The sequence below is a fragment of the Diceros bicornis genome, chromosome 14, assembly GCF_020826845.1.
Source record: "Diceros bicornis minor isolate mBicDic1 chromosome 14, mDicBic1.mat.cur, whole genome shotgun sequence".
NCBI classification, from domain to species: domain Eukaryota; kingdom Metazoa; phylum Chordata; class Mammalia; order Perissodactyla; family Rhinocerotidae; genus Diceros; species Diceros bicornis.
Genome location: NC_080753.1, coordinates 41,523,603 through 41,667,781, shown reverse-complemented (window position 1 = coordinate 41,667,781; position 144,179 = coordinate 41,523,603). Strand labels below are relative to the sequence as shown.

Here is a 144,179-nt window from a genome sequence, read left to right as displayed (position 1 = left end):
CCTCCCTGCTCCATCCCCTAAACAGTAATTTTATTTTTTTCCTGCTTATTTTCCAGAGAAGCTCCTGTATGAATTCAGTAAGTTCCATTTCCCCCAGGGACCTTTGCAAGTCTCGATATTGCTGCTCTTAGCATCTTAATGACTCTTCACATTTCTCCCATTGCGCAGAAGAGAGAGCTCCTGCTGATGGCTCATGAGTGGTTTTGACATGCTGTTTGAATTTGCATCTAAGACTCTCTGCTTGGATATTTCCCAGACCCTTTCCTCACCCCTACCTCTGCCCAGGGCTGAGAAATGTCCCAGATCCCTTTAGGGAGGGAAAAAAGAAGAGTGGCTTCTTGGGGGGAAGCAAGGGAACTCATGTTTTTTAATGGAGAAAAGGCCCTTCAATCTCTCTCCATGAGGGGCCCACAGACTCTTCAGTTCATCATGGCACCAGGGTGCACCTGAAAGGAAAGGAGGAGGAGGAGGAGGATGGGGATGGAACTCTCCAGATGAAGTGCCTTCTCTGTGCTGGGAACCTCACTTGTTGCTTTACATAATCTGAAGGCTGCTGAGAAGAAAACAAAGAATGTAAGATTTAAAAAAATGAGAAAATCAGAGAAGGTAGAGAGAGAAAAGTGCATTTTTAAAAGGGAGTTGCCACAGTGGCTTAGATATCATAGATTTATTAGAACTGCTTTTAAAAAATAGTATCTGAAATTTCCTCATTAAGTTGTCCAATTTTTTTCAGAAGTAAACAGGACATAATACATCTTGAGGCAGATGGATTCTAGTGCACACACACAGACACGTGTATACACAGTGACACCTGAGCCCAGGTATGGGACTGTAGATACATACAGAATAGATCTGCCGGGTCTCAGCTGGGAAAGCACTTACACGGTGCCTGTGGTATCATAAGCATACAATTGATGTTCTCAGACTTGATATTAAGGAGCAGAGAGGAGGAGAATATTGAACAGGCAGAGGGAAAAGGCAGGAAGGGTGGGGATGGGGGGAGGAAAGGAAGATTAGACGGGTGCAAAAGAAGAGAAAGGAATTGACCCAGAAATGACATAGTTCAGGTGACATCTTTACCTTTCTTCCATTGTAGGTGAAGAGAAGTCTCAGACCTATGCTGCTGAGTGACCTTGATGTTCTCTGAGTTTCCCGGCACATGCGTGCTAAGCATTTAAACCTTTTTCTGCTGTGTGACCCATTGGCATTCCCAGTAGGAGTAATCAGATCTAGCCCAAAGGCTCATTTTCTCGGGGGAGGGGATGGTGATACCACCGATGCTTCTCTGGAGCCTCATGAGAACCTTCCAGAGAGAGCATCTGAGCATTTTCAGCCACCCCTCACCCTCCTGGCACACATGCTTACACCTCAGCAAAGCCTGGCCATGTCTCCCGCAGCCTAGCATGATGGAGGGAAGGAAGTCCACCATTTTTGAGAGGTTATATGGCTGATCAGACAGAGCTGTAGGTAAAAGAAGCTGGACAATGGAAGAGATTGAAGAAAGGGAGAGAAAAATGGTTTTAGTGAGGAGAATGGGTGGGGGTAAGAACAGAAATAATGCCCTTTCCTTATCTGTGTCTCCTGCCTTTCAGAATGGAAGATAGCCATTTTCCAAGCTGGTGAGTGAATCACTGTATGTTTCCCAGGACAACAACCTGAGGGACTATATTCCCTTGTTTTCCTCCAACTCTTGAGATTCTGGGAAGAAAAGCCTCCATAATCGGGCGAGTTTCAGGTGGATGACCTGAGGTGCAGTTCTCAAAGGTGTGCCCATGTCCAGGCCTTCCTGCTGAAAGCCCAGAGAACCAGGGAGAATTGCTCTCCTGGGCTTCCACAGATCTTCATGGGAAGGAAGAGGCATAAACAGTAGAGCTGAGGGAAAGGAGAGGCAGAATGAACTAATACTGCTGGCAGAGTGACGATGTGGAATGACCCAGGAGAGAAGGCAATGCGCAAAGATCTTTGCTTTCCCCAAGCCTCTTATACCACTTCCAGCTGCTGTGTGTCCCCAAATTACTTAATGTTTCTGGACTTTAGTCTCCTCATTTTTAAATGATGATCATAATTCCTATTATGTGAAAGTTGAGGTAAAGATTAAATGAAGTAATGAATGTATGTTGGTCAAAAAACCAACAAGAAAGAGATGGCATGTTCAAACTGGGTGGTTGAAGAAAGTTTAGAAAAGCAATTCTTTACAAAGGCAGGAGTGGGGTTAAAGGAAAGCAGTAAGGGAATGTGAAGTACCCCAAGGCTCACATAGTGGGGACCTGTCACCACCCCTATGCTTGCAAGAATAGGGCAAGGGAGCAGGTGGAGACCAGAGGAAGATGTAACAGAAGGACAGGGCTGCCTGAGAAGAATCATGCCTTGTTAGATCATCACCATCTGATGTTGACAGGGAGCAAGTGGGGGAAATAAACACTCTGCCTCTCATTTCTTTCTCCTTCCAATCTGAAGCTAGTACCTCCCATTGTCCAAACTCAACAGGTAACCAGGAGCAAGAGCCACAGTGATGGTGTCCATAGAGAATAGATTCCTGGGTCCCAGAAGAGGGTAGAGGAAGATGGAGAGCGCATCTGGGAGCACAGAAAGCCCCTAACATGGCCTGTAGCACAGAAAAGACATGGTATCTATTATAATATCAGATACTTCCTCCATGCCTGGCCCTAGGCTACATATAAAATACGTGTTATCTTTTTCTACCCTAGAGGTTAGTATTTTATCCCCAAATTGAGGCTCGAAGATATTATATCACTTGGGTGTGTGGGAAAAGAAACTGCAGAAAAGGAAATGTCATCAGCTCAGGAGTGGTAGTGAGAGGATTGAAATGCAAAGCTACGTGATTATAAAGAACAGGTGGGCAGAGTCATTTTGGAGTGGGAAGTAGGAAAGAGATGGAAGAAAGGAGCTGGCTTCAGTAGTCCCCTTAGGTAGACCCCGACCCTCATCACTCTACTCTACTGGACCAAGACCCCTGGGCCTTTCTTTTGGTGTTGCTGAGAGAGTGACATTCAGGGCAGGTTGGGGACACCAGGCTCTAGACTTAGATTTCCTCAGTCAGACCCATGTCTTGTACCCTGAGGCTCTGAGTTCTGGGAACAATGGCTGATCCCACGGTCCATCCCCAAACTTTCTGCAGCGGATGTGATCCTGGATCCAGACACAGCAAACCCCCACTCCTTATTTCTGAGGACAGGAGGAGCCTGAAGCCGACAGATGCACCACGGAATGTGCACGACAATCCTAAGAAATTTGATTGGTATACCTGTGTGCTTGGCTGCAAGAGCTTCACGTCAGGGAGACATTTCTGGGAGGTGGAGGTTGGGGACAGGAAAGAATGGTATGCCGGGGTGTGTAGGGAGAACATGGAGAGGAAAACTTGAGTTTATATAGCACTCTAAAATGGATTCTGGATTATGAGGCTGTCTTATGTAAATGACTTTTGGGATCTCACTCAGCCCCGGACCAAACTAACAATTGCCAACCCTCCTCGAAAAGTGGGAGTTTTCCTGGACTACGAGACTTGTGAGGTCTCATTCTACAATGCCATGGATGGATCTCATATCTACACCTTCCTGCACACCTCCTTCTCTGGGTTGCTGTGGCTTGTTTTCAGAATTCTGCCATGGGATCCCACTGCCTTGACCATTTGCCCAGCGCTGACCTGAGTGCAGAGTTCACCTGTTACTGACCTAGTGTCTGACCTTTCCCTGGAGACCCTTGTGACCCTGAGCTCTGCTAATGGGAATGAGGACACTCAGGCTGAAGTAACATCCTTGCTTCCCCCTGCCAAGCCTAGAGCTGAGGGCCTTCTCCTTAGCAGCAACACATCAAGACAATAAAATACTTACTGAATGCACACACTGTGTGAAGCACTTCACTTATATTAATTCCATCATTCCATTTGACAATTGAGTTTGGTCTTTTTATTGTCTCCTTTCTGTAGATAAGGAAACAGGGTGCAGAAAAGTGAATTAACTTTCCAAATGTCACTCAGCAAGTGAATGGCAGCTGGGATTTGAACACCAATAACTAACACTTATAGATAAAATGTATTGGGTGTTCTGCTAAATGCTTTAAGTGAATTTCACTCATTTAATCCTCACAACAACCCTGTGAGGTAGTCTCCTTTCAAGAATGTGGAAACTGAGGCAGGGCCAAGTTAAGTGACTTATGTAACTCATACAGAAGGTTGTGATGGTGGGAGAGGTTCCCTTCTTATCCACCCCTACCCCCTAGCCTGCTCTTTTCCTGCCCCATTGCCCCAAGGGAAAGAGACCACATGCAGCACTTCCCAGGGTACCTGAGGGTCAGGATAACTGTGGGTAACTATGGAGGCTACACCTCACTGGAATCCTTCAAGGTCAATTGTCAGAGCCATGAATCCAGCACTTCATTTTATCAACTGCAGGATGACGTGGTCCAGAGAATGAATTCGTAGGAAATGTATCATAAATGGAAGTGTAGGGACTAGAGGCCAAACTTAACTAATAATGGGCACATGTGTACCCACTCTGCCAATGTGATGCATGATCGTGGAACCAGAATCAATCCTCTTACTTTGAAGGTCTTTAGGAAGCCTAACTTAACACCTAAAGATTGTCTGTGGAATAAGAATTTGGGAAGAAGGAAGCTGGGTGAACTTTAGTGGTGTTTTTATCACACTGTAGAATCCACCTCCAGGAAAGGGATATTTCCAACTCTGATCATTCGTTGATATTAAGGGATGTTTCTTTGAACTGATGGATACCGAGGAAAGGCTACTCTTCATTATCATCACTATTATTGTTCACCACTGTATCCCCTCTGACCAGAATGTGGTTGTCCAGCTACATTTGTTTAATAAATTTGTTAATAATCTTCACTCTACAACTGAACTGTTTCCAGATTTTAAGCCCCCATGGTTACTCACCACAGTTTCATAGTTTACTTCATTACAGCATTTTCACAAAATCCTTATTGTATTAGTTTTCTATGGCTGCTATAATAAATTATTAAAAATTTCAAGACCTAAAACAACATAAATTTATTTTCTCACATTTCTGTAGGTCAGAAGTCCAACATGAGTCTCACTCAGCTGAAATCAAGGTATGTGTAGGTTCTTTTCTGGAGGTCCAAGAGAAGAATCTGTTTGCTGCTCCAGATTGTTGGCAGAATTCAGTTTCTTGCAGTTGTAGGACTGAGGTTGCCATTCCTTGCTGGCTGTCAGCTGAGAGCTATTCCCAGGTTCTATAGGCAATCACCTTCCTCAGCTTGTGGTCCTCTCCTCCATATTCAAAGCAGCAATGACAGCTTGAGTTCCTCTCATTCTTTGAATCTCTGCTGGTTTTCTTCCATTGAATCTCTTTGATTCTTCTGCCTTCTTCCACTTTTAAGAACTCATGCGATTAGATTGAGTCCACCTAGATAATCCAGGATAATTTTCCTAAGAATGCAGGATAATCCCCCTACTTTAAGGTCAAAAACCTTAATTCCATCTGTAAGGTTCCTTTTGCCATGTAATGTGTCGTATTCACAGGTTGCAGAGATGATGGTGTGAACTATTTAGCCTACTACACTTATCATAGTCACAGCCTTGCTCACTCTGAGGGAGGAGGAGGCCTCCATCCTGGTAGGCTCTTGCATAGAATAAGGGCCTCCATGATTGGAGATACCTGTGAATCTTAGTGAAAAGTGACTCTTTTTGGAAATTTTATCTGCAGTGCTTTAATCACTTGCTAGACTCAGGTATATATGTCAGAGTGCACTTCTCCAGAAAAGAATATTCTCACTGTTGGATACAATGTGTGGTGAAATTTCTACCTAATTCCTTCTCTTAGTTTGGGTTCTCCAAAAGCTGACTCTGAGGAAAGGACTTGGATTCAGGTAGTCTATTTGGGAAATGATCCCAGGAAACCCAAGTTTGGAAATAAAAAAAAGGAGAAAAATCAACTAAGTGGAAAATGGCATAGAGGTACATTAATTAGTTGGTCATCATTGCGCAACTGAGTCAGTCCCACACAGGACACCCTGAGAAACCATGTGACATTGTGGGCTATTCCTCAGAATCTGCCTAGCAGGGGTGGGGAGCCTGGACTACTCATCTACAACTCTCGTCGTCCATTGTTTGAAGGTTGTACCTGGGGTGTTATGTTCCCAGCACTTCCAGGTTGGGCTGAGTATATGCAAAGGAGCAAGCATCATTCGTGTTAGAGAAAGCTCTCAGGTGGAGAAGAAGAAAGGCAGGCACCTGGGAAATTGTTACCTTACAGGAAACTCTCTACCTGAAGTGGACCAAGGGGCTATGGCATTCATCATCAACAGAATTTGTTTATAAGGCTCTGCCTCTGAGAATATAGTGAATGTCTATTAATATCTGTCTGCCCTCCCTCTACCCCAATGTATTTAGCAGTGGTGACTTCCTGTCTTCTGATATATGCCCATATTACGTGGCTCCACTGCCCCCTGACATGGACTGGATCTGGGATGGACATCTGACCCACACTAGGCCAGAGGGAATATCTTGCATGTTTTGATGAATGGCTGCGTGATATGTAACCAGCTATACCTGGTTAGTAGCAGGTATGCATGGGAGCTGTGAGAAGGCATCTTCCATCCACAGTGCGGTCTAGAGAAGCAAAAGGAAGGTGACCTACAAACAGATTAGACCAAAGCAGACCTGCAGAGAGAAGGTTTCAAGATGTAAAGAGTTTGGGCAACTTTCACATCCTTGGTTCCAGTGCCCTTGGAGGCCCAGTTTTATTTATACTGTGTGTTTTGTGGAATTTGGTCTCTTGTGACAAGGTGAATGTACTGGTTACTATTGTCACAGCCCTGAAAATTAGCAACTTATCACAACCATTTTCCTATACTCATTGATTCCGTGAGTCAGTAATTTGGAACTTGAACAGGACAGAGTAGGAAGGTCTTTTGTGTGTCAAGATATCTCGGCCTCACCTCGAAGGAACCCACAGTTGGAGGTGAATCAAAGGAAGGAATACATTCTCTAGATTGATTCCTCTGAAGACAGACAATGATTGGGTCAGGTTGTCATGATCCGAAGTGGCATACCCCAGTTGCACCTGGTTTCCTGCTATGCTACCTCTTGAGAAATGGGTCCTCCTCGTGTCCAGAACACATGAGTTTCCCTCTGGCTCAGGTCAGCTACAACAGGGGTTGAGCCCTGGCTTCACTGGATACTACTGGCACAAACTTCCCCAGAACCCCTGGGCCTTATTTTCCTCGGATGGAGCCTGTAGGCAGACCTCACTTTTAGACTATCACAACCCTCTCTTCTGTCCCTTCCCAAGAGCAACCCAGTCCTTGGAGGAAACTGTGGAGCCATTGCTAGGGTGTTAATTGCACAGTTTTGAATTGAATAAGAAAGGAATTGGAGGCATCCAGAGGAAGCATTTTGGCTCTTGAGGGAAATATGAAGAAATATCTCTCAGGAAGATTATTCTACAAGAAATCTATACAATGGCCTGATTGGGGTCTCTGGGTCATGGGAGGGGAGCATTCTGTGGGCATAGGGGGGTGTTGAACTGAATCAGTCCATGTCTTGACAGATGATGAAGCCCAACTAGAAAGTCTTTGTTTACTGCCGTCTTCCTGCCCCACTAGAACGCCACCTCCCTGAGAGAAAGGGGTTTTGCCTCTCAGTATCCTCAGCATCTCTCCCTCAATAGTTTTTGACTGAATGACAAGGTCCACAGTCTACTCCTGCAGCTGCTGTCCTGCTTCATTCTCTACCCTCCAACCCTCCCTGTGTCCCCCCTTATCTCTGCACTGCCCCCCACAAGCCGAACAAGTTGAATAAGATTCGTCTAGCTTTGGAAAGAAGGCTGTTTATGTTCACCTAATCACATCCCTACACCCTAACCCCATCCTACGTTGCATACACACTTCGACACACAGGGGCCTCTTCTCTTGGTTAGCAGCAACGCCATAGTTTGCAGGAACTCTCAAGGTTTTGCAAAAAAAAGAGATGAAAACTATCTTCCTTCTGAAAACAGAAAAAGGTAACATGAAAGTCAGATAATCTCAAAAGACCATTCCCAGCTCTGGGGTTTTAATTCCTAAAATAGTTTTTGTGTATTCTACCTAGTAACTGGTGAGAAGGTAAGCGCTGGGAAACCATTGGCTGGCTGACCCACAGCCATCCAATCCGGAGCTCTGAACCATTTATTGAAAAACTTGGGACTTTATGGTCACAGAGTGGACTGGATCCCAGGTCTTGCAGTCCCGCACACTGTGACTAACAGGAGACAAAGAAAAGTATTCTCTGCTTTCAGGATGGTCTGTTGTCTGGTTGTGACTGTGCCCCTGAGCAGGTCAAAGAGAGAAGAGGTAAGTGGAAAATCATCACTTGAGCGTCAGAGGAGAAAAGAAACCTCAGAAGTTAATTCTGGAAGGTAGGAAAGGGAGGGGAAGCGCTACAGGTCTGGGATGTAGGTGAGCAGTAAGTGGAAGAAGGGAACCTGCTGGAGGAAAGGCGGGGTCCCAGGGAAAGGGGAAGCTTCCTGGTGGGGAGACTCTCTAGGACTGGCTTTACCTTGGGTTGCACAATGTGATTCGCCGGGAGGAGGAAGGGAAAGGAAGGAGGGTATGGAAGAATATGAAGTGACACCTGAAGAAACTCAACTCTAGCCAGAGAAGTGAGCTGAGGAGGGGGGAAAACTGCTTCCCTGATCCTTGTATTGTTGGCTTATTCCATGGAATATTTAATGAATCAATCTATCAGGAGATACCTAAACCCAGAGAGGAAGGGGGCTGCCCAAGAGAGAAGTTGGGTGCTGATGGTACCAACACAGGTTACAGGAAAGTTTGACCGCAAATAGAAGTGTGGTGCCGAGTCTCCTTGGCTGATTTCTCCATGTCTGTGCCCCTAGGTCTCTGGTCCCTGCCCCTCCTGGGTGACTCCGCTTTGGTGCTTATGGAGCCAGCTGCTTCCCTGCATTTCCCCCTGCCAGCCTCCCTTCTCTTCTTCCACCTCCTCAGCTTGTTTGCACTGGTCTCAGGTAGGGTCCATGCCACTAGCTCCTATCAGCTTCTCAGAAAGTATATCAACACTTCAGTCTGTAAAACACTGCAGTCTGAAGAAGTACTTCAATTGTGTATACTCATCCTTTAATTCTGATCATTTTCATTGAATTTATACCAGTGCGGTCCCATAGAAATACAATGAGAGTCACAAAGGCCAGCTGTGTACACAGTTTTAAATTTTTTAGCGGCTACAGCTGACAAAGTAAAAAAGAAATAGATGAAACAAATTTTAATAATATATTTTGTTTAACCCCAAATAACCAAAATATTGTTATTCAAATTTCAATTAATGTAAAATATTAACAATGAATTAGTTGATGTATTGTTTTAAATTTTAAAAATAGTGTGTTTGTATTTTCCATTTACAGCACATTTCATTGGGACTAGCCAGTGGCTACCACACTGGACAGCTCAAGTTTATATTCCACTCCAGGCACTGGGCTAGATTGGGGAATGGAAGGACACCTCTGTAAGCACAGGGTCAGTAGGGGGTGCTCAGTGTGTGCTTTTCAGTGTTTTGTTCAGGAAGCATCAGCAGCCTCAGCAGACACTCCTACTAGGTACCTATTGCTGCTGACCAGCCACAGCTACTGGCCCCCAGAATCCTCAGCTCAAGAAGTCCCTGTGGCCTTAGAAAGAATACATCTGAAAGAAAATATTAGAAATAGAGACAGAATCTGTCTGCTGCAATATGCACTTCCTTTCCTGCCTGAGATATGTGATAGCTGGTGCTCCTGTCTGATTCTCCCCCTTTGTTGAACAGACTAGTTTACTCTCGTGGGCCCAACTGATCCAATCCTGGCCATGGTGGGAGGAAACAGCACATTATGCTGCCACCTGTCACCTGAGAAAAATGCTGAGGACATGGAGGTGCGGTGGCCGAGGTCTCAGTTCTCCCCCACAGTGCTTGTGTATAAGGGCGGGCGACACAGGACAGAGGAGCAGATGGAGGAGTACCGAGAAAGAACAACCTTTGTGAAGGAAGAGATCAGCAAGGGGAGTGTGGCATTGATCATCCACAACATCACGGCCCAGGAAAACAGCATCTACTGCTGTTATTTGTAAGAAGGGAAATCAAGTGATGAGGCCATCATGTGTCTGATGGTGGCAGGTGTGCCATTTCGTTATGCTCCCATGATTTTTCGCAGTGTGACTCTTAGGCAAAGTTTCTCCTCTAACCTCAGGCCCATGGCAGACCAGCAGATATTTGCCTATAGACCCCTTCACACAAGAAGGGTGGCTTACTCCTGCCCAAGGGCCAAATGAGTGGGTTTGCCATGCTAAGCTATGGGCATCACCTCTTGAGAAGCAAACAGAACTCAGCTGTAGCCTTGAACAGGGGAGAATGTTGAATCCCTACAGATTATTCTTATGTTTACTCATTGGAGATCTCTGAAGGTCTTTCTTAGTAACAGATTTAAGAATGAGACATTTTTATTGTGAAAAATAACACATACAACAAAACTCATAAAACATCAATGTACAGTTTACAGAATTCTTATGAACTGTAATCCATATAACCACTACTCATATCAGCAAATAGAACACTGCCTATTCTTCAGCTGTGTTAGTTTGCTATGGTTATGGTCTTGAGGTTAAAAAGATTCTGCCAGCCTGGTGGGTTTCTGTCCTTATCATGTTAACCTGGAGCTTCAGGAAGCCAAGGCTACTGAGAAGTCCTCCCAGGGCAGAAAGTGAAATCCTCATCCTGCTTGTTTCAGGTCAGAGTTGACACCCCCTCACAGAAGTGAGAACATTAAAATCTCTAGCTGAATTAATCAACCAACAAACATTTATTAGGAGGCAGATACTTGGTACTGTGATGGGGTCTGTAAGTGGAGCAGAAAGAAAAGTGCAATGCAATCCTTTCTCCTTAGAGATCTCGTAATTTATTTGGCATATTGGTCTCCTGGTGTTCACCAATGTCAAGGTTTTCTTCCTTCCCTTCTTCCTTCCTTACTCCTTCCTTCCTCTGTCCCTCCCTCCTTCACTGAAGGGGTACTGCAGTAATGCATAGAATAAGCATAATCAGTTTTTCTGGGTGCTGGACCTTTGCTCTCTCTTCTCTTCCCTTGGCTCTCACCACTAAGAGCTGATCTGCTAAGACACTTTGACTAAGACTCCATTGCCTTTTTATCTGAGCTCTGGTATCTCTCCTCAGGCCTGGGCTCTAAGCCCCTCACTGAAATGAAGGGCCATGAGGATGGGGGCATCCGCCTGGAGTGCACATCTGTAGGGTGGTACCCAGAGCCCCGAGTGGTTTGGAGGGAACCTTATGGTGAGATCATGCCCGCCCTAGAGGTGGCTTACACTTATGGACGCAGACAGCCTCTTCATGGTCACCACGGCTCTGATCATCAGGGACTGTTCTGTGAGGAACATGTCCTGCTCCATCAACAACTCCCTGCTTGGCCAGGAGAAGGAAACTGTGATTTTCATTCCAGGTTAGTTCCCTGCCCTCTGGAGGCTCATTATGTGGAGACAGCATGCTCAGCCCAGGGATTGGAGCCTGTAGTGGGGATTGGGAGGGAGGCGTGTGGTGTGGAAGGATCCCGGGCCCTGAAGGTCTGGAAGCTGCAGCTGAGTTGAGGCCTTCTCCTTTTTTTCCACAATGGGAAAATCAAATATTCTCAAAATACCTGAGAAAGAGCCTCTTTTTTGAGGGTATATCTGATCATTTTTTCCCTGTTATGGTTTTTATCCTACAGCAATTTTTAAACATTTAGAAGAATCATAAAACATGGAGAGTGGTGTGGGTGCGTGTCTATCTACACCCAGAGGTGCTGCCTGCTGAAGCCCTCCCTTCCTGCCCAGGGGATTTCCCAAAGGACAGAGCAGGGAAATTCTCTATCTACAGACATTCATGAATTCCTTCCACAAATACTTAACAATCATCACATATGTTCAAGGCATTGTTCTAGAAACTGAAGATAAATCACTGAACAAAATGCACAAAGATCCCTGACCTCGTGGGGTTCACATTCTAGAGCAACAGAGAGAAATAAATAAAGTAATTAAACAAGAAGTAAAATCATTAATTAAACTGTGTATGATATCAGATGGTGCTAAGTACTGTAGAAAAAACTAATTGATGTAGGGGATGGGGAGTGCAAGTGGGGAGTTGTAATTATAAATAGGATGGTTGGGGAAGGCTTCATGGAAAGATGGCAGCCAGGCAAGTGAGGCATGAGTCATGCAGATGTTTGAGGACTGAGCAAGCTAGGTAGCAGGAACAGCATATGCATAATATCTAAGGCAGGAACCTGACTGGCAGCTTCAAGGAACCACAAGAGGCGGGTGTGGCTGGAATGGATTGAGTGCAGAGAGAGTTGGGGGAAATAAATTCAGGAAAGTGAAAGGTCCAGAACTTATGGGGTAATGTAGGCTACAAATGGACTTTCACATTTAGTCTGAGTGAGATAGGAAACATTGAAGGGGTTTGAGCAAACAAATAACATGATCTCACTTAGGCTGCTGTGCTGAGGGTAGACTGCAGAGGGTGTGGGCAGAAGCAGGAGAAGGACATTGCAATATTCCAGACAAGAAGGGATGGTGGCTTGTCCCAGGGTGGGGGCCATGGTGATCCAACATGGTTGGTTTTCTTTCATTCACCCTGGTCCTTTTCATGGTGATTCCAACTGTTTCTATTTTTTGTGTCCTGGGCCCCGAGCCCTGGCAATCAGTATAGGGTGGGTCTTCCACTATCTGGGGTTTCTGAGAAAGAAGCCAACAGAGCAGGGACCTCGGGAAACTCTTCAGATATGAGTGCTGAGGGGTGGTCTCATCCCAGGTCTCCTTTTTCTCACTAAATGGGACTTTCTGGCTCCCTTTTCAGAATCCTTTACTCCCAGCACATCTCCCTGAATGGTGGCCCTGGCTGTCATCATGCCTACTCTGCCCCTCCTCATCACTGGGAGCATCTGTCTTATCAAGAAACTCCACAGGGAAAAAGAGATTCTCTCAGGGGAAAAAGAGGGAGAAAATGAAGAGAAAGAAATTGCACGTAAGGATCTGAGGAAAGAACATGTGAAAAAGAGATAACGTCACATAAAAGGTAAGAGAATAGGAGGACAGTTCACTGTCACACAAAGGACACAGCTCTGACAGCTAAAAGCCTGGGACACAGATAGAGGAAATGAATAGAGGTAGCAGCAGGGGCTTGGAACTCAATGTCCTAGGAATTAACCTATCAGAGCTTGCTTGCTTCCATTCTTCAAGTGTTGCATCCATTCATCTGGCTACACGGAGCACTATATTGTTGAACTAAAGTAAACATAAATCAATACTGATAATCTCCAGCCACCTGATCATATATAATGTCTGGTATCTTGACAAGTCACTGGGCGGCGGGGGGGTGAAGGGGGTGGGCAATAGTGGTCAAAGAAAGGGCCAGTCCTTCATCGTTTAATACAAACTGAAATTCTCTTAGTTCTTCTATTGAGGACATTCACTTGATCTTGTTTATTTTTTTTGGAGCAACTTCAAGAGGAATCGCGTAAGTTTAGCATTTCCTGAATTACTGCAGGCACAGTTTGTACTCTGTTTGGTTAGCCATTATCTCATGAAGCTCACCTCTCTGTCTGTCCCATTGTAGGATGGAGAAGAACCTCTGACATTCTCTCAGATCCTGAGATTCTTCCCCACTAGCCAGCCAATAGGACGCATTAGAGGAGATGAACAAGAGGGCTAAGGCTGGCAGGGAGCAGCAGAGGGCAGAGATGGGTTCACTGGCAGTATCCCACTCAATGTGGGATCCCAGCTCTTCTGTCAGGGAATCCCCACGGCTCTCAATCAATTCTATGGCTTAGTTCCCACCATCCTTTCTTTTTGAGAATAATTTAATCCAGGATTACAGAGGTCTCCATACATAGTGAACCTCCCCAAAGTTACATTGTCGTAGTCGTTGCTTTGTGGATCCTGGATTAATTTGAAAGAAGACAATAATGACTTAGCTATTTATATCCTAGGAGAGGGTACAGACTGCACAGTTGAAGAACCATGTGTGTGAAAGGCAATAAGCTTCCCCAAGCCTGTCTCAATGGTGTACAGACAGGTGCCAGAAATGCCTTCCTGCTTCAAGACAACATTGATGCTCTGTGTGTAGCCTGCGAGGGGAGGGGAGGTGGGCAAGTGGGAGAGCAGGGAATCCACTTCCCTGCTCCTAATGAGCACTTTGCATGTTACGATTTGTCACCTCTGCTCAAAACACCAAAGAATCCAGGCTTTACTAGATACCATGGCACTAAGACCTTTTCTCTTTTGAATTTCAGAATTGTCACAGCCATGTATATCAACTTGGGGAAAGAAGAAAGTCATTTTAACACAATAAAAATTTAGATTTTCTAAGTAATAATGACTGCAGGTGGGAGAGTCTGTGGAATGTCAGAGTCTGACACATTTCCTATATCGAGAGAGGTCAGAGCTGCAGACTTCAGACCCATGTTGTTAAAGCAAACTGGATGGAAATAGTTCCCCCTACCTTTTGTCATACACAACTGTCAGGCAGCAGGTTGGTTTCTGGGGACATTATCCTCCTTTTTTACCCTTTGAAGGGTTCCTTTGTTAGTCATTTAAATCAGTTGTCTTCTGGTTGAACTGGTGGACACAGAGGACCAATGAAGGGATACTTTACTGCCCAGGAACCTGTGTAGGGAGATACTGGCCTTAATTGCTTCACTGGGAGAGGGATAGGGCCTCTTTGCTGGTTTAAGCCAAGTGGGAAAGTTTCTAACTCAAGAGAGTCCTAGAGTTTATATGTCTTGAAAAGAAAAGGGAGCAGATCTGAGAATACTGAAAGTGGCAGCCATTATTTTCACCTCATTTCTGAACATTTCTATGTTTCTTAGAGCCCCAATTTTCCGCTACCTGAGGCAACACTCCTGTCACTCAAGAGATAGAGTGCAGCCTCAGTAATTCTCAGTCTGTGAGCTGCCTGGGACCTGGGATCATGGGGCCTTCGTGGAAAAGGCTGCCCCATGAAGGTCTCCTGCAAGCTGTCTGGGCCCTCTCTGATGACCAGGAATCACACAATCTCCTGAGATCCCAGGCCTAAACCTGAGACTTCCTCTGAAGCTGTTGTTGTTCTGGACCCAGACACTGTTCGTCCCGGGGTCTTCCTGTCAGAGGACCAGAGAAGCGTGAGACGGGGCCCCTCCAGGCAGAGCATATTGGACAACCTAAAGAGATTCAACCGTCAGCCTTGTGTTGTTGCTCTGGAGGACTTCTCCTAAGGGCGACATTACTAGGAGGTGGAGTTAGAAAATGTGATGATGTGGGCTGTGGGGTTTCATAGAAGCAGTGATGAGAGGAAAGGGAGGCCCTACTGGTTCCTCAGAATGGCTTCTGGACCTTGGAGATGTTTGGAAACCATTACTGGGCCCCATGGTATCCCGAGAAGATTCTCTCCCTGACAGAGTGCCTTCACCAGGTGGGCGTCTTCCTGGGCTATGAAACTGGAAATATCTCTTTCTATGACATGAGGGACAGATCACACATCTATATGCATGTCCCTGTTCATCCTTCTCTGGGCCCCTCAGACACTTCATATTGAGGTCCAATGACAGCCCCTTCTTCGTCTGCCCAGGGTTCTTATGGGCCCAGGAGATCAAGGTATCTGAGGGCAGCCTGATCCTTCACAGGGATCCACTACAGCCACCAGGACCAATTCCGTGGTCTCAGAGCCAAGTAGAGAAGCCTTGGACATCTCTACTACCCCTACATAGCACCATGTAGAGGAAATAGATCTTTCTTACCTCTGGTCACATAAGAGAACTTCCTCCAGAGGCCCCCTTGACACCCGCTTCAGGCCGCAGCCCCACCTTTCCCTCATTAGGCTGTTGCTTTAGTAACTCATTTGCTTGTAACCATGGGGCAGAGTCCAGTCTTGGGAAACTTGTGCTGCCACATGGCTCCCAACCAAGAAGAAAGTGTGAGAAAGTGACAGGCAGAAAACCTGCTACTTTAACATCAGAGTGACACATTCAGCCTGATGCTCGAGTTGACATCAGACACTGTGGACTCGGGGTGACGAAAACAGGACACACTAGAATGTAAGAGGGGAGGGGAAATCTACAAATGGAGGTCAGAGATAAAGGAAGTGAGACCAGAGAGGTGAGAGAGGGTCAAGGCTCTTGGCCTAGTCAAGCCCCACCATTACTGTCAATATTTCTGGCATTAGAGATTAAAACTGAAATTGTTGTGTGTTGGGTACATGCTCTGTCTGTCATGTGGTGGGTACATGCTGTGTCTGCCATGTGATGGGTACATGCTGTGTCTTTCGTGTGGTGGGTACATGTTGTGTCTGTCGTGTGGTGGGTACATGCTGTGTCTGTTGTGTGGTGGGTACATGCTATGTCTGTCGTGCGGTGGGTCCCTGGAGCAGAAACAAGTATGGAGGAGGGAGACCAATTAAGAAACAACTGCAGTTGTCTATGCAAGAGATAATGATGCAGGTTTGGACGATAGTGGGAACTGAGGAATTGTGGAATGTAATAGAGTAGTGATTTATTTTGAGATAGGACTTGTTGATGGATTTGATGTTAGAAGAGAGGAGGATAGAAGCAAGGATGGGTTTTAGGTTTTGGCTTGAGCATCTGGGTGGATGGTGGGAGACTAGGAGAAAATTACTTGAATTGTGTTTCCTTCGGTGGTGAGATTATGTATGCTTTGTGTGCTTGTGTGCCTGTGCATGTGTATGTATTTCTGGTTTTCTGTGTTTAGCACATGTTACTTTTGTGGTCAGAGCTCTCTGCTGTGGTGGATAGGCTTACTGCCCCCAGTTCTCCTGTTGTCAGACATGAGTCTTTGCAGAGCCACATCTCACTGACTTTGGGCTTGGCCATGTGACTTGTTTGGCCAATGGAATGTCAGTGAAATAGAGGCTCTAAATATGCTTGCATGGTTTGGCTTGGCTCCTTTACTTGTGCCATCTGCCAGGACTGGGAGAAGCACATGTCTTGTAGTTCCTGGTCTCAGAATAAAGAGAATTCCCGAGCTGACCAGATCCCAACCTCTAGCCTAGAATCCAACCCAGTCAGCCAAGCCCAGGTGAGCCCACTCCAAACCAGCTGAATCCTAGTCACCCTGCAGGCCCATGAAGGAGAAAAATAAATGTTGATATAACATCCCGAGATGTTTGGTGTTTGTTCTGAGGCATGATTGCAATAGAAACCTATCTAATACACATACACCCAGTACAGAGTAAATGTTATTACTATTATTATTATTTTTTATAATGATGGTAATTCCCTGCCACTGATTAGTTGGGGGACTATTTTGGCTAGATCTGAGGCTCCCCCTTTTGTGGATAAGAGCAACTTAATCATCCTTCTGTGCATGAAAGTGGGGAAGGAACATGAGGAGGAAGGGCTCTTGCTCTCCCTCCCCCAAAGGGACAGTGTTGAAAACAGGATTCACTCTGGGGCAGGATTTGGATAAAGGATAATCCAGGGGTTAGAAGACTCCCTTGCACCAGAATACTCCCACTTGCTTCCTAGCGCCTGAAGCCTGTTTAACAAAGGAGAGAGCTTTTATTCAATAACGAGAAATAAAGAACTTCAAATGCATGTAAAAGAAAACTAATAAATGAGGTTTTTTTTTTTTTTGAGGAAGATTAGACTTGAGCTAACATCTGTTACCAATCCTCCTCTTTTTTTTTCTGAGGAAGATTGGCCCTGGGCTAACATCCGTGCCCATCTTCCTCTGCTTTATATGCCATGCCGCCGCAGCATGGCTCGATAAGCCATGTGTAGCTCCATGCTCAGGATAGGAACCTACGAACCCCTGGCCTTGAAGTGGAGTGTACAAACTCAACTGCTTCGCCACTGGGCCAGCCCCCTCAAATGAGTTTTTAACGTGTATAATGATGAAAATTTCTCTCTCTATCTCTCTTTTTATTCAATCAATGGTTTGAGCACCTACCCCTGACTTTCAGGCACTAACTCCATTCCTTCAGGTATGCAAATGTGAAATAGACGAGGGCCTTGCCTTGCAGAAGCTTGTGTGATAAGGGATAGGGTTAAAAAATCAACAGGCCCTGGGCATCTGAAATTGAGTACCAAGAGGGGACTAGATATCCTGAAGGCAGATTTCTTCAATTCCACAAATTGGCCTCAGGTACAGTCTTTTGGCTAACAACAGCCCCACAGAAAAAAAACAAAAACAAAGCAGAAGAGATTGTCTGCAACATTTATTTGCTCTTCCCAGTGTAATCAGAAAGTGGGATTTGCTCTTGATGTGTGGTCTGAATACAAGCTTTCCCCACTGTGCCTGAGAAACCTGACTGTCCATGAAAATTCATGTTGTTCTCTTCCATATTATAGTTATCACTGGTACTTAGTTGTCCAGCCATGGAATACATTTCCCAGCACCCCTTGCATCTAGGTGGGTCCATAGACTGTTTCTCACCAATGGAATATGGGTGGAAGTGAGGTGTCTCCCCTCTGGGCCAAAGCCTTTAGGAGGTGGCCACTTTCTCTTCCTTCATTCTGGCTACATGCGGAGGACCATGTGCTCTGGGGATAGGGAGTCAGATGAAAGGAGTCACACCCATGAAACTTGCCTGCCAGCCAGGAGCACCTGCATTGACGATGATGTGAGCAAGAACTCAGTTACTGTTGGGTTCAGCCCCTGACATTTGGAAGAAATTTGTTGCAGCAGCTGGAGATACTTTAAGTAATATATACACCTTGCACATTCTAAAATATATAGAAATAGCAATAATTCCTCAAAGAGCTAGTATCTCAAAAAGTTTCCTCACCTTCCCTAGCTTGGTAGCCCCTCCCTAAACAATTCAGATGAAAATGGCATCAGAGGAATTTTATAACATTCACACTGCAATCAAGATGCCCAGGCCTAGAGCTCATGACCTTGTCCACATGTCTGTGGCTTTGGTGTGTACATTACACAGTATCTGGGGAAAAATATGTGCCTTTTGGAGCCCTGAAGCTTATATAATTTTAGGTCCCTTTTTAAGGAAAATATAGAAAATTCTGCGTATAAATTAAGTACAGGCCTTTGAAAGGGGCTCTGTAACTTAAATTTTATTTGCCTCACTCTAAATCCACCTCTCACAGCTGTAGAAGAAGATAGGCAGCAAGGGAGATGGGCAGGCCAGTAGGAAAGAAGGCTGCCTACACAATGTTCCTTTCTCAGCTAAGAGGCTTGTTTGCCATCTAGTGAAACTAAAGGAGTTCGGAAAACTGTAAATTTCGAGAGTGCTACTCTACCCAGCAGAGGAACACTGAGCCATGCAAAATGACTGAGTAGAGGTCTTCTTGCCAGTCTTTCAAATGGGATCCGAGGACAGAATTAATTTGTCTAGAAAAATTAAGAAACATGACATTTCTTGCACCTAGAGTGTTGTGGGCAAGTCTTGCCCTAACCTCAGGTTCTGCTTTCCACACTGCTCCCCATTTCTTCTGAGGTCTCCTCTTCAGAGCTCTTCTCCCTCTCTCTGCTCCCTGAATGGTCTTTGCCATTTCCATGAGGCCCTTCTTCTTTTGATAACACACCTCACTCAAGCCCAGGCCTGGCTCTCCATCTGTCTGATGTTTCTGTCTAAATGTCCCATAGGTACTCAAATGCAACATATACTGAGCATCCATCATTATCTACCCCCGCTCTTCCTCCTGGCTCCCCTGACCCAGTAGTGGCACTGTCACCCCCAGTCACCAAACCAAAACTTTGGAATCATGCCAGAAAACTCATTCTCTCTACTCCACCTCTAGCAGGTGCCATTTCTATATGAGATTAGCAATGTAATTTACAGGGCTCAGCCCACAATGACAATTTGGGGTCCCTTGTTTAAAAAACAGGAACAAGTGCCTTTGAAACTACTAAAATATAAAGATTTTCTCTTTCTTCTACAGTCTTTCTGTCTCTCGACTTGTCATAGTGGCTTTTATTTGCTAGTTATTACCGTTGTAAGTAAGGGAACATTAGAATTTTTAATTATTACCATGAATTTTAAGATTCATCTTCATAATGTGCAATAGTAGTTTTAAATGCAAAGATAAGAGCATTTAACACATGTGTAGAATGACTAAACTTGCATCATTTGTATTTCATAGCTTGTACATGTATTCCATTCTTACTAGAACAGTGGAAACCCTGCACAAAACTAACTCAACTGTTTTTATTTCTCTTCTTGGTATGTGGGCATTTTACCAACACTTTCTTTGGCTTAGTGATAAGTAAGGAAGGAATGGAAGGAAAAGGATCTATGGGTTTCCTTATCTTTTCCTAACTTCCTATGTCATCATTTTTAGCATAAGTGGTTGGCAAATACAGGGAAGTAACACATGAACCAATATGATAGGATTGTATTCTTCAAACTCCATTGTCTTCTTTTTGTGTTTGAAGCAACGCTTGATTCAAAAGGGAAGCATGACCTCTAGGGGCTCTCAACACCCCTATTTGCTCGGCCCAGACTTAACTTGCTTACCTTGTACTCACTCTGAGCTTCACTGATCCCCCACACTTGTGGATCCACTGGAAATCTGTGTTTATGGAGCATCACAAATGCTATAAGTGAATGCAGTGGCAAGGAATGGTGGACACATGTGTTGGGCATACATCCTTTCCTCGTGAACATGCTCTGTCGGTCCACTGGATTTCACTTAAAAAATAAGAGTTCACTGGACAGCCACATGCAGAAGAATGAAACTGGACCACTATCTTACACCATACACATAATCCATAAGTCTAATGGATTAAAGACTTGAATGAAAGACATGAAACCATAAAACTCCAACAAGAAAACCTAGGTAGTAAGCTCCTTGACATACGTCTTGGGGATGATTTTTTGGACCTGATACCAATAGGAAAGGCAGCAAAAGCAAAAATAATCCAGTGGGGACTACATCAAACTAAAAAAAATTCTGCACAACAAAGGTAGCCACCAACAAAATGAAGAGGCAACCTACTAAATGGGAGAAAATATTTGCAAATCATATATTTGATAAGGAGTTACTATGCAAAATGTATAAAGAACTTATACAACTCAATAGCAATAAAACAAACAAACCAATTTAAAATTGGGCAGAGGAACTAAACAGACATTTCTCCAAAGAAGACATACAGGTGGCCAACAGGTACATGAAAATGTGCTCAACATCGCTAATCATCAGGGAAATGCACATCAAAACCCCACAGTGAGATATGGACTCACACCTGTTAGAAAGGCTATCAGCCAAAAGATTAGAGATAACAAATGTTAACCAGGGTGTGTAGAAAAGGGAAACCTTGTGCACTGTTGGGAAGGTAAAGTGGTGCAGCCACTATGGAAAACAGTAAGGAGGTTCCTCAAACAATTAAAAAGAGAACTACCATATGATTCAGCAATTCCACCTCTAGGTATTTATCCCAAGAAAACAGTAACACTAACTTGAAAAGGTATGTGCACCCCAATGTGTATTATAGCATTATTTACAATAGACAAGATTTGGAAACAACTTAAGCATCTATCAATGGAAGAATGGATAAGGACAATGTGATGTATATCTATCTATCTATCTATCTATCTATCTATCTATCTATCTATCTATCTATCGATAGATAGAATAGAGTATTATTTAGTCATGAGAAAGACGAAAATCTTGCCATTTGCAACATCATAAATGGACCTCATTAAGCAAAGTGAAATAAGTCAAACTGAGAAAGACAAATACTATGTGATCTCACCTGTATGTGGAACCAAAAAAAAAAAACCTCACTCATAGATACAGAGTGCAGATTGGTGGTTTCCAGAGGCAGGGAATGGGGGTGAGTGAAATGGATGAAGAGAGTTGAAAAGAACAAGCTTCCAGTTATAAAATAAATAAGCCATGGGGATTTAATGTGCATCACGGTGACTGTAGTTAATAATACTTTAGCATTGTTTGAAAGTTGCTAAGAGGGTAGATCTTAAAAGTTCTCATCGCAAGAAAAAAGAGTTGTAACTACGTGTGGTAATGGATGTTAACTAAACTAATTGTGGTGATCATTTTGTAATATATGCAGATATGTATTCATTATGTTGTACATCTGAAACTAATATAATGCTATATGTAATTATATCTTAATTTTAAAAAACCAGAAGTTCAAAGATAAAATTATTAAGAATTTCCAGATGGCAACAGCAGAGCATTAAAACACATGTGGCGCCCTTCTGAATGCAGGGTCCTGTGCAACTGCACAGGTGACACCTGTGTGAAGCCAGCCCTATTTCCTCTTTACTACCTCTTGGAATGGCCCCTCCTCTTCAACCCCCTGGCCTCTGTCCAAGTTTCTGTAATATCTTGCTTGGACTGTTATAGTAGTTTCCCTACTTCCTGTTTCCTTTACTATCCTTCCTCCACCTTGTCCTGAGAGAGACCTTCATAAAGCACCATTTAATCTGGGCCTCTAACCCCCTCTCCTTTAAATCTTTCCACGAGAATAAAGCATAAAATGCTAAGCATGGTGTCCAAGGCTCTCTGTGACCTGCCCCCATCTGGCTCTACAGTCTCATCTTCTCCACTCCCTCAACCCCTGACATGCAGTCTTCATACAAGGAAACGCCTGACTGATGGGTATGGTTGCCAGATTTAGCAAACAAAACTACAGAATGCCCATTTAACTTTGTCCCATGCAATATGTGGCAAATAATTATACAAATAAATTATTTGTTGTTTATCCGAAATTCAAATTTTGACTAAGCGTTATCTGTATCAACCACTCTCTCTCTCCTTTCCTCTAAGTCACACCTCAGAGTCTGTCCCCTCCTGGAAGTGTCCCTGGCCTCTCCCATCACTCCCCTTATCACTGCACCAACACACTGCTCCTTGTTAGTATAGTCGGTGCTGTCCCGCCCCCAGCAGATGCTGGGATCCGATAGCCTGATTTCAAAGTCTAGAAAAAGTCATTCTTCTCTAATTGTGACAAGTTACTTAATCTCTTTCTGCCTCACTTCCTGCATCTGTAAAATGAGCATGATGAGGATGGTGGTGATGAAGGTAACAATGCCTGCCTCCGAGGGTTGTTGTGAGGACTCAGGAGTTCACACTTGTATAAACCACTTTGAATGATTTCCAACACATAGTAAATGGTAATTGTTTGCTGTTTGAATGAGTTGGCTGTGAATTCCTGGCCAGCAGGGACTGTGTTCTATTTATTGCTCCCCTGGGTCCTCATACAATATCTGGCACACAATGAGGCATGCTTATTGAATGAACTTGTCTGCTTTCAACATCAACCTAAAACCTTGGGAAAGAAGATTATAAAACTTACCTGGCCGACAGCCTTATCTGGGGTCAAGAAGACTCCTGTCGACAGTGGTCTATCTTTCCCAGGCCCCCTGGGTGTCCTTCCTGGGGCAGCTCTCCACTCTGGCTTCTGCTACTTCCACACACCAGCCCGTTTCTAGGTCTCATGGCCTCCCTGGCTTTTCCCTTCTCCCATCTCAGCGGCAGTCTTTGCTGTATTTGCAGCTGACCTATCTCTGCAGGCAGAGAGAGGAGGCTACTGTGCACCCCCCTGCCTGGCCTCTCCTGGTCCAGCCTCTGAGCCAGGCACTTCTGCTCATATGACACAAATATGACAAACTCCACAGAAAAAACATTTCACATCTCTCAACCCGAGGTGCTAGAAGACAAGGGAAGTAGAAGGACCAGAACATTCTGTGGGAGGTAAGTGTGGGGGGAAGTCTGAGAGCTAACCAGAAGACCGTAGAATCTCTTTCATGTTACTCTCTTTGGGTAAATAAACTCTGGGGGCTGGACAAAGACCTCCTTGCTTTGGCCAAGGAAGTTTGCAGCGTTCTTTTATGGTTCTCAGTGGGCCAGTACTTTCTCTCCTGCTCTCATTGACCAGGTGTGGTCATCAGGGACCTGTGTAGAAGCAGATTCACCCCCTAACTGGCCAGTCTGAGTTGAGGTCTATTCCCCAGGGTCAGTGTGGGCACCCACGGCAGGCCAAGGCAATGAGGGCAGGGCCTGTTGCACAGCAGAAACTGCTCAGAGGTCAGGCTTCACCTTCAGACAGAGGTGGGTTCAATTCTGGCATTGCTGGTGTGGGAGATCAAAATTTGGCCACCCTGAAATATATCTCTTTACCTTGATTGTTTTCTCTGAAGGACATTTGACCTCCCCCACTAACTGCCTAAAGAATTTGACATGATGGCTCCTTCCTGGAACAGATCTTCCATCTGATGGCTGTAATATAATGTAAAATAGATGTTACAATAGGAAAGGCACCAACAAGCCCATCTTATCAGAAATTCTGTCTCTCTGGCCACATTCTCTGGATGGCCCTGCGAGGAGTTGCCAGACAAACATTTACATTTATAAGGGAAATCTCCATTTGTAAAGGTATCTCCCTCTCCGTTTGGAGAAGACAGGGGGATGAGCTCATTTCTAGTGACTTATCAATGTAGAAGGTGATGACTTAAATCTGCATAATAACCTTACTCTTGTTTACTGTGCTTTAGTGGTAATCTCCTGTAACTGACTCCCCCCCCCCAACATCCTCCTTTGTCATTAGGTGAACATGGTATTTAAGATGAGAATTTCTGCTATTGTGTTGAGAAACGCAGTGTCCCTGCTTTCTCCCATGTATACATGTTATTAAACTTGGTATTATTTTCTCCTGCTAACCTGTCTTGTTGATTATTTGGCCAGCCAGAAGAACCTTAAGAGAAAGGGCAGAGGGAGATTTTCCCTCTTCCCCCGACAGTTTTGGCGAGCCAGGCAGGAGAAGCACTGGCTGGTAAGTTGCCTTCTCTGGTTGGAAGACCTGCCTTCTCCCTGGACTACTGCAGATGATGAGATACGGGAACGCCTGACGAAAGCCGGCAAAAGGTAAGACTTCTTACCACGTCAGCCTCCCGGAATCTCTATCTGCGGAGCCCGGCGGAAGGAAATGGTGAGAATTTTTTTCTCTTTCTAAATTTAGATTGGCAGGAGAAAATATTTGGGAAACTAGTTTCTTGGGCTTTTAGTGACTCTTGGTTTAAATTTGGTAGAGTACTCTTGGTTATGATCTTGATCCCTTTTCCTCCCAGAGGTAGTCTCTGTTTTTCTCTTTTGTCTGTGTCTTTTGTCATAGGAAGTAAATACCATAGGGTAGGACGCAGGCATAGGCCCTATAAGCCTGCTGTCCGGGCTGGCCCCACAGACTGGTGAGTTTGCGGGTCTCACCAGACTGGCGTCTACAAACTTTGCTGTGGGTTATTATGCACATGAAGCGAAGGTCATTGCCAAGGGCATCTTAGAAGCCAAAAAGGCCGCAAATTTAAGTGGGCGCGGGTCGAGCAGTTAAGAGCCATTAGGGCGCTCGCCACTTTCAGAAGACTCCCGTGACAGGATAAGTTGGATCACGGAACGGGGCAGATGACACAGGTCCCCCGCCAACTGCAAGAAAATGTCCGTGCAACGACGAGGTACTCTGTAAAGCACACAGTGCCCAACCCCGCGGCATCTCCCCCTCTAGGTATTATTCTGGCTCCAAGAGACCTAAGGCGTGACTAAAGCTGTCATTGTGCAAAGAAAAAAAACCGGATGAGGTTTTTCCCTCTGTCTTGTTCTGTGTCCTGAGAGAACTTGGCTTTGTGACCAGTGAGAATCTTCTCCTTGGTCTCCACCATACGGAAGGTGCATTTACCGGGGTGCACCTTGGTGGCCAGTCAAGTAGACTGGGGTTCCGAACTGTCTCTTTGTCCGGCTGTGCCAAGTTCTCAGGGGAGTTTGTCATAAAAGGGCCCAGTGCGTAAGGGCTTTTGTCGTCTTAACCTTCGTTGCTTGTTAGTGCTGGAAAAATCCCATTCCAGTATCGCCCGCCCGGTGTCACAGATTAGCGGGTCTGTGACTGGAGGCGTCCCACACTATTGTGGGAGACCGGAGACACCCTTTTATCCTTACCACCTGTGCAACGAAGGTCTTTACTGTCTCTGAATATCTTTGGGAGTGAATTCTGTGGATCATGGGGGCTACATCATCTGCGCCCTCACCAGGGACGCCTCTTGCGTCCATGGCAGATTTAGTCTAAGCGTGGAAAGTTACCTCCGGGTCTTTCCTTAAAAAGGCTTATTGGTTCGAGTCACTATTGGAATAAATATACAAATGAAGATCTTACTCGTCAATGGCCAGACGACGGATCCTTTGAATTGGAAAAACTTCTAAATTGGGGAAAAAAAAAAATGTTTTGAGAGCTCTCACATAATTGCTTAATTGGTACCTAAGAATTAAGGCCAGAAAAAAGAAGGGAAAAATTTGACTAGTCTTAAGACCTTGACTCAGGTTACAATTAAATTGAGAACATGTAAAAGTGTAAGTGTTGATAAGATTATAAAGGTTGGAATGTTTGAGCTAATTTTATACAAAGAGGTTACATCAACTTTGCCTGAGTATGTTTTAAAATGTCTGACTGGGAATGCTTCTCTTGTCCAAAGTTAGAAGACCAAGACCTATTGATAAAAATCTTAATGATAACTATGTTTAAAGGTATAAGAAGTGATGAAAATTGCATGAAATTTTGTAAGAAAAAAAACTGATGTTATTTCTATTACAGAACTGGTTAACAAAAATAGTAATTTAAATGATGGCTAATTTTATCCAAAGTCTTATGAAGTCTTGTAGGCAATCTAAATAATTATTGGGAATAAGTAACTAAATAGTTGGGAAAAAGATGAATGTTGGATGAACTTTAAACAATAATTATGTGTTATGGTGGTTACAGCTTCCAAACTCTTTTTGGTGACTTAAAACTTGAGAGTTTTGCTAAGTTTTATGATAAAAATTCTCTGAGTATCATCATTTCCAAATAAGATAAGATATTAGACATTGATTGCTAAATGTACATTTGTCTACTTTTGGCTTTTCATTACAGGAAAACTAAAAGATATTTTGGGTCTATTAGTAAACGTGTTTTATTAAAAGATTGTACTATAAAGTAACATGTTTCTAGAAGTTATGAAGTGTTTATAAATTTTCCAAGCCACAAGATACTAATGTAAAAGAAAGTTTACAATTGTTTACTTAGTTTTTACTTACAAATTAAGGTTTCTAAGGGGTAAAATTCCTAATTAGTATATGTGATTGAAGCTACTAAAAATTAAGAAAAATATGTCTGTGTACAAGGAAAGTAAGATGTATAAAGGTACAAAGAATGGAAATATTTTGTTTGGTTAAGAAAGATAAATTTGTCCTCAAGTACTAGGAGGGAAAAGAAAGACATGGGACAAATTCTGAATGTAAAAAAAAAGTTATAGAAGGTTTGTGGAAGAGGAATTCTGGAAAAGGAGTTTTTGCATGGTCAAGTTGGCTAAGATTGAAATGAATTTAATTAAGTAAATGAGTTTTAATAGCAGAAGTAAGCTGGTGCAAAATTGAAATTTCTCGTAAAAGGATAATTTGCTTAAACTTGATAAAGAGGTTATAAAAGATTTTTCTTTCCCTTTGAATAAGTCTACCTAAAAGACAGAAAAAAAAAAAAAACCTGTTAAAATAATTTCCTACGTTCAAAAGACTGAGGTCTCTCTATTAAGGCTTTTTGGACTGTTAATGCTATGTTTGCTTTGACTGTTTATATTTTTGACAAGCTCCCCCAAAATTCATATCTTAAAGTCTTTTTTTAACTTTTATTTCTTTGAGAATTTTCAAAGGGCCCTGGAACTTCTCAAAGAAATTTGCTCTCTTCCTATAAGGGGAAAGATACTAGACTTATTAGGCTTATTCAATATGTTCAATTACATGGAAAACATTGTCAGAACAGTGATGATAAGCCTGCTTAGGTGCTATTATGTGGGCAAATGTTATTGATATAGGTGTTTTAAAATTGTATAACATTACTGAAATTCTGATCTGTCCTGGTTATCAGTCATAATTCTGGTTATTATTTTAAAGTGTTGTATGTCACAAAATTAACCAAATTTCCTTGTCAATTGCCATTTTGAGGTCTTGTTGTTTACAGACTTATTTCTTTGCTCTAATGCTTTTGCAAAATGTTTCGACTTCAGAAAAATTCATGGAAAGGACTCTGACATTTACACTGGAGTACAGGTTTCTGACAAACTTTCTGATCATAAAACTGAACTGCGTAAGAAATTACAGAAATCTGATGGAGAGACTGATAACTTCATGAAGCTGCTAACAAAAAGATTGGGATCAAGAATGGATTACACAGGACTGAATGAACTGATTATAATTTTTATGATTTTTCATTTGAAGTATTGCTGAATTTTTAATGTTTTGTTTTTTCAGATTTAAGGAAAACTTTTTCTCTTTTCTCCCGAGATAGCTATGACTTACAGCAATTTAGTAAATGATATTTTTTTGTAAGTAAAATTGAAATATTTATCTTTTTCTCTCTATCTGATCCCTCCAGGATTTGGAAACTCTTAGTGAGTAAATATTGTTTTCATGGCAATATAGTTATTTGCATAAGTTCAATAAGAATCTGTTCTCCTTATAACAGGACACAATTGGAAACACTGGGTCTGTTACCAAGGTTGTGACTGGAACATCATATTTGCAATATAACCATACAGCTTTTGAGGAATGAAGATTGGACTTTATGGAATAAAGCCACGTGGAAATATTGGCCTGGTACCTTTATGTTCCAAGCAGCACTTACCAGGATAAGTAAAGAATGTCACTTATCTGGCAGGTACAAGGAACCTCAAAATATTTTGGGGGAACCTCGGAAGAGAGGAATTCACCCAAATCTGTATGTATTGCAGGCAACGTCTGATGATAAAATCCTTGGCTTGGCTTTCCTGGCCTCGAGAGACCTTTAAAGTTCAATCTGAGATTCCTTATAAAAAGTTCCAGCAAAGCAGGTTTAAAAGAGCCTATGTGATCAATTGCTATTCTTGCTGTACTTATGTAAATAATTGGGCCAACTCTATTGGATCTAGACTTATTTTGCAAACTAGTTAGTTTTAATTTGGCTATCTTAATAAAAATGAGGGTGATTTTAGAGAGAAAAATTATATTTCAGTAAAAACTATAGTATACATTTGTGGATATTAGATCCTAGTTTTGTTGTCTTTTGAGGTTTTTGTTTTATATCTGTTGACTAGACTGGATCCTGATTTCTTCTAGTCTCCTGAAATATCTGGCTACAGATATCCAAACTAACGTTTTTGATTTTTTCCCTCATTTTCATTTAAAATCACTGAAAACTAAACCTGCCCTTTTTCCTGAAGCCTTACAAACTGAAGCTGATGGACTTGATATAAACTTGAGATGACCTGACGACACCATCCGAGACATTTTAAACTGCAAAAGATGCTTTGACGCTGACATCTAAAATTCTTCTTCACTGGCTGTCCTCTGAACTCAAACTGCTTTACAACTTACTCTAACCATTAACCTTGTTTTTCTTTTATAAAAATGCTTCTATTAAATACTTGATTGCTTGCTTCCATAATATAGGCGTAACCTTGAGAGCCCACCTGCATCACCACCTACCTTCCAAAAGGAACTTAATTAAACTGATCTATTATCAGGACTAAGAAATGTGTTCAGTGAGATGAAACAATCTACCAACTCAGCTTCTGGACTATGAAACTTCTTTAAGTTTCAAAAGGACTGTGAAACTTTTAGTTTCAAAGGCGGGACTGTGGGAGATCAAAATTTGGCCACCCTGAAATATATCTCTTTACCTTGATTGTTTTCTCTGAAGGACATTTGACCTCCCCCACTAACTGCCTAAAGAATTTGACATGATGGCTCCTTCCTGGAACAGATCTTCCATCTGATGGCTGTAATATAATGTAAAATAGATGTTACAATAGGAAAGGCACCAACAAGCCCATCTTATCAGAAATTCTGTCTCTCTGGCCACATTCTCTGGATGGCCCTGCGAGGAGTTGCCAGACAAACATTTACATTTATAAGGGAAATCTCCATTTGTAAAGGTATCTCCCTCTCCGTTTGGAGAAGACAGGGGGATGAGCTCATTTCTAGTGACTTATCAATGTAGGAGGTGATGACTTAAATCTGCATAATAACCTTACTCTTGTTTACTGTGCTTTAGTGGTAATCTCCTGTAACTGACTCCCCCCCCCCCAACATCCTCCTTTGTCATTAGGTGAACATGGTATTTAAGATGAGAATTTCTGCTATTGTGTTGAGAAACGCAGTGTCCCTGCTTTCTCCCATGTATACATGTTATTAAACTTGGTATTATTTTCTCCTGCTAACCTGTCTTGTTGATTATTTGGCCAGCCAGAAGAACCTTAAGGGAAAGGGCAGAGGGAGATTTTCCCTCTTCCCCCGACACTGGTCACTAGCCAAGTACTTTGATCCAGTCATTCAGCTTCTCTCAGCCTCTTTTTCCTAAAAAAACTGGGATCATAATACCTCACTGATAGGTTTGGTGCAATGAGAAGGATAAACAAAAACTCACCCCCTGGGGCTTGCTTGAGTCATGAGGATGCACACAGCCCCTAGAGCAGAGGGAGCACTGAATAACTAGTGGCTGTGGTTATTGGGGTCTTAAAGAGAGGGCACCGCAAGGATTCTGAAGTGTGATCTTTTCCCAAGAAGGAGCAAAGATGAGAGGAATGAAGGAGAGATTCTTCTCTTCCTTTTCTGTGATCTTCTTCACTTCAGAGAACTCTCTAGTTTTCATGTGAGAAGGTGATGGGAGGGTCAAGAATTCTCTACAGAGGGGCAAGTGTGTGTGTCTTGGGGGCCTAAAGCTGCATATGCTCAGCACTTCTCATGCAATTGAAGAGAATGTCAATAGGGTAAACAATGAAGGATAATGAAGATTTGAGAGGCATGAATGTCCTCCATAGTCCCCAACTCTATTAAATATGTTTTCACATTACAATGATTGAGAAGGCCATGTTGGGAGTGAAGAACACTGGCAGTGAGTTGGAATAACAGTCACAAGTTTAGTCTGAGGGTCCAGAGTTGTCACTGAAGTAAGAGATATTAAGGAAAAGAGTCATTAAGCCACCCTGGATCTCAGTGTTTGCTTTGTTTATGTAAGTTGAGAGGGCAGGGATTGGATGGAAGATCAACAAGGATCCCAGAGTCTTAGCATTCACAGACCCATAGTAGCAGCAGGGCTGAATGAGAATATCCTAGAGACACGCACTGTTCTAGGAAGAAGAGTCTGCAGCCAATTGTGGGAATGTTCACCCCATTGTTGGGGTGGCAGCTATTCTAGCTGCAGAGGAAATTTTAGGGAATGGTGGTTCTCACTTCAAAGCTTTAGTAGCAAGCAAGAGGTGGGAGGAGAGGATAGAGGAGAAGAGAAAGTGCTGAGAATGGATGTAGTTTGGAAGGAGACTAATGATGGAGCTTTAGGAGTGCTGCCCACAGCAAGAAGTCGCACCCAGAAGTGAGACTGCAACCCTGCCTTCCACCTTCTCCTCCTCCACCTCCTCATCTTTAGACCCTGCCTCTCCAATCCATTTTGCTGCATTCCTTTCCTGTGCCCAGGGTTCCTGTGTCCCATCATAGACCCCCACCCTTGCATCAGCCAGGCGACACCTTCATCTTCTATGAATAGAATGGTCCTTTGAAGAGGAAGCCTCTCTGCCTGAATACAAAGGCAAAACTGCCAGTTCAGGTCTTCATATTCCTGGGACCAGGTATTCTTTCCCCCTAGGGAGCCTCCAGATCTGACTTTCAGAGTTAAGCAGGAGAAGCTTGAAGCCAGGGAAAGCCCAAGTTAGACATCAGAAAACCAATAAGCTTTGAGTTTGGACAAATTCATTAAAGCATCTTAGCCAAAGAAATGAAAGGTCTTTAGTTGACTCAAAGTAATTCTCAGTTTCAGCCTCCTCTTCCTGTGATTTGAAGAAAAGGGAATGATTTCCACCCATTCTTCCAGATCTCAGTTTCAGTTCTGTGTCTCAAGGGTGTTTTATGCTTCCTTGATTTAAGTCCCAGGGGCTTTTTTTGTTTTATCACTATGACTCTCAAGTTTTATTGGTTTCCCAACCATCCATTGGGAAAGAATAGGACAAGGCTGGAGTCACTGTCTCAGCCAGATCCCTCCCTGTCATTGAGCTGGACAAGGAATCTTGGAGAGTCCTTGAGTCATCCTCTGTGGGCCCCATCACTCTGCCTTCTTTGGACCTTTCCTGATTTCTCTGCAGGACTAATTTTCAACAGTTCCAGCTCGGGCACCCTCTTCCTGAAGGACTTTCCTTGGGCAGCAGCTCTGAATTCACTCTTGCTTCTTCTGGGACTTCTCCTGGTGGATGCACTGGGTTTCATCCGGAAACTTCTCCTGAAGAAGGAGCAAGAATCCCATACCAAAGTTATAGCAATCAGAAGACGGAGGCAGTGAGGTCCAAAGAAGATTGTGGAACAGGGGGTTGAACAGAAGGAAAGGGAGAGGACAAAGATGAAGAGGATCAGGGGATGTTTTATTGGGGGGTTTAATGCAGTCCTTCCTCACTCACTACCACCAACCCTGCCCCACTTCCTTCCCCACCTGTGACCCTGACTGTTCCCTAGCGTTCCCAGTTCTGGGACAGCTCCCAGGATTCACTGCACACACAACCCAGGAAGGGGTCTCCCAGAGGCCCCTTTGCCCCATAGACCCATCTCCTCAGCTATGAACCGTCCTGATTAACTTCTTGTCCTTTTGCAGAGAAACTCCAAAGAGAGCTCAGTAAGTTCTGTGCTTCCCTCTCCTCTATGCACAAGTTGGGACCCTCTCACATGCGAGTTATCTCCTGAGTTTTCTTTGTTCTGCTTCAGGCTAGAGGAAAGCCCAGAAAGTGGATAGTGAGCAAATCAGAATTTTTGTTTTTAGTCTAAGAGTTCATCTGTCTCATTTAATAGGTACCTTTAACTTGCTTCTTTACCCTGAGGCCTTGCTCACTCCTGAGCAACCTGAATTTAACCAGTATAATCCCAATATCTCTGGCTCACATCTCATGGATGCTCCAAAGCTTTTTACAACGTGTGTCCAAAGCTGAACTCCATATCCTTTCCCGTCAGCCTGCTCCTCCTCCTGTGTACCCTTGATTCCTCAAGGCTGCCACCACCCACCCAGGTGGGCTCCTTTCCCTCCTACACCTCTGGGCAAGTCCTTTCTACTGCTTAGCCCAGGCATCCTCTCAGCACAGACCATCTCCCGCAATTTTTCTCTTCTTTTATCTCAGATCTCTGGTACTCAGCTTACCACAGCCCTTCTCTTCACAGCTTCACCAACAAACTGCTCTACCTCTTTGGTTTCTGCTTCTCTTCCCCCAAGAGCTACTGCTGTCCATTTCCTCTTAAGATTGTTAAGACTTAAGACTAACTAAATATCAGGAAACAGACAAGAAATATGGAATAGAACCCACAAACACAACACATTTTTTTAAAAAAATTATTACAATATTGATAATAGTCTAGTTTTTCAGAGTAAACTTGCTAAAGCAGACATCTGATTACATTCCTCTGAGTTCCCAAACCTCCTGTGGCTGCCCATTGTCTTCTGCAGTCTTACTGGGGAGGGGGATGCTATGGAGATTGGTAAATTCTAAAAGTATTTTCAAAATTTTTTGAAAAATTATCTTAATGTCATTTTCAATATAAACAAACACAACCTAAGCAGACTCTGAATCACCTGGTTAGCATCCTTGTAATCAATCATCGCTGAGTGGTTCCAGTTTCCAAACTAATGGCTGTGTTTATAATCACATCAGTGACAAATGAACTCCATACTGACAGATGTTAACTTTTTATTTTTTAATTTTTTTTATTTAATTTTTTCAGAGATTTTGCATTGTCATTTATTTTTAACCTTTTATTGAAGTACAATACACTTAAATATCAATGTCATAAGTTTGTAGATCAATGAATTTTCGGAAACTAAACGTACGCTGTAATCAGCAACCAGTCAAAAACCAGAACATCACCAGTACCCAGCACTGCCCCATCCTGTCCCTTCCAGTCACACCTCCCCTGAGGATAACCGCCCCTGACATCCAACAACTACTTCTCCCTGTTTTGATACTTCAATGAGTGGGATCATACAGTATATACTCTTTTGTGTCTGGATTCTTTTGCTCATCATTCTGTTTGTGACTGTCATCATACTGTTGACTCATTATTCTGTTGACAGGATTCAGGTCGTTTCCCATTTGGAATGGTGCTATTATGAACTTTTCAGTGTATGGTTGTTGGGGAACATAGATATACATTTCTTTGGGTATATATTGCCTTCATCTTTAAACATGATATTTTGACTGGTTAGTTTCTTGGGAGGACTTCTGAAATGTGTAAATTTATTTTTGTAGAATAAATGATTTGTTATTAATAAACAACACTTTGCATCATTTAGTTTCAAAATTGTAGCTGCTGCTGCTAACAATATCAGGAACAAGCTCTAGCTAATCTCAGAAGTGGTTGCACTGCCCGTGGTCAAATCCAATAACTTACCCATACTTATCGCAAAGAAAAAAATAGAAGAGACAGCTCAACCCTGAAGAGGAGTTTCATCTGTTTTTAATGCCGTCTCAAAGCTCTGTCTACTCTGTCAGAGCAGAACCAGTTTACAGGTCAGCAGTGACTTAAGAAGCTCTGCTTGGAAACTTCAATGACGTGGAAACTGATTTTTGACTCATTTCTATGGGGATTTATCACTTGATAGGTGTTGAATTGTATCCCCCAAAATTTATATATCGAAACCCTAATCCCCAGTACCTCAGGATGTGACGCTGTTTGAAAATAGGATCATTGCAAATGTAATTTGTTAAGATTAAGTTATTAAGGTGGGCCCTAATCCAGTATGACTGGTGTTCTTATAAAAAAGGCAAATTTGCACACAGAGACATGCACACAGGGAGAACGCCACATGAAGATGAAGGCAGAGATCAGGGTGATGCTTCTACAAGCCAAGGAATGCCAAAGATTGACCACAAACCACCAGAAGCCAGGAGAGAAGCATGGAACAGAGCCTTCTCTCACATCTCTCAGAAGAAACCAACCCTGAAAACACCTTGATCTTAGACTTCTAGCCTCCAGAACTGTGAGACAATGCACTTCTGTTGTTTAAGCCTCCCAGTGTGTGGTACTTTGCTACAGCAAACTAATACATCCCACCCCCCTTCATAACGTGGTACCCTGGTTCATTGCCAATTTGCCTGATCTTTAATTTGGCTTTTATCTTGGGATTAATGGGTGGCTCTTACGATTGTGTAATCTTGGGTAAGTTATTCAACCTCTCTAAATATCAGTGTCCTCATCTGCATAACTAGGATAATAATCATATCTACATCATAGGATTATTGTGAGAATTAAAATCTGCATATAAAGAACTTCTTAAAATATCTCTAAATAGTAATTTCTAAATAAATATTAGCTATCATTATTATACACCAAGTCACAACTTTAATAAATTCCTAAAACTAGAACTTGTATAAGCCACATTCTCTACAACACAGAAACAGACACAAAGTAAGTAAATAAAAATAAATTAGCCTTAATAACAAATGTGGAAAATGACATAAAAATTGTAGTTACAGACTATTTGAAAATAAGGTGACCATGACATCAAAACTCATGGATATAACCACAAAATAGTTCTTAGATAAAAATAATAGCTTTTAAGGGTCTCAGTTTGTTTTTGTTTTTTTTTTAATACAACATTTTAATGCAAAGTTTTTCTTTCTGTGCTGAGATTCCCAACTACATTTCATCTGCTACATTTCCAGACTCTTCTTTGCATCTTTTTAAATTAATTAACTAATTTATTTTTTCCAGCACCAATAGTCTAGGTTTTATCCTCACCATACATATGTGCCCCTTTACCCCTTTCACCCTCCCTTTACCCACTTTACCTCTGGTAACCACTAATTGTTTTCTTTAGCTATGTGTTTGTTTATCTTCCACATATGAGTGAAATCATACCGTATTTGTCTTTCTTTGTCTGACTTATTTCTCTTAGCATAGTACCCTCAAGGTCCATCCATGTTGTTGCAAATGGCATGATTTTGTTTTTGTTTTTGTGACTGAATATTATTCCTTGTATATATACACTATGTCTTTCTTATCCATTCATCCATTGATGGGCACTTGCATTGCCTCCATGTCTTTGCTACTGTGAATAATGCTGTGATGAACATAGGGGCTGTGTAAATCTTTTTGAATTATTGATTTCATGTTCTTTGGAGAAATACACAGTAGTGGAATAGCTGGATCATACGGCATTTCTATTTTTAATTTTTTGAGAAATCTCCATACTGGTTTCCATAATGGTTGCACCAGTATGCATTCCCACCAACAGTATATGAGGGTTCCCTTTTCTCCACATCCTCTCCAACACTTGCTATTTCTTGTCTTATTAATTATAGCCATTCTGACAGGTGTAAGGTGATGTCGCATGTAGTTTTGATTTGCATTTCCCTAGTAATTAGTGATGTTGAACATCTTTTCATGTGCCTATTGGCCATTTGTATATCTTCTTTGAAAAGTGTCTGTTCATATCCTCTGCCCATTTTTTGATTGGGTTGCTCATTTTTTTTGTTCTTGAGTTGTATGAGTTCTTTATGTATTTTGGAAATTAACTCCTTGTCAGATGTATGATTTGCAATATTTTCTCTCAGTTGGTGGGCTCTCTTTTCCTTTTGTTGTTGGTGTCCTTTGTTGTGCAGATGTTTTTTACTTTGATGTAGTCCCATTTGTTTATGTTTTCTTTTGTTTCCCGTGCCAGAGCAGGCATGATATTTGAAAAGATACAGCTAAGACCAATGTTCAAGAGGATACTGCCTTCATTTTCTTTTAGGAGTTTTATGGTTTCAGGTCTTACATTCAGGTCTTTAATTCAGGTCTTGAGTTAATTTTTGTGTATGTTGTAAGATAACGGACAGCTAATCTTCGATAAAGGACCCAAAACATACAATGGAGAAAAGAAAGACTCTTCAATAAATGGTGTTGGGAAAACTGGACAGCCATGTGCAGAAGAATGAAAGTAGACTGTGCATATTTGAAAAGAAGTTTCTCAGTGAGTAAGAAAGCAGGAAGCACTCAGAGAAGGGGGTTGTTTTGCCCCTTTGCAGCTGCAGCACAACCTTGGGAGAAATATTATTTTTGCTAACTATGTAGTTGGCTTCATCAAATGTGTCTGGTATACCAGCCTGATGATTGGTAGCGCAGATTGTTACATTCTGAGCTTGTTCTTACTTTCTCACCCATCTGTAGTGTAATGCCTACTTTCCTATTTTATTTTACCTCTGAACTCAACCCCATGCTTTTCCTCAGCTTCCTTCACAAGTGATTTTATGCCAGCTCTTCTTCAAATGATTTGTGGGGCCCTATATCCGTCAAGTCCTCCAGAAATCAATTTCCTTCTTGTGGTATCAGCGGAGAAGAGAGCACTTCTTTCAGCAGATGCCAGGGAATGGACAGAAGGGCCCTGAGGCAGTGCTTGTCCCTGTCTCAAGCTGTTCCTGATAGACAGTCTTGGAGCCTCCTGCTGACACAGCCTCCTGGAGGTAGCCTCACACTTCCTGGGAGTGGCAATGTACCTGGGTCCAGACTGTCAATATCATTGGGTATGGCTATGTGTTTAAGAGCTAGAGATGCCCAGATAAAAATATCCCACTGATCATTTTAGAACATATAACTGAAGGATACTCACATTTATGTTTCAAACACAGCATTGGTGCCTCAAACATTTCACAACTGTGTGCTTCTACGTGATAGGTGTGCTGAAGTATCAGCAGAAATTGCATGGATGTTTGTAATTTACTTTAAAAGACATCAAAGAAATAAATAAATAAGGCTTGAAATAAATAAATAAATAAGAATGGCTAAGAGTGTGAACAGAAGGACCAATTATAATTAAGTATAGTAAAAAGTTCACAGAAGAATCTAGATAATAGGTAAATTTGCTGTTCATTGAAAGTCTTTCAACGTTGCTCTATGTTTGAAAAGTTTCATGATAAACTTTTGACAAGAGGGGTGGGATGGGAGGAATTGTATTTTGCTGCTGATAATAGAGACCAGAAGTACCACTGGCTTCAACAAAACTAGCATTGTTTTCCTTTAACGTAAAACAAATTCAGAGGGCAACAGTCCAGATCTGGTCTGGCAGCTCAGAGATACATCCATGCCCCAGCCTCCTTCTCTCTTTATTCTCTGCCATCTCAGGATGTGGCTTCCTTTCTCAAGGTTGCCTCATGGTCGCTAGATGGTCCCTGCACTCCAGCTCCAAGGACCATGTTCTAGGCAAAAGGAAGGAAGAAGTAGGAAGAGTATGGACGTCTCTTGAGAAACACAACCCAACAACTTCCACTTATAAATCATTATCTCAAGCTTAGTCCCTTGGGCTCTCCTATCTATAAAGGGGATGGGCACATGGCAGGACCCCGTCACAAAACTGGGTTTAATTACTAAGAAGAAGCCGGGAGTAGATAGTGCACAAGCAACAAGCCAGATCTACCACAGAGTCTAAATTCAAACTGTTGGAGTATATTCAAATTCCGTCAGCCAAGGTCACATCAAAGCCCTAGGAGCTTTAATCACCATCTTGAGGTGATGAAGTGTCTTGGGAGGCCCTGGGCCGTAAGTAGGACCAGTTTGCCCCAAAGAAACCTCATAGAAAGAGCCTTCACAGCCTAACCAGAGTCTAACCTCAGAGAATATAGAATCCTGCAGGCAGAGTAGAAACAAATACACATGAAAATACAAAACACAAATAGGGCCCAGAGGGTGCAGGAAGCTGCTCAGCAACCCTCCAAATAAGAATGTTCTGAAAAATGAAAGACGTGCCCATCAGTCGCTGGCAGCACTGCCTCTGGAAACCTGAAGATTATCTGATGTGGTCGTGGATCTGAGACCTGAGTTTCAGAGGTGCTGAAATGGTGGAGGGGATCTGGTTTTCTTTCTGTTCATACTTCCATTTGGATCTGCTGTGAAAGATGACCTCATCCGTGTGCCCACCTACATGCACACAGATGTTAGCAAACAGCCACAGAAACATTTTAATTAATGCATGTCTTCTTCTCTTCACACATTAAAATGTTGTAATTTTTCTGCTTAGTTCTGCTGATAAATCTATTATGATATAAAAGACATAACACAGGTGAATATACTGAAATACTGATTATACACAAACATACACATGGATAATTCAAATAGGGAAACACAGAGAGATACAAGCAGTGTGAGAATTAGGGCTGTAATTTTTCTTCATTTTGTACAATCCAATACAGTTTCAGTTTTCATTCTAACCTTCCCCACTGGTTTCTGTCCAACAACTGATAAGAAACACCCCTTGGAGCAAATCAAATGACTAATTCTTCCAAAGAGGGACTGTTACTGTTGCTCACCAGGAGCAACCTTTCTTTCTTTATCCTTTCCTTCAGAACAGGCTGTTGACATTAACGGAGAACTACTGATTACCTTCATCTGTGGGCTGTGATTTTCAGATGGGAATGCCAAGGGGTAAGAGGGGGAAATTGGTAAAAGTCGGGTCCACAGGCCCTGAGAGGAGAGAGAGTCTAAAAAGCTGAGAGTGGGTACAGGGAAGTCCTCACCCAGAGAAAGGGGTTTGGTGCTTGTGTGTGTGGTGAGGGCATGGGGGGTAGGGGTGGGGAAGCAGAGCAAAAGGGAGGGACTTGCATTGGGAAATTTGGTGGGAAGGAGACAACCTGACTGAAGAAACTTGCCAACTGCATGTTCTTAGGAACTTACTGTGGTCAGAAAGGAGCAAAGGACTCTTCTAATCCCTCCTGGTCATCTCTGGGAATGTATTCTAAGAGATTGTAAAAAGCGATGTGCTTTAAATATTTATATGTAACGATGTATGTTACAGAATTATTTGCAGTATAGATATATCTGAACCAGCCTCCATATACAACATACACATACATATACAACAGTTGGAGGATGGATAAACAACACATTGTCCAGTCATAAAGGGTTTTCCATATAGTCATTAGTAATCATGTTTTTAATAAAGAGTTTTTATTTATAATTGTAACAAAATTGGATTCTCCTTGGATATATAAATTATATCTACATTTTGCCATTGTTGATTTTACTATGATGAACAGCCTTAAGCAGACCTTTGTGTTAACGTGTGATTTTTTTCCTTTAAGAGTAATTCCTAAAACTGGAATTTCTAGGTCAAAGAGTGAAACATTTCTAAGGCATTTGGTGTATATATATATATGGCCAAAGTACTTGCAGAAATATTTACATTTCCATGAAGCCAGGTATATGATTACTGTTACAGGCATTTTAATTTTATTCCTTTATATTTTCTCCTTTTTAAAATTATCTATAATCAGGAATAGGAAATAATAAATATCCAAAACCTAAGTAAAAACATTATCCACTCTAAGGACAGCAGAGAAATTGTGCCTATAATAATAATAATAACACCGTCCTCTCTCCAGCAGCATAGAAAACAGTTTGAAGAAGAGAGGATGGACTGAAAGGCAATATTTCATCTGAGGGCGTGTCCAGATTTCAGACAAGGGTCTGAAGGAGAACCAGCTGCAAGGACTTCTGCTCACTTGTCCTCCTGCAGTTCCTGGACTTGCAAGTACTATGACTGGGGGCCTCATGCTGGTGTGTTTGGGAGGAGTTGGTATTTCCTGAACAACTAATATGTTGCAATCACTATAATTACTTGAAACAATTTTTAATTGTTAAGTTATATGTGAAAATTTCTAAAATTTGAAATATTCAAATAATGTTCAAAGTATGGGGTGCAAAGGACAAAACTTTCACTCAATCCCCAGTTCTCAGTGTAGCTTGTGTCCTTTTAGACCTTTTTTAAGGCAATGACATAAACATGTATATACAAATTTGTAGCTTTGTTTTTTAATAGAATCATTAGTATTTTTCTGCAATGTGCTTTTTGTTCACTTAATATAACTTCATTATCTGAATTAATGACTAAAAATTAATCTAAACTGCACATTGCATTCCTTCATAGGGATGAGCCATTATTTAACTAACCAGTCTCCTATGGGTGGTTGATTAGGTTGTTGATCCCTTTTTTACTTTTAAAAACAATGCTACAGTGTCATCCTTACACATGCTTCTCTCTGGACCCAGGCAAGTGCTTTGCTGGACCAGATATCTGGAAGTGGAATTGCTGGGCCAATTCTGCGCATTCTAAAGTTCATATTTCACATTGTTTCATGAGTGACTAGAGTTCAAATAGGTTCTGTCATATGGCTGAGATCACACAGCTTGTGAATCATAGTGCCATTACCTAGTTTCCACCCCCTTTTTGTTCCTACACCTAATGCCTGGTGGGCCTGGCACATAGTGTGTACTCAGTAAATATTTGTTGAATGAATGAATGAAAAGATGAGTGAGACCTGGTCTTATTCCTAGCTCTCCCATTCGCTAGCATTATTATTCAGAAGTGGTGGGTTCAGCCTCTGACTAACTCCAGAGCCTCCACCACGGAGTCTGCATGGATCTTAACCAGAGTCTGACAGGGGCGTTATTTGAAGTGGGTGATGGTCGTGGGTTGGGTCTTAGACGAGTCTGCAATGCTGCTCCCAAGATGGGCACACCCTCAAGTCGTTTGTTAGCACCCCATCCCACCTGACATCTTCTGGGTAGGAAAGGATACATGTTGGGAGAGGACCAAGGGAGAAGTGAGGAGTTAGGTGTGGAGATCTCAGTCCTGTCTCTTAGTAATCCACCTAGGCCTGCTCTCAGGCTCTCCACTATCTACGGATGCAGCCAACTCTATGGTGGTTAGGATCGAAGCGAAGCTAGAACTCCAGCTAGAATCAATCTTTTTTTTCTGGCAAGGGCCCCACCCTTCCAGGTTCTCAGTCACAAAGGTTCTCAGTCATGCCACAGTCCATGCCTAAAAGAGGGTGGAGATGCTTTTCTGAGCAAAGATACTGTTGGGAGCACTGGGCTGAGAGTTTGGAGATGCAAAGGCCCTCCTTCTGAGCTAGGAGAACCTCAGTACTTTGTAGAGGCATGAGCTTTATTGGGCTGCTTTTTGCTCCTAGTTTGACATATTTGCCCCTGCTTTGCAAGTGCCAGGTCTTACATCTCTGCCTTGAAAAAGCACTTCCATAGCTGTGGAAAGACTAAGACCAGGGAACTTATCCGTTCTTCGTGAGCACAGAGGCCATCTACCAAGGAGCGTTAGTGAACAGCTGGAGATAGGGAAGACAGGAAATGAATAATTTACTTCCCAGAGAACTTTCTCCTCCAAGGAACAATTGTAAAACGTGTGCACTGAGGCACTCTGAGTAGTAACACTCTAACATGCATATCCAGGACACACTTGCTCCTTGAAACCACTTCACTGAAAAATAGGAATAAATACATTAATATTGGCAAGTCTCAGTGGGAGTGCATGAGAGTGGGCTCTGCTCCCTAAGCCAGACCAAAAGAGCATGTCATTAGGGAAGTAACTGGTTATGTTCACAACACTTCACCTCCCCTCCGTGGAGGAACTGACTTTACAGGAAAGACTTGAAGGAGGTGAGGGAGTGGCCTTGTGGGTATCTAGGGGAACGCAGTTCCAGGTAGGAGTGCTGAGGTCCTCTGTTCTGGACTGTTCAAGGACCAGCAAGAAGGGCAACGTTGCTGGATCAGATGAGGAGAGTAGAGGAGGTGAAGTGAGAAGCGCAGGTCCTGGAGGGCCATGTTGGCCATGGTGAGGACTTCAGCATCTACTCTGAGTGAAATGGGAGCCACTGGAAGATGCTGAGCAGAGTAATGACAAGATGTGACTCCAGGAACATTCTGGCTATTGTGCTGAGCATAGATGGTAGGAGACACGAGTGGAATCAGGGGACCCAGAGAAGAGAGTGCTAAATTGTTCAGAATGTGATGGTGGAGGCTTGGACCTGGCTGTAGCAGGGGAAGTGGAAAGATCCTGAACATATTTGGACAGCAGAGCCAAAGATTTCCTGATTGGTTAGGGTTAATGTATGTACATTTAACATTACATAATCTTATGTGTGATTTTCCCTATTGGAACTCAAAGGTTAAGAGACTCCCAATCAGATATTTTGGCAGAGGAAGATCTTGAGTCACTACACTAGTGACTGTGTATTTCATCAAATCGACCCTGGGGAGGTGGAGGTTTGCTGTGGAATTCACCATCTTCTTCCAGGTCATAGTTTCTGCCTGACTATTTATGGTGTCTCTCTGCAGCACAGTTGAAAATGGCAAGTTCCCTAAACTTCCCTCTGCTCAACCTCCTTCTCTGCCCCGTCTTGGTCCAGCTGCTTACCCCTTGCTCAGGTAGGGAACATTCTGCTTTTATGTATCTGAAGTAGACAATTACCTATTAGTGCTCTGTGAGAGCCTCTGACAACTTCTCATACCTAGAAGTCGAATCCCAAATTGAAAGTGCACATGCCATTAAGACAGATTGTATTTCTGTTAGGATTGTGTTCCTCTCTAGGGTTTTTGTACCTCACTCTCCCTACCTGAGACCCTCTCCCTTACACTCATGGCTCCAACTTCCTCTGATGGAGCTTCTCCTTTTACCGACCAGCTCAGTTTTCTGTGATTGGACCCCCTGAGCCCATCCCGGCCATGGTGGCTGAAGACGCTGATCTGCCCTGTCATCTGTCCCCGAAGATGGGCACGGAGACCATGGAGCTGATGTGGGTGAGATCCAGCCTTAGGGAGGCAGTATGCATGTATGCAAATGGGAAAGAAGTAGAAGAGAATCAGATGGCAGAGTATCGAGGGAGAACTTCGATTTTAAGAGCTGGCATCACTGAAGCTAAGGCTACTCTCTGAATTTATGGTGTCAGAACCTCTGACGATGGAAACTACTTGTGTTATTTCCAAGATGGCAACTTCTCTGAAAATGCCACAGTGGAGCTGGAGGTTGCAGGTGAGCCTCCAGGTTTTGTTCTCAGCTCGTTACTCCACAGGTCCTTTGGGACGAGGCAGAGTTCATGCTCCAAATCCCCCTCAGAGCATCCTGGCTGGTCGCTGGGAACTGCCTCCACTGCCTTCCCACTTTGTTTCTCTGAGGCCCTTGGGAAGGACACCAGTTTTCCTCCAGGAAGAATCCCTCCTGTACCCTATAATATCAAGCAAAGAACTCCCTCATGCTGGCCACCAGGGTCTAAGAGAGGAATTGCAAGGTCGGGGATCGGAAGAAGAAAATATCTCCTCAGTGTTGGCACACAGTTGTTTGGGTTCAGTTGTGTTCCATATCGCTTCTGTGGCCCCTCCAGTGCACACTGCTGTGGGCCCTGGGAGGCTGACCTGAAGGACAGCATCTGTGCCACCAATGTTCTCCCACCAAAGGCCCCCAGGAACACACCAGCAGTTGTCCAAGTTGTTTTTATTACTTGTTGCAGGGAGAATGCATGACATGTGGGAACTGTGGGGTGTCTCAGTAAGACGGTGTTAGAGCAGACTTGATATAGAGGTTTGGGCTTGTGTTAGGGGAGTTGGGGGAGGGTTTATGGAAGTCGATCTTTGCTCTAGATTGGAAGCTGTCAGGAAGTTGGAGGGTGTGATATGGTGGGTGGGTGTATTAATAACTCTTATCAGGAAGAAGACTAGAGTGAGGCCCAAGCTGTAATTGATCAGGGAGCAGGACTCACTCATAGCCAGGACAGGGAAATGTTTGGTCATGATTGTGGTTTGGACAGTATTCTTGTTTTTCTCTATGTTCAAACATCATTGTTGAGTGATCTTGTTTTTGTCTTGACCCATCATAGTGACAAACTGCCCATGTCTGATGTTGATGTTCCATGAAATTGCTTATGTTCAACAGAACACCAAGACCAAGCTGATGTTCAGATGTCAAGAGTTGCATTTCTCTTTCTCAGGGCCCAATCTTGCCCTGTGGCTCCTGGCTGGGTTTAGTCAGTGGGGAGCCATAGCAGAAGGTAGAAGGAGAGAGAAAGGAGAGGAGGGCTAGGTACTTATCCCCCTGGCTTTCTCCCTGCAGGAGCACCTCTAGCTGGCTGCATTCCCTTCGTGAAGATCACAGCTCCTCTTAAGAATGCCCTCTCTACGTGACTTTCTTCTTTTAGGTCTTCAAAACGGCTTTTTTTCCACCTCCTTTTGCGTTTAGGGGTGGGTGGTAACTGCTCCACTGTTCCTGGCCCTGGGCTATTGCTCTATCCCATGTAGGTGTCCCCTCATCATGACCACACTTTTATAAACAGCTCCTTAATGAAACAGCTCTTGAATTATCTAATGTGAGTATGTTGTTTGATTCCTGTTGAGACTCTCGCTGATACAGGAGGCTCCAAAGAACTCAGGCTCATTTATCCTTCCACAGCGCTGGGTTCTGATCTTCATATTGAAATGAAGGGTTATGAGGATGGAGGGATCCATCTGGAGTGCACGTCCACTGGCTGGTATCCCCAACCTCAAATACAGTGGAGAGATGCCAAGGGAGAGGTCATGCCAGCTGTGGCAGCACTTTTTGTTACAGATGGAGCGGGTCTGTGTGCAGTTGCAGCATCTGTGATCCTGAAAGACAGCTCTGGGGAAGGCATATCCTGTATCATCAGAAATCCCCACCTCAGGCGGGAAAAGACCGCCAGAATTTCCATTGCAGGTCAGTACCTGCTTAGCCTCACATAAACTGTGCTGAGCTGTGGCTGTTGAAAGAAGGAAGATGTGTGATTCTCTGTTGCTGACTTGTGTCTCTACAGTGAATATAAGGTGCAGAGCAGGGATCCGGAGCCTTCTTCTTACTCTAGGGACGTTTCATTTCCCCATAAAGATGTTCATGTCACAAATATTTACTAAGTATTTCCTGTATGCCAGAAACTGTGACAAGCAATGAGAATTGGAGGAAAATGGTAAAGACCAGACCCTTAAGCAAAGACAAATGACAAAATGGGAAAAAAAAAATATATACAACTGATATCTTATAGTAAGAACTAATCTTAAAATATAAAACAATCCAATAGAAAAATGAGTGAATGATATGAATTATTAGTTCATAGAAAAGGAAATAACACAGGAGATAATATCCCATCTCACTCAACAGAGGAACGTGTATTAAAACATTTTCCACTTTTAATGGGTAACTAAACAACGCAAAACAAACTGAGGTGGTAAATAACACATTCTGATGGCAGGATTGTGGGGAGATAGTCACTTTTAGACATTTGTTGGTACAATTTGGTATATTTTTGGTATAAATTAGCACAACTTCTTTTGGGGACAATAAGCAGTATTTCTCCAAACTACTTATTTATTGATCCAAAATCCCTCTTCTGGGAGTTTCTCTGACAGATATACTCACATACGTATGAAATGACTCATGTAAAAGCTTATTTGCGGGTTGGCCCCGTGGCTTAGCAGTTAAGTGTACACGCTCTACTACTGGCAGCCCGGGTTCGGATCCCGGGGGCGCACCGAGGCACCGCTTCTCTGGCCATGCTGAGGCCGTGTCCCACATATAGCAACTAGAAGGATGTGCCACTATGACATACAACTATCTACTGGGGCTTTGGGGGGTAAAAAAAAAAGGAGAAGGATTGGCAATAGATGTTAGCTCAGAGCCGGCCTTCCTCAACAAAAAAGAGGAGGATTCAGCATGGATGTTAGCTCAGGGCTGATGTTCCTCACAAAAAAAAAAAAAAAAAAAGTTATTTGCTGTAGCATTAATTATAATAGCAAAAAGTTAGAAACTATGCAAAAGTCCATAAATGGGGAACTTCTATGCAATGGAATATTGCACAGTTGGGAGAGAAAACAGAGACATTCTCTCTGTACTAATACGGCAGAATCTCCAAGATGAAGAGAAAGAGCCACAAGCAGAGAATTTTGTGTAGAATGCTGTCTTTGGTGTAAAAAAGCAAAAATACGAGTATATTTATATTTTAAAAATGTAATACATGCTTTAATAGCACTCACTGTGTGTCAGGCTCTTTATAAACATGAATTAATCCTTTAATATTATAAGTCAGGTACTATTATTACCCCATGTTATAGATTAGGACACCAGGAACAGAGTGGTTAAGTAGTTAGTCCAAGATCACACTGCCAGTCAAGTGGAGGAGCCAGAATTTGAACACAGGCCCTCCAGCTCCAAACTTCCTATTCTAGCAACCATATTAAGCTGACTAATGAGAGGGTAATAAATGCGGGGATGAAGGAGGGAGACTTGGACGACTTTTTATGTTTTTTTGATATTTGAACTATGTAAATGTAACCTATTGAAAAATTAAATTAGAAAAATCATGATTCTGATGCTCAACTACTATTCACATGTGAGAAGCAGACAGTTCAAGGCAAGTGATAGACTATTTTATACTAAGACTAAAGTCTTCCCCTAAGTTCCCTGATACTTTAGGAGGAGAGGGATCATTTAACATCATGAGATCAACTCTGTGATCCCCGCCCTGGGAATGAGGGGCTAAAGCTCCATTCCATTGCAGACCCCTTCTTCTGGAGAGCCCAGCCCTGGATCTCCACACCTGCAGGGACCCTGCCAGTCTTGCTGCTGCTTCTCTCAGGGACCGGTTACTTGGTATGGCAATAGCAGAAGGAGAAAGAGAAAGAGAGAGCAGAAGAGGAACAGGAACAAAGGGCAAGAGGTATCAGAGCAGGGAGGGAACCTAAGGTACTGGCTTAGGGGAGGGTACTCCTGAGGATCTCACCCCATCCCCACCCAATACACCCACCCTTGCACTGGGTCATTAGTAAGTTTTATTTTCCAAAGGTCCTCCCCACTCCATCACCATAACAGTAATTTTTCTTCCTGCTCATTTTCCAGAGTACCTCCAGCTTGTACTGTGTAAGTTCCAATTCCCCCAGGGATCCAACCAGTCTTGATCTCTGTGTTAAGCTGCTCCATGACTTTTTAGGTTTCTTCCATGGCAGACTTATGAGAGATAGACTGCCTGTCATGGCTCATGCCTGAGTCGCTCTGACATTTTCTCTGAATTTGCATCTGTGACTCTCTGCTCCAATATTTCCCAAGCCCTTTCCTCACCCCTAACTCTGCCCAGGGCTCTGAAATGTCCTGGATCCCTTTCCAGAGAGAAAGAAATAAGGGTGGCTGATTGGAGGGAAGCACTGGGGAGTCTTTTTTTTCTTTTAATAGAGAAAAGGGCCTTCTACCTCTCTCCAGGAGGGGTCCACAGACTCTTCAGCACATCAAGGCCCTGGGGAATATCCAGGGCGCACCCGAAAGGAAAAGAGGAGGAGGGGGATGGAACTCTGTAGAAAAAGTGCCTTCCCTATGCTGGGAAACTCACTAGTTGCCTTACATAATCTGTAGGGTACTGAGAAGAAAACAAAGAATGTAAGATTTAAAAGAATGAGGGAATCAGAGAAAAAGGAGAGGAAAAAGTGCGTTTAAAAAAAGGAGTACCACACAGTGGCTTAGTTGTCACAGACATATTAGAATTGCTTTTAAAAAAATAGTATCTGAAATTTCCTCATTAAGTTGCCTATTCTTTTTAGAAATAGGGAGGACATCATAATGCCTGAGATAGATGGATTCTAGTACACATACACGTACACGTGTACACATAGTGACACCAAGTTCAGGTATGGGAGTGTATATATATACATACAAAGTATATCTGCTGGGTCTCAGCTGGGAGAGCACTTACATGGTGCCTGTGGTAACATCAGCATGCAGTTGATGATCTCAGACTTGATATTAAGGAGGAGAGGGGAGGAGAGTATTGAACAGGCAGAGGGAGAAGGTAGGAATGGTGGAGGTGGGGATCAAAAAGAAAGATTAGGTGGGTGCAAAAGAAGAGAAAGGACACTTCTCAGAAGTTATATATCTACCTTTCTTCCACTGTAGGCAGAGAAAAGTCTCAGGACTATGCTGGTAAGTGACCCTGATGTTCTCTGAGTTTCACACGTGTTCTAAGCATTTAAACCTTTTCTCTGCTGTGTTACCCATTAGCATTCCCAGTAGGAATAATCAGGTCTAGCCCAGAGGCTCATTTTCTGTGGAGGATATGACCACTGATTTTCTGGAGCATCAGAGAAGACCTTTTAAATTCAGTGTCTGGGCATTTTCAGCCACCTTTCACTCTGCTAGCACACATGCCCACACCCTAGCAAAGCCTGGCCATGTTGGCTGCAGGCCCAGAATAGCGGAGGGGAGGAAGTACACCATTTTTGAGAGGATGCATGGCTGATCTGGCAGAGGTATAGATGAAGGAAGCTGGATATTGGAAGAAACTGAAGACAGGGAGGCAGAAAAAGCTTAGTGAGGAGAATGGGTGGCAGCAAGAACAGAAATAATACCCTTTCCTTATCTGTGTCTCCTGCCTTTCAGAATGGAAGATGTGGGGATGGCCCAGTGGCATAGCAAGCTCTGTTTCAGCAGCCTGGGATTTGCCAGTTGGGATCCTGGGCATGGACATAGACACTGTTCATCAAGCCATGTTGAGGCAGCATCCCACATAGAAGAACTAGAATGACATACAACTAGGATATATAACTATGTACTGGGGCTTTGGGGAGGAAAAAAAAAAAAAAGAATGGAAGATGGCCTTCTTCTAAGCGGGTGAGTGAATCACCGTGTGTTCCCTAGGACAACAACCTGAGGGACCGTATTCCCTTTTTCTTCTCCGGCTCTTGAGATTCTGTGAAGAAAAGTCCCCATGACTGGGAGAGTTCCAGGTGGATGAATTGAAGTCCTAGTCTCAAAGTTGTGCCCATCTCCAGGGCCTTCCCGTTGACAGCCCAGAGAACTAGGGAGGCTTGCTTTCCTGGGCTTCCACAGATCTTCATGGGAAGGAAGAGGAATGTAGGGTAGAGCTGAGGGAAAGGTGAGGCAGAGTGAACTAATATTGCAGGGAGAGTGAGGATGTGGAATGATCAAGGAGAGAAGGCAATGCACAGAGATCTTTGCTTTTCCCAAGCTTCTTATGTCACCTCTTGCTGCTGTGTGTCCTTAAGTTACTTAAGGTTTCTGAAATTTAGTTTCTTCATTTTTACATGATAACCATAATTCCTATTATGTGAGGGTTGAGGTAAATGTTAAATAAGGTAATTAATATGTATTGGTCAAGAAACCAACAAGAAAATGATGGCACCTTCAAACTGGGTGGTTGCAGAAGGTTTAGAAAAGGAACTCTTTACAGCAATGGCAGTGGGGTTAAGGGAAACCAATAAGGGAATGTGAAGTGTCCTGGGGCTCACAATAGTGGGGAGCTGTCACCTCCCCTAGGCTTGAAGGAATAGTGAGAAGGAACAGTTACTGGAGCCCAGAGGAAGCTGTAGTACTAGAACAGGGGTGCCTGAGAGGAGTCACGCCTTGTTAGAGCATCACAATCTGGTGCTGGCAAGGAGTAAGTAGGGAAAATAAATGCTGTGCCTCTCTTTTCTTTCGCATTCCAGTCTTCAGCTAGTACCTCCCATTGGCCAAAACCAACAGGTAACCAGAGGCAAGGGAGCCCAGTGATGCTGTCCATAGAGGATAGATTCCTGGGGCCCAGAAGAGGGTAGAGAAAGGAGGAGAGTGGATCTGGGAGCACAAAAATCCCCTAACATGGCCTCTAGCACAGAAAAGGCATGTCAGCTATTATAGCATGAGGCACTTCCTCCCTGCCCAGCCCCGGGCCACATAAAACATGTGCTGTCTTTTTCTACCCTAGAGAATAGTATTTTTATCCCCATTTTTCAGATATGGAAATTGAGGTTCAAAGATATTATATAAGTGTGGTCTATGGAAACAGAGACTGCAGAAAAAGAAAAATAATTCAGTTCATGAGTGGTAAAGCAAGGATTGAAATGTAAATCTATGTGACTATAAAGCACAGGTGGGCAGAGTCATTTGGGGATGGAAGTAGGAGAAAGATGGATGGAAAGATACAACTCCAGATGTCGAGTCAGACAAACCCTGACCCTCAGCATTCTACTCCACTGAACACAAGACCCCTGGGCCTTTATTTTGGTATTGCTGAGAGGGTCACATTGAGAGCAGGTTGGGGACACCAGGCTCTGGGCTCAGACCTCCTCAACCAGACCCAGGTCTTGAAGGCTGTGGCTCTGAGGTCTAGGAACAACGACTGACCCTACGTCCATCCAAAACTTTCTGCAGTGGCTGTGATTCTGGGTCCAGACAGAGCAAAACCTATCCTCCGTGTTTCTGAGGACCAGAGGAGCTTGCGGTGGGCAGACACATGACAGAACCTGCCATACAATCCTAAGAGATTTTATGAACATTACTGTGTGTTTGACTGCAAGAGCTTCACGTCAGGGAGACATTTCTGCGACACAGAGGTCGGGGATAGGAAAGTGGTGTGTTGGGATTTGTAGGGAGAATGTGGAGAAAATATTGGAGGTTAAAATGGCACTGGAGAATGGATTCTGGGCTATGGGGCTTTCTCATAGGAGATACTATCAAGCTCTCGCTTACTTCGAGACCAACTTGACAATTGCCAACCCTCTTCAAAGAGTTTGAGTCTTCCTGGACTACGAGACTGGTGAGGTCTCATTCTACAATGCCATGGATGGATCTCATGTCTACACCTTCCCGTACACCTCTTTCTCCAGGCCTCTGTGCCCTGTTTTCAGAATTAAGAAATGAGATCCCCCTGCTTCAGCCATTTGCCCAGTGCTGACTTCAGTGGAGAGTTCCTTTGTTAATGACCTAGTGGCTGACATTTCGCTGGAGGCCCCAGTGACCCCGGGCTCTGCTGATGAGAATGAGGACCCTCAAGCTGAAGTAACATCCTTGCTTCCCCCTGCCTAGCCTAGAGCTAAGGGCCTCCTCCTTAACAACAACACATCACAACAATAAAATACTAAATGCACACACTGTGTGAAGCACTTCACTAATATTAATTCCATTATTTCTTATGACAGCTGAGTTTGGTACCACTTTATTGTCTCCTTTTTATAGATAAGGATACAGGGGTGCCGAAAAGTGAATTAACTTTCCAAAAGAGACTGCAAGTAAATGATAGCTGGGATTTAGACAACAATAACTAGCATTTATTGATAACTTAAAAGGTACTGGGAACTGTGCCAAATGCTGTAAGTAAATTTCACTCATTTAATCCTCACAATAACCTTGAGGTAGTCCCATTTCGAGAGTGTGGAAACTGAGGCAGGGCCAGGTATAATACTTATACAATACATACAGAAATTTGTGCTACTGGAAGAGGTTTTGGCCCCTGTCCTACCCTCACACCCTACCCTGTTCTTCTCTTCCAGCCCCATTGACCCTCTGGGGAAGAGACCATGTGCAGCCCAGAGGTTCCCTTCCCAGGTCACCCCAGGGTACAGATCACTGTAGGGGACTATTGAGGCCACAACCCACTTGGTTCCTTCAAGGTCGATTGTCAGAGCCATAGGTCCAGCACTTTATTGGGTTGAGTCTGCAGGGTGACGTGGTCCAGAGAATGAATTTACAGGGACTGCATCACACAGGATGTGAAGGAACTAGAGCCCAAACTCTTCACTAATAAGAGATACATGGGTACCCACTCTGTCAAAGTGATGCGTGATCATGGAGCCAGAAGAAGCTCTCCTAATTTGAAGCTCTCTAGGAAGTCTAACTTAACACCTAAAGATTGTCGTGGAATAAGAATTTGGGAGGAAGGAAGCCAGATGAACTTTAGTGGTATTTTTATCACCTGTAGAATCCATCTCCACGAAAGGGAAATTTCCACCCCTGATCATTCATTGATGTTAACGGATGTTCCTTTCAACTGATGGATACTGGGGAAGGGCTGCTCTTCAGTATCATCATTATTATCGTTCACCACTGCCTCCACTCTACCCTGCATGTGATTGTCAAGTTACATTTGTTAAAAAAATTTGTAATAATCTTCACTCGTCAACTGAGCTTTTTCTAGAATTTAAGCCCCCACAGTTCATTCCCCACAGTTTCCCAGTTGACCTCACTGCAACATTTTCACAAAATCCTTATTGTACTAGTTTTCTACTGCTGCCATAATGAATTATAACAAATTTTAGGACCTAAATCAATATAAATTTATTATTATCTCACATTTCTATAGGTCAGAACTCCAACGTGGGTCTCACTGGGTTAAAATCAAGGTGTCTGCAGGCTATGTTCCTTTCTGGGGGCCCTAAGGAAGAATCTCTTTGCCTGCTCCTTCAGATTTTTGGCATAATTCAGTTTCTTGCAGTTGTAGGACTGAGGCTGCCATTCCTTGCTGGCTATAACCTGAGGGCTATTCCCCCCTCCCAGAGGCTGCCACCTTCCTCAGCTCATGGTGTACTTTCTATATCCTCAAAGCAGCAGTGGCAGCTTGAGTCCCTCTCAATCTTTGAATCTCTCCTTGTTCTTCTTCCCGTTGAATCTCTTTGACTGTCCTGCCTTCTTCCTCTTTTAAGAACTCATGTTCTTAGATTGACTCCACCCAGATAATCCAGGACAATTTTCCTAAGAATCCAGGATAATCTCCCTACTTTAAGCTCCAAAAGGCTTACTTCCATCTGTAAGGTTCCTGTGTCGTGTGTAATGTATTACATTCACAGATTGCAGAGATGATGGTGTGGACTATTTATCCTACTACACTTATGATAGTCACAGCCTTGCTCACTCTAAAAGTGAAGGAGTACTCCATCCTGGTATGCCCCTGTATAGACTAAGGGCCTCCATGATTGAAAATTCCTGTGAATCTTAGTGAGAGTGACTCTTTTTGGAAATTTTAGTGTTCTTCTCCAGAAAAGATAATTCTCACTGTTGAATACAATGTGTAGTAAAATTTGTACCTAATCCCATCTCTTAATTTGGGTACCTCGAAAACTTATTCATTGTCAAGGACTTGGGTTCAGGTAGTGTATCTGAGAAGTGATCCCTGAGAAGTGATCCCTGGAAATCCATGTTTGAAAATTAATGAAAGGAGAAAAATCAACTAGGTGAAAAATATAGTAGAGGATATGTTAATTAGTTAGTTATCATGTAGGAAACTGGGCTCAGTCCTACACAGGACAGTCTAAGAAACCATGTGAAATTGTAGGCTATACCTCAGAATCCTCCTAGCAGAGGCGAGGTGCCTGGGCCGTTCATCTACAACTCCCATTCCCCATTGGTTGAAGGTTGCCCCTGCGGATGTTAACTCCCCTGAGCTTCCTGGCTGGGCTGTGTATATGCAAAGGAGCAAAGCTCATTCGTTGTAGAGAAAGCTCTCAGAGAGAAGAAAGACAGGCACCTGGGAAATTCATACCTTGTGGTAGACCAAGGGGCTATGGGATCGAGCATTGACAGCATTTGTTTATAAAGCTCTGCCTCTGAGAATTTACTGAATGCCTGGGAAGACCTGTCTGCCCTCACTCCACCCCCATGCATTTAGCAGGGGTCACTTCCTGTCTTCCAACATATGTCCATATAATGTGGCCTTGCTGCCTCCTGGCATATACTGGACCTAGGTTGGACATCTGACCCAGACTAACCCAGAGGGAATACCTTGCATTGATTGAATGGCTCAGTGATATGTAACCAGTTATACCTGGCTACATGCTGTATCTGCGGTGTGTTGGGCACGTGATATGTCTATGGTATCTAAAAGATACAGCATGTATCAGTTGTGTGATTTGTATATGTTGTATATGTCATGTGGTGAGTACATGTTGTATCTATTGTTTGGTGGGTGTATGCCATGTCTGCCGTAATGTGGGTCCTCCTCATGCTCAGAACACATGTGTTCCCCTCTGGCTCAGGTTAGCTACCACAGGGGTTCAGCCCTTGCTTTTAGATTCTCACAGCCATCTCTTCTATCCCTTCCCCAGAGCATTCCAGTCCTGAGAGGAATTGGTGGAGCCATTGCTAGTGTGTTAAATGCATAGTTTTGAATTGAATCAGAAAAGAATTGCAGGGAGTAACATCAGCATCATGGTGGAGTGAGCTGTTCCCTTTGTCTCTCACCTCTAAGTTCCAACTAAATTGACATATATTAACCAACAGAGTATTCCCTTCACAGCACAATAAGAGGTCTGAGAGACTCACGCAGCCATACATCTGAAGTTAGGGGTCTGGATGCCCAGGAAGCAGTGGAACCAGGTGATCAGACCCCTCCCCCTCCCTGGTGGCAGTGATCTTGGTCATGGGTCCTCAAACAGCAGCCAGTGTAAGAGAGGTGGGCAGCCTGGCCAGTGCGCATATGCTTTGGAGTGGTAGCCTGGCCCACAGGAGTGCCCACTGTGTCACAGTGGCCCCACCCATGGGAATCTTCCCCAAATGGCATGGCTCAGCCCCTGTGAAGGAGCCCCCACCACGTGCAGCAGCCTATCAAACTGCCTACACATTCAGACCCTGCCTGAATTTTGGAAGAAATTGCCCCTCCCCTCCTGCCAAGTGGAGCAGTCCTGCAGGACGGGTCCCACAGGAGAGTGACTCAATGGTGAAGCCCTGCCTGCCTATATGTGTGTAAACTGACAATTGGCTGTGGCCAGTGCACAAATGCCGAGCAGCCCAACTGGCACAACTTCCAGCAGACAGGGTAGGATCAGCAAACACAGCTCCTGCCACCCCCAGTGAAGGCAGAGGAAATCTGCCGCATGACACTACCATAAATGTGCTGGCAGAGGATCAGTTCATCACACAACATGAAGAACTACATTAACAATTCAAAGTAGAATGAAAATGACAAGTCTCTAGAAACCAATCCTGATGTCACAGAAATTTACAATATAAATGACATAGAATTAAATATAGTTGTCATAAAGAATCTCAACAACTTACAAGAAAACTCAGAAAGTTCAATGAGCTCAGGAATAAAATTAATGAGCAGAAGGAACAATTCACCAAAGAGATTGAAATTCTAAAAAAAAAAAAGAAAAAGAAAAGAAAAACAGATATTCTGGATATAAAAAACACAAATAATGAGATAAAAAATAATCTAGAATCCATAAAAAATAGAACTGACATTATGGGGGACAAAGTGGGTGATTTAGAGGATAGAAATGTAAAAACGCTTCAGGTAGAGGAAGAGAGAGAAATAAGACTTAAAAAAAATGAAGAAATTTTTGAGACATATCTGATTCAGTTAGGAAAACAAGGTAAGGATTGTAGGTATTCCAGAGAGAGAAGAGAGGGAGAAAGGGGCAGAGAGATTGTTCAGAGAAATAATGGCTGAGAACTTCCCAAACCTGGGGAAGGAATTGGACTTACAAGTACATGAAGCCAATAGAACTCCTAATTACATCAATGAAAAAGACCTTTTATAATATTAAAACTGGAAAAAATCAATGACAAAGAAAAATTATTAAGGGCAGCAAGGCAGAAGAAAATAACCTGTAAAGGAATCACGATCAGGCTTTCAGCAGATTTCTCAGCAGAAACCTTATAGGCTGGGAGAGAATGGAGCGATATATTCAAAATACTAGGAGGCAAAAACTTTCAGTAAAGAATATTCTATCCAGCAAAACTGTCCTTTAGATATGATGGAGAAATAGAAGCTTTCTCAGATAAACAAAAGCTGAGGGAGTTCATCACTACTAGGCCCGCCTTACAGGAAATGTTGAAAGGAGCCCTCACATATGAAACTAAAAAGTAAAGGTTTATAAAACCTTGAGCAATGAGATAAATAGACAAATAGAATCAGAAAATTGCAGCTCAATATCAGAATAGGTTTGTAAACAATCGTAACATAAAAGACAAAGGGAAGAAAAGCATCAAAAATAACTATAAATACTTCAATTAATCACAAACCCAAAACACAGAAAAGAACCATTTGTGACATCAATAACTCAGAAGGGGAAGAGGAAAGGGATGGAGATTGCTTAGACTAATGGAGATAAGAGGCTATAGGAAATGGACCATCTCATCTGTGAAAACTTTCATACAAACCTGATGGTAACCACCAAACAAAAAATCAGAGTGGAGCCACAAATCATAAATGAAGAGAAAACTGAGAAAGCCATCAAAGAAAACCACCAAACTGAAATGGCAGTCAGAAATACAACAGAAAAGAAACAATGGAAACATAGAACAACTGGAAAACAAAAGATAAAATGGCACTATTAAGCCTGCATTTATCAATAATTACTCTAAATATAAATGGATTGAATTCTCCAATCAAAAGACACAGAGTGGCTGGATGGATTAAAAAACAAGACCCAACAACATGCTGCACTCAGGAAACACATCTCAGCTCTAAAAACAAACATAGGCTCAGAGTGAAGGGATGAACCATGATACTCCAAGCAAATGGCAAGTAAAAGAAAGCAGGCATTGCCATACTTATATCAGACAAAGCAGAATTCAAGATAAAAGAGATAATGAGAGACAAAGAGGGGCAGTATATAATGATAAAAAGGACATTCCACTAAGAGGAAACAACACTTACAAATATATATGCACCTAACATAGGGGCATCATAGTATATAAAGGAACTATTTAAAGACCTAAAAGAGCAAATTGACAGCAACACAATAACAGTAGGGGACCTCAACACCCCACTTAGATCAATGGATAGATAATCCAGACAGAATGTCAACAAGGAAATAGTGGCCTTAAATAAAACACAGACCAGGTGGACTTCATACATATATATGGAACATTCCATCCAAAGACAGCAGAATAAACATTCTTTTGAAATGCACACGGAATATTCTAAAAGATAGGCCATATGTTGGGAAACAAGGTAAGCCTCAATAAATTTAAGAAGATAGAAATCATAGCTAGTATCTTTTCCAACTACAATTCTATGAAAATAGAGATCAGCTACAAGAAAAAGGCTAGGAATGTCACAATTATGTGGAGAATAAACAACATGCTACTGATCATTGGATCAATGAAGAAACCAAAGGAGAAATCAAAAACTAACTGGAGACAAATGAAAATGAAAACACAACATACCAACTCTTATGGGATGCAGCAAAAGCAGTGCCAAGAGGTAAATTTATAGGCATACAGGCCTACATCAACAAACAAGAAAAATCTCAAATAAATAATCTTAAATTACATCTAACAGAACTAGAAGAAGGAGACGAAACAAACCCATAGTCAGCATAAGGAGGGAAATAATAAAAATTAGAGAAGAAATAAATAAAATAGAGACAAGAAAAACAATAGAAAGAATCAACGAAACTAAGAGCCGGTTCTTTGAGAAGATAAACAAAACTGACAAACTCTTAGCCAGACTCACCAAGAAAAAAAGAGAGAAGGCTCAAATAAATAAAATTCAAAATGAAAGAGGAGAAATTACAACAGACACCAAAGAAATATGAAGGATTACAAGAGAATACTATGAAGACCTATATGCCAACAAATTGGAGAACCTGGAAGAAATGGATGAACTCTTAGACTCATACAACCTCCAAAAACTAAATCAAGAAAAAATAGGGAATCTGAATAGTCCAATCACAATTAAAGTGATTGAAACAGTAACCAAAAAACTCCCAAAAAACAAAAGTCCAGGATGGCTTCTCTAGAGAATTATACCAAACATTCAGAGAAGATTTAATACCTATCCTTCTGAAACTATTCAAAAATATTGAAGAAGATGGAATGCTTCATAACTCATTCTATGAGTCCAACATTGACCTGATACCAAAACCAGACAATGACAACAGAAAGAAGGAAAATTACAGGTCAACACCGCTGATGAACATAGATGCAAAAAACCTCAACAAAATGTTGGCAAATCAAATACAGCAATACATTGAAAGACTCATATACCAGGATCAACTGGGATTTATATGAAGGATGCAGGGGTGGTTCAACATCCACATATCAATCAATGCAATACACCACATTAACAAAATGAGGAAGAAAAATCACAGGAACATCTCAATAGATACATAGACAGCATTTGACAAGATCCAACATCCACTTATGATAAAAACTCTCAATAAAATGGGTATAGAAGGGAAGTACCTCAACAAAATAAAATTCATATATGACAAACCCATGGCCAATATCATACTTAATGGTGAAAAACTGAAAGCCATTCCTCTGAGAACAAGAACAAGACAAGGGTGCCCACTTTTGCCACTCCAAGTCACCATAGTACTGGATGTTTTTGCGAGAACAATTAGGCAAGTAAAAGAAATAAAAGGAATCCAAATTTGAAAGGAAGAAGTAAAACTCTTGCTGTTTGCAGATGACATGATTCTATATACCAAAAACCCTAAAGAATACATCAGAAAACCATTAGAAATAATCAACAACTACAGTGAAGTTGCGGGGTACAAAATCAACTTACAAAAATCAATTGCATTTCCATACAATAATAACAAACTAATAGAAAGAGAAGTAAAGAATACAATCCTGTGTACAACTGCAACAAAAAGAATGAAATATCTAGGAAACAACTTAATCAAAGAGGTAAAAGACCTATATACTGAAAACTATAAGACATTATTGAAAGAAATCAAAGAAGATATAAAGAAATGGAAAGATATTCCATGCCCATGGACTGGAAGAATAAACTTAGTTAAAACATCCATATTATCTAAGGAAATCTACAGATTCAATGCAATCCCAATCAGAATCCCAAAGACATTCTTCATGGAAATAGAACAAACAATTCTAAAATTTATATGGAACAACAAAAGACTCTGAATAGCCAAAGCAATCCCAAGAAAAAAGAACAAAGTTGGAGGCATCACAATTCCTGACTTCAAAATATACTACAAAGCTATAGTAATCAAAACGGCATGTTACTGGCACAAAAACAGTCACACAGATCAATGGAACAGAATTGAAAGCCCAGAAATAAAACCACATATCTATGGACAGCTAATCTTTGGTAAAGCAGCCAAAAACATACAATGGAAAAAGGAAAGTCTCTTCAATAAATGTTGTTGGGAAAACTGGACAGCTACATGCAAAAGAATAAAATTAGACCGTTATCTTATATCATACATAAAAATTATCTCAAAATGGATTAAAGACTTAAATGTAAGACCTGAAACCATAAAACTCCTAGAAGAAAATATAGGCAGTACATTCTTTGACATTGGTCTTAGGAGTGTCTTTTTGAATACCATGTCTACTCGGGCAAGAGAAATAAAAGAAAAAATAAACAAATGGGACTACATCAGGCTAAAAAGCTTCTGCAAGGCAAAGGAAACCATCAACAAAACAAAAAGGCAACCCAATAACTGAAAAAATATTTGCAAATCATATATCCTACAAGGGGTTAATTTCCAAAATATATAAACAACTCATACAACTCAAGAATAAAAAAACAAACAACCTGATGAAAAAATGGGCAGAAGATATGAACAGACATTTTTCCAAAGAAGATATACAGATGGCCAACAGGCACATGAAAAGATGTTCAACATCACTAATTATTAGGTAAATGCAAATCAAGACTACAATGAGCTATTACCTCACACCTGTCAGAATGACTATAATCAACAAGATGAGAAATAAAAGTGACGGAGAGGATGTGGAGAAAGAGGAACCCTCATACACTCGTAGTGGGAGTGCAAACTGGCGCAGTCACTATGGAAAACAGTATGGAGATTTCTCAAAAAATTAAAAATAGAAACTCCATACATTCTAGCCATCCAACTACCAGATATTTCTCCAAAGATCATGAAATCAACTATACAAAGAGATCTATGCAGCCCTATGTTCATTGTGGCATTATTCACAATAGTCAAGATGTGGAAGTAACCCATGTGCCCATCAACTGATGTATGGATAAAGAAGATGAGGTATATATATATACACACACACACACAATGGAATACTACTCAGCCATAAAAAATACAAAATTGTCCCATTTGCAACATGGATGGAACTTAAGGGTATTATTTTAAGCAAAATAAGCCAGACAGAGAAAGACAAACACCATATGATTTCACTCATATGTGGAAGATATACAAACACATGGATAAAGAGAACAGATTAGTGGTTACCAGAGGGGAAGGGGGTGGTGGGTGGGTGAAAGGGATAAAGGGGCAAACGTGTATGGTGACAGATAAAAACTAGGCTATTGGTGGTGCGCACAATGTGGTCTATACAGAAACTGATATATAATAACGTACACCTGAAATTACACAATGTTATAAACCAATGTGACCTCAATAAAACAAATTTACAAAAAAAGCCTACCCTCAGGGAGTTGGCATGCTGGTGAGAGGGCGAGAAAAAATAAGTCAGTAACATATACAGCATGTCAGATGGTGACTTAAATGTTATGGAGAAAAATTAATCATGAAGAGAGATGAAGAGGGGTGGGGAGGAGGGGGTGGTCAGGAAGGGTTGCGAGCAGTCTCCTAATCAGTGACATGGGGACAACAGCCCCACCTCATCGGGTTCTGGTGAGGAACAAAGGAGTTATTGTAGGCCTTAGCAAGTGCTCCCTAAATGTGAACAATGCAAAGAGAAATTGAGAGAGTTTATTACTGTAGTCAAAACATTTGAGTTGTAACGTTTGAGGGATTGGATTAATTTTGTTTAGCTCCACAGAGCAGAACTACAAACAAAAGGTAAAAGGTACAGAAGCAGATTTTGCTTTGTGAGAGAAGAAACTTTCTCACAGTTAGCCTTGTCCATTTTGTGAGGTAGTGAGCTCCCCATGTGGGGAATGTTTAAGCAGAAATATGATAGCTGCCAGTGAAGGATGTAGTTACAAGAGTCTCTGCACTTTGTGGGGAACTAAATTAGCTGAGTGTTATAATTCTTTCCAAATCTCACACTTTATGATTCAACTAAAATTTACCCATAAGTTAATCTGACATGTATCGAATGATACACATTCACTCAGTAAATCCTTGTTGAACTCTTCTGTTGGTCATTTTTGGAGATTAAGCTTAGAGTTTAACAAGAACAGCAAACAAACACAACGATACAGAGATTAGATTGGTGGTTACCAGAGAGGAAGCGGGCAGGGTGAAAGGGGGGATTAGGCACATGTGTGTGGTGATGGATGGTAATTAGTCTGGGTAGTGAACATGATGTAATCGTCACAGAAACTGAAATATAGTGATGTACACCTGAAACTTATATAACATTATACACCAATGTTACTGCAGAAAAAATATTAAAAAAAAGAAAAAGTAAAAAAAAAAAAGCATCGAGTTTACAGTCTGGTGGAAATACAACTGTTACATTACATTATGCTCACAAACAGCCAGCAGGTGGTATAGCACATTTCTGCGTGACTTTCACAGAGCCAAAATGTTTTCCTTCGTGGTTTATTTGTGTTGTAATATCTATAACCTGAGTAATTGTCCACTGTTTTCTCTGTTATTATGTGGATGCAGAACAGCACAAAGGTTAGGAGCAGAAACTTTGGGATAAGACCTCTGCCTTTAAATCTCAGCAACTTGTTCCTCTCTCAGTGACCTGGGGCAGGTTACTCAGCTTCTCTGAGCCCCAGGTGTCTCATCTGTAGAATGAGTTCATTTACTGTTGAAAAGTGATGTTTTAAGGATCATGTGTGACAATGCCGGTATAAAACACCAGCATAGTGCCTGTAAAAGAATAAGCCAACAATCAGAAGTTAATAAAACTAGTTTTCATTCCCATCCCCCACACACCACTGACTATGATACACACTAAATGGCAATGACCTGACCTTGCTTGGACCCTGATTTGAACAAACCAATTGTAAAATACATTTTTGACAAAATTGGGGAAATTCACATATGACTAGGTTTAGAAGACTCAAAGAAACTACAGTATGATTAATTTTTATTAGGCATAATAAAGGCATTGTGGTTATATAAAAATGTCCTTATCTATATTAGATTTATCTTTATGGATGAAATTGTATGGTATGTGGGGAGAAAAGTGAGGGTGGAGAGAGAAAATACTTTCCATCTGGCAAAATGTTACAGTTGCAGAAGCTGGGGATGGACACATGAGGGATTTGTTATATTATTTGCTTTAATTCTGTGTATGTTTGAAATCTTTCATAATAAAATGTTTTAAAATATACTTAAAAAAATGGCATGAAAATCTTCCTAGAATATTGCTAAATATGAAAAGCCAGGCCACAAAACATTAAGAATTCATTTGGAAGAAAAGCACTTTCATTCATTGATCCATTCCAGAAATATTCACCAAACACCTACAATGCATCAGGTACTATTCAAAGTGCTGGGGACAGAGGTGACCAAGACATACACAGGTTCACTCTAGAATGACAATAAACAGGTAAACAAGATAATGAAAGAGAGTGATAAACCAGAGGTATGAAGGACATAAAAGAGTGACAAGATAGAGCAGTGGTTCTCAGTTGGTGATTGGGGATACTGGCCCCCCAGGGAACATTTGGCAACATCTGGAGACATTTTTGGTTATTACAAATGGGGAGGGAGGTTATGCTATGGCATCTAGAGGGGAGAGTCCAGGGTTGCTACTAAATATCCTACAATGTACAGGACAGCTCCCCACTGTCAACAGTTCTGAGGCTGAGAAACTCCCAAGCAAGTCGGGGCTGGGGGCTTGGGTGGTCCAGAAGAGCCTGCGTTTGAGGATGTGATGGTTGAGTTGAACACGAATGACAAGGATTAAGCCGGGCGCAGAGCTGAGAGGGGATCATCCAGGCAGAGGAAGCAGAGTCCTTGGAGTGGGAAGAGATCCTGTGGGAAAAGAATAGAGAGAAGGCCTGAGACGGGATGTGGCTGAAAGGAAGGGGTGGGCCAGATCAGATAGGGTCTTCCACTAGAGTCTGTGAACCAAAAGCACTAAGCTCTCTAGAAATGCCAAATCTCAGGCCCCAACCCAGGCTCACTGAGTCAGTCTACATTTTAATAAGATCCCTACCCAGGTGACTGATATCCGCATTACAGTTAGAGAAGCACTGCTGTGGAGTATTGTAAGGAATTTGGATGTTATTTCACCTACAAGGACCATTGGTGGGTATAGGTAGGAGCCTGACTTGGTAAAGACCACTCTATCTGTTGTGTGGTGAGTACATGCTGTGTCTGCCCTGTGGTGGGTACATGCTGTGTCTGTTGTGTGGTGAGTACCTGGGGCAGGAGCAAGTATGGAGGAGGGAGATCAATTAGGAAACAATTGTAGTGTCTGTGCAAGAGATGAGGATGCAGGTTTGGACCATGGTGGTAACCATGGAGCTGCAGAATGTAATGATTTCGGGATTTATTTGGAGATCGGACTTGCTGATGGATTAGATGCTGGGAGTGTGAGCAGGATAGAAGCAAAGATAACTTTTAAGCTTCGGCTTGAGCATCTGGGTGGATGGGGGGAGACCAGGAGAAAAGTATTTCAATTATGTTTTCTCTGGTGGTGGGACTATGTATGCTCTCTCTGTGCTTGGGTGCATGTGCGTGTATGTGTATTTCTGGTTTTCTGTGTTAGGCACATGTTACATTTGTGGTCAGAGCTCTCTCCTGTGGTGGATAGGCTCACTGCCCCCAGTTCTCCTGTTGTCAGCCATGAGTCTTTGCAGTGTCACACCTCATGGACTTTGGGCTTGGCCATGTGACTTGTTTGGCCAATAGAATGTCAGTGAAATAGAGGCTCTAAATATGCTTGCATGGTTTGGCTTGGCTCCTTTGCTTCTGCCATCTGCCAGGACTGGGAGAAGCACATGTCTTGTATCTCCTGGTCTCAGAATAAAGAGACCTCTGAGGTTGACAGGAACCCAACCTCCAGCCTGGAATCCAACCTAGTCAGCCAAGCCCAGATGAGCTCACCCTAGACCAGCTGCTCTCCAATCACCTTGCAGACAACGAAGAAGAAAAATAAATGTTGACATAACTTCCTAAGATGTTTGGTGTTTGTTTTGAGGCATGATTCCAATAGAAGCCTGTCTAATACACATACACACAGTAAAGATTAAGTTTTATTACTATTATTATTATTATTATTATTATAATAATGATAACTCCTTGCTAGTGATTCATTGGGGGACTATTTTGGCTAGGTCTGAGGTTCTCCATTTTGTGCATCAGAGCAGCTTAATCATCTTGCTAAGCATGAAGGTGAGGAAGGAACATGAGGAGGAAGGGCTCTTGCTCTCCCCCAAAGGGAAAGTGTTGAAAACAGGATTAACCCCAGGACAAGATTTGGATTAAGGGTAATCCTGGGGTGAGAAGACTCGCTTGCACCAGAAGACTCCCACCCACTTCCTATTGCCTGAAATCTGTTTAAGGAAGGAGAGAGCCTTTTATTCCACAATGAGAAAGAAAAGACTTCAAGTGCAATGGAAAAGAAGTAGAGCAAATGCATTTCTAAGGTCAACAAAGATGATAATTTCTCTCTCTCTCTTTTTATTCAACCATTGGTTTGAGGACCTACCCCTGTCTTTCAGGCACTAACTCCATTCCTTCAAGTATGCAAATGTGAGATAGATAAGGGCCTTGCCTTGCAGAAGCTTGTGTGATAAGAGATAGGGTTAGAAAGTCAGCAGGCCCTGGGCATCTGAAACTGAGTACTAAGAGGAGACTGAACATCCTGATGTTAAACTTCTGAAATTCCACAAATTGGCCTCAAGTACAGTCGATTTTTGAAACAAACAGAAATAGGGTTTAAAGGTATGTGCTTCATCCAGTGTCTGGAGCAGCCTTTACAAGTGCTCTGACTGTCAGTTAGAAGTTACCATCCCTGGAGCTGAGACAACATTTCTAGAGAGCGTCTTGCTTTTGGCTAACAATAGTCCCACAGAAATAAAAAAAAAAACAACAACAAAGCAGAAGAGATTGTTTGCAACATTTATTTACTCTTCTCAGTGTAATCAGAAAGTAGGATTTTCTCTTGATGTGTGGTCTGAATACCAGCTTTCCCCATTGAGGCTTACAAATCTAACTGTCCACCAAAATTCATGTTTTTTCCTTCCATAATATAGAGTTTTCACTGGTAATTAGTTGTCCAGCCAGAGAATACATTTCCCAGCACCCCTTGCATCTAGGTGGGTCCATGGACTGTTTCTCACCAATGGAATATGGATGGAAGTGAAGTTTGTCCCCTGTGGACCAAAGCCCTTAGGAGGTGGCCACTTTTTCTTCCTTCTTTCTGGCTACATGCAGAGGACTCTGTGCTCTCGGGGATGAGGAGACAGATGAAAAGAGTCACATCCATGAAACCTGCCTACCAGACAGGAGCAAATGCATTGACAATGATGTGAGCAAGAAATCAATTACAGTTGGGTTCAGCCCCTGACATTTTGGAAGACATTTGTTGCAGCAGCTGGCAATACTTTAAGTAACATATACCCCTGCACATTCTAGAACCTATAGAAATAGCAATAGTTCTTCAGGGAGGTCATATCTCAAAAAGTTTCCTCGCTTTCTCAAGCTTGGTAGGTCCTCCCTAAATAGCTCTGATGAAAATGGCCTCAGAGGAATTTTGTAACATTCACATTGCAATCAAGACACCCAGGCCTAGATCACATGACCCTATCAGTGTGTTCGGGGCTTTGTGGTGGATGTTATGCAGTATCTGGGGGAAAAAAATGTGCCTTCTGGGAACCTGAAACTTATACAATTTTAGGTCCCTTTTTAAGAGAAATATACACAATTATGCATATAAATTGAGTACAGTCCCTTGAAATGGGCTCTAAAACTTAAATTTTTATTTGCATCACTCTAAATCCACCTCTCATGGCTACAGAAGAAGATGGACAGCAAGGGAGGTGGACAGGCCAAAAAAGAAGAAGGCTGCTTACACATTTTTCCTTTCTCAGCTCAAGTGCTTGGTGGGAATACTGTGAAACCAAAGCAGTTTGCAGAACTGTGTAAACCTCCAGAGTGCTGCTCCACCAGCGGAGGAACGTGGAGCCACGCAAAATGACTGGGTAGCGAGCTTCTTGCCAATCTTTCAAATGGGATCTCAGGAGAGAATTTAATTTATTTAGAAACATTAAGAAATATGACATTTCTTGCACCGAGAGTGTTGTGGGCCACGTCTTGCCCTAACATTAGGTTCTGCCTTCTGGGCTGCTTCCCATTCCACCTGGGGTCTCCCCTCCGGGCTCTTCTCCCTCTCTCTGCCTGCTCCCTGAAGGATCTTGGCTATTTGCAAGAGGCTCTCCTTGCATAACCTGTCTTTCTCACAAGCCCAGGCCTGCCTCTCCAACTCCCTGATGTGTCTGTCTAAATGCTCTACAGGCACCTCAAATGCAACATATACTGATGTCAACAAAAATCTCTGGAAAAAAGGAATTTGGTCAATGAAAACTTTATTGCATTTGCATGAACAGTTTGCAAACCAGGGAAGCACAGCGTTCAGGGCAAACTGAAAGTATACTCCCAAGAGGAGGAGGAGCAGTGAAGGTTTTAAAGGCTAAAACCACAGAAGCCACAGGGATATTTTAGCAGTTCCTCTACTAGCTTACCCTGACATAGAAACCACTGTCTTGTGCTGATTTGTTCCAGGGTTAGTGTGAGGCTCTCTGAACTGAGTGACCTAGATACAGAAGGAAATATTTGGTTTCAAGTACAGCCTGAGGTTTTGCTGAGAACAGAATATATGACAGCACCTTGGTCCTGGCATGGTCACTTGACTGTTTTGCTGTTAGGTCCTAGTTAGCCACACAGAGTCCATTTTATTTTTCTGGATTATTCTGTTCTGGGGGGTTTCTGATTTTACCTCATTCCACACTTAGCTGCTGTCATTATCTCCCCCTGCTCTGCCTCCTGGATCCCCTGACCCAGCAGTGGCACTGTCATCCCCAGTCATCAAACCAAGACCATGGAATCATTCCAGAAAACTCATTCTCTCTACCCCACCTCTAGCAGGTGCCATTGCTATCCGGTGCTGACTATGTAATTTAAAGGGCTCAATGCACAATGACAATGTGGGCCCCTTATTCAAAGAGCAGGAAAAAGTAACTTCAAATGTACTAAAATACAAATCTTTTTGCTTTCTTCCACAGTCTTTCTCCCTCTCTCTCACTACTTGTCATAGTGACTTTTATTTGCTAGTTATTACTGTTCTAAGTAAAGAAACATTAGAATTTTTAACTATTAACATGAATTTTATCACTCCTCTTTATAATGTGCAATGTCAGTTTTAAATGCAAAAATAAGAGCATTGAACTCGTGTGTGGAATCACTAAGCCTGCATCATTTGTATTTCACGGCTTGTACATGTATTCCATTCTTACCAGAACAGTGGAAACCCTGAGCAAGACTAACTCAACTGTTCTTATTTCTCTTCCTAGTATGTGTGCATATGACCAACACTGTTTTTGGCTTATTGATGAGCAAGGAAGGACTGGAAGGAAAAGAAACTACGAGTTGCCCTATCTTTTCCTTACCATCTATGTCATTATTTTCAGCACAAATTTTTCAAATACAGGTAAGTAACACACGAAAAGATGTGATAGGATTGTATTTCTTAGAACTTCATTAACTTCTTTTTGCATTTGAAGCAAGGTTTGGTTCAAAAGGGAATCACGACCTCTAGGGGCTGTCAGAGCCCCCATTTACTCAGTCACAGATGTAACTAGATTACCTTGTATACACCCTGAGTTTCGTTGAACTCCCACACATGTGGGTCCACTGGAAATCTGTGCTGATAGAGCATCACAACTGCTACCTGTGAATGAAGGGTGGAGGAATAGTGGACACACATATTGTGTATATATCCTTTCCTCATGAACATGCTCTGTTGGTCCATTGGATTTCACCCAAAAAACAGAAGTTCACTGGACAACCACATGCAACAGAATGAAACTGGACCACTATCTTACACCATACACAAAAATTAGCTCAAAATGAATTAAAGAATTGAATGTAAGACCTGAAACAATAAAATTCTCAAAGAAAACATAGGTAGTAAGCTCTTTGACATTGGTCTTGAGGATAACTTTTTGGCTTTGACACCAACAGCAAAGGCAACAAAAGCAAAAATAATCAAGTGGGACTACATCGAACTAAAAATCTTCTGCACAGGGGCCGGCCCCCTGGCACAAGTGGTTATGTGCGACAGCTCTGCTGCGGTGGCCCGGGGTTCACCGGTTCGGATCCTGGGCGTGCACCGACATACTGCTTGGCAAGCATGCTGTGGCGGCATCCCATATAAAGTGGAGGAAGATGAGGCACGGATGTTAGCCCAGGGCCAGTCTCCCTCAGCAAAAAAGGAGGAGGATTGGCAGATGTTAGCACAGGGCCGATCTCCTCACAAAAAAAAAAGAAAAAATCTTCTGCACAGCAAAGGAAACCAACAAAATGAAAGGCAACTTACTGAGTAGGAGAATATATTTGCAAATCACATATCTGACAAGGGATTACTATCCAAAATATATAAAGAACTCATGCAACTCAACAGCAAAAATCAAACAGTTGTATTTAAAAATGGGAAGAGGAACTAAATAGATATTTTTCCAAAGAACACATATAGATGGCCAATAGGTAGTGAAAAGGTGCTCAACATCACTAATCATTAGGAAAATGCAAATCAAAACCACAATGAGATATCATCTCACACCTGTTAAAATGGCTATCAGCAAAATGTTTAGAGATAACAAGTGTTGGTGCGAATGTAAATTGGTGCAGCCACTATGGAAAACAGTATGGAGGTGCCTCAAAAATTAAAAATAGAACTACCATATGATACAGCAATTCCACGTCTACGTATTTATTCAAAGAAAACAATGACATTAACTTGAAAAGACATATGCACCCTCATGTTCATTGGAGCTATAAAAATATATATATACACAAAGGAATATTACTCAGCTATGAGAAAGAAGAAAATCTTGCCATTTGCAACAACATGGATGGACTTCATTATGCTAAGTGAAATAAGTCAGACAGAGAAAGACAGATATCATATGATCTCACTTATATGTGGAATCGAAAAATCTCATAGATACAGATTGGTGGTTGCCAGAGGAAGGGGGTGGAGGGTGGGTGAAATGGGTGAAGAAGTCAAAAGGTACAAACTTCCAGTTATAAAATAAATGTCCTGGGGATTTAATGTACAGTATGGTGACTAATAGTTAATAATATTCTATTGTATATTAGAGAGTTGCTAAGAGAGTAGATCTTAAAACTTTTCTTCACGAGAAATACAAACTTGTAACTATATGTTGTGATGGATGTTAACTAGACCTATTTTGGTGATTATTTCAAATATATACAAATATTTAGTCATTATGTTGTACACATGAAACTAATAGAATATTAAGTGACAATTGTATCTTAATTTTTAAAACCCACAAGTTCAAAGATAAAATTATTAAGAATTTCAAGGTATCAACAGCACAACATTAAACCAAGTGTGTGGGCCTTCTGAGCGCAGGGTCCTGTGCAACTGCACAGGTCACACCCCTATGAAGCCAGGCCTGTTTCTTTCTCTTTACTACCTGTTGGAACTGCCCCTCCTCTTCAGCACCGTGGCCTCTGTTGAAGTCACTATGATTTCTCCCCTGGACTGTTACAATAGTTTCCCTACTTCCTATTTCTTTTACTATCCTTTCTCCACATTATCCTGAGAGAGATCTTCATAAAGCACACATTTAATCTGGGCCTCTAATCCCCTCTCTCTTTAAATCTTTCCATGAGTATAATGTATAAAATGCTAAGCATGGTGTCCAAGGTCCTCTGTGACCTGCCCCCGTCTGGCTCTACATTCTCATCTTCTCTACACCCTCAACCTCTGACATGCAGTCTTCATACAAGGAAATGCCTGACTGATGGGTAGTCTTGCCAGATTTAGCAAATAAAAATACAGGATGCTAATTTATATTTATCCCATGCAATATTTGGCACATACTTAAAAAAATTATTTGTTATTTATCTGGAATTCACATTCTATCTTGGGTATTATCTGTATTAGCCTCTCTCTGTTTTTCTCCAAGTCACACCTCAGAGGCTGCCCCCTCCTGAAAGTCTTCCTGGCCTTTCCCATCACTCCCCTTATCACAACACCAATACGTTGCTCCTTGTTAGTATAGTCGATGCTGTTTGGCATCCAGGAGACTCCGGGGTTCAATAGCCTGTTTTCAAAGTCTAGAAAGAATTACTCTTAACTAATTGTGACAAGTTACTTAATCTCTTTCTGCCTCACTTCCTGCATCTGTAAAATGAGCATGATGAGGATGGTGGTGATGAAGGTAACAGGGCCTGACTCTGAGGGTTGTTGTAAGGACTCAGGAGTTCACACATGTATAAACCACTTAGAATGATTTCCAGCACATGTAAAAGGTAATTATTTGCTGTTTGAATGAGTTGGCTGTGAATTCCTGGCCAGCAGGATCTGTGTTCTATTGATTGCACCCCTGGCTCCTCAGACAATACCCGGCACACAAGCGAGGCATGCTTATTGAATGAACTTGTCTGCTTTAAACTCTAACCTAGAACCTTGAGAAAGAGGATTATAAAACCTTACCTAGCTTACAGGCTTTTTCTGGGTCAAGAAGGCTCCTGTTGACAGGGCTCTATCTTTCCCAGGCCCCCTGGGTGTCCTTCCTGGGGCAGCTCTCCACCCTGGTTTCTCCTGCTTCCACACACCTTCCTATTTCTAGGTCTCATCACCTCCCTGGCTCTGCCCTTCTCCTGTCTCAGTGGCAGTGTTTCCTGGATATGCAGCTGACCCATCTCTGCAGGCAGAGAGAGGAAGCTACCGTGCACCCCCCTGCCTAGTCTCTCCTGGTCCAGCTGTTACTGAACCAAGTGGGCTGACCTTCTGGTGAGGAAAATAGGACTCTACACCAACGGAAGTTTTCTCACAAAGTAAAGTGTATTTGCAGCAAATAGAAGGCCATGAGGAATCATTTCCAAAGTCATGGCATCCCCAACCAAAGGGAAGCAGGAACTTGCATTTCGCTTGGGGAATGAATATTCAAAAAGGAAAGGCAGGTATTCACTTGCACAGGCTCAGTTGGAGAACATGCTTCCACATAATGAGGCCTAAGCTCCTCCTGGAGAGATCTTTGCACTAAAAATAAGGCAAAGGTCATGGGCATAGCTCTTGCGGTGAACCTTGGTCAGTTTTAGCATGGCTAGTCGCTACATCTCCTTAACATACAAAAGGAAAAGAAACAACTTGGAAAAACTGTTAGTTGCCTCCAAACTCACCTTTGAGTTTCTTGAACCACCTAGTCAGTTACACAGCCTTTTGAGCCAGGCTCTTCTGCTCCTGTGACCCAAATTTGACAAACTCCAGAAAATAAACATTTTGTATCACTCAACCTGAGGTGCTGGAAGATAGGGGAAGTAGAAGAGCAAAGGGGAGATGGGCAAAGAACATTATGTGTGATGTAAGTATGGGGAACAGCCTGAGAGAGAGCAAGAAAGCCTTATTATCCCTATCATGTTACTCTCTCTGGGCAAATAAACTCTGGGTGGTGGAGGGGAGGAAAAAGACCTCATGTGCTTTAGCCAAGGAACTTTGCACTATTGTGTGATGATTCTCAGCCAGATGGCAATTTCTCTCCAGCTCTCCTTGGTCGGCTGCGGTCATCAGGAGCCTGAGCCAATCTGAGCCAAGGTCCTGTTCTCTAGAGTCAGTGTGGGAGCTCACGGCAGGCCAAGGCAATGAGGGGAGGGCACAGCCAGCTGCACAGCAGAAATTACTCAGAGGTCAGGCATCGCAGTTGGACAGAGCCAGGTTCAATCCTGGCATTTCTGCTCAGTAGCTGAGTACTTTGATCCAGTCATTCAACTTCTCTCAGCCTCAGTTTCCTGCAAAAACTGGGATCATAATAGCTCCCTGGCAGGTTTGGCGCAATGAGAAGGATAAATGAAAACTCACCCCCTGGGGTTTGCTTGAGTCTTGGGGATGCGCACAGCCCTTAGAGCAGGGAGAGCACTGAATAACTACTGGGTGTTATTATTGAGGTTGTCGGGGGAAGAGGGAGAATCTCCCTCTGCCCTTTTCCTTAAGGTTCTTATGGCTTTCCAAATAATTAACAAGACAGGTTAGCAGGAGAAAATAATACCAAGTTTAGTAACATGTATACATGAGAGAAAGCAGGGACACTGCGTTTCTCAACACAATAGCAGAAATTCTTGTCTTAAATACCATGTTCAGCCAACGACAAAGGGGTTGGGGGGAGTCAGTCACAGGAGATTACCACTAAAGCACAGTAAACAAGAGTAAGGTTATTATGCAGATTTAAGGCCTCACCTTCCACATTGACAAGCCTCTAGAAATGAGGCCATCCCCCCTCTTCCCAAAACAGAGAGAGAGATACATTTACAAACGGAGATTTCCCTTATAAATGTAAATGATTGTCTGGCAACTCCTTGCAGGGCCATCCAGAGAATGTGGCCAGAGAGACATAAGATGGGCTTGTTGATGGCTTTTCTATTGTAACATCTATTTTGCATTATATTACAGCCATCAGATAGAAGATCTGTTCCAGGAAGGAGTTACTATGTCAAATTCTTTAGGCGGTCAGTGGAGGAGGAGGTCAAATGTGCTCAGAGAAAACAACCAAGGTAAAGAGATAGATTTCAGGGTGGCCAAATCTTGATCTCCCACAGGGTCTTAGGGAGAGGGCACAACGAGGATTCTGAAATGTGATCTTTTCCCAGGAAGAAGCAAAGTTTGGAGGAATGAAGGAGATATTCTTCCCCTCCTCTTCTGTGATCTTCCTCACTTCAGATAACTCTAGTTTTCACGTGAGAAGGTGATGGGAGGGAGGCTCAAGAATTCTCTACAGAGAGGCAGGTACGTGTGTATGTTTTGGGGACCTAAGGCTGCACATGCACAGCACTTCTCATGCAGTTGAAGAAAACGTCAATAGAGTAAAGAATGGGAGATGATGTAGATTTGGGAGGCATGGATATCCTTCATAATCCCCAACTTTGTTAAATACGTTTTCACGTTACAATGAAAACAACATGGGGTGTGAAGAACACTTGCAGTGAGTTGGAATAACTGTCACTAAGTTTAATCAGAGAGGTCCAGAGCTGTCATTGTGTTAAAGGATGTTAAGGGAAAGAGTCATTAAGCCACCCTGGATCTGGGTGTTTGCTTTGTTTATGTGAGTTGAGGGGGCAGGGATTGGATGGAAGACCAACAAGCATCCTAGAGTCTTAGCATTCACAGAGCCGTAGTAGCAGCAGGGTTGAATGAGAATATCCTAGACACATGCACTGTTCTAGGAAGAACAGTCTGCAGCCAATTGTGGAAATGTTCATCCCGTTGTTGGGGTGGCAGCTATTCTAGCTACAGAAGAAATTTGGGGGAATGGTGGTTCTCACTTCAAAGCTTTAGTAGCAACAAGAGGCAGGAGGAGAGGATAGAGGAGAAGAGAAAGAGTTGAGACTGGATATAGTTTGAAAGGACACTGATGATGGAGCTTAAGGAGTGCTGCCCACAGCAAGAAGTTGCACCCAGAAGTGAGACTGCAACACTGGCATCCACCTTCTCCACCACATCCTCTTCCTCTTCAGACCCCACGTCTTCAGTACATTTTGGTGCATTCCTCTCCTGTGCCCAGCACTCCCCTGTCCTGTCTTAGGCCCCAACATTGTACCATACAGAATATGCCTTCATCTTCTATGCATGGAATGATCCTCCCTGACTAAATGCAAAAGCAAAACTTCAGGTTCAGATCTCCACATACCTGGGGCCAGGTACTGGTTCTGTCTAAGAAGCCTCTAGTTAAGCAGAAGCAGCTTGGGGCCAGGGAAAGATCTCTAGGCTAGAAATCAGTAAACCAACAAACTCTGAGCTTGGACAAGTAACTTAAAGCATCTTAGCCAAAGAAGTAAGAAGTCTTTAGGTGATTCAAGGTAATTTTCAGTGGAAGGCTCCCCTTCCCATGATTTGAGGAAAAAGAAATAGTTTCCACCCATTCCTTCAGATCTCAGTATCAGTTCCATATTCATGGGTGATTTATGACTCCCTGATTTAAGTTCAAGGGTCTTTTTTTTTTGTTTTCACTATGATTCTCAAGATTTCTTGGTTTCCCAACAATCCTGTGCTAAAGAATGGGACACAGTTGGAGTCACTATGCTAGCCAGGTCCCTCCCTGCCATTGGGCTGGACGAGGAATCTTGGAGAGTCCTTGGGGCATCCTATCTGTGCCCCAGCACTCTGGCTTCTTTGGCCCTTTCCTGTTTTTTGTTTTTTGCAGGAATACTGCTCAGCAATTCTGGCTCAGTCACCCTCTTCCTGAAGGGCTTTTCTTGGGCAGCATCTCAGACTTCACTCTTGCTTCTTCTGGGACCTCTCCTGGTGGGTGCACTGGGTTTCATCTGGAAACTTCATCGCGAAAGAAAGCGAGAATGCTTGACCAGAGGTAAAGCAATCCAAAGATCAAGGCAGTGAGGTCCAAAGAAGGCTGTGGAACAGGAGGTTGGACAGAGGGAAAGGGAGAGGACAAAGATGAACAGGATCAGGAGATGTTGTAATTGAGGTTTTTAATGCAGCCCTTCCTCACTCACTACCACCAACCCTGCTCCATTTCCTTCCCCACCTGTGACCCTGACTGTGCTCTAGTGTTCCTAGTTCTGGGACAGCTCCCAGGACTCACTGCACACACAGTCCAGGGAAGGGATCTCCCAGAGGCCTCTTTGCCCAGTAGACCTGGCTCCTCTGCGCTGGACACTATTGATTAACTTCTTGTCCTTTTGCAGAGAAACTCCAAAGAGAGCTCAGGAAGTTCTGTGCTTCCCTCTCCTCTGTGTACAATTTGAGACCCTCTCAAGCGCCAGTTACCTCATGAGATTTCTTTGTTCTCCTTCAGGCTGGAGAAAAGCCCAGAAAGTGAATGGTGAGTAATGTGGAAATTTTGCTTTTAATCTAAGACTCCATCTGCCTCATTTAATAGGTGTATTTATTCTGATTCTTTACCCTGCGGCCTTGCTCGCTCCTACACAAAACACCTCATTGAGGCCCCAAAGGTTTTTACAACCTGTATCCAAAACTGAACTCCATGACCTTTCCTGTCAGCCTGCTCTTCCTCCTGTGTATTCTTGATTCATCAAGCCTGCCACTATCCACCAAGGTGGGCTTCTTTCCCTCCTACCCCTCAGGGCAAATGCTTTCTACTGCTTAGCCCAGGGCCCCTTCTCAGCATGGATCCCATTCTCCAATTGTCTCTCTTCTTTTATCACGGGTCCCTGGGACTCAGTTTACCACAGCCCCTCTCTTCACAGCTTCACTGACAAACCACTCTAGCTCTTTGGTTTGTGCTTCCCTTCCCCAAAGAGCTCCTGTTTTCTTTGTTCTCTTAAGATTTTTAATAAATATCAGTAAACAGACGAGAAATCTGGAAAACAATCAGCAAAAAGGACACATTGCTTTGGAAAGTTGTTACAGTATTCACCAGAGTCTAGAGTCTGAGAGTGAACTTGCTAAAACAGAGATCTGATTACATTCGTCTGAGTTCCCAAACCTCCTGTGACTTCACATGGCCTTCTGCAGACTTACTGGGGCGGGGGATGCTATGGAGATTTCTAAATTATAAAAGAATTTTCAAATTGTTGAAAAATTGCTTTAATGTCATTTTTAATCTATACAAACACAACCTAAGCAGACTCTGAATCACCTGGTTAATGTCCTCCTAATCAATCATCGCTGAGTGGTTCCAGTTCCCAAGCTAACTGCTGTGTTTATAATCCCATCAATGACAAATGAACTCCCTACTGTCAGATTTTAACTATTATAAATTTTTTTACTTTTTTATTCATTCTTTTAGAGATTTAGCATGCTCATTTATTTTTAACTTTTTGTTGGAGTATAATACACTTAAAGAAAAATATACATGTCATAAGATTGTAGACCAATGATTTTTCACAAACTGAACATATCATGTAATCAGCAACCGGATCAGAAACCAGAACATCACCAGTACCCCAGAACTGCCCCATCCTGTCTCTTCCAGTCACAATCTCCCCTGAGGATAAGCGCCCCTGACATCCTGTCACCACTTGTCCCTGTTTTGATGCCTAAATTAGCGGGATCATACAGTACATACTCCTTTGTGTCTGGATTCTTTTGCTCCTCATTCTGTTTGTGACAGTCATCACACTGATGACCCATTAGTCTCTTGACAAGATTCTGGTTGTTTCCCATTTGGAATGGTGCTATTATGAACTTTTCAGTGCATGGTTGTTGGCGAACACAGATATGCATTTCTTTGGGTATCTATTGCCTTCATTTTTAAACATTGTATTATGACAGGTTAGTTTCTTGGGAGGACTTCTGAAATGTGTAAATTTATTTTTATAGAACAAATGATCGGTTATTAATAAATAGCACTCTGCCTCATTTAGTTTCAAAATTGTAGCTACTGCTGCTAACAACATCAGGCACAAGCCCTAGGTAATCAGAGAGGTAGTGGCACTGCCCATGGTCACATCCAATAACTTACCCATACTTGTTGCAAAGAAAAAAATGGAAGAGACAGCCCAACACTGGAAAGGAGTTTTTGTCTGTTTTTTAATGCCTTCTCAAAGCTCTGTCTATTCTGTCAGAGCAGAACCAGCTTAGAGGTCAGCAGTGACTTAAGAAGCTCTGCTTGGAAACCTCAATGACCTGGAAACTGATTTTTGATTCTTTTCTATGGGAATATGTCACTTGTTATGTGTTGAATTGTATCCCTCCCAAAATTTATATATTGAAGTCCTAACCCCCAGTACCTCAGGATGTGACCTTATTTGGAAATAGGATCATTTCAAATGTAATTTGTTAAGATGAAGTCATTAAGGTGGGCCCTAATCCAGTAGGACTGGTGTTCTTATAAAAAAGGCAAATTTGCACACAGACACATGCCCACAGGGAGAACGCCATGTGAAGATGAAAGGAGACATCAGAGTGATGCTTCTACAAGCCAAGGGATGCCAAAGATTGACCACAAACCACCAGAAGCTAGGAGAGAAACATGGAACAGAGGCTTCTCTTGCGTCTCTCAGAAGAAATGAACCCTGAAAACACCTTATTGTTGACGTCTAGCCTCCAGAACTGTGAGACAATAATCTTTCTGTTGTTTAAGCCTCTACGGCAGTGTCTGGTACTTTGCTACAGCAAACTAGTACATCTCCCTTTATAAAATGGTACGCTGGGTCATTGCCAATTTGTCTGATCCTTAATTTTGCTTTTATCTTGGGCCTAACTAGTCGCTCTTACAACTGTGTAATCTCGGGTAAATCATTCAACATTTCTAAACATCAGTGCCCTCATCTGTATAATTAGGATGATAATCATACCTACATCATAGGATTAGTGTGAGAATTAAATAAAACCTGCATATAAAGAACTTCTTAAAATATTTCTAAATAGTAAATTTTTTATAAATATTAGCTGTCATTATTATACACTAAGTCACAACCTCAATAAATTCCCTAAACCAGAACTTGTACAAGCCACGTTCTCTAGAACACAGAAACAGGCACAAAGTAAGTAAATAACTATAAATTCTCCTTAATAACAAATATAGGAAAGGACATTAAAACTGTACTTACAGACTATTTGAGAATAAGGCAACTAGGACATCAAACCAGGACATATGCATGGATATAGCCACAAAATAGTTCTTGGATAAAAACGCATAGCTTTTAAGGACCTTAGTTTTTTTTTTTTTAATATAATATTTTAATACAAAATTTTTGTTTCTGTGCTGAGATTCCCAACTACATTTCACCTGCTAGATTTCCAGGCTCTTCTTTCTATTTTTTTTAAGTTAATTAATTAATTTTTTTCAGCACCAGTAGTCTAGTTTTTATCTGTCACCATACACATTTTCCCCTTTACCCCTTTCACCCTCCCCCCACACACTTTTCCTCTGGTAACCACTAATCTGTTCTCCTTATCTATGTATTTGTTTGTTTATCTTCCACATATGAGTGAAATTGTACAGTATTTTTCTTTCTGTGTCTGATTTATTTCACTTAGCATAATACCTTCAAGGTCCATCCATGTGGTCACAAATGATATTATTTTGTCTCTTTTTTATGACTGAGTAGTATTCCATTGTATATATACACCATGTCTTCTTTATCCTTTCATTCGTTGATGGGCATTTGAGTTGTTTTCACATCCTTGGTACTGTGCCTAATGCTGCAATGAACATAGGGGTGTGTAAATCCATTTGAATTACTGATTTCACGTTCTTTGGATAAATACACAGTAGTGGAATAGCTGGATCATATGGTATCTCTATTTTTATTTTTTTGAGAAATATTCATACTGTTTTTGATAATGGTTGCACCAGTTTGCATTCCCACCAACAGTGTCTGAGGGTTCTCTTTTCTCCACATCATCTCCAACACTTATTTCTTATCTTATTAATTATAGCCATTCTGATGGGTGTGAGGTGATTTCTCATTGCAGTTTTGATCTCAATTTCCCTAATAGTTAGTGATGTTGAACATCTTTTTGTGTGCCTGTTGGCCGTCGATATATCTTCCTTGGGAAAATGTCTGTTTGCATCCTCTATCCATTTTTTTCATCAGGTTGTTCATTTTTTGTTGTTGTTCAGCTGTGTGAGTTATTTATATATTTTGGAAATTAACTCCTTGTTGATTATATGATTTTCAAATATTTTCTCCCAGTTGGTGGGTTGTCTTTTTGTTTTGTTGATGGTTTCCTTTGACTTCCAGGAGGTTTTTTGTCTGATATAGTCTCACTTGTTTAATTTTTCTTTTCTTTCCATTACCTGAGTAAGCGTGTATTTGAAAAGCTACTGCTAAGACCAATGTCAAAGACAATACTGTCTATATTTTCTTCTAGGAATTTAATGGCATCCAGTCTTACATTCAAGTCTTTAATCCTTTTTGAGTTAAATTTTCTGTATGGTGTAAGATGATGGACAGTTAATCTTCAAAAACGGAGCCAAGAACATATAATGGAGAAAGGAAAGCCTCTTCAATAAATGATGTTGTAAAAATGGAGAGCCACGTGCAAAAGAATGAAAGTAGATTGAGTTTTTAAAAGGAAGTTTCTCAGTGAGTAAGAAAGCAGGAAACACTCAGAGAAGCAAGTTGATTTACCCATTTGCAGCTGCAGCATGATCTGGGAGAAATGTTATTTCTGTTAACTATGTAGTTGGCTTTATGAAATATGTCTGTTACACCCTGATGATCAGCAGGGCAGATTGTTACATTCTGAGCTAATTTTTACTTTCTCACCCCTCTGTAATGTAATGCCCACTGTCCTATTTTATTTTGTCTCTGAATTCAACCCCATGCCTCTCCTCAGCTTCCTGCACAAGTGATTTTATGCCTGTTCTTCTTCAAGTGACTTGTGGGGCCCTACAATATGTAGATCCTCCAGAACATCGATTCCCTTCTTGTGGTATCAGCAGAGAAGAGAGCATGTCTCTCAGCAGATGCCAGGGAATGGACAAAAAGGACCTGAGGCAGTGCTTGTTCCTGTCTCAAGCTATTTCTGAGAGGCGGTCCTGGAGCCTCCTGCCTACACAGCCTCCTTGAGGTATCCTAACTCTTAGTACGAGTGGCCAGGTACCTGGGGCCAGACTGTCAATATCACTGGGTATGCTAAGGCATTTAGGAGCTCGAGATCCCCAGATAAAAATACCCCACTGATCATTTTAGATCATATAACTGAAAGGTCCTCCTACATTTATGTTTCAAGCAGAGCTTTGGTACCTTAAGAAATCTCAGAACTGTGTTCCTCTACGTAATATGTGTGCTGAAGCAACCAGGGGAAAGTGCATTGATGTTTGCAATTTACTTTAAAAGGGGCCAAATAAATCAATAAGGATTGAAATAAATAAATGCATAAGGATGGATAGAAAATGAACAAAAGGATTGATTATAATAAAGCAAGTATGGTAAAATGTTCACTGTACAATCTAGATAGTAGATATATTTGGTGTTCACTGAAGAAGTTTCAACTTTGCTGTATGTTTGAAAAGTTTCATGATAACATGTTGATAGTGGGGGTGGGGAAGGAAGAATTGAATTTTGCTGCTGATAACAGAGACCAGAAGTACCACTGGGTTAAGGAAAACAAGAATTGCTTTCTTTTCACATAAAATGAATTTAGAGGGCAGCAGCCCAGAGCTGGACTGGCAGCTCAGAGATGCATCCATGCCCCAGCCTCCTTCTGTCTTTATTCTCTGCCATCTCAGCATGTGGCTTCCATTCTCAAGGTAGCCTCATGCTCACTAGATGGTCCCTACACTCCAGCCCCAAGGACCATGTTCTAGGCAAAAGGAAGGAGGAAGTCGGAAGAGTATTGTCTTGTCTTGAGAAACACAACTCAACAACTTCCACCTACAAATCATTGGCTCAAACTTAGTCCCTCCTTCTCTCCTATCTATAAAGGGGATGGGCACATGGCAAGACTCCCTCTAAAATTGAGTTTGATTGCTAAGAAGAAGCAGGGAATAGATATTGCACAAGCAACCAGCCATGTCTACCACACAGCCTAAATTCGAACTGTTGGAATATAATCAAATTCCATCAGCCAGGTCACATCAAAGCCCTAGGAGCTTTAACCACAGACTCGAGATGATTCTAAAGTGTCTTGGGAGGATCTAGGCCACAGGTAGGACCAGTTTGTCCCAAAGACACCTTATAGAAACAGCCTTCACAGCCTATCCAGAGTCTAACCTCAGAGAACACAGAATCCTGAGGGCAGAATAGAAACAGCTACTCGTGAAAACACAAATGTAGCACAAATAAGGCACAGAGGGTGAAGGAAGCTGCTCAGCAACCCTCCAAATAAGAATGTTCTGAAAAATGTAAGACGTGCCCATCAGTCACTGGCAGCACAGCCTCTGGAAACCTGAAGATTATATGATGTGGTCATAGATCTGAGACCTGAGTTTCAGAGGTGCTGAAAAGGTGGAGTGAATCTGGTTTTCCTTCCATTCATACTCCAACTCCCATTTGGCTCTGCTGTAAAAGAAGTCCTCCTCCATGTGCCCACCTACATGCACACAGATGTGAGCAAACGGCCACGGAAACCTTTCAATTAAAGCACGTCCTCCTCTCTTCACACAAGGAAATTATCTAATTTTTTTGCTTAGTTCTGTTGATAAATCTCTTATGACATAAAGACAAAAGAAGTGCATAAAATGAAATACTAGTTATACACAAATATAGTGATTAGTTACAGAAGTATATAAAGAAAGTGTATAAAGAAGTATATAAAATGAAATACTAGTTATACATAAATATGAATGATTCAAATAGGTAAACACAGAAAGACACAAACAGTATGGGAATTAGCCCTGTAATTTTTGTTCATTTTGTAGAATCCAGTACAGTTTCAGTTTTCATTCTATCTTTCCCCATTGGTTTCTGCCCAGCATCTGCTTCATCTGAGCCAGTCAAAAAACTAATTCTTCCAAAGAGGAACTCTGTTTCTGGTTCTTACAATGAGCAGCATTTCTTTCTTTTTCCTTTCTTGCAGAGCAGACTGTTAACATTAATGGAAAACTATTGATTACCTTCATTCTGTGGGCTGTGATTTTCAGATGGAAATGACAAGGGGTAAGTGGGATAAATTGTTAAAAGCCAGAGCCCCAGGCCTTGGAAGAAGAGAGACTAAAAAGCTGAGAGTGGGTACAGGGAAGTCCTCACTCAGAGAAAGAGGTTTGGTGCATATGTGTGTGATGAGGGGATGGGGCCAGAGGCAGTGCAAAAGTAAGTTGGGGCAGGAGGCAGTGCAAAAGTAAGGACCTGCCTTTGGAAATTTGGAGGGAAGGAGACAACTCGACTGAAGAAACTTGCCAACTGCATTTTCTTAGGAACTTGCTGTGGTCAGAAAGGAGCAAAGGACTCTTATAACCTCTCCCGGTCATCCTGTGGAATTTATTCTAAGAGATTCCAAAAAGAGATGTGTTCCCGCACCTGGTACATTTTTCCTGCCACCCAGAAAGCCAAACACTGAGATGAGAAGATTGTAGCAGAGAGAAAGGGTTTAATAATCACAAGGCAGTCAAGTGAGGAAACAGAGGAATGTATCTCAAATCCACTTCCCTGAAAATGGGGACTCAGGGATATTTATGGGGTAGGGGGCAAGGTGGTCTGAAATGATTGGAGGTGAGAAGAGATGCAGTAATTGATGATCTGTGCAAGCGTAGTCAGGCTTTGTGCCTCTTTTAAAGATGCATGTTTAGGGCTGGCCCCGTGGCTTAGTGGTTAAGTGCTCGCACTCCGCTACTGGTGGCCCGGGGTTCGGATCCCGGGTGCGCACTGATGCACTGCTTCTCCAGCCATGCTGAGGCCGCGTCCCACATACAGCAACTAGAAGGATGTGCAACTATGACGTACAACTATCTCCTGGAGCTTTGGGGGAAAAATAAATATATTAAAAAAAAAAAAAAGATGCATGTTTACAGAATGAAGGCATTAGCATGCCCTGAGGGTGGAGTTCTAACCACTTGATGTCAAAAGGACACTTATCAGGGGCTGTCCTGGTGGCATAGTGGTTAAGTTAGCTCGCTCTGCTGCCAAGGCCCCAGGGTTTGCAGGGTCGGATCCCAGGCATGCACCGATGCACCGCTTGTCAAGCCATGCTGTGGCGGCATCCCATGTAAAGTAGAGGAAAGTGGGCACGGTTGTTAGCCTGGGGCCAGTCTTCCTTGGCAAAAAGAGCAGGATTGGCATGGATGTTAGCTGAGGGCTGATCTTCCTCACACACAAAAAAGATCACTTATCAGATGTATGTCTGCATGGGCCCAGTTGATGAGGTGGTGATCTCAACCAGCCTGTAGTGGACAAGGGGTTCCAATTCATGAAAGAAATAGCTCAAACACCCATCACCACGGTGACCCGCGCTCCAGGGATATGCCATCCATAAGAACCCAGTGGGAGTCATATAGTATATTGCCTAAACAGCACAGTTAACAATGGATAAGTTTATTATGTTGATTTAATTCCTCACCTTCTGTTCTGATAAGTTTCTTGGTAAGGCCATTCCCCCCTTCTTCCTGGTACAGGGAAGAAGATACCTTTACAAATGGAGATTTCCTTTACAAATGTAAATGCATCGTACAAAGGGTAACCAGAGCTAAGAATGGGCTTAGCAAGGACCCTCCCAGATACCTGGAGATGTCTATGGTAATGGCTTATTCTGGGGGCAGGCCTCCCATCCCAAACTCCTTTTGTTAGCTAGTGGTAGTGGGGGCCAAAGTGTCTTTCAGACACAGGCATATTTTGAGGTGGCCAATTCCAATCCCCCATAGTTACTAGCTGCTTAATCATCAATGGCTAACTGTTTGCTCATTTCAGATGGGCTTTAAAGACATATGTAAAAATGATCACTAAAGACTTATCTGTTATAAAGAAATATCTAGGGGCCGGCCCCGTGGCTTAGTGCTTAAGTGCGCGCTCCGCTACTGGCGGCCAGGGTTCGGATCCCGGGTGCCTACCGACGCACCGCTTGTCCGCCCATGCTGAGGCCACGTCTCACATACAGCAACTAGAAGGATGTGCAGCTATGACATACAACTATCTACTGCGGCTTCGGGGAGAAAAAAGGAGGAGGATTGGCAATAGATGTTAGCTCAGAGCCGGTCTTCCTCAGCAAAAAAAAAAACAGGAGGATTAGCATGGATGTTAGCTGATCTTCCTCACAAAAAAAAAAAAAAGCAGCAACAAAAAGAAATATCTAAACCGACCTCCATATACAATATACATATATGTTACCGAACCAGGTTCATTTTTGCCCATAGGCCAGAAAGACAAACACCGGGATGACAAGATTGCAGCAGAGAGAGGGTTCAATCACAAGGCAGTCAAGTGATGAAAAGAGCAGAACAAGTCTCAAATCCACCTCCCCAGTAATGGAAACTCAGGGATATTTATGGAGTAGGGGGCAAGGTGGTCCGAAATGTGGAGATAGATGATTGGAGGTGAGGAGAGGTGGGGTAATTGATGATCTGGGCAAGTGTAGTCAGACTTCATGCCTCTTCATAGGACGCATGTTCACAGAATGGTGATGTCAGCATGCCCTGAGGGTGGAGTTTTTAGCCTCTTGATGTCAAAAGGTCGCTTATCAGACATCTGTGGGGGTCCAGTTGATGGGTTGGTGTTCTCAACCAGCCTGAAGTGGACAAGGGGTTCTAATTCCTGAAAAACAGCTCAAACACCCATTACCATGGTGACCCAGGCTCCAGGGAGCTGTTATCTATAGGAACCTAGTGGGAGTCAGACAGCATATTGCCTAAACAGCGCAGTTAACAGTGGGTGGGTAAACAGCCAAAAGCTATAACCAGTAACTGCAAAAAGGAAAAAAACTTTCATGCCTAGCTACTTAATCATCAATGGCTAACTGTTTGATGGTTTCATATACATACACAACAGGTGGAGAATGGAAAAACAACACATTGTCCAATCATAAAGAGATTATCATGCAGTCATTAGGAATCGTGTTTTAAATAGAGTTTCATTTATAACTGTAACAAAATTTAATCTATTTTGAATATTTAAATTAAACATACATTTTCCTTTTGTAGATTTTACTCTGATGAACAGCCTTCAATATAAATCTTTGTGTTAACACCTAATGTCTTTTCTTTAAAAGTAACTCCTACAAGTGGAATTTCTGGGTCAAAGGATGAAACATTTCAAAGGCATTAGGTATATTTATATGGCCAAAATGATTCCAGAAATATTTACCTTCCCATGCAGCGAAGTATATGATGATAATTGCAGATTATTTAAATTTCTCTTTTTTCTATTTTTCTCCATTCCAAAATGGTCTATAATCAGGAACAAAAAGCAATAAATATCCTAAAAAATAAGTGAAAACATTGCCCACTCCGAGTACAGCAGAGAAAGTGTTACCTATTAAAACAATAATAATACTGTCCTCTCTCTAGCTGCACAGAGAACAGGTTTGATGAGTAGAGGGTGTACTGAAAGGCAGTATTCTGTCTGAGGCTGTGTCCAGATTTCAGACAAGGGTCTGAAGGAGAGCCAGCTGCACAGATTTCTGCTCCCTTGTCCCCCGGCAGTTCCCAGACTTGCAGGTGCAGTGACTGGGGGCCTCAGGCGGGTTTGCTTTGGAGGAGTTGGTATTTTCTAAACAACTAATATGTTGCAGTCACTATAATCACTTGTAACAATTCTTAATTGTTAAGTTATACATGACAAATTTTAAAATTTAAAAGATTCATATAATTTTCATAGAATAGGGCTCAAAGGACAAAAGTATCTTTCACTCAAGCCCCCAATTCTTAGTGTGGCGTGTGTCCTTTAAACATTTTTTAAGGCAATGACATAAACATGTATCTACAAATTTAGAGCTTTGTTTGCTTTTTAATAGAATCGTTAGTACTGTGCTGCAATGTGCTTTTTGTTCACTTAATGTATCTTGATTATCTGGGTTAGTGAATATGAATTAGTCTTAACTGCCACACTGAATTCATTCACAGGGATGAGCAATTATTTAACTAACTAGTCTCCTATGGGTTGCTGGTTAGGTTGTGGATTGCTTTTTTACTTTTGAAAATAATACCGCACTGGCATCCTTATACATGCTTCTCTCTGGACCCATGCAAGTGCTTTTCTGGACCAGATATCTGGAAGTGGAATTGCTGGGCCAATTCTGCACCGTCTAAAGTTCATATTTCATGTTGTTTCATGAGTGACTTGAGTTCAAATAGGTTTTGTCACGTGGCTGAGATCAAACAGCTTGTGAATAATAGAGCCATTACCTAGTTTCCACCCCCTTTTTGCTCCTATACCTAACACATAGTGGGCCTAGCACATATTGTGTGGTCAGTAAACATTTGTTGAATGAATGAATGAAAAGATGGGTGAGACCTGGTCTTATTCCCAGCTCTCCCATTCACTAGCCTTGTGATGTGTTTAGCCTCTGACTAACTCCAGAGCCTCCACCAGAAAGTCTGCCTCGATCTTAAACAGAGACTAATGGGGGCGTGATTTGAACTTGGTGATGACCGTGGGTTGGGGCTTAGAGGAGTCCACAGTGTTCCTCCCCAGATAGACACACCCTCAAGTCATTTGTTAGCACCCCATTCTACCTGACATCTTCATGGAAGGAGAGGATACATGATGGGAGAGGACCAAGGGACAAGGGAGGAGGCTAGGTCCAGAGATCTCAGTCCTGTCTCTGAGTAATCCACCTAGGCCTGCTCTCAGGCTCTCCACTATCCAGAGATGCAGCCAACTCTGGGGTAGTTAGGTTGGAAGCCAAGCTAGAACTCCAGCTAGAATCAAGCCTTGCCAGCTGGCATGGGCCTCACACTTCCCTTATTACAATGGTTCTCAGTGAAGCCACAGATCATGCCTAAGAGATGCTGGCGGTCCTTTTCTGAGCCAAGATAGGGTTGGGAGCACTGGGCTGGAGTATGGAATTGCACCGGTCCTGCCTCTGAGCTGAGAGAACCTCAGCATTTTGCAGAGGCATGAGATTTGTTGGACTGATGTATGCTCCTAGCTTGACGTATTTGACCCTGCTTTCTAAGTGCCAGGTCTTACATCTCTGCCTCGAAAAGCCACTTCTCTAGCTGTGAGGAGACTAAGAACAGTGAAATTATCCATCACTGGTGAGCCCAGGGGCCATCTGCCAAGGAGCATTGGTGAACACCTGGGGAAAGGGAAGACAGGAAATGAATAATTTCCTTCCCAGGGATGTATCTACCCCAAAGAACAATAGTATAAAGAGTCCGCTGAGGTGCACCAAGCTGTAACACTCTTAGATGCATATCCAGGGCATGCTTGCTCTTTAAAACCACTTCACTGAAAATAGGAATAAATACGTTAATAGAGGGAAGTCCCAGTGGGAGTCCAAGAGGCCAGGCTCGCTCTCTAGGCCCAACCAAAAGAGCAGGTCACTACAGGGGCCAACGCTTGTCTTCACAACTCTCCACCTCCACTCCTGAAGGACGACAACCAGTTAATCTGATCATCTAAACAAATTTAAAATGCTACTGAGTGTTGATGGGTTGATATGTTATCCCTCATCCATTCACTTATTCAACAAATATTTACTGAGGGCTCCATTTGTAAGGTCTTGAAACACATAAGTAAACAAAATAGACCCAAATCTTTGCTTTACAGAGCTTCCATTTGAAAAAGTGGAGACAGACAGTAAACACTTGATATGTTAGATGGTGAAAATTCAATGGGGAAAAGAGAACAGGCTTACGCAAATTATGGCAAATGGGAGCAGTTTGCCATAATCCTGTGGTCAGAGAAGGTCTCACATAGGAACTGACTTTAGAGGAAAGACTTGAATGAGGTTAAGGAGTGAGCCTTGTGGATATCAGGGGGAAGACAGTTCCAGGTAGAGGGTAGAGTCAGTGCTGGTGTCCTCTGCCCTGGCCTGTTCAAGGACCAGTAAGAAGGGCAGTGTGTCTGCAGCAGACGAGGAGAGCAGGGGAGATGCAGTGATATGTGCAAGTCCTGGAGGACCATGTTGACCCTTGTGAAGACTTCAGCATCTACTCTGAGTGAAATGGGAGCCACTGGAAGGTGATAAGAAGAGGAATGACATGATGTGACTCAAGGAATTTTCTGGCTGTTGTGTTGAGCACAGACTGTAAGGGATGCAGTTGGAATCAGGGGATCCTGCGTTAATTAGAGTGTGATGATGGAATCTTAGACCTGGGTATAGCAGAGGAAGGATTCTAAACATATTTTGATAGTAGAACCAAGGATTTCTAGATTGGTTAAGATTAATATATGTACATTTAACATTGTAAAAATAATTCTTATATGTTAAACGTACGTACATTTAACATAATACATTTATTATGGATAATTTTCCGTGTTGGAACTCAAAGCTTAAGAGACATTTTGACAGAAGAGGATCTTGAGTCACCACACTAGTGACTGTGTGTTCCACCTGATTCAGCGCTGGGGAGGTGGAGATTTGATGTGGAATTCATGGTCTTCTTCCAGGTGCAGGTTGTAGTTCCCGCCTGACTCTTTCTTGTGTCATTCTGCAGCACAGATGAAAATGGCAAGTTCCCTAGACTGCCCTCTTCTAGACCTCCTTGTCTGCCTCGACTTGGTCCAGCTGCTTACCCCTTGCTCAGGTAGGGAACATTCTGCTTTATGTATCTGAAGCAATTATTTGCTAGCACCCAATCAGAACCTCTGACTACTTCTTATACCTGGAAGTTCCATCCCAAATGGAAGGTACACATGCCAGCAAGACAAATTGTACTTTTGTTAGTATTATGTTCCTCTCTAAGACTCTTGTACCTCACCTCCCTGACTGAAACACCTGCTCTAACCCCAATGGCCACAACTCCCTCTGATTGAGCTTTTCCTTTTACTGAACAGCTCAGTTTGCTGTGATTGGAACCCCTGGGCCCATCCTGGCCGTGGTGAGTGAAGACACTGATCTGTTCTGTCATCTGTCCCCTAAAGACAAGCATGGAGACCATGGAGCTGATGTGGGTGAGACCAGCCTTAAGGAGGTAGTATACATGTATGCAAATGGGAAGGAAGTAGAAAACCAACAGATGGCAGAGTATGGCGGGAAAACATCGAGTTTGAGAGATGGTATCACTGAAGGGAAGGCTACTCTTTGAATTTACGATGTCAGAGCCTCTGACAGTGGAAACTACCTGTGTTATTTCCAAGATGAGAACTTCTTTGAAAAAGCCGTGGTGGAGCTGAAGGTTGCAGGTGAGCCTCCAGGTTTTGTTCTGAGCTTGTCCCTCTGTAGAACTGGGGGTGCATAGGCAGAGTTCATGCTCCAAATCCCCCTCTGAGCATCCTGGCTGGTCACTAGGAACTGCCTCCACTGCCTTCCCATTTTGTTTCTCTGAGGTCCTTGGGAAAGATGTAGGTTTTCCTCTAGGAACAATCTCTCCTATACCCTATAATATCAGGTAAAGTACTCCCTCATGCTGGCCACAGGATCTCATCAGGGAAGTGGAAGTTTGGGGATAGGAAGGACAAGAAAATATCTCCTCAGTGATGGGACACTGTTGTTTGGTTCAGTTGAGTTTCAGATCGTTTCTGTGGCCCCTCCAGGTGCATGCTACTCTGGTCCCTGGGAAGCTGACCTGTAGGACAGCATCATTGCTGCCAGTGTTCTCCCAACAAAGGCCCCCAGGATCACATGGAGTTGACCAAGATGTGTTCATTACTTGTTGTGGGGAAGAAGAATGCACGCCGTGTGGCAACTGTGGGGTGTCTCAGGAAGAGGGTGTTAGAGAAGACTCGGTATAGAATTTAAGCTTGTGTTAGGGGAAATGGGGGTGCGTTTATGGAAGTGGGGCTTTGCTCTGGATCGGATGCTGTCAGGAAGATGGGAGTGTGATTCTGTGCGTGGGTGTCCTCATAAGTCTTATCTAGGAGGAAGACTAGAGTGAGGCTAAAGCTGTAATTGTAAAGGGAGCAGCAGTCACTCATAGCCAGGATAGGGAAATGTTTGGTCGTTACTGTGGTTTGGACAGTGCTCATGTTTTTCTCTGTATTCAAACATGATTGTTGACAGGTCTTGTTTTTGTCTTCAGCTGTCACAGTGACAAAGTGCCCTTCTCTGATGTTTATGTTCCATGGAATTGCTTTTGTTCAATAGGAGAACACTGAGACCAGGCCAATGTCAAAATGTCAAGAGTTGCATTTCTCTTTCTCAGGGCAGTCCCTTGCCCCGTGTCTTCTGACTGGGTTTGGTCAATGGGGAACCATAGTAGAAGATGGAAGGAGATAGAGAGGAGAGAGAGGTCTAGGTCCTTATCCCCCTGGCTTTCTCCCTGCAGGACCACCTTTAGCTAGCTTCATTCCCTTCCTGAAGATCACAGTTCCTCTCAAGAAAGCCCTCTCTACACAACTCTCTTCTTTTAGGTGTCCAAAATGATTTCCTCTCTACCTCCCCTTGTGTTTAGGTGTGTGTGGTAACAGCTCCACTGTTCCTGGCCCTCGCGTATTGCTCTATCCCACATAGTTTTCCCCTCACCATGATCATGCTTTTACAAACAGCTCCCTACTGAAACCCCCTTTGAATTATCTTATGTGAGTGTGTCATTTGATTCCTGTTGAGAGCATCATTCATAAGGAGCCTCCAAGGAATTCAGACTCATTTATCCCTCCACAATGATGACTTCTGATCTTCACATTGAAATTAATGGTTATCAGGATGGAGGGATCCATCTGCAGTGCATGTCCACCAGTTGGTATCCTTAACCCCCAATACAGTGGACAGATGCAAATGAGAGGACAGGCCAGCTGTGGCAGCACCTTTGGTTGCTAATGGAGGGGATCTGTATGTAGTCGCATCATCTGTGATCTTGAAAGGCAGCTCTGGGGAAGGGGTAACCTATATCATCAGAAATCCCCTCCTCAGCCAGGAAAAGACCAACAAGATTTCCACTGCAGGTCTGTACCTGCTTAGCCTCAAGTGTACTGGGCTGAGCTGTGGCTGTTGAAAGAAGGAGGATGTGTGATTCTCTGTTGCGGACTCGAGTCTTTGCAGTGAATATGAGGCACAGAGCAGGGATCCAGAGCCTCCTCTTACTCCAGGGATGTTTCTTTTCCCCATAAAGCTGTTTATCTCACAAATACTTACTGAGTATTTCCTGTGTGCCAGAAACTGTGACAGGCAATGGGAATTGGGGGAAAATGGTAGATCAGAACCTTAAGCAAAGACAAGTGACAAAATGTGAAAACAATATGCACAATTCATACTTAGAGAAAGAGCTAATCTCTTTAAAATATAAAACAACCCAGTAGAGAAACGATCCAAGTTCACACAAAAGGAAATAACACATAAAACGATGTCCCATCTCACTCAATAGAAGAAGGTGTATTAAAACATTTTCCACTTGTGAGATTGGCAACAAAACAACTCGAGGTGGCAGATAACACATTCTGATGGCAGGATTGTGGGGAGACAGTCACTGTCAGACATTTGTTGGTATAATTTGATATATTTTTGGCATAAATTTGCACAATTTCTATTGGGGCAATATAGCAGTATTTCCCCAAACTACTTATTTATTGATACAAAATTTCATTCTGGGAATTTCTCTGACAGGTATGCTTGCATTTGTATGAGATGACAAATGTAAAATGTTATTTATTGTAGCATTAATTATAATAACAAATATTTATAAACTATGCAAATGTCCATCAGTAGAGTACTTTCATGCAATGGAAAATTGCACAGTTGGGAAAGAAAACACAGATATTCTTCCTGTACTAATATGGCAGGATCTCCCAGTTGAAGAGAAAAAGCCAGATGCAGAGCAGTTTGTATAGAATACTTTCTTTGGTATAAACAAGAAAAAAAAAGAATATCTTTATATTTTTAAAATTCAATATACACTTGAATCCCACTCACTACTTATTAATTCAATAAGCATTAACTGAATTTTTTTAACTTCATGAGTGGGGTACTATTATTTCCCCATGTTACAGATTAGGACACCAGGAACAGAGCAGTGAAGTAATTAGTCCAAGATCACACTGCCAGTCAAGGGGAGGAGGCAGAATTTGAATGCAGGCCCTCCAGCTCCTAAGTTCATATTCTTAAACATCATATTAAGCTGACTAAGGAGAGGCTAATAAATGGGGGGAGGGAGGAGGAAATGGATGGGACACTTGAACGATTTTTTAGACATTTGCACCATGTAAATCTATCCTATTGAAAACTTAAATTAGAAAATACATATGATTATGATGCTTAAGTAACTCATATTCCTATGCGAGAAGTGACTATTCAAGATAAATAATGGTATTATTGTATAGGAAGAGTTTATGGAAGTCTTATTCAAAGTTCCCCGAGAGTTTGGGAAGAGAGAGATCATTTAAGGTAATGAGATCAACTCTATGATCACTGCCCTGCGAGTGAGAGTCTAGAGCTCCATTCCATTGCAGACCCCTTCTTCTGGAGGGCCTGGTTCTGAATCAGAAGCATGGCAGGGACCCCTGCGTCTTGTTGTTGCTTCTTGCAGGGGTGAGTTACTTTTTGTAGTGACAGCAGAAGGAGAAAAGAGAAAGAGCGAGTGGAAAAAGAAACAGCTCAGGCAGAAAAGCAGCAGGAATAAAGTGTAAGAGGTATCCAAACAGGGAGGGAACCTAAGGCCCTGGCTTATGGGGAGGGAGCCCCAGGAACTCATCCCCCGCCTACTGCACACCCAGCCCCGCCCTGGGTCATTTGTAAGGTTTAAGTTCCAGAGGTCCTCCTTGCTAGATCCCCATAACAGTAATTTTGTTTGTTCCCTGCTTATTTTCCAGAGAAGCTCCTGCATGAATTCAGTAAGTTCTGATTACCCCAGAGACCCTGGCATGTCTTGGTTTTGCTGCTTTAAGCATCTTAACGACTGGTCGCATTTCTTCCATTGCAGAGAAGAGAGAGTTCCTGCGCATGGCTTCTGAGTGGCTTTGACATTTTCTCTGAATTGGCATTCAAGACTCTCTGCTCAGATATTTCTCAGCCTCTTTCCTCATCCCTAAATCGTCCAGGGCTGAGAAATGTCCCAGATCCCTTTAGGGAGGGAAAGAAAGTATGGTGGCTGATTCGGGGGAAGCACAGAGAAATCGTGTTTTGTTAATAGAGAAAAGAGCCTTGAATCTCCCTCCAAGAGAGACCCAAGACCCTTCAGCCCAGCAAGGCACCAGGGAACATCCAGGGTGCACTTGAAAGGAAAGGAGGAAGAGGGGGATGGAACTATCTAGATGAAGTGCCTTCGCAATGCTGGGAATATCACTAGTTGCTTTACATAGTCTGTAGGCTGCTGAGAAGAAAACAAGGAATGTAAGATTTAAAAGAATGAGAAAATCTGAGAAGAAGGAGACAAAGGTGCATTTTAAAAAAGGAATGGCCACAGTGACTCAGTTGTCGTAGATTTGTTAGAACTGCTCTTAAAAAATAGTACCTGAAATTTCTTTATTAAGTTTCCCAATTTTTTTCAGAAGTAGACTGGACATAATACATCTTGAGACAGATGGATTCTAGTGCACACACACAGACACATGTACACACAGTGACACCTGCACCCAGGTATGGCAGTGTAGATACATACAAAATAGATCTGCCAAGTCTCAGCTGGGAAAGCACTTACATGGTGCCTGTGGTATCATCAGCATGCAGTTAATGTTCTCAGACTTGATGTTAAGGAGAGGGGAGGAGAGAATTGAACAGGTAGAGGGAGAAGGTAGGAAGGGTGTGTGTGGGCATCAAAAAGAAAGATTAGATGGGTGCAAAAGAAGAGAAAGAACACGACTCAGAATTGACATAGTTTAGGTGACATCTCTGTCTTTCTTCCATTGTAGGTAGAGAAAAGTCTCAGACCTATGCTGGTGAGTGACCCTGATGTTCTCTGAGTTTGCTGGCATGTGTGTACTAAGCATTTAAACATTTTCTCTGCTGTGTGACCTATTGGCATTCCCAGTAGGAATAATCAGATCTAACCCAGAGGCTCGTTTTCTGTGGGGGATACCACCTTTGCTTTTCTGGAGCCTCAGAGAGGACCATCCAGATACAGCATCTGGGCATTTTCAGCCACTCTTCACCCTGCTGGCACACATGCCGACACCTTAGCAAAGCCTGGCCATGTCACCTGCAGCCCCAGCATGATGGAGGGAAGGAAGTCTACCATTTTTGAGAGGTTGTATGCTTGATTTAGCATAGCTGTAGAAAAAGGAAGTTGAATACTGGAAGAGACTGAATAAAGGGAGAGAGAAAAGACTTAGTGAGGAGAATGGGCGGGGGAAAATCGAAATAATGCCCTTTCCTTATCTGTGTCTCCTGTCTTTCAGAATGGAAGATGGCCCTCTTCCAAGCTGATAAGTAAATCACTGTGTGTTCTCTAGGACAACAACCTGAGGGACCATATTCCCTTTTGTTCCTCCAACTCTTGAGATTCTGGGAAGAAAGTCTCCATGACTGGGAGAGGTCTGGGTGGATGACTCGAGGTCCTGGTCTCAAAGGTGTGCCCATCTCCACATCCTTCCTGCTGGGAGCCCAGAGAAGTGGGGAGAATTGCTCTCCTGGGCTTCCATAGATCTTCTTGGGAAGGAAAAGTGATAAAGGGTAGAGATGAGGGAAAGGAGAGGCAGAGTGAACTAATACTGCAGGGAGAGTGAGCATGGGGAATGACCAAGGAGAGAAGGCAGTGTGCAAAGATCTTTGCTTTTCCCAAGCTTCTTATGCCACTTGCTGCTGCTGTGTGTCCCCAAGTTATTTAATGTTTCTGAACATTAGTCTCATCATTTTAAAATGATGATCATAATTATGTGAGGGTTGAGGTAAAAATTAAATTAAGTAATGAATGAATTTTGCTCAAAAAAACATGAAAGTGCCAGCACGTTCAAACTGGGTGGTTGAGGAAGGTTTAGAAAAAGAACTCTTTACAAAGGTTGGAGTGGGGTTAGGAGAAAACATTAAGGGAAGGTGAAGTGCCCCAGGGCTCACAATATTGGAGGACTGTCATCACACCTAGGCATGAAGGAAGCAATAGGGAGCAGGAGCAGTTACTGGAGCCCAGAGGAAGCTGTAGCTCGAGGACACAGCTGCCTGAGAGTGGTCATGCTTTTGTTAGAGCATCACCATAAGACATTGACAGGGAGGAAGTGGGGGAAATAAATGTTATGCCTCTCTTTTCTTTCTCCTTCCAATCTTCAGCTAGTACCTCCTATTGGCCAAATAAATGTTATGCCTCTCTTTTCTTTCTCCTTCCAATCTTCAGCTAGTACCTCCTATTGGCCAAACCCAACAGGTAACCAGAGACAAGGGAGCCCAGTGATACTGTCCATAAAGGATAGATTCCTGGGGCTCATAAGAGGGTAGAGAAAGGTGGAGAGTGGATCTGGCAGCGCAGAAAGCCCCCAACATGGCCTCTAGCACAGAAGAGGCATGGAGCTATTATAACATCAGGCACTTCCTCCATGCCCAGTCCTGGGCTACATATAAAACATGTGTTGTCTTTTCTTATTCTCTAGAGATTAGTATTTTTATCCCCATTTTTCAGATACTGAAATTGAGACTCAAAGGTATTAAATAGCTTGGGTCTGTGGAAAAAGAGACTGCAGAAAAGGAAAAGTATCTCAGCTCAGGAGTGGTAGAGCAAGAATTGAAATGTAAATCTATGTGACTATAAAGTACAGATGGGCAGAGTCATTTTGGGGAAGAGAAGTAGAAAAAAGATGGAGGGAAGGAGGCAGCTCAAGATGTTAGGTTAGGCAGACCCTGACCTTCAGCACTCTTCTACACTTAATACAAGACCCCTGGGCCTTTCTTTTGATATTGCTGAGAGGGTCACATTCAGGGCAGGCTGGGGACACCAGGCTCTGGAATAGGACCTTCTCAGCCAGACCCAGGTCCTGAAGGCTGAGGCTCTGAGGTCTGGGAACAACGGCTGATCTCATGGCTCATCTCCAAACTTTCTGTAGCAGCTCTGATTCTGGATCCGGACACAGGGAACCCCATCCTCCGTGTTTCTGTGGACCAGAGGAGCGAGAAGCCAGTAGTCACACAACTGAATCTGACAGACAATCCTAAGAGATTTTATTCATATAACTGTGTGCTTGGCTCCAAGACCTTCACATCAGGGAGACATTTCTAGGAGGTGGAGGTGGGGAACAGAAATGACTGGTATGTTGGGGTGTGTAAGGAGAATGTGGAGAGAAAGTAATTGGGTTAAAATATCATCTGACAATGGATTCTGGACTATGGATCTGTCTAATGAAAATGGCTTTTGGGCTCTCACCGACCCCTGACCAACCTGAAAATTGCCAAACCCCCTCAAAGAGTGGGAGTTCTCCTGGACTGTGAGAAAGGTGCAGGCTCATTCTACAATGCCATGGATGGGTCTCCTATCTACACCTTCCCACACACCTCCTTCTCCCGGCCTCTGTGCCCTGTTTGCAGAATTACAACAGGGGATCTCACTACCTTGATCATTTGCTGAGCACTGACAGGAGTGCAGAGTTCCCTTGTTACTGACCTATTGTCTGACCTTTCCCTGTAGACCCCAGTGACCCCAGGTTCTGCTTACGGGAATGGGGACCCTCAGGCTAAGGTAACATCCTTGCTTTCTCCTGCCCAGCCTAGAGCTGAGGCCTCCTCCTTAACAGCAACACATCACAACAATAAAATACTTACTAAATGAACACACTTTGTGAAGCACTTCACTGATATTAATCCCATTGTGCCGTATGACAGTTGAGTTTGGTACCACTTTATTTTCTCCTTTCTATAGATGTGGAAACAGGATGCAGAAAGATGAATTAACTTTCCAAAGGTGACTCAGCAAGTGAATGACAGCTGGGATTTGAACAACAGTAATTAACATTTATAGATAACTTAGCATGTACTGGGTGCTATGCTAAAGGCTTTAAATGAGTTTCACTCATTTTATCCTCACAACAACCCTGTGAGGTAGTCTCATTTCGAGGATGTGCACACCGAAACAGGGCCAAGTTAATTAACTTATATAATTCAGAAATTTGTGCTACTGCAAGAGATTGGGCCTCTCCCACAAGGTCCTACTCCCACCTTGTAGCCTGTTCTTTTCATGCCTCATTGCTCTGGTGGGAAAGAGAACAAGTGCAGCCCTGATTTTCCCTTCCCAGGAAACCCCAGGGTGAGGATCGCTGTAGGTGACTATGGAGGTCACACCTCACTTGGTTCCTTCAAGGTCGATTGTCAGAGACATAGGTCCAGCACTTCATTGGATTGAGTCCACAGGGGGACGTGGTCCAGAGAATGAATTCACAGAGACTGCATCACACAGGATGTGAAGGGACTAGAGGCCAAACTCCACTAATAATGGGCATGTGTGTACCCACTCTGTTAATGTGATGCGTGATCATGGAAGCACAACTTAATACCTGAAGTTTGTCTTTGGAATAAGAATTTGGGAGGAAGGAAGTCAGATGAACTTTAGTGGTATTTTTATCACATTGTGGAATCCATCTCCAGGAAAGGGATGTTTCCACCCCTGATCATCCATTGATGTCAACAGATATTCCTTTCAACTGATGGGTACTGGGGAAAGGCTAGTCTTCATTATCATCACTATTATGGTTCACCACTGCATCCCCTCTATCCAGCATGTGGTCGTTAAGTTACATCTGTTAGATAAACTTGTTAGTAGTCTTCACTCTTCAATGAGCTTTGTCTAGATTTTACGCCCACACTGTTTACTTACCACAGTTCCACAGGTTGCCTCTTTGCAGAATTTTCACAAATTCCTTATTGTATTAGTTTTCTATTGCTCCTATAATAAATTACAACAAAGTCTGGGACCTAGAACAACATAAATTTAGTATCTCACATTTCTGTAGGTCAGAAGTCCAACATGGGTCTCACTGGACTAAAAATCAAGGTTTCTGCAGGTGGTGTTTCTTCCTGGAGGCCCTCAGGAAGAATCTATTTACTTCCTCTCTCAGATACTTTGCAGAATCAGCTTCTTGCAGTTGTAGGACTGAGGTTGCCATTCCTTGCTGGCTGTCCAGCTAGAAGCTGGGGTATTCCCAGCTTCTAGAGGCTGCCACCTTCCTCAGTTTGTGGACCTCTTCCTCCATCTTCAAAACAGCAATGGCAGCCTGAGTCCCTCTCAATCTTTGACTCTCTCTTGGTTCTTCTTCCACTGAATCTCTTTGACATTCCTGCCTTCTTCCACTTTTAAGAACTGGTGTGGTTAGATTCAGTACACTCAGATAATCCACGATAATCTCCCTACTTTAAAGTCCAAAACCTTAATTCCACTTGGAAGGTGCCTTTTGCTATGTAATGTATCATATTCACAGGTTGCAGAGATGATGGTGTGGACTATTTAGCATACTACATTTATTATAGTCACAGTCTGGCTCACCCTGGAGGAAGAGGACACCTCTATCCTGGTAAGCCCCTGTATAGACTAAGGGCCTCCATGATTGGAGATTCTTGTGAATTTTTGGAAAATTTATCTGTATCCCTTTATACACCTGCTAAACTCAGATATGTATGCCAGAATATACTTCTCCAGAAAAGATAATTCTCACTGTTGGATATAATGTGTGGTGAAATTTTTACCTGATCTCCGTCTCTTAGTTTGGGTTGCCCAAAAGCTGACTCTGAGTCAAGTACTTGGGTTCAGGTAGTCTATTTGGTAAGTGATCCCAGGAAACCCAAGTTTGGAATAAATAAAAGGAGAAATGCCAACTAAGTGAAAGATGGCTTACGTAAATTAGTTGGTTATCGTGTGTGCAACTGGCCTCGGTCCCACATAGGATACTCTGAGAAACCATGTGAAATTGTGGGCTATACCTCAGAATCCTCCTAGCAGGGATGGGGAGCCTGAGACATTCATCTACAACTCCCATCCCCTACTGATTGAAGGTTGCCCCTGGGGAGGGTTAACTCCCCTACACTTCCAGGTTGGGCTGTGTATATGCAAAGGAGCATCACTGGTGTTAGAGAAAGCTCTCATGTAGAGAAGAAGAAAGGCAGGCATCTGGGAAATTGTGACCTTGCAGGAAACTGACTACCCGAGGTGGACCAAGAGGTTATGGGATTGGGCATCAACAGCTTTTGTTTATGAGGCTCTGCCTCTGAGAATAAACTGAAGGCCCATTAAGATCTGTCTGCCCTCCTTTTACCCTCACCTATTTAGCATTGGTGACTTCCTGTCTTCCAGTACATGTCCTTATAATGTGACCCCACTGCTCCCTGACAAGGACTGGATCTTAAGGCTATCTGACCCAGACTAGGCCAGAGACAATACCTTGCACATTTTGATTGAATGGTTCAGTGATATGTTACTAGTTGTATCTGATTAGTAGCAAGTATGCATGCGAGCTGTGCGAAGGCATTTTCCATCCACAGTGTGACCTAGAGAAACAAAAGGAAGGTGGTCTACAGAGAGATTAGACCACAACAGACATGAAGAGTGAAGGGTTCAAGATGGAGAGAGTTTGGACAATTTTACCTTCCTTGATTCCTGTGAGTTTGGGGCCCAATTTTATTCCTGCTGTTTGTTCTGTGAAATTTGTTCTCTTGTGACAAGGTAGATGTACCCATTACTATTGCTGTAACACTGAAAATTAGCACTTAACACAATCATTTTCCTATACTCATTGATTCCAAGAGTCAGTAATTTGGAATTTGAACAGGACAGAGTAGGAATGTCTTTGTGTGCTGAGATATCTTGGCATCATCTGGAAGGAATCTACAGCTCGAGGTGACTCAAAGGAATGAAAACAAACTCTACGTTTATTCCTCTCAAGGCAGAGAATGATTGGGTCAAGTTGTCATGATCTGCAGTGGGACACCCCAGTTGGACCTGCTAAGCTACCTCATGGGCAATAGGTCCTCTTCATGCTCAAAACACATGTGTTTCCCTCTGGCTCAGGTCAGCTACCACAGGGATTGAGACCTGGCTTCACTGGATCCTTCTGGCACAAACTTTTCCAGAACCCCTGGGTCTTATTTTCTTCAGATAGAGGCTGTAGGTAGGCCAGGCTCTTGGACTCTGACACCCCTCTCTTCTGTCCCTTCCCAAGAGCAACCCAGTCCTCAGAGGAAACTGTGGAGCCATCGCTAGTGTGTTAACTGCACAGTTTTGAGTTGAATCAGAAAGGAATTGGAGGCCTCCGGGGGAGGCATTTAGGCACTTGAGGGAAATGTGAAGAAATGTGTCTCAGGAAGGTTATTCTAGAAGAAATCTATATAATGGCCTGATTGGGGTCTGTGGGACATGGGAGGGGAGTATTGTGTGGATGTAGAGGGATATTGGACTCAACCAGTCCATCTACTGGCCGATGATGAAGCCCAATTAGAAAGTCTTAGTGTTCTGCCATTTTTCTGCCCCCACTAGAATGCCCCCTCCCTGAGAGAAAGGGTTGTTGTCTCTCAGTATCCTCAGCATCTCTCCCTCAATAGTTGTTTTTGCTTTTTTGAGAAAGTTTAGCCCTGAACTAACATCTGTTGCCAATCCTTCTCTTTTTGCTGAGGAAGATTGGCCCTGGGCTATTATCCATGCCTTTCTTCCTCTACTTTATATATGGGACGTCTGCCACAGGATAGCTTGATAAGCAGTGCATAGGTCCGCGCCTAGGATCCAAACCTGCAAACCCCGGGTTGGCGAAGCAGAGAGTGCGAACTTAACCACTAAGCCACTGGGCCAGCCCCTGTCAACAGTTTTTGAATGAATGACAATGTCTACAGTCTACTACTGCAGCTGCCATCTTGCTTCATTCTCTACCCCTGCAACCCCTCCCTGTATTCTCTTTTATCTCTCCACTGCCCTCCACAAGCAGAACAACTTGAACAAGATTCCTCTGGCTTTGGAAAGAGGGTTGCTTATGTTTACTTCACCAACTCCTCACCCCCAACCCCATCCTCTACTATATACACACTTCTTCTCACAGGACTCTCCACCTGGTTAGTGGCAATGCCAGAATCCACGGGGAATCTCAAGGTTTTGCAAAAGAAATGGAAAATATCTTCTGTCTAAAAACAGAAAAATGAAACAGAAAGGACAGATCATCTCAAAATGTTAATGGTACCTCTTGGATTTTAATTCTTTGTTTTTTATTTATTTATTTTGAGGGAGATTGGCCCTGAGGTAACATCTGTTGCCAATTTTCCTCTTTTTCTTTTTTTCTCCCCAAATCCCCAGTACATAGTTGTATATCCAAGTTGCAGGTCCTTCTAGTTCCTCGATGTGGGATGCCACATAGGCATGGTTTGATGAGCTGTGAGTAGATCAGTGCCCGGGATCCCAACTGGCAAACCCCGGGCTGCCAAGGCAGAGCGCTGGAACTTAACTGCTACACCACCAGTCTGGCCTCTCAGATTTTAATTCTTAAACTATTTCCATGTATTCTACTTAGTAACTGGAGAGAAAGGCTCGAGGACACCATCATCTGTCTGAACCATGAGTGGCCAATCCTGAGCTGTAAACTATTCATTGCAAATCTTGGGACATTGTGGTCACAGAGTGGACCCAGTCCCAGGTCCTCCAGCCCTGCACACTGCAACTAATGTAAGAGGAAGAAAATTTTTTTCTCTGCTTTCTGGACAGTTTGATATCTGGTAGTGACAGTGCCCATCAGCAGGTTTGAGGGAAGAGGGATAAGTGGAAAATTATCTTATGAGCGTCAGCAGAGAAAAGAAAACACAGAAGTTAATTCTAGAAGATAGGAAAGGGAAGGGAAGCACTACAGCTCTGGGGTAGGAGTGAGGCTGTAAGTAGAAGAAGGGAACCTGATGGGGGGAAAGGCAGGGTCCCCGGGAGAGGGGAAACTTCCTAGTGAGGAGGCTCTCCATGACTGGCTTTACCTTACGCAGCCTGATTCCTGGGGAAGATGAAGGGAAGGGAGGGAGGGTATGAAAGAATATGAAGTGACAACTGAAGAAACTCAACTCTGGCCAGAGAAGTGAGCCAAAGAGCGTGGAAGACTGCCTCCCTGACCCTGGTATTGTTGGCTTATTCCATGGAATGTTTAATAAATCAATCTATCTTGAGATACCGGCACCAGGAGAGGAAGGGGGCTGCCCAAGATAGATGTTGGGGTGCTGATGATACCAACATGGGTTACAGGGAAGGTCGACCTAGATCAGAACTGTGGTGCCAAGTCTCCTTGGCTGATTTCTCCATGTCTGTGTCTCTAGGTCTCTGGTCCCTGCCCCTCCTGAGTGAGTCCTCTTTGGTGCTTATGGAGCCACCTGCTTCCTGCTTCCTTGCCTTTCTCCCTGCCAGGATCCCTTCTCTTCTTCCACCTCCTCAGCTTGTTTGCACTGGTCTCAGGTAGAGTCCATGCCATTAGCTTCTATCAGCTTCTCAGAAAGGAAAATCAGCACTTCAGTCTGCAAAACACAGCAGTCAGAAGAAGTATTGCACTTGTGTTCACTCATCCTTTCCTTCTGCACATCCTCATTGAATTTATACTAGCATGGTTCCATGGAAATACAATGAGACCCATAAAGGTCAGCTGCATACACAATTTTAAATTTTTCAGTAGCTACATTTAAAAAGTAAAAAAGAAGCACATAAAATAAATTTTAATATTATCTTATTTTACAATATATTAGTCAAATATTACAATAGTCAAAATATTATTATTTAAATTCTAATTAATGTAAAATATTAACAATAAGATATTTAATATTTTGTATTCTAAATTTTCAAAATTGTGCATGTGTATTTTATGTTTACAGCACATTGCCATTGGGAGTAGCTAGTGGCTACCCTATTGGACAGCTCAAGTTTATCCTCCACTCCAGGCACTGTGCTAGATTGGGGAATGGAAGGACACCTCTATAAGCACAGGGTCAGTAGAGGGTGCTCAGTGCATGCATTTCAATGTTTGGTTCAGGAAGCATTAGCAGCCTCAGCAGATACTCTTACTAGGTATCTATTGCTGCTGACCAGCCACAGCTACTGGCCCCCAGAATCCTCAGCCCAGGAAGCCCCTGTGGCCTTAGAAAGTATATGCCAGAAAGAATATATGAGAAATAGAGAAAGAATGTTTCTGTGCCCTGGAATATGCACTTGCTTTCCTGCCTTAGATATGTGATGCTGGTGCCCCTGTCTGATTCTACCCCTTTGTTGAACAGTCCAGTTTACTGTCATGAGGACAGCTGATCCAATCCTGGCCATGGTGGGAGGAAACAGCATGTTACGCTGCCACCTGTTACCTGAGAAAAGTGCTGAGGATATGGAGGTGGGGTGGTTCAGGTCTCAGTTCTCCCCCACAGTGCTTGTGTATAAGGGCAGGCGAGAGAGGACAGAGGAGCAGATGGAGGAGTACCGAGGAAGAACACCCTTTGTGAAGGGAGAGATCAGCAAGCGAAGGGTGGTGCTGATCATCCACAACATCACAGCCTGTAAAAACGGCATCTACTGCTGTTATTTCCAAGAAGGCAGATCCTACAATGAGGCCATCATATGCCCATTGGAGGCAAGTAAGTCATTTCATTTTGTTCCCTTGCTTTTTCACAGTATGGCTCTTGGGGAAAGTTTCTCCCCTAACCTCATGCCCATGGCAGACCAGCAGATATTTGCCTAGAGTCCTCATTAAACAAGGATGGTGGCTTCCTCCTGCCCAAGGGCCAAATGAGTGGGTTTGCCCTGCTAAGCTGTGGGCATCACCTCTTGAGAAGCACACACAGAACTCAGCTGCAGACTTGAACAGGGGAGAATGTTGAATCCCTACAGATTACTCTTATGCTTACGTCTTTGAGATCGCAGAGATTCTTCCTCAGTAACTTTTTAGAAGTAGACATTTTTATTGTGAAATGCAATACACATAGGGGAAAAACTCATAAAACATTAATTTGCAGGTTACTGAATTATTATGAATTATAATCCATATAACCACTACTCACGTCAATGAATAGGACACTGGCTATTCCTGACCTGTGTTAGTTTGCTAGGGTCATGGTCTTGAGGATAAAGTGTTTCTTAGATTCTGCCAGGCTGGCAGGTTTCTGTACTTATCATATTAACCTAGAGCTTCAGGAAGCCAAGGCTTCTGAGAAGTCCTCCCAGGGCCGAAAGTGAAATCCTAAACCTGCTTGTTTCAGGTCAGAGTGGACACACCCACGCAGAAGTGAAAACATTAAAACTTCTGGCACAACGAATGAATCAACAAACATTTATCAGGAGGCAGGTGTTTGGTAATGTGATGGGGTCTGTAGGTGGAGCACAAAGAAAAGTGTGATGTAATCCTTCTGCTTAGAGATCTCACCATTTATTTGGAATATTGGTCTCCTGGTGTTCTCCAATGTCAAGGTTTCCTTCCTTCCTTTCATCTTTTCTTTTCTCCTCCCTATCTTCTTCCTTCCTTCCTCTGTCCCTCCCTCCTTTCCTTCCTTCCTTCCTCCCTTCACAGAAGGGATACTGCAGGAATGCATGGAATATGCATAATCAGTTTCTCTGGGCGCTGGACACTTGCTCTTTACCCTCTTCCCTTGGCTCTCACCATTAAGAGCTGATCTTCTACGACACTTTGGCTAAGACTCCATTGCCTTTTTATCTCAGCTCTCCTCTCTCCTCAAGCCTGGGTGCTAAACCCCTCATTGAAATGAGGGTCCATGAGGATGGGGGCCTCTGGCTGGAGTGCACATCTGTAGGGTGGTACCAAGAGCCCCGAGCAGTTTGGTGGAACCCTTATGGTGAGATGGTGCCCGCCCTGGAGGAGGCTTCCACTGTGGACGCAGACAGCCTCTTCATGATCACCATGACTGTGATCATCAGGGACTGCTCTGTGAGGAACATGTCCTGCTCCATCAACAGCACCCTGCTTGGCCAGGAGAAGAAAATTGTGATTTTCCTTCCAGGTTAGTTCCCTGCCCTCTGGAGGCTCATTGTGTGGAGGCAGGATCCTCAGCAGACAGATTGGAGCCTGGAGTGGGGATGGGGAGGGAGGGGTGTGGGGTGGAAGGTCCTGGGCCCTGAAGGGCTTGAGGCTGCAGCTGAGTTGAGGCCCCTCTCCTTGTCACCACAAGGGGAAATCACATAGTTTCAAAACATGAGAGTAGGAGCCTCTTCTCTGAGGGTAAATCTGATCATTTTTTCCCTGTTTTGGTCCTTATCCTTCAGCAATTTTTAAACATATAGAAGAATCATAAACCATGGAGAGTGGTGTGGGCAGGTGTCTATCTGCACCCAGAGGTGCTGCCAGCTGAAGCCCTCCCTTCCTGCCTGTGGGATTTCCCAAGGGACAGAGCAGGGAAATTCTCTATCTATAGACATTCATCAATTCATTCAACAAATATTTAACAAACATTACATACGTTCAAGGAACTGTTCTAGAAACCAAAGATAAATCTTTGAACAAAATACATGAAGATCCCTGCCCTCATGGGGCTCACATTCTACAGCAGCAGAGAGCAATAAATGAAGTAATTAAAACAAGGAGTGAAATCATTAATTAAACTGTAGATTGTATCAGATGTTGATAAGTACTGTAGAAAAAATTATTCAAGGAGGGGATAGGGCATGCTATGGGGGAGTTGTAATTATAAACAGGATGGTCAGAGAAGGCTTCACTGAAAACATGGCAGTCGGCAAGTGAGGAATGAACTATGCAGATATGTGATGCCTGAGCAAGCCAGGTAGCAGAAAGAGCATATGCAAAGGGCCTGAGGCAGGAACATGTCTGGCAGTTTCAAGGAACCCCAAGAGGCAGATGTGGCTGGAATGGATTGAGTGCAGGGAGAGTTGGAGTAGATAAATTCAGAGAGGCAATAGGTCCAGATCATATGGGGTAATGTATGCCGCAAAGGATCTTTAGCTTTTTGCCTGAGCGAGATAAGAAACATTGTGGGATTTTGAGCAAGAAATAATATAATCTCACTTAGACCACTGTGCTCCGGATAGGCTGCAGAGGGTGTGGGCAGAAGCAAGAGGAGGGCACTGCAATATTACAGGCAAGAAGGGATGGTAGCTTGTCCCAGGTGGTGGCCCTGGTGATCCATCATGGCAGGTTAGCTTTTATTCACCCTGGTCCTTCTCATGGTGACTTCAGGTGTTTCTGCTTTTTTGTCTCCTGGGCCCCCAGTCCTGTGATTCACTGTGGGGTGACTCCTTCTCTATCTGGGTTTCTGAGAGAGAAGCCAACAGAGCAGAGACCTGGGAGCGCTCTTTAGATATGAGTCCTGTAGGGGTTCAGAATTGGCCAACCCAAAATGTGCCTCTTGGCTTGATTATTTTGAAGAACAAAAGACTCTGAAAAAAACTTTGACCTTCCCCCCAACTGCCTAAAAGAATTTAAGATAAAAGGCCTGTCCCCAGGACAGTCCATCACCATTGAAGACTCTGAGTATCCTTAGACTGCTTAGCAAGGACCCTCAGAGTCTAAGGTGCTTAGCAAGGACGCTCTAATTTACCAAACATTTGCTTTTCCATTTCCATGTGAATTGCCTTCCTTCCCTTAGAAGCCCCAAACTGTCACTGACTAGGTGCCTCAAGAAACTCAAAGGTGGGTTTGGAAGCAATTAACCATTTTCCCAAGTTGTTTCTTTTCCTTTTGTGTTTAAAGGAGACGTAACCACCAGCCATCCTGAAACTGACCAAGCCTCACCCAGGAGAGCTATGCCTGTGACCTTTGCCTTATTTTTAATGCAAAGATCTCTCCTGGAGGAGCTTAGGCCTCATTATGTGGAAGTATGTTCTCCAGCTGAGCCTGTGCAAGCAAATATTCCTCTCCCTTTGGAATATTCATTCCCCGACCAAATAAAGGTTCTTGCTTTCCTTTGTTTGGGGACGCCATGACTTTGGAAATGATTCCTCCTGGCCTCCTATTTACTACAAATACACTTTACTTTGTGAGACAACTTCTACTGGTGTAGAGTCTTCTTTAACTCACCAGGAGGCGAGCCCACCTGGTTTGGTATCAATAGGATCAGTTTGTTCCAAAGACACTTTATAATTTTATTTATTTATTTATTTTTCCCCCCAAAGCCCCAGTAGATAGTTATATGTCATAGCTGCACATCCTTCTAGTTGCTACATGTGGGACGCGGCATCAGCATGGCCGGAGAAGCGGTGCGCCTGTGCGCGCCCGGGGTCCGAACCCGGGCCGCCAGCAGTGGAGCGCGCGCACCCAACCGCTAAGCCACGGGGCCGGCCCCAAAGACACTTTATAGAAACAGCTTATCCCGAGTCTAACCTCAGAGAATACAGAATCCTAGGGACAGAGGAGAGACAAATACACGTGAAAACACAAATGTAGCACAAATAAGGCGCAGAGGGTGAAGGAAGCTGTTCAGCAACACTCCAAATAAGAATGTTCTGAAAAATGTGAGACGTGCCCACCAGTCACTGTGCAGCACTGCCTCTGGAAACCTGAAGATTATCTGATGTGGCCTTGGATCTGAGACCTGAGTGTCAGAGCTGCTGAAAAGGTGGAGGGGATCTGGTTTTCCTTCCGTTCGTACCTGCGTTTGGCTCTGTTGTATAAGATCTCCTCCTCTGTGTGTCCACCCACATGTGCACAGACGTCAGCAGACCGCAGAAACATTTTAATTAGTGCACGTCTTCCTCTCTTTGCACCTTAAAATCTAGTAATTTTTCTGCTTAGTACTGCTGATAATCTATTATGATACAAAGGACATAAAACAGGTGAAATTCTGATTATATACAAACATACACATGAATCATTCAACTAGGTAAACACAGAAAGACACAAACAAAGTAGGTCTGTAATTTTTCTTCATTGTGTACAATCCAGCACAGTTTCAGTTTTCATTCTAACCTTTGCCGTTGGTTTCTGTTCAGCAACTGATGAGAAACACACCTCTGAGACAATCAGAAAATTAATTCTTCCAAAGAGGGACGCTTACTGTTTCTCAGAGTCAGCAGCCTTTCTTTCTTTTCCCTTTCTTCCAGAGCAGACTGGTAGCTATAATGGAGAACTATTGATTACCTTCTTTGTGTGGGCTGTGATTTTCAGGTGGGAATGCTAAGGGGTAAGTGGGGGAAAGGCCCTGGAAGGAGAAAGACTAAAACGCTGAGAGTGGGTACAGGGAAGTCCTCACCCAGAGAAAGGGGTTTGGTGCTTGAGTGTGCAGTGAGGGGATGGGGGTGGAGGCATGAGGCAGTGCAAAAGGTAAGGACTTGCACTGGGAAATTTGGTGAGAGGGAGACAACCTGAATGAAGACACTTGCCAACTGCATGTTCTTAGGAACTTACTATAGTCAGAAAGGAGCAAAGGACTCTTCCAATCTCTCCTGGTCATCTCTGGCAATGTATTCTAAGAGATTCTACAAAGAGATGTGCTTTGAACGTTTATATGTAATAATGTTTGTTACAGAATTAGTTATAGTTTAGAAAAATCTGAACCAGCCTCCAATACTACATACACATACAAATACAACAGTTGGAAGATGGATAAGCAACACATCGTCTAATCATAAAGGGATTTCCATATAGTTATTAGGAATTGTGTTTTTAGTAAAGACTCTTTATCATTGTAACAAAACTTGATTCACCTTGGATATCTAAATCGTATCTACATTTTACTATTGTAGATTTTACTATGATGAACAGATTTAAGCAGAAATCTTTGTTTTAACATGTAATTTTTTTCCTTTAAGAGTAATTCCTAAAAGTGAAATTTCTAGGTCAAAGAATGAAATATTTCTAAGGCATTTGGTATATATATATGGCCCAAGTACTTCCAGAAATATTTACATTTCCATGAAACAAAGTATATGATTACCATTACAGATTTTTAATTTTATTCCTTTATATTTTTCTCCATTTTGAAATTGTCTATAATCAGGAACAAATAATAAATATCCAAAAAAATAAGTAAAAACATTCTCCACTATAAGGACAGCAGATAAAGTATGCCTATAATAATAATAATACTGTTCTCTCTCTAGCAGCACAGAGAAGACCCTGGATATTGTTCTGTCCCATGTAGTTTTCCCCTCACCACGACCACGCATCGGTAAACAGCTCCTTAATGAAACCCCCTGGTATAATCTAGTGTGAGTGTGACATCCAATTCATGTTGAGACTCTCACTGATACAGGAGGCTCTCAAGAATTCAGGCTCATTTATCCTTCCACAGCACTGGGTTCTGATTTTCACATTGAAATGAAGGGTTATGAGAGCGTAGGGATCCATCTGGAGTGCATGTCAACTGGCTGGTATCCTCAGCCACAAATACAGTGGAGAGAAGACAAGGGAGAGGACATGCAGCTGTGGCAGCACCTTCGGTTGCAGATGGAGATGGTCTGTATGAAGTCGCAGCATCTGTGATCGTCAAAAGCAGCTCAAGGGAAGGGGTATCCTGTATCATCAGAAGTCCCCTCCTCAGGCAGGAAAAGACAGCCATGATTTTCATTGCAGGTCAGTACCTGCTTAGCCTCAGGTACACTGTGCTGAGCTGCGGCTATGGAAAGAAGGAGGGTGCCTGATTCTCTGTTTCTGACTTGGGTCTTTGCAGTGAATATAAGGCACAGAGCAGGGATCTTGAACCGTTTTCTTACTCCAGGGATGTTTCTTTTTCCCATAACGCTGTTGATGTCACAAATATTTACTGAGTATTTCCTGTGTGCCAGAAACTGTGACAGGAAATGGGAATTGGGAAAAAATGCTAAATATCAGACCTTTAAGCAAAGGTCCTTTGCTTTTTTTTTTTGTCTTTGCTTAAAAGACCTTTAAGCAAAGACAAAATGGGATAAAAATATGTACAACTCATATCTTAGAGAAGGAGTTAATCTCCCTAACATATAAAACTGCCTAGTAGAAAAATGAGCAAAGAACATGAATTATTAGTTCACAGAAACAGAAAAACCTTTAAGATGATGTGCAGTCTCACTCAATAGAGAAACGTGTATTAAAACATTTTCCAGGGGCTGGCCCCATGGCGCGAGCGGTTAAGTGCGCGCTCCGCTGGGGCAGCCTGGGCTTCGCCGGTTCGGATCCCAGGTGCGCATTAACGCACTGCTTGGCAAGCCATGCTGTGGCGGTGTCCCATATAAAGTGGAGGAAGATGGGCATGGGTGTTAGCCCAGGGCAAGTCTTCCTCAGCAAAAAAAGAGGAGAATTGGCAGATGTTAGTTAAGGGCTGATCTTTCTTCCTCACACAAAAAAAACATTTTCCACTTCTGAGATTGGCAACAAAACAAAACTGAGGTGATATATAACACATTTTGATGGCAGGATTGTGAGGAGTCAGTAAACCTTAGACATTTGTTGGTATAGTTTGGTATTTTTTTGGTATAAATTGAACCAATTTCTATCGCAGGCAATATAGTAGTATTTCTCCAAAGTACTTATTTATTGACCCAAAATTCCACTTCTAGGAATTCATCTGAAAGAAATACTTGCATTTGTCTGAAACGACCTATGTAAAACATTATTTCTTACAGAATTAATTATATAGCAAAAACTTAGACACTATGCAAATGTCTATCAATTGGGAACTTTTATGCAACGGAATATTGCACAGCTGGAAAAGAAAACACAGACATTGTCTCTGTCCTAATGCGGCATCTCCAAGATAAAGAGAAAAAGCCAGATGCAGAGCAGTTTATATAGAATGCTATCTTGGATGTAAACAGAAAAAAATATAAGAATATATTTATATTTTCAAAATTTAATACACACTTGCATAGCACTCGCTATGTGTCAGGCACTTTATAAGCATTAATTTAATCTTTTAACCTTATGAACGAGGTACTGTTATTAGATGTTACATATTGTAGCATCTGTAATGTGTTATACATGTTACACATTAGGACACCAGGAAGAGAGTGGAGAAGTACTTAGTCCAAGATCACACTGCCAGTCAAGTGCAGGAGCCAGAATTTGATTGCAGCCCCTCCAGCTCTAAAGTTCATACTCTCTTTTTTTTATTTTGGTGAAGAAGATTGGCCTTCAGAAAACATCTGTGTCCATCTCCATCTATTTTTTCTATGTGGGACACCGCCACAGCATGGCTTGACAAGCACTGCACTGGTCTGTGCTCGGGATTTGAATCTGCGAACACTGGGCAGTCTAAGCCGAGTGGTGAACTTAACCACTACGCCACTGAGCCAGCCCCTAAAGTTTATATTCTTAACCACCATATTAAGCTGACTAATGAGAGTCTAAGAAATCGAGAGGAGGGAGGTTAGAGTGAATGGGAGACTTAGAGGACTTTTTCTATTTTTTTGATATTTGCACCATGGAAATGTAACCTACTAAAAGAATAAATTAGAAAAACATGATTCTGATGCTCAAGTAACTCATATTCAGATGTGAGAAACAGACATTTCAAGACAAGTAATAGTATTATGTTATAGTAAGAGTTTACTGGAGTCTTACCCAAAGTTGACTGAGACTTTAGAAGGAAAAGGATCGTGTAATATCATGAGATCAACTCTGTGATCCCCTTTCTGGGGGCTAAAGTTCCCTTCCATTGCAGACCCCTTCTTCTCCAGTGCCCAGCCCTGGAGGGTGGCCTTTGCAGTGACCATGTGCGCCTTGCTGCCACTTCTCTCACTAGTATGCTACTGCTTATGCAGGCCATGTTAGAAGGAGAAAGAGAGAAAGCAAAAAGAAGTATGAACAAAGCACAAGAGGTATCTCATCAGGGAGTGAACCTAAGGTCCTGGCTTACGGGAGGGAGCCTGACGACTTCACCCCCATCCCACCCCATGTGCCCACCCCTGCACTGGGTCATTTGTAAGGTTTATGTTCTGGAGGTACTCCCTTCTCAATTCTAGTAACAGTAATTTTTTTTCCTTCTTATTTTCCAGGCGGGGTCTGGCTTGAACTCCGTAAGTTCTGATTCCCTAGGGACCCATACACCTCTAGGTATTCCTGCTTTAAGCCTCTTAATGACTCTTCACATTTCTTCCACTGCAGTCAAGAAAGATCCAAGTACATGGCTCCTGAGTGACTCTGACACTTTCTCTCTATTCGCATCTGAGACTCTCTGCGGTGATATTTCCCAACCCCTTTCCTCACCCCTAACCTACCTTATGAAATCTTATTGGAGCGGGGATGCAATGGAGATGTGTTAACTATAAAGGAAGTTTCAAATTTGTTAAAAAATTGTCTTAGTGTCAATTTGCACCTAAACAAACACAACCTAAGCAGACTCAGTATCACCAGGTTAATGTCCTTGTAATCAATTATTGCTGAGTGGTTCCAGTTTCCAAGCTCACTGCAATGTTTATAATGGCATCAGTGACAAGTGAACTCCCTACTGGCAGATTTTGACTTTTAATGTTTCATTTTCAAATTGGCTCCCTCAGGAATTTGAAGATATATTTTCAGATGTATTTTAGAAACTAGTTTTCATCTAAACAAGTTTTTACATAACTCAATTGAAGAAATGCTAACCTAAAGGATAAAATCGAATCCCTGAATGACTTATCCTTGCATTGCAGGCACTCAGCGGTCCAGTCCTCCTATTTCTGTACCATCTTCAGACACTCACTGCCGTGTGCTGCCCTGCACTGGCCTGACCACATCACCTCCAGTGACCCAAATATGTCACTGGGTTTCACACTTCTGTGCCCTTTTCCTCTGCCCGTTCAACACACCTGGTTGGCCCCTGTTTATCCTACTTACTTGGACAAATGGGGACAGGTTCCTTAACCTTTCTGAAACTCTTCTTGGATTATGAAGCTGAGCATGTCTCCTTCTATAGTGTGGCTGATGGTTCCACATCTACACTTTCCCTCAAGCGTCCTTCACTGGGCCCCTCCACCCTTTCTTCTGCCTTTGGTTCTAACCCAGCCCCTCGGACCATCTGACACTGAGGCCGTCAGTCCCCAGACTTTCTCTCAGTTGAACCTCCAAGGGAGAATCAGGCAGTGGAGTTGAGGAGCCACTTCTAGGGACAACTACCCCAGAGGTTCACCAGAGCCAGCGGTGGAGGTGGAGCCCCTTTGATATTTGTTTTCAGAGTTGTAGCCATTTCTTTCCCATTCCTGCACAGGACTGGACAAAGGCTGGGGACAATTTATAATACTCCAGGACTGGGTGGTGCAGAAGGCCAGAAAGGACGATGCAAGCCTACAGAGTCTTGTTAAGAGAGTCTGTCTAGTGTTGCCACCCCAGCTGGAAACTGAATAAGGAACCTCAAGAGACAAGAAATACTGAGGGAAGGCTAAATACTAGTGGCTTGGAAAGTGATCTCTGACCTTGATCTCCTTAATCCTCATAGAGTAAAGAAAAGCTAATGCCCACAAGCAGTGGTTGTCTTGAATGCCTACATAACAGAAACACAGCAGGAAGCTGGATCTGGAAGGGGCTTTGCTGTTTTCACAGTTTTTTCATACAAGAATTTTCACCCATGTGCAACACTTGGAGGAACTGAATAAAGTGCACAGAGAAAAGTCGCTTCTCCAGGTCGCCTGCTGGTCTGGGACTTGATGCTACATTCAACATTCTTACATTAACGCCGCATCCTTCCACCTCTGAGAATCCAGTCATTCCTTATCAAGCAATTTCAGTGACCCTTTCAGTAACACTTTTCACCCCAGATTTTTTAAGATTTCTTTTCTAGCTTGTGAATTTGTTTACTGCTCCATAACTTGAATAACTTCCTACCTTTAAAATATTTTGCTTCATCAACAGTTAAGTGCATATTCTTTAAGTTTTTTTTTTTCTATGCTTACACAAATACACGCACACATACAGAATTTTTCTAATGAACTGGATCTTGCTGTATATATATATTGTCTCATGACATACTTCTTTGACTTAATACTAAATCTTAAACACTAACCTTACATAATTCCTAATCAAGAAGTTTTCCTTTATTTCCTGTTAGAAATATGGCTACTATAAACATCTTTGTATATAAATCATTTTGCATAGCCCTGGTCACTTCCACAGAATAATTTCCAAATAGCATTTGTCATTAGGATAAATTCTTGAAAGTGCAATTGCTGTACAAAAGGGACTTGAATTGTTATTAAGTATATGCACACACCTATCTATTTCCTACAGGAAAGAAGTCTCTGCATACATTTTGGTATCTATCAGGCTCATTTCCTAAAGTTAACCATAGAAGTCCACCCTTCAGTTTTGTATTCCTTCAGCATCAATCCCAGGCATCTCACTCTCCTCCAGGGAAAACTCCAACCTATTGACCCTGAGAAGAGGGACCAATTCTACTTTTTACTTAACATACATTTTCATGGCTTATTGTGTATGAAGCACTGTCGTAAGAAAATTGCCTGAATTATCTCATTTCATCCTCTCAACAGCAACACAAAAAGGCAGATGTTATTATTATCCTTATTTTACCGATAGTAAAACTAAGGCCCAGAGAGGTTAAGTAACTGGGCAAAGGTCACACAGCTAGTAAAGCTCACCTAGGCAACCTGGCTTCAGAGTCTATGGTTTTACTACTCCATTATGGCACATGTCCTCCCCAATTTTAGTTTCAGTGCTTGATACTGACTAGATGGCAGGTTCTCAATAAAAAATTGTTGAATTAATGATTTTTTTCCTTCCTCATTTCACATACATTTGTCTCCCACGAATTCATGTAAAAGTCTGAATGAGAAGTCGACCTAGGTCCCAAATTCCTTGGAAACTATAAAGTTAAAAGATTGCAAAATATTGTGCCCAGAGGCCCCTTATCTGAAGTGCAGCAACTAGCTTGGAAATCAAGGCTGCTTTTCTGTGTCAAAGTAACTTGGCTCCTCCAGACAAGAACAGAATGGTTCATTCTCATTGATATGATATCCAGCAGCAAAGCTTTGACAGACTGCAAATTTTTAAAAGGAAGTTTCTCAGTGAGTAAGAAAGCAGAAAGCTCTGAGAGAAGGTTTGTTTTGTCCCTTTGCAGCTGCAGCGTGACCTGGGGAGAAATATTCTTTCTGTTAACTGTGTAGTTGGCTTTATCAAATATGTCTCCTATTCCAGCATGATGACCAGCAGGGCAGATTGTTACATTCTGAGCTAAATTTCACTTTCTCTCCCCTCTGTAATGTAATGCCCACTCCCCTGTTTTATTTTGTCTCTGAACTCAACCCCATGCCTCTCCTCAGCTTCCTTCACAGGTGATTTTATGCCTGCTCTTCTTCAGGTAATTGTGGGGTCCTACATCCTACAGGTCTTCCAAAACATCGATTCCCTTCTTGTGGTATCAGCAGAGAAGAGAGCACTTCTCTGAGCAGACGCCAGGGAATGGACAGAAGGGACCTGAGGCAGTGCTTGTCCCTGTCTCAAGCTGTTCCTGAGAGGCAGTCCTGGCCCTCCTGCTGACACAGCCTCCTAGAGGTAACTGACTCTTACTAGAAGTGACCAGATACCTGGCGCCAGATTGTCAGTATCTTTGGGGATGGTGAGGCATTTAAGAGCTAGAGATCCCCAGATAAAAATACCCCAATGATCATTTTAGGGCATATAACTGAAAGGTACTCCAATGTTTATATTTCAAACACAGCGTTGGTGCCTCAAGCATTTCAGAACTGTGTTCTTCTACGTAATAGGTGTGCTGAAGTATCCAGGGGAAAGTGCACTGATGTTTGTAATTCACTTTAAAAAGCACCAAATAAATAAATAAACAGGGAAGGGCTGAAATAAATAAGGATGGATAGGGGCATGAACAGAAGGATCTATTACAATAAAGCAAGTATAGTAAAGAGTTCACTTAGAATCTAGATAGTAGGTATATTTGGTGTTCATTGAACAATTCTTTCAACTTTGCTCTATTTTGAAAAGTTTCATGATAGACTGTGGATAGTAGAGGGTCAGGTGGGAAGGATTGTATTTTGCTGCTGATAATAGAGACCAGAAGTACCATTGGCTTCAACAGAACAAAAGTTTGTTTTCCTTTCATGTAAAATGAATTCAGAGGGCAGCAGCCCAGAGCTGGTCTGGCAGCTCAGAGATGCATCCATGCCCCAGCCTCCCTCTGTTTTGATTCTGTGCCATCTCAACATGTGGCTTCCATTTCCAAGGTTGTCTCATGGTCACCAGATGGTCCCTGCACTCCAACTGCAAGGACCATGTTCTAGGCAAAAGGAAGGAAGAAGTAGGAAGAGTATGGACCTCTCTTGATAAACACAACCCAACAACTTCCACCTACAAATCATTGGCTCAAACTTAGTCCCTTGGTCTCTCTGACCTATAAAGAGGATGGGCACATTGCAGTAACCGCCCCCCCCGCAAAAGTGGATTTGATTGCTAAGAAGAAGCAGGGAATTGATACTGCACAAGCAACCAACCATATCTACCACAGAGCCTAAATTCGAACAGTCAGAATTTAATCAAATTCCATCAGCCAAAGTCGCATCACAGCCCTAGGAGTTTTAATCACTGTCTAGACATGAGAATAGTGTCTTGGGAGGCCCTTTGCCACAGGTAGGACAAGTTTGTCACAAAGACATCTTACAGAAACAGCATTCACAGCCTATCCAGAGTCTAACCTCAGAGAATACAGAATCCTGCAGGCAGAGGAGAAACAAATACAAGTGAAAACACAAATGTAGCACAAATAAGGCACAGAGGGTGCAGGAAGCTCCTCAGCAACCCTCCAAATAAGAATGTTCTGAAAATGTAAGACGTGTCCATCAGTCACTGGCAGCACTGCCTCTGGAAATCTGAAAATTATATGATTTGGTCATGGATCTGAGACCTGAGTTTCAGAGGTGCTGAAAAGGTGGAGTGGATCTGGTTTTCCTTCCGTTCATACTTCCATTTGTCTCTGCTGTAAAAGATGTCCTCCTCTGTGTGCCCACCTACATTCACACGGATGTCAGCAAATGGCCCCAGAAACATTTCAGTTGATGCATGTCTTCCTCTCTTCCCACATTAAAATCTAGTAATTTTTCTGCTTAGTCTGCTGATAAATCTATTATGATATAAAGGACAAAAAACAGGTGTATATAATGAAATACTGATTATACACAAACATACACGTGAATGACTCAAATAGGTAAAGAAAGAGACACAAATAGTGTGGGAATTAAGGCTGTAATTTTTCTTCATTTTGTACAATGTAGTACAGTTTCAGTTTTCATTCTAACCTTCTCCACTGGTTTCTGTCCAACAACTGGTAAGAAAACCCCTCTGAGCCAATTGGAAAACTAATTCTTCCAAAGAGGAACTCTGTTACTGTTTCCCAGAGTGAGCAGCCTTTCTTTCTTTTCCCTTTCTTTCAGTGCAGACTGTTAGCTATATTGGAGAACTATTTATTACCTTTGTTCTGTGGGCTGTGATATTTAGATGGGAGTGGCAAGGGGTAAGTGGGGAAATTGGTAAAAGCCAGGGCCACAGGTCCCGGAAGGAGAGAGGCTAAAAACCTGAGAGTGAGTAGAGGGAAGTCCTCACCCAGAGAAAGGGGTTTGGTGCTTGTGTGTGTCGTGAGGGGATGAGAGGTGGGGGTAGGAGGCAGTGCACAACGTAAGGACCTGCGTTGAGAAATTTGGTGAGAGGGAGACAACGTGAATGAAGAAACTTGCCAACTGCATCTTCTTAGGAACTTACTACGGTCAGAAAGGAGCAAAGGACTCTTGACTCTTATAATCTCTCCTGGTCATCTCTGGGAATGTATTCTAAGAGATTCTAAAAAGAGATGTGTCTTAAAGATTTACATGTAAAGATGATCATTACAGAAATATTTGTAATACAGAATAATATGAACCAACCTCCACATACAACATACACATACAAATACAACAGTTGGAGGTTGGATAAATAACATATTGTTCAATCATAAAGGGATTTCCACACAGTCATTAGGAATTTTGTTTTTAGTAGAGGCTTTTTCTTTATCATTGTAACAAAACTGGATCCAATTTGAATATTTAAACTGTAATTACCTTTTTGCTATTATAGATTTTACTATGATGAACAGCCTTAAGCATATATCTTTGTGTTAATATCTGATTTTTTGTCTTTAAGAGTAATTCCTACAAGTGGAATTTCTGGGTCAAAGGATGAAATGTTTTTAAGGCATTTGGTGTATATATATATATATATGGCCAAAATACTTTCAGAGATATTTACATTCCGGTGAAGGAAGGTATATGATTACCGTTACAGATTATTTAAATTTGATTCTTTTATACTTTTCTCCATTTTAAAATTGGCTGTAATCAGGACCAAACAACAGTAAATATCCAACAAATACATGAAAACATATTCCCACTCAGAGGACAGCCGAGAGATTGTTACCTATTATAATATTATTATTACTGTTCTCTCTCTAACATCATAGAGAACACTTTGAAGAGGAGATCTTCTAAAAGGCAGTATTCTGTCCGAGGTTGTGTCCAGGTTTCAGACACGGGTCTGAAGGAGAGCCAGCTGCACAGACTTCTGCTCCCTTGTCCCCCAGCAGTTCCCGGACCGGCAGATACTGTGACTGGGGCCTCATGCTGGTGTGTTTTGGAGGAGGTGGTATTTTCTGAACAACTAATATGTTGCAGTCACCATAATTACTTGTGACAATTTGTAACTGTTAAGTTATATATGCAAATTTTTAAAATTTAAAACATTCAAATAATTTTCAAAGGATAGGGCACGAAGGACAAAAGTATCTTTCACTCAATCCCCAATTCTCAGTGTGGCATATGTCCTTTTAGACCTTTTTTAAGGCAATTACACAAATGTGTATATACAAATTTACAGCTTTGCTTTTGTGTTTTAATGGAATCATTAGTATTTTCCTACAATTCGCTTTTTGTTCTCTTAATATGTATTGACTATCTGGGTTAGTGACTATATATTAGTGGTAACTGCCCCTTTAAATTCCTTCAGAGGGATAAGCAATGATTCAACTAACCAATCTCCTGTGGGTGGCCAGTTACATGGTTGATCCCTTTTTTACTTTTATGAACAATGTTGCAGTGTCATCCTCACACATGCTTCTCTCTGGACCCATGCAGGTGCTTTGCTTGACTACATATCTGGAAGTAGAATTGCTGGGTCAATTCTGCGCATTCTAAAGTTTATATTTCACATTGTTTCATGAATGACTAGAGTTCAAATAGGCTTTGTCACATGACTGAGATCACACAGCCTGTAAATCATAGAGCCACTACCTAGTTTCCCTTTTTGCTCCTACACCTAACACATAGTGGGCCCGGCACATAGTGTGTACTAGGTGAATATTTGTTGAAGAATGAATGAAAAGATAAATGAGACCTGGTCTTATTCCTAACGCTCGCATTCACTAGCCTTGTAATTGAGAAGTGGTGGGTTCAGCCTCTGACTGACTCCAGAGCCTCCACCAGGGAGTCTGCCTAGATCTTAACCAGAGTCTGATGGGAGCGTGATTTGAACTTGGTGATGGCCACGTTTGGGGCTTAGAACAGTCCGCAGTGTTGCTCCCCACATGGGCACACCCTCAAGGCATTTGTCAGCACCCCATTCCACCTGACATCTTCAGGGAAGGAGAGGATATATGATGGGAGAGGACCAAGGGAGAAGGGAGGCAGCTAGGTCCAGAGATGTCGGTTATGCCTCTTAGTAATCCACCTAGGCCTGCTCTCATGCTCTCCACTATCTAGAGATGCAGTCAACTCGGGTGGTTAGGATGTAAGTCAAGTTAAAACTCCAGCTAGAATCAAGCCTTGCCAGGTGGCCTAGTCCCTGCACTTCACTTATCATAAAGATTCACATTGATCCACAAACCATGCCTAAAAGATGGTGGAGGTGCTTTTCTGAGCCAAGATACAGTTGGGAGCACTGGGCAGGGAGTGAGGAGTTGCAGGGTCCCTGCCTCTGAGCTAGGAGAACCTCAGTACTTCCTAGAGGCATGAGCTTTGTTATGTGTTTCTAGCTTGATAGATTTACTCCTTCTTTGCAAGTGCCAGCTCTTACGTCTCTACCTTGAAAAGGCACTTCTCTAGTAGTGGAAAGACTAAGATCAGGTAACTTATCCATTCCTGGTGAGCCCAGAGGCCATCTGCCAAGGATGAACACCTGGGAAAAGGGAAGACAGGAAATGAATAATTTCCTTCCCAGGGATGTTTCTCCCCCAAAAAACAATTGTGAAAAGAGCGCACTGAGGCACACCTAGTAGTAACACTCTTACATGAATATCCAGGAAATGGTTGCTTCTTGAAACCACTTGATTAAAAAATAGGAATAAATACATTAATATAGGCAAGTCCCAGTGGGAGCACAAGAGGACAGGGTCTGTTCTCTAAGCCAGACAAAAAGAGCATGTCACATGGAGGCAGATGCTTGTCTTCACAACTCTCCACCTCTACTCCATGAAGGAACTGACTTTAGAGGAGAGACTTGAAAGGGGTGAGGGAGTGAGCGTTGTTGATATTCAGGGGAAGAAATTTCCAGGTAGAGTGAAAAGTCAGGGCCAAGATCCTCTATCTTAGTCTGTACAAGGACCAGCAAGAAGGGCAGTGTGGCTGGAGCAGACGAGGAGAGCGGGGGAGATGAAATGAGAAGTCCAGGTCCTGGAGGGTCATATTGACCCTTGTGAAGACTTCAACATCTACTCTGAGTGAAATGGGAGCCATTGGAAGATGCTGAACAGAGGAGTGACATGATGTGACTCAAGGAACAATCTGGCTATTATGTTGAGCATAGACTGTAGATGATATAGGTGGAATCAGGGGACCCAGAGAGGGGGCTCCTGTGTTAACCAGAGTGTGATGGTGGAGGCTTGGCCAGGCTGTAGCAGAGAAAGTGAGGGAAAGTGGAAAGATTCTGAACATATTTGGACAGTAGAGCCGAGGATTTCCTGATGGATTAGGGTTAAAGTATGTACATTTAACACTGCATACATACCATTTATATGTTAAATGTATCTACATTTAACATTATATATTTTTCTGGTGATTTTCCATGTTAGAATACAAAGTTAAGAGACTCCCAAGCACATATTTTTGCAGAGGAGAATCTTGAGTCACCACATTAGTGACTGTGTGTTTTACACTGAGATGACCCTAGGGAGGTGGAGGTTTGATGTGGAATTCGCCATCTTCTTCCAGGTCATAGTTTCTGCCTGACTCTTTTTGGCGTCTCTCTGCAGCAGAGAGGAAAATGGCAAGTTCCCTAGACTTCCCTTTGCTCGACCTCCTTGTCTCTCTCGTCTTGGTCCAGCTGCTTACCCCTTGCTCAGGTAGGAAACATTCTGCTTTTGTGTTTCTGAAGCAGACGATTACCTATTAGTTCCCAGTCAGAACCTCTGGCAACTTCTCAGGCCTGGAAGTCTCATCCCAAACTGAAAGTGCACATGCCATTAAGACAAATTGTTCTTCTGCTGGGATCATATTCCTCTTTAGGGTTTTTGTACTTCATCCTCCCTGCCTGCGATCTTACCCCTTACCCTCACGGCCCCAACTCCCTCTGATGGAGACTCTCCTTTTACTAACCAGCTCAGTTTTCTGTGATTGGACCCCCTGAACCCATCCTGGTCATGGTGGGTGAAGACGCTGATTTGCCTTGCCATCCATCCCCAGTGATGAGCGCCAAGGCCATGGAGCTGATGCGGATGAGATCCTGCCTTAGGGAGGTGGTATACAAGTACGCAAATGGGAAAGAAGTAGAAGGCCAACAGTTGGCAGAGGATCAAGTAAGAACTTTGATTTTGGGAGATGGCATCACTGAAGGAAGGGCCATTCTCTGAATTTACGACATCAGAACCTCTGACAGTGGAAAATACCTGTGTTATTTCCAAGATGACAGCTTCTCTGAAAAAACCATGGTGGAGCTGAAGGTTGCAGATGAGCCTCCAGGTTTTGTTCTCAGCTGGTTCCTCCATGGAACCTGGGGGCAGAGTCAGAGTTCATGCCCCAAATCCACCTCAGAGCACTCCTGGCTGGTCAGTAGAACCTTCCTCCATTGCCTTCCAACTTTGTTTCTTTGAGGGTCTTAGGAAAGACACAAGTTTTCCTCCAGGAAGAATCTCTCCTGTACCTATAACGTAAAGAACTCCCTCATGCTGGCCACCAGCATCTAAGCAGGGAAGTGGAAGACTGTGGATAGGAAGGATGAGAAAATATCTTCTCAGTGACGGCACACGCATTGTTTGGGTTCAGTTGTGTTCTGGATCGCTCCTGTGGCCCCACCAGGTGAACGAAGCTGTGGGCCCTGGGAGGCTGAACTGTGGGACAGCATCTGTGCTTCCAATTTTCTCCAGCTAAAAGCCCCCGGGAACACACCTGGAGTTGACCAAGTTGTGTTATTACATGTTGCAGGGAGGGAAAATGCACGCTATGTGGGAATCCTAGGGTGTCTCAGTAAGAGGGTGTTAGAGAAGACTTGGTATAGAATTTGGGCTTGTGTTAGGAGAGTGTAGGGATACTTATGGAAGTGGGGCTTTGCTCTGGATTGGATGCTGTCAGGAAGGTGGGGGGTGTGATTCTGTGGCTGAGTGTCTTAGTAAGTCTTATCTAGGAGGAAGACTAGAGTGAGGCTAAAGCTATAATTGGTCAGGGAGCAGCCGTCACTCATAAACAGGATAGGGAAATATTTGGTCATGATTGTAGTTTGGACAGTGTTCATGTTTTTCTCTATGTTCAAATACGATTGTTCAGTGGTCTTGTTTTTGTCTTGACCCATCATAGTGACAAAGTGTCTTTGTCTGATGCTGATGTTCCATGAAATTGCTTATGTTCAACAGGAGAATGCCGAGACCACGCTGATGTCCAGATATCAAGGGTTGCATTTCTCTTTCTCAGGGCACACTCTTGCCCTGTGGGTTCTGGCTGGTTTGTTCAATAGGGAGACATAGCAGAAGGTTGAAGGAGGGAGAGAGGAGAAAGACATGTAGGTACATATTCCCTGGGCTTCCCCCCGCAGGACAACCTCTTGCTGGCAGTATTGCCCTCCTGAAGATCCCAGATCCTCTCAAGAAATGCCTCTCTACCTGAATCTCTTCTTTTAGGTATTCAAAATGATTTCCACTCTGCCTTCTTTTGGGTTTGGGGGTGGGTAGTAACAGGTCCACTGTTCCTGGCCCTGAGGCATTGCTCTATCCCATGTAATTTTCCCCTCATCATGAACACTCTTTTGGTAACATGTCCTTAATGAAACCACCTTTGCATTATCTAATGTGAGTGTGTCCTTCAATTCCTGTTGAGACCCTTACTGATAGAGGAGGTTCCAAGGTTTCAGGCTCATTTATCCTTCCATAGCACTGGGTTCTGATTTTCAGGTTGACATGAAGTGTTATGAGGATGGAGGGATCCACCTGGAATGCATGTCCACCAGCTGGTATCCCCAGCCCCAAACAGAGTGGTGAGATCCCAAGGGAGAGGACATGCCAGCTGTGGATGCAACTTTGGTTGCTGATGGAGCCAGTTTGTATGCAGTCACAGCATCTGTGATGCTGAAAGGCAGCTCTGGGGAAGAGCTATCCTGTATCATCATAAATCTCCTCCTCAGCCAGAAAAAGACCGCCATGATTTCCACTGCAGGTCAGGACCCCGCTTAGCCTCAGGTGTACTGTGCTGAGCTGCGGCTGTTGAAAGAAGGAGGATGTGTGATTCTCTGTTGGTGACTCGGGTCTCTGCAGTGAATATAAGGCACAGAGCAGGGATCCAGAGCCTCCTTCTACTCCAGGGATTTTCTTTTCCCCATAAAGCTGTTTGTTTCACAAATAATTACTGAGTATTTTGTGTGCCAGAAACTGTGACTGGCCGTGGGAATTGGGGGAAAATGGTAAAGATCAGACCCTTAAGCAAAGATAAATGACAAAATGAGAAAAAATATGTACAATTCATATCATAGAGAATGTGCTAAGCTCCTTAAGATATAAAACTTATATAAGATATAAAATTCCCAGTAAAGAAATGAGCAAAGTTCACAGAAAAGGGAATAACACATGAGACGACCTCCAATCTCACTTAATAGAGGAACGTGTATGAAAACATATTCCACTTGTGTGATCGGCAACAAAACAAAACCGAGGTGGTAGATCACACATTCTGATGGCAGGATTGCGGGGAGACAGTCACTGTTAGACATTTGTTGGTATAATTTGGTCTGTTTTTGGCGTAAATTGGCACAATTTCTATTGGAGCAATATAGCAGTATTTCCCCAAACTACTTATTTATTGGTCCAAAATTCCACTTCTAGAAATTTCTCTGACAAATATACTTGCATTTTTACAAAATGACCCATATAAAAGGTTATTTTTTGTATCATTAATTGTAATAGCAAAAAGTTGGAAGCTATGCAAATGTCCATCAAAGAGGGGCTTTTATGCAACAGAATATTGCATAGCTGCAGAAGAAAACACAGACATTCCTTTTGTGTTTACCTGGCTAGATCTCCAAGATGAACAGAAAAACCCACGCAGAGCAGTTTCTATAGAATACTATCTTTGGTGTAAATAAGAAGAAATAAGAATATATTTATATTTTTAAAATTTAATACACTCTTGCATAGCACTCACTATGTGTCAAGCACTTTATAAGCATTAATTTAATCCTTTAACCTTATGAGTGAGATACTATTATTACTTCATGTTACAGACTAGGACAAAAGGAACAGAGCAGTGAATTAGTTCAAGATGACGCTGCCAGTCAAGTGGAGGAGCCAGAATTTGAACACAGACCCTCCAGCACCAAGGTTCATATTCTTTTTTTGTGTGTGTGTGAGGAAGATCAGCCCTGAGCTAACATCCATGATAATCCTCCTCTTTTTGCTGAGGAAGACCAGCTCTGAGCTAACATCTATTGCCAATCCTCCTCCTTTTTTTTCCCCAAAGCCCCAGTAGATAGTTGTATGTCATAGTTGCACATCCTTCTAGTTGCTGTATGTGGGATGTGGCCTCAGCATGGCCAGAGGAGCGGTGTAAGGGTGCGTGCTCGGGATCCGAACCCGGGCCGCCAGTGGCGGAGGGCACGCACTTAACTGCTAAGCCACGGGGCCGGCCCTCCAAGGTTCATATTCTTAACCACCATATTAATCTGGCTAAAGAGAGGTTAATAAGTGGCGGGAGGGAGGAGGGTGTGGATGGGACACTTGGATGAATTTTTATATTTTTTTGATATTTGAACCATGTAAATGTAACCTATTGAAAAATTAAATTGGAAAAGACATATAATTCTGCTGGTCAAGTAACTCATATTCTCATGTGAGAAGCAGACAGTTCAACACAAGTAATAGTATTATGTTATAGTACGAGTTTATACTCGTCTCACCAGAAATTCGCTGAGTCACTAGGACAAGAAGGATCGTTTAATGTCCTGAGATCAACTCTGCGATCCCCGCCCTGGGGATGAGAGACTAAACCTCCATTTCATTGCAGACCCCTTTCAGAGGGCCAGGTCCTGGATCTCAACCTTCGTGGGGACCCTGCCTGTCTTGCTATTGATTCTTGCAGTGATGAGTTACTTCCTGTGGCAACAGCAGAAGGAGAAAGAAAGAGAGCAAGCAGAAAAGGATCTGCAACCAAGGGCAAGAGGTATCATGCCAAGAAGGTATCATGCTAAGGCCCCAGCTCAAGGGATGGAGCCCAGTGACCTCACCCTCTCCCCACCCTGTTAACCCACCCCTGCACTTGGTCATTTGTAAGGTTTATTTTCCAGGGATCCTCCCTGTTCCATCTAAATATCAGTAATTTTTCTTCCTGCTTATTTTCCAGAGGAGCTCCAGCATGAACTCAGTAAGTTCCTATTCTCCCATGGAGCCAGGCACCCCTGGGTACTGCAGCTTTAAGCTTCTTGATGATTCTTCATGTTTCTTCCATTGCAGAGTGGAGAAAGATCCAGTACACGGGTCATAAGTGGCTCTGACGTGTTCTCTGAATTCACATCTAAGACTCTCTGCTTTGATATTTCCCAGACCCTTTCCTTACTCCTAACTCTACCAAGGGCTGAGAAATATCCTGGATCCATTTATTGAGGGAAAGAAATAAGGGTGACTGATTGGGGGGAAGCATAGGGAGTTGTTTTTTTTTAATGGAGTAAAGGGCCTTCAGTCTCTCTCCAGGAGGGGCCCACAGACTCTTCAGCCCAGCAAGGCACCAGGGAACATCCAGGGTGCACTTGAAAGGAAAGGAGGAGGAGGGGGGTGGAACTCTCTAGATGAAGTGCCTTCCCTCTGCTGGTGCAGGGGAAGAGGGAGAATCTGCCCCTGCTCTTTCCCCTAATGTTCTCGTGGCTGGTCAAATAATTAAAAAGGCAGGTTAGCAGGAGAGAATAAAACAAAGTTTAATAACATGTATGCATGGGAGAAACTCAGGAGAAACTGAACAACTTGCCAAAATGGTGGAGGTTCTCATCTTAAATAGCATCTTCAGATAAAGACGAAAGAGGATGTTGGGGGTAGGGGGAGTCAGTTGTGGCAGATTACCAGAAAAGCACAGCAAACAAGAATAATGTCATTAAGCAGATTTAAGTCCTTGCCTTCAGCATTGATATGAGTTCCTAGAGATAAGGTCATTCCCCTCTTCCTGGTACAGAGAGGGACATATCTTTACAGATGGAAATTTCCCTTACAAATGTAAATGTCTCTTACAAAGGGTAAATTGTAACTTTCAGAACTTCTCCCATGTCTGCAGTTTTTTTTTTTTTTTAACTTATTTATTTATTTATTTTTGGTGAGGAAGATAAGCCCTGAGCTAACATCCGATGCCAAGCCTCCTCCTTTTTGCTGAGGAAGATTGGCCCTCGGCTAACATCCATGCCCATCTTCCTCTACTTTATATGGGACACCACCACAGCATGGCTTGACAAGCAGTGTGTCCATGAGTGCCTGGGATCCAAACCTGCGAACCCCGGGCCGCTAAAGCAGAGCATGCACACTTAACCGCTGCGCCACGGGGCTGGCCCCAGCCATGTCTGCAATTTTTAAAAGTAATAATCCTCATGCCAAAGAGACACATTTTGGGGTGGCCAATTGTGATCCCCACACTGGGAACCTCACTAGTTGCTTTACATAATCTGTAGGCTGATAAGAAGAAAACAAAGAATGTAAGATTTAAAAGATTAAGAAAATCGTAGAAGAAGGAGAGAGAAAGTGTCTCTTAAAAACGGAGTGGCCACAGTGGGTCAGTTATGATAGATTTATTAGGCCTGCTTTTAAAGAAATAATATCTGAAATTTCCTCACGAAGTTGCCCAATTCTTTTCCAAAGTATTCAGGGAATAATATAGCTTAAGATAGATGGATTCTAGTACACATACACATATAGGTGACACACACAGTGACCCCTACGCCCAGGTATGGGAGTCTAGATACATACAAAGTAAATCCGCTGGGTCTCAGCTGGGAAAGCACTTACATGGTGCCTGTGGTATCATCAGCATGCAGTTGAAGTTCTCAGACTTGATAATAAGGAGGAGAGCGGAGGAGAGAATTGAACAGGTAGAGGAAGAAGGTAGGAAGAATGGGAGTGGTCAAAAAATGTCTAGATGCGTACAAAGGAAGAGAAAGGACATGACTCAGAAATGACAGTTCAGATGACCTCTCTACCTTTCTTCCATTGTAGGTGGAGAGAAGTCTCAGGCCTATGCTGGTGAGTGACCCTGATGTTCTCTGAGTTTCCTGGCACATGTGTACTGAGCGTTTAAACCTTTTCTCTGCTGTGTGACCCATGGGCATTCCCAGTAGGAATCATCAGATCTAGCATCAGATCTAGAAAATGTGCAGAGGCACATTTTCTGGGGGGGACACCACCTCTGCTTTTCTGGAGCCTCAGAGAGGACCTTCCAGATACAGCATCTGGGCATATTCAGCCACCCCTCACCCTGCTGTCACAAATGCCCACACTAGCAAACCTGGCCATATTGCCTGTGGCCCCAGCATGATGGAGGGAAGGAAGTCTGCTGTTTTGGAGAAGTCGTATCTCTGACCCAGCAGAGCTGTAGATGAAGGAAGCTGGACACTGGAAGAGACTGAAGAAAGGAGAAGAGGAAAGGCTTAGTGAGGAGAATGGGTGCCGGAAGAACAGAAATAATGCCCTTTCTTTATCTCTGTCTCCTGCCTTTCAGAATGGAAGATGGCCCTCTTCCAATCTGGTGAGCGAATCCCTGTATGTTCCCTAGTGTAGGTAGAAAAACCCAGGACCCTGTCACCATAGCCGAATCAATGAACACAATGACCAGGGATCGAAGAAAAGAAAAATAATTTAATTTTGCCAGCAAAATGAGGCTGCGGTGGGCTCGTGCCCCAAAATCCACAGTCCTCCTGAGGCATTAGGAGTTGGGGTATTTAAAGGAAAGTCTGTGGGAAAGAATGTGCTCTTTGTGACTGTGATTAGAATGTTGTAGGGCGCCCAGACCTCTTGACACGGAGCCAGTTGTTATCTCTATCTACAGCAGGTGATTTAGGGCTCCATTGATCAATCTTCCGGCATCACCTGAAATTGGGCCCTGGGGAGGGGACAGCAACTGCTGCCAATTAACAATTACCAAGTTTACAAGGTTTTAGATAGGGGAGGAGGAGCTGTGGCTTTGCAGTCCAGCGTCCTCCCATCAGCCTGCATTTAGCTGAGTTAGGGAAGCTGCAGGTGTCCTCTGTTTGTCTATCCCTGTGATGAATGGTGGATTCAGCGCCAGGAACCAGCAGTTAGGGAGCTTTAGCTTCTTGATAATTTCAGGATATGAGTCTCCCTGTAACAAAACTCAAGAACGGTAATTAGACAGAATTTCAGTTTGTAGCCACCTGGGCTTTTAACAATTTAGTACCTCCATTTGTCTTGTGCAATTCAGGGATACAAAGGCTAAAACAATATCTACATGTGAACGGACCTTAGAGAAGCAGGGAAGGGGGAATGAGTGCTTTTTGGTTTTTAACCCCATATATGCTGGGTTCAACATAGGGAAACAGATATCAGGGCCGGCATCACTAGGACAACAACCTGAAGGACCATATTCCCTTTTTCTTCTCCAAGTCTTGAGATTCTGGGAAGAAAAGTCCCCGTGACTGGGAGAGTTCCAGGTGGATGATTTGAGATCCTGGTCTCAAAGGTGTGCCCATCTCCAAGGCTTTCTTGCTGAGAGCCCAGAGAACCAGGGAAATTTGCTTTCCTGGGATTCCACAGATCTTCATGGGAAGGAAGAGGCATAAAAGGTAGAGCTGAGGGAAAGGAGAGGCAGAATGAACTAATACTGCAGGGAGGGTGACGATGTGGAATGACCCAGGAGAGAAGGCAATGTGCAAAACCCTTTGCTTTTCCCAAGCTTCTTGTGCCACCTCCTGCTGCTGTGTGTCCACAAGTTACTTAATGTTTCTGAACTTTAGTCTCTAATTTTTAAATGATGATCATAATCCCTATTATGTGAGGGTTGAGGTAGAGACTAAATGAGATAATGAATGTGTATTGGTCAAAAAACCAACAAGAAAGAGATGGCATACTCAAACCGGGTGGTTGAAGGTGCAGAAAAGGAACTCTTTACAAAAGTGAGAGTGGTTTTAAGAGAAACCAACAAGGGAATGTGAAGTGCCCCAAGGCTCACAATAGTGGGGAGCTGTCACCATCCCTAGGCTTGAACAGGGAAAAGGAGCTGTTACCGGAGGCCAGAGGAAGCTGTAGATCAAGGACAGAGCTGCCTGAGAGGGGTCATACATTTGTTAGAGCATCACCATCTGACGTTGGTAGGGAGGAAGTGGGAGAAATAAATGCAGTGTCTCTCTTTTCTTTCTCCTTCCAATCATTAGCTAGTACCTCCTATTGGCCAAACACAACAGGTAACCAGAGGAAAGGGAGCCCAAGGATGCTGTCCATAGAGGATAGATTCCTGGGGCCTAGAAAAGGGTAGAGAAAGGGAGAAGGAAGTTCTGGGTGCACAGAAAGCCCCCAACAAGGCCTCTAGCACAGAAAAGTCATGGAGCTATTACAACATCAGGCGTTTCCTCCTTGCCCGGCCCTAGGCTACATATAAAACATGTGTTGTCTATTTCTACCCCAGAGATTAGTATTTTTATCTGCATTTTTTCAGATAAAGAAATTGCGGCTCAAAGATGTTATAGCTTGGGGCCATAGAAAAAGAGACTGCCGAAAAGAAAAGGTCTCTCAGCTCAGGAGTGGTAGAGCAAAGATTGAAATGAAAATCCATGTCACTATAAGGCACCAATAGGCATAATCATTTTGGGGAGGGAAGTAGGAAACAGTTGGAAGGAATGAGCCAGCTACAGATGTAGAGTTAGGCAGACCTGAACCTCAGCACTCTTCTCCACTAAACACAATCTCCTAGGATTTTCTTTTGGTATTGCTGAGAAGGTCAGATCCAGGACAGGATGAGGACACCAGTCTCTGGACTAGGACCTCCTCAGCCAGACCCAGGTCGTGAAGGCTGACGCTCTGAGGTCTGGGAACAACGGCTGATCCCATGGCCCACCCCAAAACTTTCTGCATTAGATGTGATTCTGGATCAAGACACAGCAAACCACATCCTCCTTGTTTCTGAACACCAGAGGAGCCTGCAGTGGGCAGAGGAATGACAGAATCTGCCAGACAACCCTAAGAGATTTGATACACATTACTGTGTGCTTAGGTTCAAGAGCGTCACATCAGGGAGATATTTCCGGGTAGTGGAGATGGGGGACAGGAAAGAGTGGTATGTTGGGGTGTGTAGGAAGAATGTGGAGAGGAAAAATGTGTTTATATAGCACCCGAGAACAGATTCTGGATTATGGGGCTCTCTGATGGGAATGATTATCTGGCTCTCACTGACCCCCAGACCAACCTGTCAATTGCCAACCCTTTTAAAAGTGTAGGGCCTGGAGTATGAGACTGGTAAGGTCTCATTCTACAATGTCATGGATGGATCTCATATCTACACCTTCCCACACACCACCTTCTCTGAGCCTCTGTGGCCTGTTTGCAGAATTAAGAAATAGGATGGCACTGCCTTGACCATTTGCCCAGCACTGACCTGAGTGCAGATTTCCCTTCTTCCTGACCTGGTGTCTGATCTTTCCCTGGAGACTCCAGTGACCCCAGGCTCTGCAGATGGCAATGGGGACCCTCAGGCTGAGGTAACATTCTTGCTTCCCCCTACCTAGCCTGGAGCTGAGGGCCTCCTCCTTCACAGCAACACATCACAACAATAGAATACTTACTAAATGCATACACTGTGTGAAGCACTTCACTAATATTAATTCTATTATTCCATGTGACAGTTGAGTTTGGTACCACTTTATGTCTCCTTTGTATAGATAAGGAAACAAGGGTGCAGAAAAGTGAATTAACTTTAAAGGTGACTCAGCAAGGGAATGACAGCTGGAATTTGAACTATAATAACTAATATTTATAGATAACTTAGCATGTACTGGGTGCTGTGCTAGATGTTTTAAATGAGTTTCACTCATTTTATCCTCACAACAACCCTGTGAGGTAGTCTCATTTCGAGGATGTGCACACTGAAACAAGGCCAAGTTAATTAATTTATATAATTCATATAGAAAGTTGTGCTCCTGGGAGGGGATCAGACCCTGTCCCACCTCCAGGCCCTAGCCTATTCTTCTTTTCCTGCCCCATAACCCCCGTGGGGAAGGGACCATGTGCAGCCCTGAGTTTCCTTTCCCAGGCACCCCGGGGTAAGGATCACTGTCAGTGACTATGGAGGCCACACCCCACTTCGTTCCTTCAAGGTAAATTGTCAGAGCCATAGGTCCAGCACTTCATTGGCTTGAGTCTGCAGGGTGACGTGGTCCAGAGAGTGAATTCACAGGGACTGCATCACACAGGATGTGAAGGGACTAGAGGCCAAACTCTTCACTAAAAACTGGCACATGTGCACCCCCTCTGTAAATGCAATGAGTGATCATGGAGCCAGAACCAATCCTCCTACTTTGAAGGTCTCTAGGAAGCCTAACTTAATACTTAAAGATTGTCTGTGGTATAAGAATTTGGGAGGAAGGAAGCTAGATGAAGTTTAGTGGTATTTTTATCACACTGCAGAAACCATCTCCAGGAAAGGGATATTTCCACCCCTGATCATTCATTGATGTTGAAGGATGTTCCTTTCAACTGATGGATGCTGGGGAAAGCTACTCTTCATTATCATCACTGTTAGTGTTCACCACTAAATGTATTCCCTCTATCCGGAATGTGGTTGTCAAGTTATGTTTGCTAAATAAATTTGTTAATAATCTTCTCTCTTCCCCTGAGGTGTTTCTAGATTTTAAACCCCAACAGTTTATACACCACAGTTTCACAGTTTACCTCATTGCAACATTTTCACAAAATCCGTATTGTATTAGTTTTCTATTGCTTCCATAGTAAATTACCACAAAATTTACCATAGTAAATTTTAGGACCTGAAACAACATAAATTATCTCACATTTCTGTAGGTCAGAAGTCAAACGTGGGTCTCACAGGCTAAAATCAAGGTGCCTGCAGGCTGAGTTCTTCTATGACAGCCATTGCGAAGAATCTGTTTACTTGCTCATTCAGATTTTTGGCAGAATTCAGTTTCATGGGACTGAAGTTGCCACTCCTTGCTGGCTGTCAGCTGAGAGCTATTTCCAGCTTCTAACAGCTGCTGCCTCCCTCAGCTTATGATGGTCTTCCTCCATCTTCAAAGCAGCAATGGCAACTTGAGTGTCTCTCTATCTTAGACTCTCTCCTGGTTCTTCTTTCACTGAATCTCTGACTCTTCTGCCTTCTTCCACCTTGAAGAACTTATGTGGTTAGATTCATTCCACCCAGATAATCAAGGATAATCTTCCTACTCTAAGGTCCAAAACCTTAAATCCACTTGGAAGGTTTCTTTTGCCATGTAATATATCATATTCATGGGGTGCAGAGATGATGGTGTAGACTATTTAGTCTATGACAATCACTGTAGTCACAGTCTGGCTCACTTTGAAGGAAGAGGAGGCTTCCATCCTGGTAGGTGCCTATGTAGAGTAAGGGCCTCCATGACTGGAGATTCCTGTGAATTTTTGGGAAATTTATCTGTAGCCCTTTATTCGCTTGCTAAACTCAGGGGTAAATGCCAGAAGGTACTTCGCCAGAAAAGATAATTCTCGCTGTTGGATACAATATGTGGTAAAATTTCTACCTAATCCCATCTGTTAGTTTGGGTTCCCCAAAAGCTGACTCTGAGTCAAGGATTGGGTTCAGATAGTCTATCTGGGAAGTGATCACATGAAACCCAAGTTTGGAAATAAATAAAAGGAGAAATGCCAACTAAGTTAAAAATGGCATACATAAATTATTTGGTTATCATGTGGGCAACTGGGCTCAGTCCCACTCAGGACATTCTGAGAAACCATGTGAAATTTGGGGTTATACGCAGAATCCTCATAGCGGGGGTGGCGAGCCTGGGGTATTCATCCACAGTTCCCATCCCCTATTAGTTGAGGGTTGCACCTGGGTGGGGGTGGTTGACTCCCCTGCACTTCCAGGTTGGGCTGTGTATATGCAAAGGAGCAAGCATCACTGGAGTTTGAGAAAGCTTTCATGTAGAGAAGAAGAAAAGCAAGCACCTGGGAAATAATGACCTTGCAGGAAACTGTCTACCCTAGGTGGATCAAGAGGCTGTGGGATTAGGCATCAACAGCATTTGTTTATAAGGCTCTGCCTCAGAGAATATACTGAATGCCTGTTAAGATCTGTCTGCCCTACCTCAACTCCTATCCATTTAGCAGCGGTGACTTTCTGTCTTCCAATACATACCCATATAATGTGGCTCCACTGCTCCATGATGAAGACTAGACTTCGGAGGGATATCAGACCCAGACTAGGCCAGAGGGAACGCTTTGCACATTTTGATTGAATGGCTCAGTGATATGTTACTGGTTATACCTGGTTAGTAGCAAGTATGCATGGGAGCTGTGGAAAGGCATTTTCTGTCCACAGTGTGGTCTAGAGAAGCATAACGAAGGTGATCTACAGAAAGATTGGACTGAAGGAGAAGTGCAGAGAGAAGGGTTCAAGATGGAGAGAGTTTGGGCAACTTTCCCATCCTTGATTCCAGTGCCTTTGGGGCCCAGTTTTATTCCTGCTTTTTTGTTCTGTGAAATTTATTCTCTTGTTACAAAGTGAATGCATTGGTTATAATAGTTGTAGCCCTGAAAATTAGCGGCTTAACACAACCATTTTACTGTGTTCATTGATTCCATGAGTCAGTAATTTGGAATTTGAACAGGACAGAGTAGGAATGTCCTTTGTGTGCCAAGATGTCTTGGCCTCACCTAGAAGGAATCCACAGCTGGAGGTGACTCAAAGGAAGGAACACAAACTCCAAGTTTATTCCTCTCAAGACAGAGAATGACTGGGTCAAGTTGCCATGATCTGAAGTGGCACACCCTGGTTGGACCTAGTTTCCTCCTAAGCTACCTCGTGGGCAATGGGTCCTCCTCATGCTCAGAACACATAAGGTTCCCTCTGGCTTAGGTCAGCTACCACAGGGGCTGAGGCTTGGCTTCACTGAATACTTCTGGCACAAACTTCCCCAGAACCCCTTGCCATATTTTCTTCATATAGAGTCTGTATGCAGGCCAGGATCTTAGACCCTCACAGCCCCCTCTTCTGCCCCTTCCTTAGAGCAACTGAGTCTTGGGAGGAAACTGCGGAGCCATTGCTAGTGTGATAATTGTACAGTTTTGAATTGAATCAGAATGGGATTGGAGTCCTCCAGGGGAAGCATTTAGGCTCTTGAGGGAAATGTGAAGAAATGTGTCTCAGGAGGATTATTCTAGAAGAAATCTATACAATGGCCTGATTGGGGTCTGTGGGGCATGAGAGGGGAGCATTGTGAGGGTGTAGAGAGAGTTGGACTTGACCAGTCCATCTACTGGCAGATGATAAAGACCAACAAGAAAGTCTTTGTTTACTGCCATCTTCCTGCCCCCACTAGAATGCCATTTCCCTGAGAGAAAGAGATTTTGCTTCTCAGTGTCCTCAGCATCACTCCCTCCATAGTTTTCGAGTGAATGACAAGGTCTAGAGTCTACTGTTGCACCTGCCATCTTGCTTCATTCTCTACCCCTCCAACCCCTCCCTGTGTTCTACTTTTTCTCTCCACTGCCCCCTACAAGTTGAACAATGTGAGCAAGATCTTTCTGGCTTTGGAAACAGGGTTGCTTATGTTTGCCTCATGACCTCTCCATCCCCCAGCCCCATCCACTACTACACATAAACTTCTTCACACAGAGGCATCTCCTCCCTGTTAGCAGCAACACCAGAGTCCACAGGGAATCTCAAGGTTTTGCGGAAAAAAAAAAGGAATGTATTTTCCTTCTGAAAATACAGAAATAAAACAGAAAGGACAGATTATCTCAAAATGTTATTCATAGCTCTCGGATTTAATTCTTAAACTATTTCCGTGTGTTCTACCTGGTAACTGGAGAGAAAGTAGGCTCAGGGATACCACTGTCTGGCTGAACTGCATCTGACCAATCCTGGCCTCTAGACCATTCTTTGGAAATATTAGGACATTGTGGTCACAGAGTGGACCCAGTCCCAAGTCTTCCAGTCCTGAACACTGTGACTAATGGGAAAGGAAGAAAAATTTTCTGTTGTCTGGTTGTAACTGTGCCCATGAGAGGGTTAGAGAGAAGAGGAAGAAACAGAAAATCACCATTTGAGCATCAGCAGAGAAAAGAAACAACAGAAGTTAATTCTAGAAAGTACAAAGAGAGGGGAAGCACTACAGCTCTGGGATGTGGGTGGGGCTGTAAGTGGAGGGAGGGAACCAGATGAGGAGACAGGCAGGGTCCCAGGGAGAGGGGAAGCTTCCTGGTGGGGAGGCTCTCCATGACTTTCTTTACCTCAGGTCCAACAGCCTTATTCCTGGGGATGAGGAAGGAAAGGGAGAGAGAGTATGAAAGAATATGAAGCGACAACTGAAGAAACTTGACTCTGGCCAGAGAGGTGAGCCGGAGGGCAGAAAATTGCCTTCCTAATCCTTGTATTGTTGGCTTATTCCATAGAATGTTTAATTAATCAATCTATTGTGACATACCTGTTCTCAGAGAGGAAGGCGGCTGCCCAAGACAAAAGTTGGGACGCTGATGATACCAACACAGGTTACAGGAAAGCTTGACCTCAATTAGAACTGTGCTGCGAAGTCTCCTTGGCTGACTTCTCTATGTCTGTGCCCCCAGGTCTCTGGTCCCTGCCCCTCCTGGGTGACTCCTCTTTGGTACTTATGGAGCCAGCTGCTTCCCTGCCTTTCTCCCTGCCAGGATCCCTTCTCTTCTTCCTTCTCCTCAGCTTGTTTACACTGCTCTCAAGTAGGGTCCATGCCACTAGCTCCTATCAGCTTCTCAGAGAGGAAAATCAACAGTTCAGTCTGCAAAACACTACAGTCTGAAGAAGCTCTGCCATTGTGTTCACTCATCTTTTCCTTCTGCACATGCTCATTGAATTTATACCAGCGCCATCCCATGGAAATGCAGTGAAAGCCACAGAGGCCAGCTGCATATACAATTTAAAATTTTTCAGTAGCTACATTTAAAAAAGTAAAAAATAAGCAGATAAAATAAAATTTAAATATATCTTATTTAACCCTAATAAAAATATTATTTAAATTCTAATTAACGTAAAATATAAACAATGAGATATTTATTATTTTGCTTTCTAAATTTTCAAAATTGTGTGTATTTCACATTTCAGCACATTTCCATGAGGACTATCTAGTGGCCACCATATTGGACAGCTCAAGTTTATACTCTGCTCCAGGTACCGTGCTAGAGTAGGGAATGGAAGGACACCTCTGTAAGAACAGGGTCACTCGGGGGTGCTCAGTGTATGCTTCTCCATGTTTTGTTCAGGAAGCATCAGCAACATCAGCAGATACTCCTACTGGGTATCTGTTGCTACTGACCAGCCACAGCTGCTGAACCCCAGAATCCTCAGCCCAGGAAGCCCCTTAGAAAGAATATGTCTGAAAGAATATATTAGAAATAGAGACAGAATCTGTCTGTACCCTGGAATGTGCACTTCCTTTCCTTCCTTAGATATGTGGTGGCTGGTGCCTCTCTCTGATTCTACCCCTTTGTTGAACAGACCAGTTTACTGTCATGGGGCCAGCTGATCTAATCCTGGCCATGGTGGGAGGAAACAGCATGTTATGCTGCCACCTGTCACCTGAGAAAAGTGCTGAGGACATGGAAGTAGGTGGTTCAGGTCTCAGTTCTCGCCCGCAGTGCTTATGTATGAGGGCAGCTGAGACAGGACAGAGGAGCAGATGGAGGAGGACGGAGGAAGAACACCCTTTGTGAAGGGAGATATCAGCAAGGGGAGTGTGGGGCTGATCATCCACAACATCACAGCCTACGATACGGCATCTTCCACTGTTACTTCCAAGAAGGCGAATCCTACAATGAGGCCATCGTGTGCCTGATGGTGGCAGGTAAGTCATTTGATTTTATTCCCTTGCTTTATCACATTGTGACTCTTGTGGAGAGTTGCTCTCTGAACCTTGGGCCCATGGGAGACCAGCAGATATTTGCCTAGAGCCCCCTTTACACGGGGAAGGTGGCTTCCTCCTGCCCAAGGGCCAAGTGAATGGGTTTGCCCTGCTCAGCTGTGGGCATCACCTCTTGAGAAGCTCACACAGAACTCAGCTGTGGCCTTGAACAGGGGAGAATGTTGAATCCCTACTGATAATTCTTATGGTTACTTCTTGCAGATCTCTGAGCGTCTTCCTCAGTAACATGTTTTAGAAGTAGACATTTTTATTGTTAAATACAAGACACATGCAGAAAATCTCATGAAACAGTAATGTACTGATTACTGATTTATTGTGAATTATAATCCATATAACCACTACTCACATCAACAAACAGAACACTGCATATTCCTGACCCATCTTAGTTTGCTAGGATAATGTTCTTAAGGATAAAGTGTTTCTTAAGATTCTGCCAGCCTGGCAGGTTTCTGTCCTTATTGTATTAACCTAGAGCCTCAGGAAGCCAAGGCTACTGAAAAGTCCTCCCGGGGCTGAACATAATATCCTGAACCTGCTTGTTTCAGGTCAGAGTGGACACACCCTCACAGAAGTGAGAATGTTAAAATCTCTACCTGAACAAATCAATCAACAGACATTTATTAGGAGGCAGATACTTGATACTGTGATGGGTCTGAGTACCATTACAACCTTCACAAAGAAAAGTGCAATATAATCCTTTCTCCTTAGAGATCTCACCATTTATTTGGCATATTTGTCTCCTGGTGCTCTACAATGTCAAAGTTTTCATCCTTCCCTTCCTCTTTCATTCCCTCCTTCCTATCTTGTTCCTTCCTTCCTTTCTCCTTCCCTTCACAGAAGAGGTACTGCAGGAATTTGTGGAATATGCATAATCAGTTGCTTTGGAGGCTGGACCCTTGCTCTCACCCCGCTTCTGTTGGTTCTCACCACTAAGAGTGGATTTTCTAAAACACTTTGGCTAAGACACCATTGCCTTTCTATCTGAGCTCTGGTCTCTCTACTCAGGCCTGGGCTGTAAACCTTTCATTGAAATGAAGGGCCATGAGGATGGGGGCACCCGGCTAAATGCACATCTGTAGGGTAGTACCCAGAGCCCCGAGCAGTTTGGTGAGATTGTGCCCACCTTGGAGGAGGCTTACACTGTGGACACAAACAGCCTCTTCGTGGTCACCATGGCTGTGGTCATCAAGGACCATGCTGTGAGGAACGTGTCCTGCTCCATCAACACCACCCTGCTTGGCTAGGAGAAGGAAACTGTGATTTTCATTCCAGCTTAGTTCCCTGCCCTCTGGAGCTCATTGTGTGGAGGCAGGATTCTCAGCAGACAGATTGGAGCCTGGAGTGGGGATGGGGAGGTAGGCGGGTGGGGTGAAAGGGTCCTGGGCAGTGAAGAGCAGGAGGCTGCAGCTGAGTTGTGACCTCTCCCCTTGTCATAAGGGGAAAATCAAATTGTCTCAAAACACATGGGTCGGAGCCTCTTCTCTGAGGGTAAATCTGATCATTTTTTCTTGTTGTGGCCCTTACCCGCAGAACTTTTTAGACATTTAGAAGAATCATTAACCATGGAGAGTGGTGTGGGTGGGTGTCTGTCTACACCCAGAGGTGCTACCTGCCGAAGCCCTCCCTTCCTGCCCATGGGATTTCCCAAGGGACAGAGTAGGGAAATTCTCTATCTACAGACATTGATCAATTCATTCAATAAATACTTAACAAGCATCACATATGTTTAAGGCTCTGTTCTAGAAACCAAAGATAAATCACTGAACAAAATACATGAAGATCCCTGCACTCATGGAGCTCACATTCTAGAATGAGTGGCAGATAGCAATAAATAAATTAAAACAGCTGAAATAATTAAACTGCAGATGATATCAGATGTTGATAAGTACTGTAGAAAAAATTAATCAAGGAGGGGATAGAGAGTGCTATGGGGGAGTTGTAATTGTAAACAGGATGGTCAGGGAAGGCTCCATTAAAAAGATGGCAGTTAACAAGAGAGGAATGAACCATGCAGGTATTCTAGGACTGAGAAAGCCAGGTAGCAGGAACAGCATATGAAAAGGGCTTGAAGCAGGAACATTGAGCAGTTTCAAGGAACCCCATGAGGCGCGTGTGGCTGGAGTGGTGGAGTGCAGGGACAGTAGGAGGAGACAAATTCAGAGAGGCAATAGGTCCAGATCATAAATGGCAATGTGGGCCACAAATGATCTTTGTCTTTTACTCTGAGTGAGATAGGAAACAGTGCAGGGTTTAAAGCAAGAAATAATATAATTTCACTTACGCTGCTGTGCTGAGGATAGACTGCAGAGGGTGTGGGCAGAAGCAGGAGCACGGCATGGCCTTCTAGGAAAGAAGGGATGGTGGCTTGTCCCAGGGTGGCGGCTGTGGTGACCCAGCACGGCTGGTTAGCTTTTATTCACCCTGGTCTTTCTCATGGTGACTCCAGGTGTTTCCACTTTTTGTCTCCTGGGCCCCCAGCTCTGGCAATCACTATGGGTGGCTCTTTCTCTATTTGGAAGTTCTGGGAGAGAAGCCAACAGAGCAGGGACCTGCGGGAGCTCTTTAGATATGTGCCCTGAGGGGTGCTCTCATCCCCCATCTCCTTTTTCTCACTAAATGGGATTTTTCTGGCTCCCTTTTCAGGATCCTTTATTCCCAGCACATCTCCCCGTATGGTGGCCCTGACTGTCATCGTGCCTGCTCTGCTCCTCCTCGTCACTGGGAGCATCTGTCTTATCAAGAAACTCCACAGGGCAAAAAAGATTCTCTCAGGGGAAAAAAGGCTGAAAATTAAGAGAAAGAAATTGCAGGTAAGGAACCCAGGAAAGAATGTGTGAAAAAGAGAAAGAACCTCACATAAAAGGTAAAAGAGTAGGAGGACATCTCACTGTCATGCAAAGGACATAGTTCTGACAGCTAGAAGCCTGGGAAACAGAGAGGACATGAATAGAGGCAGAGGAAGGGCTTGGAACTCTCATGTCCTAGGAATCAGTCCTCAGATCCTGCTTGCATCCATTCATCAAATGTTGCATCCATTCACCTGGCTATGTGGAGCACTATATTGTTGATCAAAAGCAAACCTAAGTCAGTACTGATAATCTCCAGCTACACGATCATATATCATTTCTGGTATTTTGACAATTCCCTGGACAGAGGGGAGGGGAGAAGGTGGTGTTCATAGAAAGGGCCAGTCCTTCATCATTTAATACAAACGCAAATTCTCTTAGTTCTTCTATTGAGGACATTCACTTGTTTCTGTTTATTTTTTCAGAGCAACTTCAGGAGGAATTGCATAAGTTTAGCATTTCCTGAACTACTGCAGGCACAATTTGTCTTCTGCTTGGTTAGCCATTATCTCATGAAGCTCACTCTCTGTCTGTCCCCTTGCAGGATGGAGAAGAACCCTTTCACATGCTGGTGAGCACCTCTCACATTCCCTCAGTTCCTGAGCTTCCTCCCCACTTCCAGCCAACAGGACACATTAGAGGACATGAACAAGAGGACCCAAGGCTGGCTGGGTCAGCAGGGGTCTGATGTTGGTTCTCTGTAAGTATGCTACCAAAGGGTGTATCTCAGCTCTTCTGTCAGGGAATCCGTGGAGCTCTCAATCAACTCTATGGCTTAGTTCATCACCAAACATTCTTTCTCAGAATAATTTAATCCATGATTACAGAGTTCCACTATTCAAGTGGACCTCTCCAAAGATTATATTCTAGTAAATGTTGTTCTGTGGATTCTTGATTAATTTGAAAGAAGAAAATACTGGTTTAGATGTTTATAACCTGGGAGATGGTATAAACTGCACAGCTGAAGAGCCATGTGTGGGAAATGCAGCAAGCTTCCCCAAGCCTGTCTCAGGGGTGCACAGACAGGTGCCAGAAATGCCTCCCTGTTCCAAGAGAACACTGATGCTCTGTGTGTAGCCTGCAAGACGAGGGGAGGTGGGCAAGTGGGAGAGTAGGGAATCCCCTTGCCTGGTCCTAATGAGTACTTGGCAGTTTATGATTTGTCACTATCTGCTCAAAAGGGCTAAAGAATCTAGGCTTCACTAGACCACAGCACTCTAAACTTTCCTCCTTCCTCTTGAATTTCAAAATTGTCACTGTCAGATATATCAAATTGGCAAAAGAAGAAAATTATTTTAATACAGTAGAAATGTAGATTGACTAAGTAATAATAACCACAGATGGGAAAGTATGCAGAATGTCAGGGTCTGAAGCATTTCCTGCATCCAGAGAGGTCAAAGCTGCAGACTTCAGATCCATATTGTTAAAGCAAAAAAACTGGGTGGAAATAGTTCCCCCTACCTTTTGCCATACACACCTCTCAAGCAGCAGGTTGACTTTTGGGGACATTATCCTCATTTTTTACCCTGTGAAGGGGGCCCTTGTTAGTCATTTAAATCAGTTGTCATCTGGTTAAACTGGTGGAGAACAGAGGACCAATGAAGGGACCCTTTACCGCCCAGGAACCGGTGTAGGGAGAAATTGGCCTTAATTGCTTCATTGGGAGAGGGATAGGGCCTCTTCGCTGGTTTAAGTCAAGTAGGAAGGAAAGTTTCTAACTACGGAGAGTCCCAGAGATCATATATCTTGAATAGAAAAGGTGCAGATCTGAGAATGTTGAGAGAAAGTGGGAGCCTTTAATTGCACCTCCTTTACTAAACTTTCTATATTTCCTAGATCCCTTATTATCCTCTAACTGAGGCGACGCGTCTGTCCCTTAAGAGATAGAAGTGCAGCCTCAGTAATTCTGTCTGTGAGCTGCCTGGGACCTGGGATCAAGGGCCCACATGGGGGATCTCCCACCAGCTTTCTGGGATCCTCTAGGAAACAAGAATCACACAATCTCCTGAGATTCCAAGCCTAAACCTGAGACTTCCTCTGCAGCTGATGTGGTCCTGGACCCAGACACTGCTCATCCCAAACTCTTCCTGGCAGAGGACCATAGAAGCATGAGATGGGGCCCCTCTAGGCAGAGCCTGCCTAACAACCCAGAGAGATTCAACTTTTGGCTTTTTGTCCTGGGCCTGGAGAGCTTCTTCTCAGGGAGACATTACTGGGAGGTAGAGGTTGAAAATGTGATGATGTGGGCATTAGGGGTTTGTGGAGACAGTCTTGAGAGGAAAGAGGAGGTCCTACTGGTTCCTCAGAATGGCTTCTGGACCTTGGAGATGTTTGGACGCTAGTACCATGCCCTGTCCTCTCCTGAGAAGATTCTACCCCTGACAAAGCGTCTTTACCTGGTGGGAGTCTTCCTGGATTATGAAGCTGGAGATGTCTCCTTCTATAACACGGGGGACAGATTGCACATCTACACGTGTCCCTGTTCACCCTTCTCTGGGCCCCTGAGAGCCTTCTTCATGCTGGGGTCTCAGGACAGCCCCCTCTTCATCTTCCCAGCATTCGCAGGGGCCCAAGGGGTCACAGTGCCTGATAGTGTCCTGATCCTCCACAGGGCAGGAACCCGTTACACCTACCAAGACCAATTCCTTTGTATCAGATCCAAGTAGAGAAGCTCTGGCCATCTCTTTTACCACAGCACAGGACCCTGTGGAAGAAAATGGGCACTTCTTCCCTCTGGTCACATAAGAGAACCTCCTCCAGCGGCCTCCTCGATACCCTCCTCAGGCCCCAACCACATCTCTCCCTCATTGGGCTGTTGCTTTAGTAACTCATTTGCTTGTAACCATGGGTCAAGGCCTAATCTCAAGAAACTTGTTCTGCCACATGGCTCCCAACCAAGAATAAAGTGAGAAAGTGACAGGCAGAAAACCTGCTACTTTAACATCAGAGTGACACATTCAGCCTGATCTTTGAATTGACATCAGACACTGTAAACTTGTGCTGAGGACAATGGGACATACTAGGATGTAAGAAGCAAGGGGAAACCCACAATGGAGGTCAGAGACAGAGGAAGCAGGACCAGTGTGGTGGGAGGGGGCCAAAGCTGTCGGCATGGTCAAGCCCCACTATTAAAGCTAAGGGGTCCCAAAACCTGATGATCCATTTCCAGCCACCCCCAGGATTTCCAGACCACACTTTAATGCTCCCCAGGCCTAGAACTGGGATTAAGAAGGATGAAGGGTGAGGACCCATCTGGATCTTGCCTGGCTCAGGTGTCCCTGCAGTAAACAAGGAGGCAGGACTTAGTTATTGAGTATGGACTAAGGTTTCCGGTCCCAGCTGTATAGGTGAATACTGGACCAAATGGATCATAAGGTTCAGGTTGGGTGGGAAAGCAGCAGTGTCCAGCTTTTGGTCTTTAGACAGTTAAAAATTATTGAGGACCTGGAAGAACTTTTTCTTATTTGGTTATATCTATCAATATTTATGGCATTAGAGATTGAAACTGAAACTGTGTGGCTGTTGTGTGGTGGCTACTTGCTGTATCTGCTATGTGTTAGGTATATGATATGTCTGTTGTGTGGTGGGTATATGTTGTGTCTGTTGTGTGGTGGGTGAACGCTGTATCTGCTATGTAGTGGGTAACTGTTGTGTCTATCCTGTGGTGGGTCCCTGGGGCAGGAGCAAGTATGAAGGGGGGAGACCAATTAGGAAACAATAAGACAACATGGCAGTTGTCTATGCAAGAGATGAGGTTGCAGCTTTGAACCATGGTGGTAACCATGGAGTTGTGAATTTATTTGGATTCTGGATTTATTTGGAGATAGGACTTGCTGATGGATTAGATGCTAGGGGAGAGGAGGATAGAAGCAAGGATGACTGTTATGTTTTCCCTTGAGTATCTGGTTGGATTGTGGAAGACTAAGAGTAAAGTACTTCAATTGTGTTTCCTTTGGCAGTGGGATTCTATGTGTTCTGTGTGCCTGTGTATGTGCGTGTATGTGTGTTTCTGGTTTTGTGTGTTTAGCACATGTTATTTTTATGGTAAGAGCTCTCTCATGTG

The 144,179-nt window shown here is 43.1% G+C and overlaps 5 pseudogenes; all 5 read left to right on the top strand.

Moving 5' to 3' along the window:
- The window catches only part of LOC131414028 (butyrophilin subfamily 3 member A1-like), a 17,104-nt pseudogene extending 13,436 nt beyond the window's left edge, over positions 1–3,668 (top strand).
- Positions 3,669–43,102: 39,434 nt separating this feature from the next.
- Positions 43,103–51,435, top strand: LOC131414037 (butyrophilin subfamily 3 member A3-like; annotated as a pseudogene).
- A 37,119-nt stretch (positions 51,436–88,554) lies between these two features.
- LOC131413368 (butyrophilin subfamily 3 member A2-like) lies at positions 88,555–90,985 on the top strand (annotated as a pseudogene).
- A 5,575-nt stretch (positions 90,986–96,560) lies between these two features.
- On the top strand, positions 96,561–130,724 carry LOC131413367 (butyrophilin subfamily 2 member A2-like; annotated as a pseudogene).
- A 5,262-nt stretch (positions 130,725–135,986) lies between these two features.
- On the top strand, positions 135,987–142,782 carry LOC131414029 (butyrophilin subfamily 2 member A2-like; annotated as a pseudogene).
- Positions 142,783–144,179: the final 1,397 nt, after the last annotated feature.